At 41.8% G+C, this 144,179-nt stretch overlaps 1 protein-coding gene across 1 annotated transcript; it reads left to right on the top strand.

Annotated features, from left to right (window-relative positions):
* Nucleotides 1–33,355: 33,355 nt before the first annotated feature.
* LOC110524582 (BMP/retinoic acid-inducible neural-specific protein 3) lies at nt 33,356–105,616 on the top strand. Its single transcript, XM_021604383.2, has 8 exons — nt 33,356–33,977; nt 34,408–34,736; nt 75,131–75,321; nt 75,505–75,689; nt 80,462–80,567; nt 80,939–81,175; nt 84,707–84,929; nt 103,743–105,616. The coding sequence occupies exons 2-8, from the start codon at nt 34,462–34,464 to the stop codon at nt 104,857–104,859; spliced, it is 2,334 nt and encodes a 777-aa protein (XP_021460058.1). The 5' UTR covers nt 33,356–33,977; nt 34,408–34,461; the 3' UTR covers nt 104,860–105,616.
* Nucleotides 105,617–144,179: the final 38,563 nt, after the last annotated feature.

Below are 144,179 nucleotides of genomic sequence, written 5' to 3'. Positions count from 1 at the left end.
ACAGGCTGCACCGGACTGGTGACACGCTCTTCAGGGCGAGTGCGAGGAGGCACAGGACGTACCGGACTGGGGAGATGTATTGGAGCCCTGATGCGTGGGGCCGGTACAGGTGGTACCGGACTGGGGAGGCGCACTGGAGGTCTGATGCATGGGGCCGGTACAGGTGGCACCGGACTGGTGACACGGACTTCAGGGCATGTGCAGGAAGCAGGCACTGAACGTACCGGGCTGGGGACAGGCACTTCAGAGAGAGTGCGAAGAGGAGACACAGAACGTACCGGACTGGGGAAGCGCACTAGAGACCAGAAGGGTGGAGCCAGCCCAAGTTGCACCAGACTGCTATCCGGATCCCCTGGTCGGGTGTTGAGCAGAACACACTTGCACAACATCTCTCTCTCTCCTAACTCTCTCTCTCTCTCCTAACTTCCCCAAGGCCTCCCTGACCGTCTCTGGCACTACCCTCTGCTCAGCCGCCAGCTCCATGTGACCACCCCCCCAAAAATCTTGGGGTTTCTGTGGCCGCGGTCACTGTCGTCGTCGCCGTCCTTCTTGCGTCCTCTGCAACTCCTGCCAAGGAAGGGTCTCCTGTCCTTCCATGATTTCTTCCCAGGTCCAACTTATTTTTCCCATCGTTGCACACTGCTTGGTCCTTGGTTGGTGGGATATTCTGTCACGGTTGTCGTAAGAACGGTACCAAGGCACAGCGGATGTTGAGTTCCACATATTTATTGCAAAGTGAAACTTAAAGAAAAATAAATAAATCAATAAACGAACAACTAAACCTGACTACGTGTGCACATGCACAAACACAAAACAATATCCCACAAACCCATGTGGGTGAAATATCTAGTGTGTTGTGAATTCTGCAATTAATGTATTGTAATGTTTTTAAAATTGTGTACTGCCTTATTAATTCTGCCAGACCCCAGGAAGAGTAGCTGTGGCCTTGGCAGCAGCTAATGGGGATTCATAATAAATACAAATGCAAATGCAATAGAAGCAAAGGAGATAAAGCACACCCTCCTGCAGCTGGGTTTTGAGGAAGGTAGTGACCGGACAGGTCCCAAATGCCACCATGCAGTTGGGACCTTCACCAACAATCAGGACAGGGCAGGAGAGGGAGGGAGCTCGAGAGCGAAGCTTAACATGTTACAAAATGTTTAGGCTACAAAAAAAATAAGGCCATCACATTAATCAAATCAAATCAAATTGTATTTGTCATATGCTTCGTAGACAACAGGTGTAGACTAACAGTGAATTACTTACTTAACATGTAACATGTAATAACAATAATAACATTACTTAACATGTTAGAATAAAAGTTAGAATAAATACACACTGAGTTATGATAACTTAGCTATATACCAGTACCGCGTTGATGTGCAGGGGTACGAGGGAATTAATAAGGTAGATACAGTGCCTTCAGAAAGTATTCATACCCGTTGACTTTTTCCACATTTTGTTGTGTTACAGCTATCAGGTATGAAGGCAAGACCCAGATGCAGACCACGTCGAAAGAACCATGGTTTAATATTCCAACAGGGGCAGGCAATGGGCAGGTCAAACCAGGCAGGGGTCAATAAACCAGAGGGGGGGCAATGGTACCGGGTGGCAGGCAGGGTCAGGGTAAGGCAGGGGTCTGTAATCCAGAGGGGGCATGTAAGGACATGATCACATAATGTTTTTACAGAAGTATGCATGTACACTATGCACTTCCCCACATTAAATTTGAGGTTGAAAAACTGGTTAAGTGTTCCTTTATTAAAATAGACATACTTAGTCATCTATGTGTAAAGCCAGAGGGCTGGTCTTGCAGCATAGGATATGGTATTCATATGGTATTCATAGGTATTCAGCAATTATCTTAGCCATTATCTCTTCAGAGATGTTAGCATGTTCCAGAAATTTATATAAGTCTTTAGCTGACACTCTAGGATTATTCTTAACCTCATTGAGCATTCTGCACTGTGCTCTTGCAGTCATCTTTGCAGGATGGCCACTCCTAGGGAGAGTAGCAACAGTGCTGAACTTTCACCATTTATAGACATTTTGTTTTACCGTGTACTGATGAACATCAAGGTTTTTAGAGATACTTTTATAACCCTTTCCAGCTTTATGCAAGTGAACAATTCTTAATCTTAGGTCTTCTGAGAACTCTTTTGTTTGACGCGTGGTTCACATCAGACAATGCTTCGTGTGAATAGCAAACTCAAATTTTGTGAGCGTTTTTTATAGGGCAAGGCATTGGGCAGGGCAGCTCTAACCAACATCTCCAATCTCGTTTCATTGATTGGACTCCAGGTTAGCTGACTCCTGACCCCAATTAGCTTTTGGAGAAGTCATTAGTCTAGGGTTTCACATACTTTTTCCAACCTACACTATGAATGTTTAAATTATGTATTCAATATGGGCAAGACAAAATGTAAAACACGTGTGTGTTATTAGTTTAAGTCCACTATGTTTGTCTATTGTTGTGACTTATATGAAGATCAAATTTGATGACCAATTTATGCAGAAATCCAGGTAATTCAAAAGCGTTCACATACTTTTTCTTGACACTGTATAAGTAATATCTTTCAAGAATTAACTAGATACAAGTATATCAGAAATGTACATGTCTAAAAAAAACGCATGTCATGGTAAATACACAATGCTAGGTTGCACCAATAGACTAACATTAATAATGCAATCTATGTGCTGTTAGTCAAAATGGCGGCCAGATTCTCTATTCATTGACCCTTTCTGCCCCTATACAAGTCATATTGATATATATTGATATCCTCCATTATCAAATCTTCAAATAATATTGAAAATGGTAAAAGTGACAATCAATTTGCCAAGTTAGTTAAGGTAATGTTACATTAATACATAGTTTTAGGAAATGCCAATGGTTATCGCTCAAATAGCTACATAGCCGACCACACACCAACACACTAACGCTAGTAACATTGTTACCTACCTTAGTAGCTTGCTAGCCTGGGTAGGTAACTAGCTAGCTAGCAAACTTTAACTTACCTTTTAAAATGCTCACCAACGTGTCATCCAAATAGTCCATGTCTGACATCCTCTGCACTGGTTAATTGATGAGGGTATTCCTTCACCAATGCCTATTCTAACTTCTTTTCCCAATTGTTTAAAAAAGTGTGATAACAGTTGATTTGCACATTATTGAACACAAACAGCTTATTGACATAATTAGAAAATGATCATTACTATTATGTATTGCCCTACACACACACTAACGGGAATGGTATAAACCAAAAATAGCACGGGAGAAAAATTTAGAAAACACACAATCATTCATTTTTTATGACAGTTACTGGAAATTGTTGTCTGGAGTGGGACTCAACCTGCTGACTACAAATACTATCTAACTAACTTGGAGCATTGATTTACAAATGCAATGAAATGGCTGGTGTGTTATTTGCTTTGTATTAGTGACCTTGACTTTGTAGTTTCTTTTTGGGCAACATAAATAAAGCACATGGCCGCAGTCCCGATTTCCGTGCCATCTGTGGTATCGACAGCTGTGCAGAGGAGTAGAGTTTACAACTCGTTTGACTATCACATTAAATGTATGCATGCTTTCTATCTGTCAAATGGACGTCCACCAAGAAGCAGGACTACCGATGAAGCTAACAGTGGGCCTTGTCAGCTACCAAACAGAGATCCACAATCCAATAGGTATAGGATTTATGCGTGCACTTCACCACCCGAACAGATCCAAACAACCAATCTTGTTGCTTTGTCAGTGCATGGAGATGTTGATTTTGAGGATGTTCCACAAGAGGCACAAGAGACAGATGCTGGCGTCGATGTTAAATTGGATACTAAGGAGTCGATGCAGGTGGCACCACAAGACTGTGGCAGGGTATGTAGTAGTGCCAGCTCGGTATACATTTTGCTAGCTAACATTAATGACTTTCTATCTGGCTATGAAGTTAACCTCTCTGAACCACCCACCACTTGAAGCTAGGGGGCACTATTTCTATGTTTGGAAAAATAACGTTCCCAAAGTAAACGGCCTATTTCTCAGGACCAGATGCTAGAATATGCATATCATTGACAGATTAGGATAGAAAACACTATAAAGTTTCCAAAACTGTCAACATTTTGTCTGTGAGTTAAACATAACTGATATTGCAGGCTAAAACCTGGGGAAAATCCAATCAGGAAGTGCCCCTGTTTTTGAAACTTCTCTGTTGTTATGCATCCCTATTGCCCATTTAAAGGGATATCAACCAGATTCCTTTATCTATGGCTTCCCTAAGGTGTCAAGAGCCTTTAGACATAGTTTCAGGCTTTTATTTTGAAGAATGAGCGTGAACGACCACATTGCGTAAGTGGATAGGTGGGGGCTCTCAGAGTGAGTTGTGCGCAAAAGAGAAAGGTGGCCATTGTTACTCGCGGTCCTAGTGAAAAGCCAACAGTCCTGGTTGATATTTAATCGAATAGATATTTGAAAAACACCCCGAGGATTGATTATAAAAAAAGATAGACTTTTTTTTTTGACACCTGTCCACAACCTCAAACAGTCACACTCCAAACTCCACTATGGCCAAGACCAAAGAGCTGTCAAAGGACACCAGAAACAAAATTGTAGACCTGCACCAGAATGGGAAGACTGAATCTGCAATAGGTAAGCAGCATGGTCTGAAGAAATCAACTGTGGGAGCAATTATTAGGAAATGGAAGACATACAAGACCACTGATAATCTCCCTCGATCTGGGGCTCCACGCAAGATCTCACTCCGTGGGGTCAAAATTATCACAAGAACGGTGAGCAAAAATCCCAGAACCACACGGGGGGGACCTAGTGAATGACTTGCAGAGAGCTGGAACCAAAGTAACAAAGCCTACCATCAGCAAGGGCATTAAAGATGAAACGTGGCTGGGTCTTTCAGCATGCCAATGATCCCAAACACACCGCCTGGCCAACGAAGGAGTGGCTTCGTAAGAAGCATTTCAAGGTCTGGAGTGGCCTAGCCAGTCTCCAGATCTCAACCCCATAGAAAATCTTTGGAGGGAGTTGAAATTCTGTGTTGCCCAGCAACTGCCCCAAAACATCACTGCTCTAGAGGAGATCTGCATGGAGGAATGGGCCAAAATACCAGCAACAGTGTGTGAAAACCTTGTGAAGACTTGCAGAAAATGTTTGACCTCTGTCATTGCCAACAAAGGGTATATTACAAAGTTTTGAGATAAACTTTTGTTATTGACCAAATACTTATTTTCCACCATAATTTGCATATACATTCATAAAAAATCCTACAATGTGATTTTCTGGATTTTTTTCCTTCATTTTGTCTGTCATAGTTGAAGTGTACCTATGATGAAAATTACAGGCCTCTCTCATCTTTTTAAGTGGGAGAACTTGCACAATTGGTGGCTGACTAAATACTTTTTTTGCCCCACTGTGTGTGGTATGGTCTACAGTCAATAACGGAGTACAAAAAGAAAACCAGCCCCGTCGCGGAACCCGATGTCTGGCTCCCAGACAAACTAAACAACTTCTTTGCTTACTTTCAGGACAATACAGTGAAACCGACACGGCCCGCTACCAAAACCTGTGGGCTCTCCTTCAATGCAGCCAACATGAATAAAACATTTAAACGTATTAACCCTTGCAAGGCTGCCGGCCCAGACTGCATCCCTAGCCGCGTCATCAGCGCATGTGCGGACCAGCTGGCAGGTGTGTTTACGGACATATTCAATCAATCCCTATCCCAGTCTGCTGTTCTTATATGCTTCAAGAGTGCCACCATTGTTCCTGTTCCCAAGAAAGCTAAGGTAACTGAGGTAAATGACTATCGCCGCGTAGCACTCACTTCTGTCATCATGAAGTGCTATGAAAGACTAGTCAAGGACCATGTCACCTCCACCCTACCTGACACCCTAGACCCACTCCAATTTGCTTACCGCCCCAATAGGTCCACAGATAACGCAATCGCAATTACATTGCACACTGCCCTAACCCATTTGGACAAGAGGAATATCTTTGTAAGAATGCTGTTCATCGACTACAGCTCAGCATTTAACACCATAGTACCCTCCAAACTCGTCATTAAGCTCGAGACCCTGGGTCTCGACCCCGCCCTGTGCAACTGGGTCCTGGACTTCTCCACCCTGCTGATCCTCAACACTAGGGCCCCACAAGGGTGCGTTCTCAGCCCTCTCCTGTACTCCCTGTTCACCCATGACTGCGAGGCCATACACGCCTCCAACTCAATCATTAAGTTTGCAGACGACACTACAGTGGTAGGCTTGATTACCAACAACGACGAGACGGCCTACAGGGAGAAGGTGAGGGCCCTCAGAGTGTGGTGTCAGGAAAATGACCTCACACTCAATGTCAACAAATCAAAGGAAATCATCGTGGACTTCAGGAAACAGCAGATGGAGCAGTCCCCTATCCACATCGACGGGACAGTAGTGGTGAAGGTGGAAAGTTTTAAGTTCCTCTCCATACACACCACGGACAAACTGAAATGGTCCACCCACACAGACAGAGTGGCTGAAGAAGAGGCTGAAGAAATTTGGCTTGTCACCAAAAACACTCACAAACGCTTACAGATGCACAATTGAGAGCATCCTGTCGAGCTGTATCACTGCCTGGTAAGGCAGCTGCTCCACCCACAACCGTAAGGCTCTCCAGAGGGTAGTGAGGTCTGCACAACGCATTACCGGGGACAAACTAACTGCCCTCACAGGTAGTCACAGGAAGGCCAAAAAGATCATCAAGGACAACAACTACCCGAGCCATTGCCTGTTCACCCTGCTATCATCCAGAAGGTGAGGTCAGTACAGGTGCATCAAGCTGGGACCGAGAGACTGAAAAACTCAAGACCTCAAGACTGCTAAACAGCCATCACTAACATTGAGTGGCTGCTGCCAACATACTGACTCAAATATCTAGCCACTTTAATAATAGAAAATTGGATGTAATAAATGTATCGCTAGTCACTTTAAACAATGCCACTTTATAAAATGTTTACATACTCTATACCATCTACTGCATCTTGCCTATGCCATTTGGCCATCGCTCATCCATGTATTTGAATATACATATTGTTATTCATTCCTTTACACTTGTGTGTATACGGTAGTTGTTGTGAAATTGTTCGATTACTTGTTAGACACTACTGCATGGTCGGAACTAGAGGCACAAGCATTTCGCTACACTCGCATTAACATCTGCTAACCATGTGTATGTGACAAATAAAATGTGTTTTGATTTGAAGATGAGCAGTAAATCTGACCATATGCGTTACTGCCTTTTCCTTAAATATTTGTGACATCATGTACCATCATTACACACCTTAGTCCTTAGATATGTTGTGGTCTTGGTAAATTGGAATTTCAAAACACTTACGGTATTATTTATTATATTAGATGGATTACTTATAGAATATTAAATGCTGGTTGATGTGCGACTTATTGTTTCTGCCCAAGACTGATGGGCTCTGTCTGACAACAGAAAGGAAAAAACATTGAACAATACTAATGTATTGGTGTATTTTGTTTTTGGCTAGTCTAGTGCAATACATTCATGCCATTCATGTTTTTACTACATACCCTTGCTCGAAAGCCTGGAGCAGTTGTTTTCTGACTCAATAATTCTTGCCATGACATTGACAGGGCCACAGAAGTGCAAGGATAGATTCTTGTATGACATAGCAGATGCAGACCTTTTCCAGTCACACCCACTTTTCTCTGTCAGACCCAGTTGATTTAGTATACATATGAAAAAGAGGTATGCAACCCACTTGGATCACATGTGTCTAAAAATTGCTGAAGGTTTACTATTCATTAGTAAATATAGATCCTAAATATATATCAAAGCTAACTGCAATCAGACTTCTTGCCATTGCTAAATTAAGTGAACTTGCTAAATTAAGTGACCTTTCTCACCATGGTGTTGATGTGGTCCTGGAGAGAATTCAGAATGACTTGGATGTGTTGTATTATGTAGAAAAGATCCAAACTTCCAATGGTAAAATTGATTTCTTTGGTTCATTTATTTATGTTTGTGGTGACAATTTAGCCCAACATGAGCTTGGTAGATCAAGGAGGGACTCGGGTTTGTGTGCAGCAAATGCAGGCACTGAGTGTACGTTTGAAGACATGCAAAGGAACTTTGATGAGAAGGATTTTGTCTGAAGAACATTGGACATGTACATTAGGCATAGCCTTGAAATAGAGAAGGCCCACACAGATTTTCCGATTTTTTTTGTTGTTGTTGTTGACAAAAATGGGATTAATAGAAAAAGTAATCTCATTGAATTTACAAGCTTCTCTCTCATACAACAAACACCGCAAGATATTGTGCATATGCACTACCAGTCAAAAGTTTTAGAACACTTACTCATTCAAGGGTTTTTCTTTATTTTTACTATTTTCTACATTGTAGAATATTAGTGATGACATCAAAACTATGAAATAACACATGGAATCATGTAGCAACCAAAACAGTGCTAAACTAATCCAAATATATTTTATATTTGAGATTCTTCAAATAGCCATACTTTGCCTTGATGACAGCTTTGCACACTCTTGGCATTCTTTCAACCAGCTTCACCTGGAATGCTTTTCCAACAGTCTTGAAGGAGTTCCCACATTTGTTAGCTGCTTTTCCTTCACTTTGCGGTCCAAATGATCCCAAACAATCTCAATTTGGTTGACGTTGGGGGATTGTGGAGTCCAGGTCATCTGATGCAGCACTCTATCACTCTCCTTCTTGTTAAAATAGCCCTTACACAGCCTGGAGGTGTTTTGGGTCATTGTCCTGTTGAAAAAATAATAATAGTCCCATTAAGCCCAAACCAGATTGGATGGCGTATCGCTGCAGAATGCTGTGCTAGCCATGCTGGTTAAGTGTGCCTTGAATTCTAAATAAATCACAGACTGTGTCACCAGCAAAGCACCCCCACACCATAACACCTCCTCCTCCATTCTTTACTGTGGGAACCACACATGCTGAAATCATCTGTTCACCTACTTTGTGTCTCACAAAGACACGGCGGTTGGAACCAATAATCTCAAATTGGACTCATCAGACCACGAACAGATATCTACCGGTCTAATGTCCATTACTCGTGTTTCTAGGCCCAAGCAAGTCTCTTCTTCTTATTGGTGTCCTTTAGTAGTGGTTTCTTTGCAGCAATTCGACCATGAAGGCCTGATTCAAGCAGTCTCCTCTGAACAGTTGATGTTGAGATGTGTCTGTTACTTTAACTCTGTAAAGCATTTATTTGGGCTGCAATTTCTGAGGCTGGTAACTCTAATGAATTTATCCTCTGCAGCAGAGGTAACTCTGGGTCTTCCATTACTGTGGCGGTCCTCATGAATGCCAGTTTCATTATAATGCTTGGTGGTTTTTGCGACTGCACTTGAAGAAACTTTCAACTTTCAAAGTTCCTTATTGACTGATCTTCATGTCTTACAGTAATGATGGACAGTAATTTCTCTTTGCTTATTTGAGCTGTTCTTGCCATAATATGGACTTGGTCTTTTACCAAATAGGGTTATCCTCTGTATACACCCCCACCCCCTGCCTATCTTGTCACAGCACAACTGATTGGCTCAAATGTATTAAGAAAGGAAAGAAATTCTACAAATACATTTTTAAGAAGGCACACCTGTTAATTTAAATGCATTCCAGGTGACTACCTCATGATGCTGGTTGAAAGAATGCGAAGATTGTGCAAAGCTGTCATCAATCTAAAGGGGCAGCAGGTAGCCTAGTGGTTAGAGCATTGGACCAGTAAGCAAGAGGTTGCAAGCTCAAATCCCCGATGTGACAAGGTAAAAATCTGTTGTTCTGCCACTGAACAAGACAGTTAACCCACTGTTCCTAGGCCGTCATTGAAAATAAGATTTTTTTTAACTGACTTGCCTAGTTAAATAACGGTTTTTAAAACAGGGTAGCTATTTGAAGAATCTCAAATATAAAAAGTATTTAGATTTGTTTAACACGTTTTTGGTTACTACATGATTCCATAGATGTTTTTTTCATAGTGTTGATGTCTTCAATATCATTCTGAAATGTAGCAAAGATTAAAAATAAAGAAAAACCCTTGAATTAGTAGGTGTTCTAAAACTTTTGACCGGTAGTGTAATTCTTGAAGGCATTGCCCCAGCGGAAATTAAATGTGTATTGAAACAACTCATTCTCTCAGGGCAGATGGACACATTCATTGGAGCCATGAAAAATGTTCCATACTCAACACTTGATATAACAGACAGATGATGTCCAATCACGGTTAACATCTTGGCATCGAATGACGACAAACCTTCTGGACAAATGTTGGTTCTCTTGAAAATGTTGCCTTTTTTTGTTGAATGATATTGAAGAAAATGTATATATACATTTCATGCTTGAGTTGACAGAGATTACCCAAATACGTTTTGCCACAGCGATGTCTCTTCAAACCATTTCAAGACTCATTATTCTGGGTTCGAGCCCAGGCTCTGGCGCAGCCGGCCGCGACCGGGAGGCCCATGGGGCAGCGCACAATTGGCCCAGCGTCATCTGGGATAGGGAGGGTTTGGCCGGCAGGGATATCCTTGTCTCATCGCGCACTAGCGACTCTTGTGGCGGGCCGGGCGAAGTGCAGGCTGACCAGGTCGCCAGGTGTATGGTGTTTCTTCCGTCCGTACGGGAGTTGCAGCGATGAGACAAGACTGTAACTACTACCAATTGGATACCACGAAATTGGGGAGAAAAAAGGGGTACAATTTAAGAAATTTAAAATATAAAATGTATTAATCAAGCAACATTTGAAACATTTCAAGAAGATTTTTCCTGATAAAAATGCAACACCCAACTAACATAACTTGTTTCACCTTCCCGCATGCGATTTGAATCAAAACACCGTTTTTTTAAGCAATGGTCTTCTAAATTGATTACAAATCATTGGTAATGCACAATCAGCTGTTTGAATGCAGTCATGTAGTGAATGGCTCACAGCACGCCATTTTTTTTTTACAGGAAAGGGAATTGGGCCCACTCTCTGAGATGAAGAATGTACAATATGTTCAGTCAACAGTTAGAGACTTTTGTAGTATTCAGTGTCATTCAAGTGGCTTGTTCTAAATGGGAATAGATACACAAGTCAAACGAATTTGACTGATAAACGACATCATTGTAGCAAACTCTTCCTACTCTTTATATGAATATCAGCCTTATCCCAGCTGGACAAAAGAAACACCTACGGTGAATTCTGCACATGTGAAAAATAACATTTGATTTATAATACATTCGGTCTGAAAAGGGATTTGTTAGCATATAAAGTTGCTGTTCCTAACATTTCCCAGGCCACAGATTTGGTAGATGCTGAAAAGCATATTGATTTTAAGTCCTACTTCTCACTCACATTCAAATGCAGCATGTGCAGTATGTTCCAGTGAAGTATTATCTTGATGGATGTCCTTAAACTTCAGAATTATAAATTATAATGAATAGGTGTTTAATGTGGTCCTTTGTAGCTCCATTTGTAGAGCAAGACACATACAATAACAGCTTTGGGGGTTTGTTTCCCACTGGGATCACATACAAAAAATGTATTCATTCACATAATGTAAATTGCTTTGGATAAAAGCGTCTGCTGTGGCATATTGAAAAAAAGCAGTTTGAGTCATATCTGGATTATAATTAGTTTTTTATGCAAATATTAGTTTGATAGTCTCTGCAAGTAATTTTCTTAAAACAAGCCTACAAATCTTAAAATACCTGTCATCCCTAAACTTCCTCAAGAATGTATCTCATATAACTTGTAGAATTCCCTATACTAAGACGTAATAACTAAGTAAGATAATTAAAGATATTCTTAAAACAAGCTAAATAGTCTAATACAGTCAACCCTTGATGAGTAAATCATTCTTAAATAAATCGATTTTAAATTATTTTAAAGTATGAATATAAGAAAAATAGGCTTGTTCAAATGTGTATTTTTTTGCAGTGTACTGCATAGGCTTAATGAGTGTTAGAGTCGTACTTGTCCTTTCTTTATATTGAAGGACAAAGTAAATCATATGGTAAACAATGCATAATGACTTTAGTTTAATGCACTTTGGTAGCATCATGTAATCTGAATATTGTACATATTTTTGTTATTTTAAATGTTTTTTGGGGTCTGATGGTGACCCATGAAGTTGCAGCACTGACGATGATAAGTCTGTTTACTTGCCTTAGCGAGATATCCCCTTGACTTATTCCATCTTTTGTTGTGTTACAGCCTGAATTCAAAAAAAAAAAAAAAAAATACCCCATAAAGACAAAGTGAAAACATGTTTTAAGAAATGTTAGGAAATGTATTGAAAATGAAGTACAGAAACGACTCATTTACATAAATATTCACATCCCTGAGTCAATACATGTTAGAATATTTTTTGGGTGGTGAGTACAGCTGTGAGTCTTTCTGGGTAATTCTCCAAGAGCTTTGCAAACCTGGATTGTACAATATCTGCACATTATTATTTTAAAAAATTATTTAAGCTCTGTCAAGTTGGTTGTTGATCATTGCTGAACAGCCATTTTCAAATCATGCAATAGTTCAAGACGATTTAAGTCAAAACTGTAACTAGGCCACTGAGGAACATTCAATGTCATCTTAGTAAGCAACTCCAGTGTATATTTGACCTTGTGCTTTAGGTTATTTGTCTCCCAGTGTCACATCCTGACCTTAGTTCCTTTTTTTATGTCTCTATTTTAGGTTGGTCAGGGCGTGAGTTGGGGTGGGCATTCTATGTTTGTATTTCTATGTGTTTGGCCTGGTATGGTTCCCAATCAGAGGTAGCTGTCAATCATTGTCTCTGATTGAGAACCATACTTAGGTAGCCTGTTTTCCCACTATGATTTGTGGGTAGTTGTTTTCTGTATCTGTCTCTGTCTCTGTACCAGACAGGACTGTTTTGTTTGTTCCGTTTTGTTATTTTTGTTCTAGTGTTCAGTGTAATTAAAAGATGACGTACCACGCTGCACCTTGGTTCGCACCCAGGCTCTGTCGTAACTGGCCTCGACCGGAAGGTCCGTGGGGCGACGCACAATCGGCCTAGCGTCATCCGGGTTAGGGAGGGTTTGGCCGGTAGGGATATCCTTGTTTCATCACGCACCAGCGACTCCTGTGGTGGGCCAGGCGAAGTGCCAGGTGCATGGTGTTTCCTCTGACACATTGGTGTGGCTGGCTTCCCGGGTTGGATGCGCACTGTGTTAAGAAGCAGTGCAGCTTGGTTGGGTTGTGTATCGGAGGACGCATGACAATTTTCTTTAGGAATGTAGTGAAGTAAAAGTTGTCAAAAATATGAATTGTAAAGTACAGATACCCCCAAAAATGAGTAGTACTTTACTTAAGTACTTTACACCACTTTTAAATAATTATTTAGGTCAAGGTAACTGAAGGAAAAGGTAACTGAACTTAATGACTATCACCTCTGTCGTCATGTAGTGCTTTGAGAGACTAGTCCAGGATCATATCACCTCTACCTTACCTTACCTGTCACCCTAGACCCACTTCAATTAGCTTTACGCCCCAATAAATCCACAGATGATGCAATCGCTATCACGCTGCACAATGCCCTATCCCATCTGGACAAGAGGAATACCTATATAAGAATGCTATTTATTGACTATAGCTCAGCATTCAACACCATAGTACATCCAAGCTCAACACTAAGCTCGAGGCCATGGTTCTGAAGCCCACCCTATGCAACTGGGTCCTGGACTTCCTGACAGGACGCTCCCAGGTGGTGAAGGTAGGAAACAACATCTCCACTCCACTGATCCTCAACACTGGGGCCCCACAAGGGTGCATGCTTAGCCCCCTCCTGTACTCCCTGTTCACCCATGACTGCATGGCCAAGCACGACTCCAACTCAATCATCAAGTTTGCAGATGACACAACATTAGTAGGCTTGATTACCAACAATGACGAGACAGCCTACAAGGATGAGGTGAGGGCGTCAACAAAACAAAGGAGATGACCGTGGACTTCAGGAAACAGCAGAGGGTGCATCCCCCTATCTACAACGAAGGGACCTCAGTGGAGAGATGGAAAGCTTTAAGTTCATTGGCGTACACATCACTGACAAACTGAAATGGACCACCCACACAGACAGTGTGGCGAAGAAGGCACAATGTCAGGAGGCTAAAGAAATTTGGCTTGTCACCTAAAACCCTCACAAACTTTTACAGATGCTCAATTGAAAGCCTCCTGTTGGGCTGTATCACCGCCTGGTACGTCAACTGCACCACCTGCAACCGCAAGGCTCTCCAAATGGTGGTGCGGTCTGCACAACGCATTACCGGGGGCAAACTACTCGCCCTCCAGGATACCTACAGCACCCACTGTCACAGGAAGGCCAAAAAGATCATCAAGGACATCAACCACCCAAGCCACTGCCTGTTTACCCCGCTATCATCCAGAAGGCGAGGTCAGTACAGGTGCATCAAAGCTGGGACCGAGAAACTGAAAAACAGCTTCTATCTCAAGGCCATCAGACTACAGCCATCACTAGCACATTAGAGGCTGCTGCCTATAGGCATAGACTACAAATCACTGGCCACTTTAAGGAATGGAACACTAGTCACTTTAATAATGTTTACATAATTGGCATTACACATCTCATATGTATATACTGTATTCTATACTATTCTACGGTATCTTAGTCACTTAATGTTTACATATCTGGCATTACTGATCTCATATGTTTATACTGTTTTCTATACTATGCTACCGTATCTCATTCACTTAATAATGTTTTCATACTGTATCTTGCATTACTCATCTCATATGTATATACTGTATTCTATACTATTCTACTGTATCTTAGTCCGTTCCGCTCAGACATCGCTCTTCCATATGTATATAGCCTTAATTCATTCCTACTTAGATTTGTGTGTATTGGGTATACAGTACGTTGTGTAATTTGTTAGACTTGTTAGATATTACTGCACTGTCGGAGCTAGAAGCACAAGCATTTAGCTACACCCACAATAACATCTGCTAATCACGTGCATGTGACCAATAACATTTGATTTGATTCATAGGTCCATCACCTCTCTAGAAACGTAGAGGTGTAGGAGATTGATAACTTTCCTGTGATACAAAATATTTCATTCTTTCCTGAGGACACAACCTTGACTCCACCACTAATTTCTTCACACATCCCAGTATTTGAAGACAGCTGAACATTCTTTATTTGTGGACTTTCCAAAACCACCCATCTCTGTCCCACTGTTGGTGACAGCTGACGGGGTGTCGTAAAGTTATCCTACCAGTGACCTTCAGCCTGTAAAGCTTTAGTCCAGCCTGGCCATGTAATCTGCTGTCACAGTGTGTGTCCAAACAGCATCTGGCCCTGCATTTTACTGCCTGCCCACCTCTGACAGAGAGACTGCACCCATCTCCATCTATTCTCACTATATTAGGAACCTATAACCACAGAGATGCAGTTGCCATGGTACAGTGCCAATAAACTCAAGGGTTTGCATGTTGTTGTGTCATCACATATAAGCCTTTGACAGACCTGAGGAGATGTGCACAGTAATACCTGATCTTTTTGTAAAACTAAATAATCAGCCGAGGAGCCTGATATCATCAGTGACCCAGCAGGATGTCAGTGTTGTTGGGATCATGATTCTGAACAGGATGCATCCCATCAAGCAGACCCTTAGGGGGGGCTCTCTGACCTGGGTCAGCTCTCTTAGAATGGAGACAATGCTTTGCACGTCAGTCAGGGAATCACACACACATACACTCATATCATGCATACACAAGCTCTTGCACAAATGAACACACCCACACCCACACACAGATGCATAAGCAATGTTAAACTGTTACAAGGTAGAACAAGATTAAATACTTTCATCTTACTGATTTAACGTAATCTCCACATGTCAAGTTTGTGATTATCTTCCAATATTCAACTGCACTCTGTTCCTTGCATAGACTTTTGAGCAAAAGTTGTTAAACCAATGTTGCTTGGCATCTGTATTTGTACAAATAACAAAGACACACACACCAATGCATGCACACACACACGCACGCACTCACACACACACACAAACACAGTCTTGTATAACTAACCTTGTGAGGACACACAATTTAGTCACATTCTAAACTCTAAACCTAACCATAACCCTTGCCCTAACCTTAACCCCAAAACCTAACCTTAACCCTAACTCCTATTCCTAACCCTAAATCGAACCCTAGTTCTTAACCCTAACTCTGAACCTAATTCTAACCCTAACACTAACCTTAACCCTAAAACCCCTAGAAACAGCATTTGACCTTGTAGGGACTAACAAAATGTCCCCAGTTAGTAAAATGTTTGGTCCCCAAAAGTATGGATAAACACGTCCACACACACAATTTTTTTTTTTTTTTACTGATTAGCAACATGTTGAATGTTCTTATTTGCTTGTATACAGTACTCAGGTACATCCACATTCCACAGGTGTGTGTGATGCAGAGCAGAGCAGATTGGGTTCTAGCAAGCTGTCAGGTACATCCACATTCCACAGGTGTGTGTGATGCAGAGCAGAGCAGAGCAGATTGGGTTCTAGCAAGCTGTTAGCATCACTGATGTAATGATAATTATGACAGTCAGCCATGCCATTAGTTACAGTAATTAGCCCAGGCCTCACCACCGCATGGAGAGCGGGAAATGGAAAATAGTGGGACAGACCGCTATGATAAGGCCAGGCCACCGTCCTACAAGCTTACAGCGTTCTGGGCCTAAATCATTTATCACCTGCTATTGCTGTACACGGAGGCTGCACTACTTCCTATCAGTGACCTATCAGTGACGAACACGCCCCATTCTGGAATTTTGGAGATGAACTAAAAACAAACCCAAAATATTACTGTTGATTGTCTGTAATTCCCTCTTATAAAATCCACTCCAAATGCATTTTTTTTGTTATGCAACCCGTCTATAAATTAATTGGTTTCTCCTAACAGGAGTGGAAAGATTCTGAATCTAAAATAAACATTTTGGGACCACAAATGGTTTCAATTCCCTAGTGGTTAGAATGTCTGGCTGTTCACCGGCTTAACCTTAGCATATTAACATAGTTGGTTTGTCCAGCCCTCAGGCCCCAATCCCCTTCACGGATAAACTGAAGGCCTAATGGACAGTGGTAATTTTAGGTTACGTATTCCCATCCGATACATATCCTGCCTTAACTGTTAATAGATACTGTAGCTGTGTATGTGAGTGGAATCATAATGCTATTGAGGATGGAATTTGGTTTGTAGTGCAGGGTAACTGGCCTTGGTATTGAAGTGGTTAATTATGCATGACATTTGTTGTAATCATGTTGTTTGTCTTAATTGTGTGCTTTTAAAATGTAAATTGTATGGATCAGGTCCAAAACACCTTGTGCCAAGCCTTTGATATTACTAATTGCCCCTCTGCCTACTGTTACTGTTACAATTAACAAGGAGAAAGAAGCCATTTGGATCATCGGGTTCAGCATATAATTTTCTCTCTTTTCCTAACCATTAATTACATGCATACTGTAATTCAATGACATGTTCTGCTTAAATTGACCGGCAAGGTCTCTATGTTCCGCATAACATATTTTTACTAGTGAGTAAAAATCTGAGGGTTGGGCTGACTCGGTAGAGCCGAACTTCCAAGCCCATATTATGCCTTCCAGTCTTCAAAACGAAACTTGAGCGAATGAATCTACTGTTGATCACTTTCTTGGCTTGGAGTGTTGAAAACATTGTGAGGCTTTATTAAACAGTCTTGAAGCACAATACTATAGCAAAACAAATCAAATTTGATTTGTCACATGCACTGAATACAACAGGTGTAGGTAGACCTTACAGTGAAATGCTTACTTACAAGCCCTTAACCAACAATGCAGTTTTAAGAAAAATACAACAACAAAAAAAGAAACAAAGTAACAAATAATTAAAGAGCAGCAGTAAAATAACAATAGCGAAGCTATATACAGAGGGTACTGGTACAGAGTCAAAGTGCGGGGCACTGGTTATCAAATATCAAATTTACATAAGTATTCAGACCCTTTACTTAGTACTTTGTTGAAGCACCTTTGGCAGCAATTACAGCCTTGAGTATGACACTACAAGCTTGGAAAACCTGTATTTGGGGAGTTTCTCCCATTCTTCTCTGCAGATCCTTCCAATCTCTGTCAGGTTGGATGAGGAGCGTTGCTGCAGAGCTATTTTCAGGTCTCTCCAAAAATGTTTGATCGGGTTCAAGTCCAGGCTCTGGCTGTGCCACTCAAGGACATGGAGACTTGTCCCGAAGCCACTCCTCTGTTTTCTTGACTGTGTGCTTGGGGTCGTTGTCCTGTTGGAAGGTGAACCTTCGCCCCAGTCTGAGGTCCTGAGCGCTCCGGAGCAGGTTTTCATCAAGGATCTCTCTGTACTTTGCTCCATTCTTTTCCCCCTTGATCCTGACTAGTCTCTGAAATACACCCCCACAGCATGATGTGCCACCACCATGCTTCACCACCATCCCAGACGTGGCTCTTGGCATTCAGGCCAATGATGGTGAATCTTGGTTTCATCAGAACAGAGAATCCATGTTTATCATGGTCTGATAAACTTTAGGGGTCTTTTGGCAAACTCCAAAAGCGGGCTGTCATGTGCCATTTACTGAGGAGTGGCATCCGTTTGGCCACTCTATCATGAAGCCCTGATTGGTGGAGTGCTGCAGAGATGGTTCTCCTTCTGGAAGTTTCTCCCATCTCCACAGAGGAACTCTAGAGCAATGTCAGAGTGACCAAGGTCCTTCTCCCCCGATTGCTCAGTTTGGCCAGGCAGCCAGCTCTAGGAAGAGTCTTCTTCCATTTAAGAATGATGGCGGGACCTGTGTTCTTGGGGACATTCAATACTGCAGAAATGTTGGCTTGGTTATATAGACAGGTGTATGCCTTTCCAAATCATGTCCAATCAATTGAATTTACACCATGTGGACTCCAGTCAAGTTGTAGAAACATCTCAAGGTTTATCAATGGAAACAGGATGCACCGGAGCTCAATTTTGAGTCTCATTACAAAGGGTCTGAATACTTATGTAAATAAGGTATTTCCGTTTATTTTATTTTTTGCAAACATTTCTAAAAACCTCTTTTCACTTTGTCATTATTGGGTATTGTGTGTAGATTGTCGAAGCTTTTTTTAAATCCACTTTAGAATAAGGCTGTAATGTAACAAAATGTGGAAAAGTCAAGTGGTCTGAATACTTTCTGAAGGCACTGTACATCATCTAAACGAAAACAGTTAAAGAAATAATGATGTCTATTTCTCTCCCATTTTGTCAAACTATGAATCAAACTACATAATGATTATCTTGTGAATCTAAAAGAATCCACTTGTAGTAATCCTCAACCAGTCCATCTATGTCTGTACAGCAGCACGACTCTATTTCGGGAATATACATTCAAGTGTCTGTACTGTAACCAGCCAAAATTATGTCTTCAATAAACAAATCACAACACATGATACTGATCTGACAAAGTAGTGACAAAAGCTGTCAAGTATCTGGTAATTAAAATATTCTCTTTGGTAACTCTTCCCTGGTTGCTTGTCACTGAGACACTTCATTGGTGTTAATGAACAAGCTATAATGAATACTCTATTGACTTTTAGGCAGTTGTATAGAGAAAATACTGTGCATACCTGACAATGTCACCTGAGTAACACTTTATTAGAAGGTCTGCTTAAAAGCTGTTTATAAACACTATTACATTATTAATTTGCCAATGATATCAAATAAATACAAACAAACTGAGCATTTATGAAAAATTACAACGGTATGAGCTCACCTCACCTGCCAAGGACATCATTTTTGCAAACTGCAGCCCCTGCAACAGAAACCTATCCAGACAAGTCCTCATTATTCTGTTGAGCCACGGCAACCTGGACAGACAGCCTGTGCTTTCTATCCCTATAATGAGCACTCTGCTTTGACACACTCTTAGATTTTCCTCTGGCTTTCCAACTGTTCTTTCCATGGCCAATCAGATAGAATACTGGCCATCAATTGCAAATCACTTTGACCATCTTTTTTTATAAACACTCACGATTAGACAGGCACGCACACACACATGCACACACATGCATAGCTCAGTCACACTTATCATTGATTCTGACCTATAAATAAAATATTGCCTCATGGTTCTCTCCACCATTGCGTAGTTATGCCATGTTGAGACACGTCAGTACGAGTCACCTTTTATATCACCAAACAGAAGCAGGTGGATGACCAAAGAGGAACCAGGTCCTGGATTGCAGGAAGCTTGGCCCCAGTGATGTACTGGGCCGTTCGCACTACCCTCTTTGGTGCCTTATGGTCAGAGGCCAAGCAGTTGCCATAACAGGCAGTGAGTGATGCAACCAGTGCTCTCGAAGGTGCAGCAGAAAAACTTTTGAGGATCTGAGGACCCATGACAAATCTTTTCAGTCTCCTCGGGGTGGAATAGGTTTTGTCGTGCCCTCTTCACGAGTGTCTTGGTGTGTTTTGGACCATGTTAGTTTGTTGGTGATGTGGACACCAAGGAACTTGAGGCTCTCAACCTGCTCCATTGCAGCCCCGTCGATGAGAATGGGGGTGTGCTCGGTCCTCTTTTTCCTGTAGTCCACAAGAATGTCCTTTGTCTTGATAACGTTGAGGGAGAGGTTGTTGTCCTGGAACCACACGGCCAGGTTTCTGACCTCCTCCATATAGGCTGTCTCGTTGTTGTTGGAGATCAGGCCAACCACTGTTGTGTCATCTGCAAATTTAATGATGGTGTTGGAGTAGTGCCTGGCCGTGCAGTCATGAGTGAACAGGGAGTGCAGGAGGGGGCTGAGCACGCACCTCTGAGGGAACCCTGTGTTGATGATCAGCGTGGTGGATGTGTTGTTAACTACCCTTACCCCCTGGGGGTGGCCATCGGGAAGTCCAGGATTCAGTTGATGAGGGAGGTGTTTAGTCCCAGGGTCCTTAGCTTAATGATGAGCTTTGAGTATATTATGGTGTTGAAAACTGAGCTGTAGTCAATGAATAACATCCTCACATAGGTGTTCCTTTTGTCCAGGTGGGAAAGGGCAGTGTGGAGTGCAATAGAGACTACATCATCTGTGGATCTGTTGGGGCGGTATGCAAATTGAAGTGGGTCAAGTGTTTCTGGGATGATGGTGTTGATGTGAGCCATGACCAGCCTTTCAAAGCAATTCATGGCTACAAACGTGAGTGCTATGAGTCAGTAGTCCTTTAGTCAGGTTACCTTAGTGTTCTTGGGCACAGGCACTATGGTGGTCTGCTTAAAACATGTTGGTATTACAGACTCGGACAGGGAGAGTTTTAAATTGTCAGTGAAGACACTTGCTAGATGGTCAGCGCATGCTCGCAGTACACATCCTGGTAATCCGTCTGGCCCTTTGCCTCGAAGCGAGCATAGAAGTAGTTTAGCTCGTCTGGTAGACTAATGTCACTGGGCTGTGCTTCCGTTTGTAGTCTGTAATGGTTTGCAAGCCCTGCTACATCTGACGAGTGTCACAGCCGGTGTAGTACGACTCGATCTTAGTCCTGTATTGATGCATTGCCTGTTTGATGCTTCGTCGGAGGGCATAGCGGAATTTCTTTTAAGCTTCCGGGTTAGAGTCCCGCTCCTTAAAAGCGGCAGCTCTAGTCTTTAGCTCAGTGCGGATGCTGCCTGTAATCCATGGCTTCTGGTTGGGTCACTGTGGGGACGGCGTCATCGATGCACTTATTGATGAAGCCAATGATATACAGTGGGGAGAACAAGTATTTAACACACTGCCGATTTTGCAGGTTTTCCTACTTACAAAGCATGTAGAGGTCTGTAATTTTTAGGTACACTTCAACTGTGAGAGACGGAATCTAAAACAAAAATTCAGAAAATCACATTGTATGATTTTTAAGTAATTAATTTACATTTTATCAAATACTTGTTCTCCCCACTGTATGTGGTGTACTCCTCATTGCCATTGGAGGAATCTCGGGAAAATATTCCAGTCTGTGCTACCAAAGCAGTCCTGTAGATTAGCATCTGACCATTTTTTTTATACTAGTCACTGGTGCTTCCTGCTTTAATTTTTGCTTGTAAGCAGGAATCAGGTGGATGGAATTATGGTCAGATTTGACAAATAGTTGGAGAGGGAGAGCTTTGTATGCATCTCTGCGTGTGGAGTATAGGTGGTCCAGAGTTATTTTCTTTCTGGTTGCACATTTAACATGCTGATCGAAATTTGGTCAAACTGATTTAAGTTTCCCTAACTTCAAAAAATAAGTTACAAACAAAGCAGATAAACAAACAAAAAAACAATCGGTTGGGGGAACGTAAAACGTCTGCCTTCTGCTCCGGCGCCATTTTAGGGCGATGACTCCCTATGATTGTTTAAGATGATCGTTTAAGGTCTATCTGAAGTCTTTACTCTCATTACAGAGGATTGGAGAGAAGGCACAGCTTTAAGAGTTAGAATGTTGTTTCCATGAGCTCAACCTCCTGAGAGCTGATGACATGGTGGGGAATCGACTCAGTCTTTCAATTTCAACTCTTCTATGAACGGCACAGCAAACATATCTCATCATGACTCAATAGTGTTGGTTTTCTAATGCAATCTTCTTTTGATCGTCAGCAGGAATGCATTATATGCCTTTCCCTTCTGCTCTACCTCCGTGTGACATGCTCAGTGTCAAACATCAATTCAAAGGAATAGCAGAGGTAGATTACTGTGTGAGACCTGGATTATCTTTCAAATTAGGTGTGAATAACATAGGCCTGTAGATATACCAAAGTGGTGTGATGATGTTATCAACCATGAAGAACTATCATCATCAATCTTCCTCTTCCTCTGCTCACCGTCCTCATCATCATAGGGCTAAGGGAGAGGCCAGACGAATCCATGGAGAACGGTCACAAAAATTAGAATGGATTCATTTTGGTCCATGGTCCGTGCACGTGTGGAGTTTGTAACGTATAAAATGCACTATTTTCAAATTGGTTAAACAGAGGGTAAAACAAATGTTTTGCCCATGCTACAGGCGGCTATATCAGTCTGCTAATACAGGACTAGTAAAGGCCAGGTTCAGTACTTTTGTAAAGAAAAAAATTATATGTGTTTTGTTTTAATTCAGATTTTCCATGATTAGCACCCCTACTTCCCACTGCTATGGCCAGGACAACAACCTCTCCCTCAATGTCAGCAAGACAAAGGAGCTGATCGTGGACTACAGGAAACTGAGGGCTGTAGTGGAGCGGGTAGAGAGCTTCAATTTCCTCGGTGTCCACATAACTAAGGATCTATCATGGTACAAACACACCAACACCGTCATGAAGAGTGCACGACAATGCCTCTTCCCCCTCAGGAGGCTGAAAAGATTTGGCATGGGTCCTCAGATCCTGAAACAGTTCCACAGCTGCAACATTGAGAGCATCTTGACTGGCTGCATCACCGCTTGGAATGGCAACTGCTTGGCATCCGACAGCAAGGCGCTACAGCGGGTAGTGCGTACGATCCAGAACATCACTGGGCCGAGCTCCCTGCCATCCAGGACCTCTATACCAAGTGGTGTCAAAGAAAGGCCCTAGAAATTGTTAAAGACTCCTCTCTCTGCTACTGCACGGTAAGCGGTAGCTATGTGTCTCACCAAGTGGTCTTCTTGTCTGTTTTTCAGCATAAAGTACTCTGTAGCCACTTAGTGTGGACACCGGGTGAGACCACACACACACAATAACAGTCTCTCTTCTTCACTTCATCCCTCTCCCCCATCTGCCTAAATCCTCTAGGTTATACCAGTTGTTTTGGTGTACCCCTCCTGCATCAGAACTGGCTGACACAGGGGGCACAGCATGATCATAGGTGAGATGTCACTTGGTCGGGTCAACAGGAAGTATTATTAAAGAGATGCTTTAAATTGAAATACAGACAGAGATGTAGTAGTCCCAGAGTGACTGACCGTGTTAGAATAAAAAAATAACAAGGCATGCTCTCTCTCTATCCATCTGTCACTCGTCTGCAGTTATGTTTTGATGTGAGAGAGAAAGCCAGTCCTGTCATCGCCACCTCACCCACTCTTAAGATAACCTTCGGGCCAACTGGGGGTCCAAGGCTGGTTAGGAGACATCACAATTGTGATGAACTGACAGAATAGTAGGATATTAGCACTGTAATTCATTAATCATATGCTGTCTGCCGCTGTTCTTACCTCTTTCCCTTTCTGTCTTCTACACCTCTCTCCCCACCTCATCTTTCTTCCTCGTTTTATAATGCACACCATATGTGCATTGAAGTACAGATTGAACTTGTATTTATAATTATAATGCATTTATTATGTATTTATAACACCTGTATAATGTTCTTTCAATAAAGCGTTTTATATTCTCCACTGGTTGAAATTAAGTATCTTATTTAAATACTATCCTGTGTCCTCAGATTAATGCAGATGAAGGGAGTTCGATATGCATAGTTTTTTTCAGTATATATGAATTACAAATCAGTCATGTTTCCAGTCTATTGCATAGTTACAATGTGTAATCAGGAGCAGGAGTGGTAAACACTGTTGACATATATAATTGTAATACATACATGCAGACAACGTCATTAAAAAAATGGAGTTTGATATGACTGAAAAATAATGTCTCAAAGATTCATACCTGAACCGCACCTTCATTTGCCAAGGAAGAGTACATGATCAGTGAACATATTCAATGTACAGGCTACAATGTGGGAATCTCATGCGTGGTAATAACTACAGTACATGTACATAGGACTTGCATCCTTAGCATAATAAAGTTATTATATTCTATTCTATCCATATGCAATAGTTTAGCTTCCGTATCCTCTCCTCGCCACCCTCGATGCATCATTACCCATCGCTCCACAAAAGCCACTGCTTTTGCAGACCAAGGGGAACAACTACTTCAAGGTCTCAGAGCAAGTGACTTCACCGATTGAAACGCTATTAGCGCGCACCCCGCTAACTAGTTAGCCATTTCACTCCGGTTACACATAGGCTTCATTAATGGCATTCAGACTTGAAGTTGATACAACAACTATGATAGCTGAGGTTCATAGATAGGTTCTGAACTAATATTCATAGCAAACGTTTTAGGGTCCATACACAGATCGGCTACTACACATCCATAAGCATGCAGTTATTTGTATCCTCCACTACACAATAAGCAAGTAAATAGTTAGCTATGTTAACTCAGCTGTATTGCAAGGCAAGCTTACACAATTGTACTTTCAATTTGCAGTTAATGCTTTAGCTAGCTGGATTCTTTACATCCACTGTTTCTCAAGATGACAGCCTGGTTTGCTGGTTTTCTCAGGAGTCCCTAAAACATTAAACAACACAAATTACAAATTCATTCTCCCATCACTAGCTAGCTGGCTAATGTTTTCTAGTTATAGTTACTCCTTGTGTATTTATTATTACGTATTTCACTTTTCTATTATTTCTTGATTTCCTTTCCCTCTGCATTGTTGGGAAGGGCACGTAAGTAAGCATTTCACTGTTAGTCTACACCTGTTGTTTACAAAGCATTTGATAAATACAATTTGATTTGATAGGTCGTTCTACAAAAATGTTTGGCTTTTTGACCAGTCCATTAAAATATATATATAAATTGTTTTACCAACACTTAATGAGATAAAAGTTAACCCATAAACGTTGTAAATCAACATAAATGACAGCTTAATGTTTTTTATATTTTTACTACATACATTATTTTTTAAATATTGTGTTGCCTTTTTGTCATGTGTTACCTACAGTTGAAGTCGGAAGTTTACATACAACTTAGCCAAATACATTTAAACACAATTCCTGACATTTAATCCTAGTAAAAATTCCCAGTCATAGGTCAGTTAGGATCACCACTTCATTTTAAGAATGTGAAATGTCCAAATAATTGTTATTTCAGATTTTATTTATTTCATCACGTTCCCAATGGGTCAGAAGTTTACATACACTCAATTAGTGTTTGGGAGCATTGATTTTACATTATTTAACTTGGGTCAAACGTTTTGGGTAGCCTTCCACAAGCTTCCCACAATATTTTGGGTGAATTTTGGCCCATTCCTCCTGACAGAACTGGTGTAGCTGAGTCAGGTTTGTAGGCCTCCTTGCTCGCAAACTCTTTTTCAGTTCTACCCACACATTTTCTATGGGATTGAGGTCAGGGCTTTGCGATGGCTACTCCAATACCTTGACTTTGTTGTCCTTAAGCCATTATGCCACAACTTTGGAAGTATGCTTGGGGCCATTGTCCATTTGGAAGACCCATTCGCTACCAAGCTTTAACTTCCTGACTGATGTCTTGAGATGTTGCTTCAATATATCCACATAATTTTCCATCCTCATGATGCCATCTATTTGGTGAAGTGAACCAGTTCCTCCTGCTGCAAAGCACCCCCACAACATGATACTGCCACCCCCGTGCTTCAGGGTTGGGATGGTGTTCTTTGGCTTGCAAGCATCCCCCTTTTCCTCCTAACATAACAATGGTCATTATGGCCAAACAGTTACATTTTTTGTTCCATCAGACCAGAGGACATTTCTCCAAAAAGTCCAATCTTTGTCCCCATGTGCAGTTGCAAACCGTAGTCTGGCTTTTTTATGGTGGTTTGGGAGCAGTGGCTTCTTCCTTACTGAGTGGCCTTTCAGGTTATGTCGATATAGGACTTGCTTTACTATGGATATAGATACTTTTGTACCTGTTTCCTACAGCATCTTCACAAGGTCCTTTGCTGTTGTTCTGGGATTGATATGCACTTTTCGCACCAAAACATCTTCATCTGGGGCGGCAGGGTAGCCTAGTGGTTAGAGCGTTGGACTAGGAACCGGAAGGTTGCAAGTTCAAACCCCAGAGCTACAAATCTGTAGTTCTGCCCCTGAACAGGCAACTAGGCTGTCATTGAAAATAAGAATGTATTCTTAACTGACTTGCCTAGTTAAATAAAAAATAAAATTTCTAGGAAACAGAAACCGTCTCCTTCCTGAGGGGTATGACGGCTGCGTGGTCCCATGGTGTTTATACTTGAGTAGTATTGTTTGTACAGATGAACGTGGTACCTTCAGGCATTTGGTAATTGCTCCCAAAATTGCTCTCCAGACAGACTACAAAAAAAATTCTGAGGTCTTGAGTAATTTCTTAAAATTTTCCCACGATGTCAAGCTGAGTTTGAAGGTTGGCCTTGAAATCCACAGGTACACCTCTAATTGACTCAAATGGTGTCAGAAGCTTCTAAAGCCATGACATCATTTTCTGGAATGTTCTATTTTACAGGCACAGTCAACTTAGTGTATGTAAACTTCTGACCCACTGGATTTGTGATATAGTGAATTATAAGTGAAATAATCTGTCTGTAAACAATTGTTAGAAAAATGACTTGTGTCATGCACAATGTCCCAACTGACTTGCCAAAATTATAGTTTTTTAACAAGAAATTTGTGGAGTGGTTGAAAATAGATTTTTAATGAAATCCAACCTAAGTGTATGTAAACTTCCGACTCCAACTGTATAGTTTAATGACAACTGAGGCTTTCCAGAATGTAATTTGACTGTTTAATTTGAATATATAATCAAAGACAGAAATGCTTAACGATTAAAAAAAATATTTGTAACAATTTACTTTAAGCCCTTACACTCATGGCCTCATTGCCTATATTCTTACAGGAATATGAAATGCAAATGCATAACCATGGTAGAAATTAAAAGTGAACAGTTTGGAGATCATGGTAAATTTTTCAGACTAAACGTGCGGACACCACAGTTCACCTGGCACATGACTGAATCCAAATATTACATTGTTGATTTGATGTGCATTTTACATTTACTGTACTTTTTACCAGATTTGTTGATAACAAAATAGACGCAGGCAGGACAGTTGAAATTGGAGCAGCAGCACGACCAGGAGGACTGGGGTCAGCAAGGAGTCATCAGGCCAGGTAATCCTGAGGATGGTCCAGGGCTCAGGTCCTCTGAGAGAGAAAGAAAGAAAGAAAGAAAGAAAGAAAGAAAGAAAGAAAGAAAGAAAGAAAGAAAGAGAGAATTAGAGAGAGCATACTTAAAATTCACACAGAACACCGGATAAGACAGGAGAAATACTCCAGATATAACAGGCTGACCCTAGCCCCCCGACACAAACTATTGCAGCTTAAATACTGGAGGCTGAGACAGGAGGGGTCGGGAGACACTGTGGACCCGTCCGACGATACCCGCTGACAGGGCCAAACAGGCAGGATTATAACCCCACCCACTTTGGCAAAGCACAGCCCCCACACCACTAGAGGGAAATCTTCGACCACCAACTTACCATCCTGAAACAAGGCCGAGTATAGCCCAAGAAGATCTCCCCCACGGCACAACCCAAGGGGGGGGGGGGGGGGGGGGTCGCCAACCCAGACAGGGAGATCACGTCAGTGACTCAAATGATGCACCCCTCCCAAGGACAGCATGGAAGAGCACAAGTAAGCCAGTAACTCAGCCCCTGTAATAAGGTTTGAGGAAAAGAATCGTTGCTCCACTGCCTTTCCATTCACCTTCACACTCCTGGGACAGACTACACTCAATCATAGAACCTACTGAATAGATGAGTCTTCAATAAAGACGTAAAGGTTGAGACCGAGTCTGCGTCTCTCACATGGATAGGCAGACCATTCCATAAAAATTGAGCTCTATAGGAGAAAGCCCTGCCTCCAGCTGTTTGCTTAGAAATTCTAGGGACAGTAAGGAGGCCTGCGTCTTGTGACCATAGCGTACGTGTAGTTATGTACGGCAGGACCACATCGGAAAGATAGGTAGCAGCAAGCCCATTTAATACTTTGTAGGTTAGCAGTAAAACCTTGAAATCAGCCCTTGACGTAACAGGAAGCCAGTGTAGAGAGGCTAGCACTGGAGTAATATGATCCATTTTTTGGGGTTCTAGTCAAGATTCTAGCAGCCGTGTTTAGCACTAACTTAAGTGTATTTAGTGCTTTATCCGGGGAGCCGGAAAGTAGAGCATTGCAGTAGTCTAACCTAGAAGTGGCAAAAGCATGGATTAATTTTTCTGCATCATTTTTGGACAGAAAGTTTCTGATATTTGCAATGTTACGCAGATGGAAAAAAGCAGTCCTTGAGACAGTCTTGATATGTTCGTCAAAAGAGAGATAAGGGTCCAGAGTAACGCTGAGGTCCTTCACAGTTTTATTTGAAACGACTGTAGAACCATCAAGATTACTTGTCAGAATCAACAGAAGATCTCTTTGTTTCTTGGGGCCTAGATCTAGCATCTCTGTTTTGCCCGAGTTTAAAAGTAGAACATTTGCCTCCATCAACTTTCTTATGTCTGAAACACAAGCTTCCAGGCAGGGCAATTTTGGGGCTTCACCATGTTTCATCGAAAGGTACAGCTGTGTGTCATCCGCATAGCAGTAAAAGTTAACATTATGTTTCTGAATGACATCACCAAGAGGTAAAATATATAGTGAAAACAATAGTTGTCCTAAAACGGAGCCTTGAGGAACACCGAAATGTACAGTTGATTTGTCAGAGGACAAACCATCTACAGAGACAAACTGATATCTTTCCGACAGATAAGATCTAAACCAGGCCAGAACTTGTTCATGTAGACCAATTTGGGCTTCTAATCTCTTCAAAATAATGTGGTGATCGATGGTCTCAAAAGCAGCACTAAGGTCTAGGAGCATGAGGACAGATGCAGATCCTCGGTCTGACGCCATTAAAAGGTAATTTACCACATTCACAAGTGCAGTCTCAGTGCTACGATGGGGTCTAAAACCAGACTGAAGCGTTTCGTATACATTGTTTGACTTCAGGAAGGCAGTGAGTTGCTGAGCAACAGCTTTTTCAAACATTTTTTGAGGAATGGGAGATTCGATATAGGCTGATAGTTTTTTATATTTTCTGGGTCAAGGTTTTGGCTTTTTCAAGAGAGGCTTTATTACTGCCACTTTTAGTGAGTTTGGTACACATCCGGTGGATAGAGAACCGTTTATTATTTTCAAAATAGGAGGGCAGGAAGAAGCTCTTTCAGTAGTTTAGTTGGAATAGGGTCCAGTATGCAGCTTGAAGGTTTGGAGGCTATGATTATTTTCATCAATATGTGAAGAGATACAGTATTAAAAAACTTGAGTGTCTCCCTTGATCCTAGGTCCTGTCAGAGTTGTGCAGACTCAGGACAACTAAGCTTTGGAGGAATACGCAGATTTAAAGAGTAGTCCGTAATTTGCTTTCTAATGATCATGATCTTTTCGTCAAAGACATTCATGAATTTATCACTGCTGAAGTGAAAGCCATCCTCTCTAAGAATGCTGCTTTTTAGTTAGCTTTGCGACAGTATCAAAAATACATTTAGCATTGTTCTTATTTTCCTCAATTAAGTTGGAAAAATAGGATGATCAAGCAGCAGTTAAGGCTCTTCGATACTGCACGGTACTGTTGTTCCAAGCTAGTCGGAAGACCTCCAGTTTGGTGTAGCGCCGATCCAATTTTCTGGAAGCTTGCTTCAGAGCTCGGGTAGTTTCTGTATACCAGGGAGCTAGTTTCTTATGACAAATGTTGTTTGTTTTTAGGGGTGTGGCTGCATCTAGGGTATTACTCAAGGTTAAATGGAGTTCCTCAGTTAGGTGGTGAACTGATTTTTGTACTCTGACATCCTTGGGTAGGTGGAAGGAGTCTGGAAGGGCATCTGGGAATCTTTGGGTTGTCCTGGAATTTATAGCACAGCCTTTGATGATCCTTAGTTGGGGTCTGAGCAGGTTATTTGTTGCAATTGCAAACATAATAAAATGGTGGTCCAGGATTATGAGGAAAAACATTAAGATCCACAACATTTATTCCACGGGCCAAAACTAGGTCCAGACTATGACTGTGGTAGTGAGTAAGTCCCTAGACATGTTGGACAAAACCCACTGAGTCGATGATGGCTCCGAAAGCCTTTTAGAGTGGGTCTGTGGACTTTCCCATGTGAAAATTAAAGTCACCTAAAATTGGAATATTATCTGCCATGACTACAAGGTACGACAGGAATTCAGGGTACTCATTGAGGAACGCTGTATATGGCCCAGGAGGCCCGTAAACAGCAGCTATAAAAAGTGATTGAGTAGGCTGCATAGATTTCATGACTAGAAGCTCAAAAGATGAAAACGCAGTTTACAAACTGAAATTTGTTATCTTAAATGTTAGCAACACCTCTGCCTTTGCGGGATGTGCAGGGGATATGGTCACTAGTGTAACCAGGAGGTGAGGCCTCATTTAACATAGTAAAATCATCAGGCTTAAGCCATGTTTCAGTCAGGCCAATCACATCAAGATTATGATCAGTGATTACTTCATTGACTATAACTGCCTTGGAAGTGAGGGATCTAACATTAAGTAGCCCTATTTTGAGATGTGAGATATCATTATCTCTTTCAATAATGACAGGAATGGAAGAGATCTTTGTTCCAGTGAGATTGCTAAGGCGAACACCGCCATGTTAATTTTTGCCTAACCTAGATCGAGGCACAGATACGGTCTCAATGGGATAGCTGGGCTGACTACACTGACTGTGCTAGTGGCAGACTCCACTAAGCTGGCAGGCTGGCTAACAGCCTGATGCCTGGCCTGCACCCTATCTCATTGTGGAGCTAGGGGAGTTAGAGCCCTGTCTATGTTCGTAGATAAGATGAGAGCACCCCTCCAGCTAGGATGGAGTCCGTCAGTCCTCAACAGGCCAGGCTTGGTCCTTGTTTGTGGATGAGTCCAAGAAAGAGGACCAATTATCTACAAATTCTATCTTTTGGGAGGGGCATAAAACAGTTTTCAACCAGCGATTGAATTGTGAGACTCTGCTGTAGAGCTCATCACTCCTCCTAACTGGGAGGGGGCCAGAGACAATTACTCGATGCCGACACATCTTTCTAGCTGATTTACACGCTGAAGCTATGTTGCGCTTGTTGACCTTTGACTGTTTCATCCTAACATCGTTGGTGCTGACGTGGATAACAATATCCCTATACTCTCTACACTCGCCAGTTTTAGCTTTAACCAGCACCATCTTCAGATTAGCCTTAACGTCGGCAGCCCTGCCCCCTGGTAAACAGTGTATGATCGCTGGATGATTTGTTTTAAGTGTAATACTGCAGGTAATGGAGTCGCCAATGACTAGGGTTTTCAGTTTGTCAGAGCTAATGGTGGGAGGCTTCGGTGTCTCAGGCCCCGTAACGGGAGGAGAAGAGACCAGAGAAGGCTCAGCCTCTGACTCCGACCCGTTGCTTAATGGGGAGAACCGGTTGAAAGTTTCTGTCGGCTGAATGAGCGACACTGGTTGAGCATTCCTACAGCATTTCCTTCCAGAAGCCATGATAAAATTGTCCGGCTGTGGGGAATGTGCGAGGCGATTTATACTACTATCTGTACTTATTCGTGGCACAGAGGCTGTTTCATCATTTCCTACACTTAAATTACCCTTGCCTAACGATTGCGTCTGAAACTGGGCTTGCAGCACAGCTATCCTCGCCATAAAGTGATCGTTCTCCTGTATATTATGAGTACAACGACTGCAATTAGAAGGCATAATGTTAATGTTACTACTTCGCATCGGCTGGTGGAGGTCCTGACGAACCACGTCCAGATAAAGTGTCTGGGGTGAAGAAGTTGAATGAAAAAAGTTGAGCCAGGGAAAAATATATATATAAAAAATGGTAATTAAAAAGTAAAACAATCGTAAAGTTGGCAGGTAGCAAAGTAAGGTTAGCAACAAACTTCACAGCAGCACATAAACAAGTCTACAAGTTGTGACCGGAAACGACACCTGTCTCACAAGTCACCACAGATCACAAGACCGTCTTGGAAGCCCTCACTACTGAATGCACTAACTACTGTAAACTGCTCTGTATAAGAACGTCTGTTAAATGAATACATTTAAAAAATATATATATTCGTCAATTTTTGTCATGTAACTTTAATGGCCCGAACCAAATTGGTGTTTTGTTATGTTATATTTTTGTCCTGCAAGGTATTTTCCTCCCTTCAACTTGGATCTGAAACTCCACATCTTTTGTATATTTAACGAATGGTGTCTTTCAAGCTTTCAAGTGCTGAGACAACATTACAATCAGCACAGCCCAATAACCTACGACAAACATTTAGCCGATATATAAGATGTGTAGCCTATAGTCAGATGTTGTGCCTCTCAAATATTTGTATTCGACAAATGGCCCCTGATTTATTCTGACAGAAGTGAAGAGCCTAAACTCTAGGTAATTTCTTGACCATCCGTGCCATTATACAGCCAGACCTAAACCCTGCCTCTCTTATCTCCATTCAGCCAATGGGGAGTGGGGTGGGCTCGGTTTGGGAATACATTTGACATTTTAACCGTGCTCGAGAGCAAACCAGCGAATATCATTCTGATACATGCCACCACACTGACTGGAGTACAAGAGAGCATCGCACTCGAGTGCGCAGTGCTCCAAGTGCGTCTCAGTTAGAAAAGAGGAATTTTTTGGCGTTGAGAGGAAAGCAAGCACCTATTTATGCATTGTGTTTTTTCTTCTGAGGAACATCATAAACAACTTATTTTCCCTCGGAAAAAAACAACAGAAAATTCACCTGGAAGGTGGCAATTGATTTTCCTCCAGCTGAATGAGCAGCGCGCCCTTGTTCGTCTCTGTCCGGTGCGCTGTTGCCTTCTCCTTCCTTTGGATTTTACATAATCGAGTGTAGCCGACCCACTGGAGGTATGATGCGGTAAAAGGGAGCTCCAGCCATTCAGGTGGATGTCGCTCAGTCACTATTTTTTTACTTCCCGTGGCCGTGATTTATAGCGTATGATCGTCTGACCCGGTAAACGGAGGTTTATCCAGTTGGGTCTCGATCCCATGCGAGTTCTCTCATGCATTGGGCTGATCACAACTTTGCGGTCCACTCAGAAGATCCGCTGGGGCGAAATTGTAACAATAACTTCACCGATAAGCTTTGTACCACACCGTTCGCAGAATCAGGTAAAATGATTTTCTACTATGTTCTACCACGAATGTGTAAAAATAAAATAGCCTATTAATTGTAGACAGTTTGACCCCTGTGTTTTAAAATACTATTTACATTATCATATTAATTTGGTTGTTTATTGATTGGAAAACGTATACATTATGTACAATACACACTACATTATAGTATTTAAATCGCATAGTGTTAATTCAGGATAATCTTTTTTTGAAAAAGACTTATTGAAAAATAGTCAGGTTGCCTAGCTAATGGAAGGTCAAGAAATGACAAGTATTTCACTGTGATGACACAAGCACAGTATCTCACACACACACACACACTGTGGTGACATGTTAGCCTCTGGTTATTACTCTCATTACAAAACTCACACACTCATCCCCTTCTCTAACATATAACCATCCTGTCTTTCTCCCTCTTATCGTTCAGGACAAGGGGAGAGAAGTTTGGGGAGAATGAGGAGTCGTCGGGTGCGGGGGAAGCATGAGCGGCTGGTGTATCACTGTTAGACGGGTGGCTCTGATGGTTCTATGGGAGTGTACAGTTCTAAGCCTCCTACAGTGCTGGGTGGTAGGGTCGGCAGCCAGCAGGGCCGGGGCAGGAGCTGGGGCGTCTGCAGAGGCAGGGGGCTCCAGCGACGCCACGGGGCCCTTCGCCTGGCTCCTGTCTGACAAAGGGCCCTTTCATCACTCCCAGGAGTTTTCTGACTTTACGGAGCGCTACCAGCAAGGATTCACCACCAAGTACAAGATATACAGGTGAGTCTGTCTGCATGGCTTAAGTAAAGATGGCTGCAGGGTTTAGCGAGACTGTTGAGATCATTGAAAGTTTGTTGAGTAGCAAGGTTCAGAGTAAGATCAACATTATGGTTTAGAGATACCTGTACAGGTGACATTGATACAGGTGAGATTGCCAGTGAGTGTGTGTTGCGAAGCAGAGGGGTTTAGCCTGACAGCTGGCATTTCTAGTTTCAAAAGAACAGGAAGGACGAGGCAGTTTGCAAAGTCTGGCAGAGTGGCCGCATATATCGCAGCTCACAACCAGTGTTCTTCATCAATAACATAGACTGCACTGACTGCTGGCAAGGTCAGGTGGATGAATACTGGGGGTTGTTTGCTGTAGTGAGTGCTGTCTTTGTCACCTGTCCATACCTATTGTGTTTATTGTGATTTTTCCATTTTCGTGCAAGGCGTGTGTGTGATTTTTGCATGTGTGTCCCTGGTGTGTTTGTGTGATGTTGTCGGCATGGGATTGCTGGAACAGCATAGTGGATGATACCAGCTAAAGGGTCCTGACTGACACACAGTGGCGTTTGGCTGCCGGCTGAGGTGACACGGCCAGGCACAGATGGGGAATGTAACGCTGCTCTCTCTCTCGCTCTCTCAGTGCTCCAGTGACCTGTTCAGTCAGGACCAGGGAAAGGGAGTCAAGAGGACTGTGAAAGTGTTAGCTCTCTCTCTCTTTCTCTCTCTCTGTGCCTTACTCCCCCCTGCTGGTGACTCTCAGCACAGAGCTACACCTGCTGACTCTGGAAGAGAAAGGGCAATAGTCTCTTAGAATTTCAACACCTCAGTCAATGTGATCCCTTATTAAGGACTGTGATATGTAAGATAAGCTCTCCCTTCTCCTGTGCAAGCGATAGTTATTTTGAGCTGTTATGTTGTGCCATAAAAATAAATTTTCAAATTTTCAAACTCGTTTTCATTGGCAACGCATGTAAAGCATTTTCATCAAAGCAATCACTTTTCATGTGAAAACACAGAATCCTACTCATCATACATGCTTAATTACGTCACATTTGTTTTGAGCTGACTTTGCTGTCGGCCAGAGCAAGGCACCTGGCTCACACCCTGGAGGCAGCCCGGATCCAAAACGAGTGCAATCACTTTTCATCCGGTTTAAACTCCTCCCACCAGGGTAACCCTTGCCAGATAAACAAATCCCTCAATACCCTTGCCATTCAACTGCATTAGAGCAGAATTCTGGATTGACAGTGGAATCAACCAATCAAATTTTGGCTACCATAAATTGGGTGCGCAGTGTGGCTGTTGCGGGTTGCATTATTCTGTGCTGGTACTGTTATGTCTCTGTGCAAGTTGCAGCCCTGTTTGATTAATTCATGATGTCATCAAAAGCATTGCTTCATCTGCATTAGAGCTATATATAATGTTGGGTGCATATAGTGACGTTATGACTCTTTTTTAATTTGTCTCGATTTTTGAGTTTGATACAATGTTTTGGAATAGGCCTAGGTCTAGGTCCAATAGGCCTAGGTCCAATAGCCACGGTTCGCCACCGACAAAAACATGTTTGTTCTGGAGAGGCATCTTGATTAACGCCTACAAGATTGAATCATACAATAGGGTCGTTCAATGGCTGGTATCTGTAACTCTGCATGCCGCTGGTTTATTTTCAGAGCCATCGTAAGGCAACAGACAGTTCTCATTGCCTATAGAATAGTCCTCCAAGAGGGAAATAATTTCCCGTCTCCTAAAAATCACAAAACATAGCCACACAAATCCATTTTCCAGTTACATAGAACATAAACAGCTTCAAATGGTTAAGATATAGACTCAGCATAACCTCTTTTCTCCCCCAGCCAAAGGTTGAGTGATGCCTCAGGACAGTTACAGTAGCGTGTCCCTGTAGCTCGGGTAGTCGTGACGAGGAGCTCGTAGAGCACAGGGCTTATGGTTCCTGACAAGTGTGTGTGTGTGATGGGGGAGTTATATGGGGCAGAGGTCCGTGGTGTCACCTCTGCCATAGCGACTGTGTGTGTGTAGCAGAGGTCCATGGTAACGTCTGTTCCAGAGCCTATGCTGTGTGTCGGTGGTGACAGAACTCTCAGGGGCAGCCGAGTGAAGAGGTGAGGAGTGTTGATGGCTGTGTGTGCTTATGTGCACAGTCTTGCGTGTGTGTGAGTAAGCTATACAGATGTATGATCTTCATTTGATCACTCTTTGTTGCTGAGAAATGCAAACTTGTAGTGTATTCAAGGTTTAAAAAGGCTTCTAAAGTTTGTAATTTCCACTTAAAAATGTCAGACTTGATTTGCACTAACAAAACATTTATCAACCCTACAAAAAAATATATTAATTTCGAATCCACATCATTTACGTTTCATGTTGCTTCTGGATTATTTTCCACCTGTAGCAAACTGGCTCATATTTAAATATTCAGACCCTTTGACTTTTTCCACATTGTATTGCGTTACAGCCTTATTCTCAAATGGGTGGAATCATTTTTTGTTCCTCATCAATCTACACACAATACCCCACAATGACAAAGCAAAAACAGATTTTTCAAAATGTTTACAAATTTAGAAAAAAAATTAACATTTGTATTCAGACCCTTTTGAGCTCAGGTGACTCATTTTTCCATTGATCATCCTTGAGATATTTATACAGCTTGATTGGAGTCCACCTATGGTAAATTCAATTGATTGGACATGATTTGGAAAGGCACACTCCTGTCTATATAAGGTCCCACAGTTAACAGTGCATGTCAGAGCAAAAACCAAGCTGAGGTCGAAGGAATTGTCTGTAGCTCTCCAAGACAGGAATATTTCGAGGCACAGATCTGGGGAAGGGTACCAAAACATTTCTGCAGCATTGAATGTCTCCAAGGACACAGTGGTGTCCATTCTTCTTAAATGGAAGTTTGGAGCCACCAAGACTCTTCTTAGAGCTGGCCACCTGGCCAAAATGAGTAATCAGGGGAGAAGGGCCTTGGTCAGGGAGATGACTGAACACCAGAGTTCCTCTGTGGAGATGGGAGAACCTTCCAGAAGGACAACCATCTCTGCAGCACTCCACCAAACAGCACTTTTTAAGGTAAAGTGTCCAGACGGAAGCCAGTCCTCTGTAAAAGGCACATGACAGCCCACTTGGAGTTTGCCAAAAGGCACCTAAAGGACTCTCAGACCAAGATTCTCTGGTCTGATGAAACCAAGATTGAACTATTTGGCCTGAATGCCAAGCGCCACGTCTGGAGGAAACCTGGCACCATCCCTACAGTGAAGCATGTTGTTGGCAGCATCATGCTGCGGGGATGTTTTTCAGTGGCAGGAGACTAGTCAGGATAGGGAAAGATGAACGGCGCAAAATGCAGAGAGGTTCTTGATAAAAACCTGCTCAGGACCTCAGACTGGGGTGAAGGTTCACCTTCCAATAGAATGATGCCTCTAAGCACACAGCCAAGACAACGCAGGAGTGGCTTGAACCTGATCAAACATCTCTGGAGAGATGTGACGATAGCTGTGCAGCGACGCTCCGCTCCCCATCCAACCTAACAGAGCTTGAGAGGTTCTGCAGAGAAAAATGGGAGAAACTCCCCAAATACAGGTGTGCCAATCTTGTAGCATCATACCCAAGAAGACTCTAGGCTGAATCACTGCCTAAGGTATTTCAACAAAGTACTGAGTAAAGGGTCTTTACTTATGTAAATGTAATATTTCATGTAAATGTTGTAAAATTTCATTATGGGGTATTGTGTAGCTTGAGGGTTTTCTTTTTTCAAATAAGGCTATAACGTACCAAAATGTGGAAAAAGTCAAGGGGTCTGAATACTTTCCGAATGGACTATGTGTGAAATATTCCAGGCACTGCTACAGTAATGTGTCCTTGCGCAGAGTGTGAGATTCTGGCTCGTCTGCTTTGTTGTGACAATAGAGACCCAATGAGGATCGACAGTGAACATGGTGTGTAGCTCCACCCCGCTCTGCCAAACACCATAGATTATAAACCAGGCCATATGATGGCTGTTTACAGTGAAGGTGACTACATTCACACCTGCCTCTGGTAAGGAGAGAGGCCAGGTACTAAATCCACATATGTTAGGCTCCCTCCATTATGTGACAGTAGCCTCATTTTGTGGCCCAGGCTAAAGACTTATAGCTGGGATCGGGACTAGGGAGTGGGTAATACCTTAATGACCCTGTTGTGTGATGAAAATTAGCTCCTCATCCTGGAGATATAGCGATACGCCACAGTGACTATTACATGCAATTCTATCCTAAATCCATGATGCTGAATCCATATCACATTGTTTACGTGAACCATACCAAGTAAATCATTCTCTGGTGAGTGTTTGATCCTTTTTGGTGGTGTTGGTGGCATGTTCACGATTGGGATCCTTATTCAGAGAGAATCATAGCTGTTCTCCATCTCACTTTTCTCTTGCTTGCTGTCTCTTGCTCTCTATCACACAAATTAAGCAGCTCAATTAGGAAAGTTGATCTGTGCTCCTTTGAACGTGAAGCTGGCTATTGACTTGAAGCTGGCATAGGGGCTGTTTACTTCAACGTCATGTATGGTGACTGAGGTCGTTGCAATCAAAAGGATATTTCTTCCTGGTTCTAAAAATTCAAAACTATTCCTCTGTTGCTGATGGGGCGTGCACATTGAACATTCAGAGGGATCAATGTCACATTAGATTAATCCCTGAGAGAGAGAAACGCACAATGTAAGACTTCAACTTGTAAAAGAGCACAGCCTGTACAGTAGAAGCTGTGCACTGTTATTTAATTTTTTTTTTTAAGTCAACAGGGGTGCCAAACATTAGCTGTACAATGACAGAACATGTTTGTAGATTCAAATGACATTTGAAAATCTTAAAATTACAGACATTTACATTTAAGTGACAAACTGTTAATTAACATTCTCTGCTTTAGCAGGCAAAAATTACAGTAAAAAAACATCTGATTTAAAGTGTGTTAAGATGACTGAAACCTATTGTAGAAATGTTCCAAATAGACCATTTTAGGGGTACATTAATGTATGTTTACAGTAATTGCATAAAAACACTGTCAGAACTTTTTTTAGTTTTACTGTTAAACTGTAAATATACAGTAATGTACCCTTAATTGGCTATTTGGAACATTTTCTAAAATATGTTTCAGTCTTAACAGTCTTAACAGTAACAGTAAAATCAGTCTTCATCTTAACAGTAATTTCTGATTTAAAGTATGTGTTAAGTCTTAAGCTGTAAATCAACTTGACCATTTTGTAAAAATACAGTCACATTTTGGGGTAAATCTGAATATTTACAGTAGTCATTTCATAAGATTGAAAATGTATATTTTGAAAAAGCAATCAAATTAGGGGTTTCAGAAGTAAATTAAGTACATTTTTATACAGTAGTTTATTCAGAAATTACTCCTTTACTGTAATTTGCCTGCCAAAGCAGTGAATCTGTTAATGTCTAATTTCAAGATTTTCACATGGCTTTTCAATCTGAAATTTTTCTGTAATTTTACGGTTAACGTTTTTTTAATGTATATTTACAATATTGCCCTGTAAATTTATGGGCCATATCTATAAATTACAGGACAATATAGTAACTGTCAAAAGCATGGCACCACAGGGTGCCAAACATTAACAGTTAAAGAAAAATGTAATTCAATTGACGTGTGAGAATCTTAAAATGACAGACATTTACATGAAGAGTAAGAATGACAGAAATGGTTAATTAAAATGTCCTGCTTTGGCAGGCTAAAATTACAGTAAAACAAGTAATTTTATTAAATTACCATATTTACAATGTAATTGTATAATATTGGCTAGTTAATTTACATCTGAAACCCCCTACTTTAATTGAAAATATGTATGTATGTATGTATGTATGTATGTATGTATGTGTTAAGATTCAAGTTAATGTACAGGATCAGATCGTTCAAACATTTCCAGTTAGATTATGGGCCTCAAATTATAAAATAAGAATATTATGTAATTATCTAGTATTCATTTGCGTCTATCTGTCAGATATAAAACGCATCGTTAACAGTAGGCCAAGGGCCTCTGATATTGGGAAAGCAACTTCCTGTGCATGATTCTTCAAATGTGTGTTAGTGATGGGCTGGAGAGAACCTGCACAGAAGCTCTCTAGGAATAGAATTGGCGAACCCTGTGGTAGGCTATAACTTACAATAGTTTAATGCAGTGTACAAGTGGATAGGGAATAAAATGTTACGGAAGCAAATCCATAGACTCCTTTATAGGAGCATAACATGTGGAGAGTCAACTCATGCATGCTCCTTCCCTCCACTTCAAAGCCAGCAAAAGGGTATCCCTTCATGATGAACATCTCTGGAGCACTTGATGAAAGCATATTTATAACACCATTAGAAATGTATGTAAAACTGGGTTTTTTTGGGGGGGGGGGGGCTTGAAAAAATACACATTACAAGTACATTTCAAAACTTACCCAACCACTGTTTTATTTGAAGATATTATCAGTTGTATAGCTTATGGATGTTCACCCCCCCTAACATAATTGTTTAAGATGGCTTGATGGTTCATGTTTTTACTATTTGATTCCCCATTTAGAACACCTGGGGGTATCAGAAACAAATATGGATTTTTGTTGTTGATGAAACTTGAATTTGACCTCACTGGTATCATCTCAATAAACAAACTTCCGCTTCACACAAAGTAGTCACGTTAGCAAGCTAGTTTAGATAACTACCAGGGATGAATAAACTGTTATTATTGAGTTCTGTGACATTCAGAAAGCAAACGGCGCTGCTCTATAAACAGAACCCAAAAACTTCCAGGGTCATTTTCTCTAAACAGCTGCTCAGGGATATCTCCGGTGTAATTAGATCAGCTCTGAAAAATATCTGTTGTGAATGAAGGTTGAAATAATAACGTTGTGTTGTAGTGTATTGTTATATACCTCACATCTTCAAGAAATGGATAGGGTCCTCTCTCATGAATCAAGGAAGGCCTCGCAGCACAGCCTCCCTCTGAATGGAACTGACAAAAAAGCACAATTTACACCATTGTTATCAAAGTGGTTGTAAATAACACAATGTTAAGGTGTCATCATCCATATTAAGACGTATTGAAAAAAAGTTATCCATATTATCAATGTACACAAAAGTACATACAGGACTGTACAGAATACTTTTGTTTCCATAAATATAATCCAACTTCTTTGTCAAGACTGCCCATCAAGTGTTTTAGCAGTACCTCCACTTTTCTTGGTCCTGTAGAATTCAAGGAGCTTGGGCAGATGACTGTCCAGGCCTTCATAGAACGACATCTTGAGGTCCACAGACACCAGTGTTGTGAACTACGGAGCAACCTGTTGGAGCGAGCATAAAAAACAGACAACTAACTTAATGAGTCCTTACACAATTCCGTGTCCTGTCTCCTCACCTTCACAAAATGCATTTAAGAAGGTCTGAAGGAAGGCCTATTGAGGTATTCAAGAGTTATTTAATGGCAGAAGATATCAGATTTCACCTTGAACAGTTCTAGCAAACTGGATTTAATCTCAGTGATGAGGCTCATCTTCCAAAATCTTTTTATTTTTATTTTATTTTTTATTTATTAACCAGGTAGGCAAGTTGAGAACAAGTTCTCATTTACAATTGTGACCTGGCCAAGATAACGCAAAGCAGTTGGACACATACAACAGAGTTACACATGGAGTAAAAAACAGTCAATAATACAGTAGAAAAATAAGTCTATATACAATGTGAGCAAATGAGGTAAGGGAGGTAAAGACAGCAAAAAAAGAAAAGGCCATGGTGGAGAAGTAAATACAATATAGCAAGTAAAACACTGGAATGGTAGATTTGCAGTGGAAGAATGTGCAAGGTTGAGATCGAAATAATGGGGTGCAAAGGAGCATAAATAAATCCAGTAGGGGGAGAGGTAGTTGTTTGGGCTAAATTATAGATGGGCTATGTACAGGTGCAGTAATTTGTGAGCTGCTCTGACAGCTGCTCTGACAGTTTCAGATATTTTTGTAATTCGTTCCAGTCATTGGCAGCAGAGAACTGGAAGGAGAGGCGGCAAAAGGAAGAGTTGGTTTTGGGGGTGACCAGAGAGATATACCTGCTGGAGCGCGTGCTATGGGTGGGTGCTGCTATGGTGACCAGCGAGCTGAGATAAGGGGGGACTTTACCTAGCAGGGTCTTGTAGATGACCTGGAGCCAGTGGGTTTGGCGACGATTATGAAGCGAGGGCCAGCCAACGAGAGCGTACAGGTCGCAATGGTAGGTAGTATTTGGGGCTTTGGTGACAAAACGGATGGCACTGTGATAGACTGCATCCAATTTATTAAGTAGGGTATTGGAGGCTATTTTGTAAATGACATCGCCGAAGTCGAGGATCGGTAGGATGGTCAGTTTTACGAGAGTATGTTTGGCAGCATGAGTGAAGGATGCTTTGTTGCGAAATAGGAAGCCAATTCTAGATTTAACTTTGGATTGGAGATGTTTGATGTGAGTCTGGAAGGAGAGTTTACAGTCTAACCAGACACCTAGGTATTTGTAGTTGTCCACATATTCTAAGTCCGAGCCGTCCAGAGTAGTGATGTTGGGCAGGTGCAGCCAGCGATCAGTTGAAGAGCATGCATTTAGTTTTACTTGTATTTAAGAGCAATTGGAGGCCACAGAAGGAGAGTTGTATGGCATTGAAGCTTGCCTGGAGGGTTGTTAACACAGTGTCCAAAGAAGGGCCAGAAGTCTACAGAATGGTGTCGTCTGCGTATAAGTGGGTCAGAGACTCACCAGCAGCAAAAGCGACATCATTGATGTATACAGAGGAGAGTCGGTCCAAGAATTGAATCCTGTGGCACCCCCAGAGACTGCCAGAGGCCCGGACAACAGGCCCTCTGATTTGACACACTGAGCTCTATCAGAGAAGTAGTTGGGGAACCAGGCGAGGCAATCATTTGAGAAAACAAGGCTATCGAGTCTGCCGGTGAAGATGTGGTGATTGACAGAGTCGAAAGCCTTGGCCAGGTCAATGAATACGGCTGCACAGTATTGTTTCTTATCGATGGCGGTTAAGATATCGTTTAGGACCTTGAGCGTGGCTGAGGTACACCCATGACCAGCTCTGAAACCAGATTGCATACCAGAGAAGATATGGTGGGATTCGAAATAGTCAGTAATTGGTTTGTTGACTTGGCTTTCGAAGACCTTAGAAAGGCAGGGTAGGATAGATATAGGTCTGTAGCAGTTTGGGTCAAGAGTGTCCCCCCCCCTTTGAAGAGGGGGATGACCGCAGCTGCTTTCCAATCTTTGGGAATCTCAGACGACACGAAAGAGGTTGAACAGGCTAGTAATAGGGGTGGCAACAATTTCGGCAGATAATTTTAGAAAGAAAGGGTCCAGGTTGTCTAGCCCGGCTGATTTGTAGGGGTCCAGATTTTGCAGCTCTTTCAGAACGTCAGCTGACTGGATTTGAGAGAAGGAGAAATGGGGAAGGCTTGGGCGAGTTGCTGTGGGGGGTGCTGTGCTGTTGACCGGGGTAAGGGTATCCAGCTGGAAAGCAATGGCCAGCTGTAGAAAAATGCTTATTGAAAATCTCAATAATAGTGGATTTATCGGTGGTGACAGTGTTTCCTATGTTCAGTGCAGTTGGGCAGCAGGGAGGAGGTGTTCTTATTCTCCATGGACTTTACAGTGTCCCAGAACATTTGAGTTTGTTGCAGGAAGCAAATTTCTGCTTGACAAAGCTAGCCTTGGCTTTTCTAACTGCCTGTGTATATTGGTTTCTAGCTTCCCTGAAAAGTTGCATATCATGGGGGCAGTTCGATGCTAATGCAGAACGCCATAGAATGTTTTTGTGTTGGTTAAGGGCTGTCAGGTCTGGAGAGAACCAAGGGCTATATCTAACATTTATTGAATGGGGCATGCTTATTTAAGATGGTGAGTAAGGCATTTAAAATAAATAACCAGGCATCCTCTACTGATGGAATGAGATCAATATCCTTCCAGGATACCCTGGCCAGGTCGATTAGAAAGGCCTGCTCGCTGAAGTGTTTCAGGGAGCGTTTGACAGTGATGAGTGGAAGTCGTTTGACCGCTGACCCATTACGGATGCAGGCAATGAGGCAGTGATCGCTGAGATCTTGGTTAAAAACAGCAGAGGTGTATTTAGAGGGCAAGTTGGTTAGGATGATATCTAGGAGGGTGCCCGTGTTTACGGCTTTGGGGTATTACCTGGTAGGTTCATTGATAATTTGTGTCAGATTGAGGGCATCAAGCTTAGATTGTAGGATAGCTGGGGTGTTAAGCATGTTCCAGTTTAGGTCGCCTAGCAGCACGAGCTCTGAAGATAGATGGGGGGGCAATCAGTTCACATATGGTGTCCAGAGCCCAGCTGGGGGCAGAGGGTGGTCTATAGCAGGCGGCAACGGAGAGACTTGTTTTTAGAGAGGTGGATTCTAGGGGATTCTTTCACATATTATTCTCTGATCAATAGGCTGTAGATTTAACACCACCAAAGAGGAAGGTGTGCTTTTATTACTAACACATGCTCCTTCCATGACACAGACTGACCCAGGTGAAAGCTATGATCCCTTATTGACGTCACCTGTTAGATCCACTTCAATCAGTGTAGATGAAGTGGGGGAGATGGTTAAAGAAGGATTTAAGCCTTGAGACAATTGAGACATGGATTGTGTATGTGTGCCAGTCAGAGGGTGAATGGGCAAGACAAAATATTTAAGTGACTTTGGGGATGTGGTAGTAGGTACCAGGCGCAGCTGTTTGCGTGTGTCAAGAACTTCCATGCTGCTAGGTTTTTCACACTCAACAGTTTCCTGTGTGCATCAAGGTCTACTACCCAAAGGACATCCAGCCGACACCAGGCCAGTGGTGAAAAACGGGTCATTGATGAGAGGACAGAGGAGGCTGACAAGAATTATTCAGAGAAACTGACTGGCTACAGTCAGTCAACTGACAGTCCAGTACAACATTGGTGCCCAAAGACCCGTAAATAATGCACAACTCGCCGTACCTTGACACATGGGGTATGGCAGCCGACGACCTTAGAGTTACACTCCTTTCAGCAAGAAAGTGTGGTTGCAGTGGGCTAAGGAATGAAAACATTGGAGAATTGGAAAAACGTTCCCTGGTCTGATGAATCCTGGTTTGTGCTTTTTTTTTAGGCTGGTGGTGGTGTGGGGTGTGTTTTCATGGCACACATTGGTCCCCTTTATAAAAGTGGACCAACATTTTAATGCCACATAATATCTAAACATCAGTTGCATCCCTTCATGGAAGCAGTGTATACATCTGCAAATCAATTTAGTATTTTATCAGAAATCCACATGCTGGTGTGAAAGTCAAACACCCTACACATGGTGCCAATAGGGTAACCCCACTTGGGAATGGTAATGTGGCTTTGACCACATCAGCCTCAAACATCCAGCTGTGCTTTCCAATTGCCTCACTGCTGCCATCCCAATTCTGACACCAATGTAGCAAACTGCAATGCAGAGAAGGGAACCTGGGTCACTGCCATGAAAAGCATACACCATACGCATTGCGCCAATAGGGTAAACCCACTTGAGAATGGTAACGAGGACCACTATATTGCTCCCTCCAAATGGGAAGGCACGATTCTGTGCTTCAACCACATCGGCCTCTTTAAATGTCTGGCAGTGCATTCCAATGGCCTCACGGTCGCCATCCCAATTCTGGCACCAGAGTAGCGAACGGCGGGGCAGGGAAGGGAACCTGGGTCACTGGCATGAAAGAAACTCCCTATTAACAGGGTTAACCCACTTGGTGGGAATTGTACCGTCACTATAATACATTTGCAAATAGCCTACTTAAAGGGATAGTTCACTCAAATTACAAAATTACATTTAGGCTTTAATTACCCTGCAAAGTATGACCTCAATCCATGCTTTGGTTTAGCTTCCCTGGCCCTGTTTCCAAATGCTAATATTTTTTGCATTTGTATCACAAATCCCATTCACGTCATGGGACCGATATGAGCGTATTTCATGTATCATGTTCAAATCATCCGAAAGTATCTACAATTGAGTGTAAAGCTCAACAAAGTAACTTAGATGATTTGAACAAAATGCGCAGAAATGCTATTATCGGTCCCATAACTTGAATGGGATTTGTGCCACCAATGCTAAAACGTTAGCATTCTGGAAACCATTCCAGGGAAACTCAACCAAAGAATGGATTGCTGTCACCCCTTTTCCATGTACTGCTAACAGGGCAAGAAAACCAATATGGAATTTTGGAATTTGGGTGAACAAGAAATGCTTACCTTGCATTGGATTTGTGCTACAAATTCTAATACAAGTCAATGGTACATACAGTACCGGCGAAAAGTTTGGACACCTGCTCATTCCAGGGTTTTTATTTTATACTATTATCTACATTGTAGAATAATAGTGAAAACATCACAACTTTGATATAACACACATGGAATCATGTAGTAACCAAAAAAAGTGTTAAACAAGTCAAAACATATTTGAGATTATTGTAGCCACCCTTTGCCTTGATCATAGCTTCATGAGGTAGTCACCTGGAATGCATTTTAATTAACAGGTGTGCCTTAAAAGTTAATTAATGGTAATTGCTTTCCTTCTTCTTAACTTCTTAATTAAGGTAGATGGGGCAGCATTTTCACTTTTGGATAAATTGCGTGCCCAATTTCAACTTCCTACTACTCATGCCAAGAATATAAGATGCATATTATTAGTAGGTTTGGATAGAAAACACTGACGTTTCTAAAACTGTTTGAGTCATGTCTGTGAGTATAACAAAACTTATGTAGCAGGCAAAACCCAGAGGACTAACCGTTCAGAATATTTTTTTTTTAGGTCTCTGTCTGTTCAGTAGTTCTCATTGGGAAACGATATTTCTTAGGCACTTGTTTTCAGTTCCTACCGCTTCCACTGGATGTCACCAGTCCTTGGAATTTGGTTGAGGTTATTCCTTTGTGCAATGAAGAAGTATGGCCATCTAGGAAATGGGTAACACTATTGAGTTGCGCAAGACTTGAAAAGTAGCGTTGGTTTGTTGTCTTCCTGTATTGAACACAGATAGACCCGTCTTCAATTCGATCGATTTATTAACGTTTAAAAATACCTAAAGTTGTATTACAAAAGTAGTTTGAAATGTTTTGGCAAAGTTTACAGGCAACTTTTGAAATATTTTGTAGTGACGTTGCATTATTTGGAAGCGTTTTTTTTCTGGATCAAACACGCCAAATAAATCAACATTTTGGATATATATATGGACGGAATTAATCAAACAAAATGACCAATTGTGATGTTTATGGGACATATTGGAGTGCCAACAAAAGAAGCTCGTCAAAGATAAGGAATGTTTTATGTTTTATTTCTGCGTTTTGTGTAGCGCCTGCAGGGTTGAAATATGCTACTCTCTTTGTTTACTGTTGTGCTATCATCAGATAATAGCTTCTTATGCTTTCGCCGAAAAGCCTTTTTAAAATCTGACATGTTGGCTGGATTCACAACGAGTGTAGCTTTAATTAGTATCTTACAAGTGTGATTTAATGAAAGTTTGATTTTTATATCATTTTATTTGAATTTGCCCCGGTGCATTTTCCCTGGCTTTTGGCAAAGTGGGACGCAAGCGTCCCCTATACCATAAGAAGTTAATGCATTTGAGCCAATCAGTTCTGTTGTGACAATTTAAGGGTGGTATACAGAAGATAGCCCTATTTGGAAAAAGACAAAGTCCCTATTATGGCAATAACAGCTCAAATAAGCAAAGAGAAACGACAGTCCATTACTTTAGGACATGAAGGTCCGTCAATACGGACATTTTTTTTTCATGTGCAGTCGCAAAAACCCATCAAGAGCTATGAGTAAACTGGCTCTCATGAGGACCACCACAGGAATGGAAGACACAGAGTTACCTCTGCTGCAGAGGATAAGTTCATTAGTTAACTGCACCTCAGATTGCAGCACATACAGTGCCTTGCGAAAGTATTCGGCCCCCTTGAACTTTGCAACCTTTTGCCACATTTCAGGCTTCAAACATAAAGATGTAAAACTGTATTTTTTTGTGAAGAATCAACAACAAGTGGGACACAATCATGAAGTGGAACGACATTTATTGGATATTTCAAACTTTTTTAACAAATCAAAAACTGAAAAATTGGGCGTGCAAAATTATTCAGCCACTTTACTTTCAGTGCAGCAAACTCTCTCCAGAAGTTCAGTGAGGATCTCTGAATGATCCAATGTTGACCTAAATGACTAATGATGATAAATACAATCCACCTGTGTGTAATCAAGTCTCCGTATAAATGCACCTGCACTGTGGTAGTCTCAGAGGTCCGTTAAAAGCGCAGAGAGCATCATGAAGAACAAGGAACACACCAGGCAGGTTAGAGATACTGTTGTGAAGAAGTTTAAAGCCGGATTTGGATACAAAAAGATTTCCCAAGCTTTAAACATCCCAAGGAGCACTGTGCAAGCGATAATATTGAAATGGAAGGAGTATCAGACCACTGCAAATCTACCAAGGCCCGGCCGTCCCTCTAAACTTTCAGCTCATACAAGGAGACGACTGATCAGAGATGCAGCCAAGAGGCCCATGATCACTCTGGATGAACTGCAGAGATCTACAGCTGAGGTGGGAGACTCTGTCCATAGGACAACAATCAGTCGTATATTGCACAAATCTGGCCTTTATGGAAGAGTGGCAAGAAGAAAGCTATTTCTTAAAGATATCCATAAAGTGTCGTTTAAAGTTTGCCACAAGCCACCTGGGAGACACACCAAACATGTGGAAGAAGGTGCTCTGGTCAGATGAAACCAAAATTGAACTTTTTGGCAACAATGCAAAACTTTGTTTGGCGTAAAAGCAACACAGCTCAACACACCATCCCCACTGTCAAACATGGTGGTGGCAGCATCATGGTTTGGGCCTGCTTTTCTTCAGCAGGGACAGGGAAGATGGTTAAAATTGATATGAAGATGGATGGAGCCAAATACAGGACCATTCTGGAAGAAAACCTGATGGATCCTGCAAAAGACCTGAGACTGGGACGGAGATTTGTCTTCCAACAAGACAATGATCCAAAACATAAAGCAAAATCTACAATGGAATGGTTCAAAAATAAACATATCCAGGTGTTAGAATGGCCAAGTCAAAGTCCAGACCTGAATCCAATCGAGAATCTGTGGAAAGAACTGAAAACTGCTGTTCACAAATGCTCTCCATCCAACCTCACTGAGCTCGAGCTGTTTTGCAAGGAGGAATGGGAAAAATGTTCAGTCTCTCGAAGTGCAAAACTGATAGAGACATACCCCAAGCGACTTACAGCTGTAATCGCAGCAAAAGGTGGCGCTACAAAGTATTAACTTAAGGGGGCTGATAAATGTCGTTCCACTTCATGATTGTGTCCCACTTGTTGTTGATTCTTCACAAAAAAATACAGTTTTATATCTTTATGTTTGAAGCCTGAAATGTGGCAAAAGGTCGCAAAGTTCAAGGGGCCGAATACTTTCGCAAGGCACTGTACATATACATATGAGATGAATAATGTAGGGTATGTAACCATTATATTAGTTAGCATTGTTTAAAGTGGCTAGTGATATATTTTACATCATTTCCCATCAATTCCCATTATTAAAGTGGCTGGAGTTGAGCCAGTGTGTTGGCAGCAGCCACTCAATGTTAGTGGTGGCTGTTTAACAGTCTGATGGCCTTGAGATTGAAAAACAGCTTCTGTCTCTCGGTCCCTGCTTTGATGCACCTGTACTGACCTCGCCTTCTGGATGATAGCAGGGTGAACAGGCAGTGGCTCGGGTGGTTGTTGTCCTTGATGATCTTTATGGCCTTCCTGTGACATCGGGTGGTGTAGGTGTCCTGGAGGGCAGGTAGTTTGCCCCCGGTGATGCGTTGTGCAGACCTCACTACCCTCTGGAGAGCCTTACGGTTGTGGGCGGAGCAGTTGCCGTACCAGGCGGTGATACAGCCCGACAGGATGCTCTCGATTGTGCATCTGTAGAAGTTTGTGTGCTTTTGGTGACAAGCCGAATTTCTTCAGCCTCCTGAGGTTGAAGAGGCGCTGCTGCGCCTTCTTCACGATGCTGTCTGTGTGGGTGGACCAATTCAGTTTGTCTGTGATGTGTACGCCGAGGAACTTAACTTGCAACCCTCTCCACTACTGTTCCATCGATGTGGATAGGGGGGTGCTCTCTCTGCTGTTTCCTGAAGTCCACAATCATCTCCTTAGTTTTGTTGACGTTGAGTGTGAGGTTATTTTCCTGACACCACACTCCAAGGGCCCTCACCTCCTCCCTGTAGGCCGTCTCGTCGTTGTTGGTAATCAAGCCTACCACTGTTGTGTCGTCCGCAAACTTGATGATTGAGTTGGAGGCGTGCGTGGCCACGCAGTCGTGTGTGAACAGGGAGTACAGGAGAGTGCTCAGAACGCACCCTTGTGGGGCCCCAGTGTTGAGGATCAGCAGTGTGGAGATGTTGTTGCCTACCCTCACCACCTGGGGGCGGCCCGTCAGGAAGTCCAGTACCCAGTTGCACAGGGCGGGGTCGATACCCAGGGTCTCGAGCTTGATGACGAGCTTGGAGGGCACTATGGTGTTAAATGCCGAGCTGTAGTCCATGAACAGCATTCTCACATAGTATTCCTCTTGTCCAAATGGGTTAGGGCAGTGTGCAGTGTGGTTGAGATTGCATCGTCTGTGGACCTATTTGGGCGGTAAGCAAATTGGAGTGGGTCTAGGGTGTCAGGTAGGGTGGAGGTGATATGGTCCTTGACTAGTCTCTCAAAGCACTTCATGATGACGGAAGTGAGTGCTATGGGGCGGTAGTCGTTTAGCTCAGTTACCTTAGCTTTCTTGGGAACAGGAACAATGGTGGCCCTCTTGAAGCATGTGGGAACAACAGACTGGGATAGGGATTGATTGAATATGTCCGTAAACACACCAGCCAGCAGGTCTGCGCATGCTCTGAGGGCGCGGCTGGGGAATGCCGTCTGGGCCTGCAGCCCAGCGAGGGTTGACACGTTTAAATATTTTCCTGACGTCGGCTGCAGTGAAGGAGAGTCCGCATGTTTTGGTTGCGGACCGTGTCAGTGGCACTGTATTGTCCTCAAAGCGGGCAAATTTTTTTATTTAGTCTGCCTGGGAGCAAGACATCCTGGTCCGTGATGGGGCTGGTTTTCTTTTTGTAATCCGTGATTGACTGTAGACCCTGCCACATACCTCTTGTGTCTGAGCCGTTGAATTGAGATTCTACTTTGTCTCTATACTGACGCTTAGCTTGTTTGATTGCCTTGCGGAGGGAATAGCTACACTGTTTGTATTCGGTCATGTTTCCGGTCACCTTGCCCTGGTTAAAAGCAGTGGTTCGCGCTTTCAGTTTCACGCGAATGCTGCCATCAATCCACGGTTTCTGGTTTGGGAATGTTTAATCATTGCTATGGGAACGACATATTCAACGCACGTTCTAATGAACTCGCTCACCGAATCAACGTATTCGTCAATGTTGTTGTTTGATGCAATACGAAACATATCCCAGTCCACGTGATGGAAGCAGTCTTGGAGTGTGGAATCAGATTGGTCGGACCAGCGTTGAACAGACCTCAGTGTGGGAGCTTCTTGTTTTAGTTTCTGTCTGTAGGCAAGGATCAATGGAGTCGTGGTCAGCTTTTCCGAAAGGAGAGCGGGGCAGGGCCTTATATGCGTCGCGGAAGTTAGAATAGCAATGATCCAAGGTTTTTCCAGCCCTGGTTGCTCAATCGATATGCTGATACAATTTAGGGAGTCTTGTTTTCAGATTAGCCTTGTTAAAATCCCCAGCTACAATGAATGCAGCCTCAGGATATATGGATTCCAGTTTGCAAAGAGTCAAATAAAGTTAGTTCAGAGCCATCGATGTGTCTGCTTGGGGGGGAATATATACGGCTGTGATTATAATCGAAGAGAATTCCCTTGGTAGATAATGCGGTCGACATTTGATTGTGAGGAATTCTAAATCAGGTGAACAGAAGGACTTGAGTTCCCGTATGTTGTTGTGACCACACCACGTCTCGTTAACCATGAAGTATACGCCCCCGCCCCTCTTCTTACCAGAAAGATGTTTGTTTCTGTTGGCGCGATGCGTGGAGAAACCAGATGGCTGCACTGACTCCGATAGCTCTCCAGTGAGCCATGTTTCCGTGAAGCAAAGAACGTTAGTCTCTGATGTCCCTCTGGAATGCTACCCTTGCTCGGATTTCATCAACCTTGTTGTCAAGAGACTGGACATTGGCGAGAAGAATGCTAGGGAGTGGTGCACGATGTGCCCGTCTCCGGAGTCTGACCAGAAGACCGCTTCGTTTCCCCCTTTTACGAAGTAGTTTTTTTGGGTCACCGGCTGGGATCCATTCCGTTGTCCTGGGTGAAAGGCAGAACACAGGATCCGCTTCGCGAAAGTCATATTCTTGGTCGGACTGATGGTGAGTTGACAATGCTCTTATATTCAGTAGTTCTTCTCGACTGTATGTAATGAAACCTAAGATGACCTGGGGTACCAATGTAAGAAATAACATGTAAAAAAAACAAAAAACTGCGTAGTTTCCTAGGAACACGAAGCGAGGCGGCCATCTCTGTCGGCGCCGGAAGTCATGAGTAGGTGTGTCAAACTTTGACTGGTACTGTATATTAGCATTTTCACACTTCATGTCCAAATCATTGATTTTGGACATGATTTGGACAAGTTCGCATTTGAAACAATGGCCAGGTAAAAAAAAAATGGGGGTGAACTATCCCTTTAAATGAGTAACAAGCTGGGACCCTTATGTTAAACAGTAGGCTATCAATAGGCCTTATAATTGGTACTGTTCATAGTGTTTGTGGACTATTTCTTAAATTTCACTGCCTTACTAGAAGTGTAAAATAATCAGAAGTGAACGTGCATTGTTTGAATGTAGTTTCAGCGCTCCAATTCCAGTGCACCCCTTTGGGTCCCTAGGACCAGCATTAAGAAACACTGCCTGGGGTATCGGGTTTACATATCCACCGCCATTGGACGTTGGCATTAACTTTCATTCGCTGGTCGGACTGTCTGTCAACATGTTACAGAAATATTGCCCATGTTCCTTTAGTTAAGACTTCTTGGTTCTGATTTGATATTTGCAAATACAACTAGATTTCATTTTTTTGCAATTTCATTTAACTTGACTAGATAGAATTTCTCTAAGTGAGTCGTTTTTATCTTTTTTTACAGTGTTGGTAGGCCAATCCTTTTCAAATTCAGAGCTCTAGTTGCAAGGTCAACCATCTGTGTCGTGAAGAGAAATATTTGGCCAAACAGATTAATCTTGACTTGGAGTTAATGTTGGGATGAGACACCCTTCAGCCCCCATCTGTGCCCTGGACACCATATGTGAATTGATCGCCCCCCCCAACTAATCTTCAGAGTTCGTACTGTTGGGTGACCTAAACTGGGACATGCTTGACACCCCGGCCGTCCTACAATCTAAGCTAGATACCCTCAATCTCACACAAATTACGAAGGAACCTACCAGGTACAACCCTAATTTCGTAACTATGGGCACCCTCTTAGAAATCACCCTGACCAACTTGCCCTCTAAATACACCTCTGCTGTCTACAACCAGGATCTCAGCGATCACTGCCTGCGTGCGTAATGGGTCCACCCCTCATCACTGTCATCACTTTCTAATCGTCCTGGCCCGGGTATCCTGGAAGGATATTGACCTCATCACATCAGTAGAGGATGCCTGGTTGCTCTTCAAAAGGGCTTTCCTCTCCATCTTAAATAAGCATGCCCCATTCAAAAAATGTAGAACTCAAAACAAATATAGCCCTTGGTTCACCACAGACTTGACTGCCGTTGACCATCACAAACATCCTGTGGTGTTCTGCATTAGCATCGAATAGCCCCCGCGATATGCAACTTTTCAGGGAAGTCAGGAACCAACCTAACAGTCAGTTAGGAAAGCTAATGCAAGCCTTTTCAAACAGAAATTTGCTAACTGTAGCACTAAATCCAAAAGGTTTTGGGACACTAATACCCCTTGGAGAATAAGAACACCTCCCAGCTGCCCACTGCATTGAGGATAGGAAACTCTGTCACCAACGATAAATCTACAATAATTTCAATAAGGGTTTTTCCACGGCTAGCCATGCTTTCCACCTGGCTACTCCTACACCGGCCAATATCTCAGCACCCCCTGCAGCAACTTGCCCAAACCCCCACCACTTCCTTCCCTACAAATCACCTGGGCTAAACAATTGGGACCCTCACTTTCTAAAATGATCTGCCGAAATTGTTGCAACCCTATTACTAGCCTATTCAACCTTTCTTTCGTATCGTCTAAGATCCCCAAAGATTGGAAAGCTGCCGCGGTCATCCACCTCTTCAAAAGGGGAGACACTATAGACCCAAACTGTTATAGATCTATATATATCCATCCTGCCCTTGGTCTTGTCTTTCGGTATGCCGGATTAAGTGATATGACATGCAATTCTATAAAATCATTTCTCTGTAATTAATATCACCTGATTAAGCTAATCGGGTAAATGTAATTAACTAGAAAGTCGGGGCACCACGAAATAATGTTTATAGAGCTGTTATCTTCCGAATAAACTCTTAAAGATCTAGTAATCTTTTACATCAGTAGCAGTCAATTATTAATCCTCACCTTATTCAGTCTCCACCAAGAATTTACAACTTTCAGATATCTTCACGAACCCTGGCTAACAAGTTGAATCAGCAATACAACATGTGGTTTAATTATTTATTTACTAAATACCGAAATAATCTGTCACTATCGTCATAATGATTGGACCAAGGCGCAGCGTACTTCAGGTTCCAAATATATAAATGAAAGTGAAACTTAAGCTAATAGAAAATAAAGAATAAACTAACCGTGATGACAATATAGTTCGAACAGGCAACTAAACATAAACAATATCACATACAGTGGGGCAAAAACGTATTTAGTCAGCCACCAATTGTGCAAGTTCTCCCACTTAAAAATATGAGAGGCCTGTAATTTTCATCATAGGTACACTTCAACTATGACGGACAAAATGTGAAAATCCAGAAAATCACATTGTAGGATTTTTCATGAATTTATTTGCAAATTATGGTGGAAAAATAAATATTTGGTCAATAACAAAAGTTATCTCAATACTTTGTTATATACCCTTTGTAGGCAATGACGGAGGTCAAACGTTTGCCCTTGCTGATGGAAGGTTTTCATTCAAAATCTCACGATACATGGCCCCATTCATTCTTTCCTTTACACGGATCAGTCGTCCTAGTCCCTTTGCAGATAAACAGCCCCAAAGCATGATGTTTCCACCCCCATGCTTCACAGTAGGTATGGTGTTCTTTGGATGCAACTCAGCATTCTTTGTCCTCCAAACACGACGAGTTGAGTTTCTACCAAAAAGTTATATTTTGGTTTCATCTGACCATATGACATTCTCCCAATCTTCTTCTGGATCCTCCAAATGCTCTCTAGCAAACTTCAGATGGGCCTAGACATGTACTGGCTTAAGCAGGGGGACACGTCTGGCACTGCAGGATTTGAGTCCCTGGCGGCGTAGTGTGTTACTGATGGTAGGCTTTGTTACTTTGGTCCCAGCTCTCTGCAGGTCATTCACTAGGTCCCCCCGTGTGGTTCTGGGATTTTTGCTCACCGTTCTTGTGATCATTTTGACCCCATCAGTGGGGTCTTGTATGTCTTCCATTTCCTAATAATTGCTCCCACAGTTGATTTCTTCAAACCAAGCTGCTTACCTATTGCAGATTCAGTCTTCCCAGCCTGGTGCAGGTCTACAATTACAATATTTCTGGTGTCCTTTGACAGCTCTTTGGTCTTGGCCATAGTGGAGTTTGGAGTGTGACTGAGGTTGTGTACAGGTGTCTTTTATACTGATAGCAAGTTCATACATGTGCCATTAATACAGGTAACGAGTGGAGGACAGAGGAGCCTCTTAAAGAAGAAGTTACAGGTCTGTGAGAGCCAGAAGTCTTGCTTGTTTGTAGGTGACCAAATTCTTATTTTCCACCATAATTTGCAAATAAATTCATAAAAAATCCTACAATGTGATTTTCTGGATTTTTTTTCTCGTTTTGTCCGTCATAGTTGAAGTGTACCTATGATGAAAATTACAGGCCTCATCTTTTTAATTGGGAGAGCTTGCACAATTGGTGGCTGACTAAATACTTTTTGGCCCCACTATAACCCACAGGTGGAAAAAATGCAACTTAAGTATGATCCCAAATTAGAGACAACGATTACCAGCTGCCTCTAATTGGGAATCATACACAAACTCCAACATAGAAAAATAAACTAGACTTAACACCCCTAGTCACACCCTGTACTCACTTCTGGAGCTGACAGATGGCTGCCTCGCTTCGCGTTCTTAGGAAACTATGCAGCTTTTTTTTTTTTTTGCGTGTTATTTCTTACATTGGTACCCCAGGTAATCTTAGGTTTAATTACATACAGTTGGGAAGAGCTTCTGAATATAAGAGCAACGTAACTCACCATCAGTACGACCAGGAATATGACTTTCCCGAAGCGGATCCTGTGTTCTGCCTTTCACCCAGGACAACGAAATGGATCCCAGCCTGCGACCTAAAACAAAGACATCGTAAAAGAGGGAAACGAAGCGGTCTTCTGGTCAGGCTCCGGAGACGGGCACATCGTGCACCACTCCCTAGCATACTTCTCACCAATGTCCAGTCTCTTGAAAACAAGGTTGATGAAATGCGAGCAAGGGTAGCATTCCAGAGGGAGATCAGAGACTAACGTTCTTTGCTTCACGGAAACATGGCTCACTCAAGAGACTCTAACGGAATCGGTGCAGCAAGCTGATTTCTTCACGCATCGCGCTGACAGAAACAAACATATTTCTGGTAAAAAGAGGGGCGGGGGTGTATGCCTTATGGTTAACGAGACGTGGTGTGGTCACAACATACGGGAACTCAAGTCCTTCTGTTCACCTGATTTAGAATTCCTCACAATCAAATGTCGACCGCATTATCTACCAAGGGAATTCTCTTCGATGATAATCACAGCCGTATATATTCCCCCCAAGCAGACACATCGATGGCTCTGAACGAACTTTATTTGACTATGTAAACCGGAAACCACATATCCTGAGGCTGCATTCATTGTAGCTGGGGATTTTAAAAAGGCTAATCTGAAAACGAGTCCCTAAATTGTATCAGCATATCGATTGCGCAACCGGGGCTGGTAAAACCTTGGATCATTGCTATTCTAACTTCCGCGACAAATATAAGGCCCTCCCCCACCCTCCTTTCGGAAAAGCTGACCACAACTCCATTTTGTTGCTCCCTGCCGACAGAAGCTAAAACTAGAAGCTCCTACGCTGAGGTCTGTTCAACGCTGGTCCGACCAATCTGATTCCACGTTCCAAGACTGCTTCCATCACGTGGACTGGGATATGTTCCGTACTGCGTCCAACAATAACATTGACGAATACGCTCATTAGGTGAGCGAGTTCATTAGAAAGTGCATTGAAGATGACGATCCCATAGCAACGATTAAAACATTCCCAAACCAGAAACCGTGGATTGATGGCAGCATTCTCGTGAAACTGAAAGCGCGAAACACTGCTTTTAACCAGGGCAAGGTGACCGGAAACATGACCGAATACAAACAGTGTAGCTATTCCCTCCGCAAGGCAATCAAACAAGCTAAGCGTCAGTATAGAGACAAAGCAGAGTCGCAATTCAACAGCTCAGACACAAGCTATGTGGCAGGGTCTATAGTCAATCACGAATTACAAAAAGAAAACCAGCCCCGTCACGGACCAGGATGTCTTGCTCCCAGGCAGACTAAATAACTTTTTTGCCCGCTTTGAGGACAATACAGTGCCACTGACACGGCCCGCAACCAAAACATGCAGACTCTCCTTCCCTGCAGCCAACGTGAGTAAAACATTTAAACGTGTTAACCCTCGCTGGGCTGCAGGCCCAGACGGCATCCCCAGCCGCGCCCTCTGCATGCGCAGACCAGCTGGCTGGTGTGTTTACGGACATATTCAATCAATCCTTATCCCAGTCTGCTGTTCCCACATGCTTCAAGAGGGCCACCATTGTTCCTGTTCCCAAGAAAGCTAAGGTAACTGAGCTAAACGACTACTGCCCCATAGCACTCACTTCCGTCATCATGAAGTGCTTTGAGAGACTAGTCAAGGACCATATCACCTCCACCCTACCTGACACCCTAGACCCACTCCAATTTGCTTACCGCCCAAAATAGGTCCACAGACGATGCAATCTCAACCACACTGCACACTGCCCTAACCCATCTGGACAAGAGGAATACCTATCTGAGATACTGTTCATGGACTACAGCTCAGCATTTAACACCATAGTGCCCTCCAAACTCATCATCAAGCTCGAGACCCTGGGTCTCGACCCCGCCCTGCGCAACTGGGTACTGGACTTCCTGACAGGCCGCCCTAAGGTGGTGAGGGTAGGGAACATCTCCACCCTGCTGATCCTCAACACTGGGGCCCCACAAGGGTGTGTTCTGAGCCCTCTCCTGTACTCCCTGTTCATCCACGACTGCGTGGCCATGCACGCCTCCCACTCAATCATCAAGTTTGCGGACGACACTACAGTGGTAGGCTTGATTACCAACAACGTTGAGACGGCCTACAGGGAGGAGGTGAGGACTCTCGGAGTGTGGTGTCAGGAAAATAACCTCACACTCAACGTCAACAAAACTAAGGAGATGATTGTGGACTTCAGGAAACAGCAGAGGGAGCACCCCCCTATCCACATCGATGGGACAGTAGTGGAGAGGGTAGTAAGTTTTAAGTTCCTCGGCGTACACATCACAGACAGGCTGAAGAAATTCGGCTTGTCACCAAAAGCACTCATAAACTTCTACAGATGCACAATCGAGAGCATCCTGTCGGGCTGTATCACCGCCTGGTAAGGCAACTGCTCCACCCACAACCATAATGTTCTCCAGAGGGTAGTGAGGTCTGCACAACGCATCACCGGGGGCAAACTACCTGCCCTCCAGGACACCTACACCACCCGATGTCACAGGAAGGCCATAAAGATCATCAAGGACAACAACCACCTGAGCCACTGCCTGTTCACCCCGCTATCATCCAGAAGATGAGGTCAGTACAGGTGCATCAAAGCAGGGACCGAGAGACAGAAGCTGTTTTTCAATCTCAAGGCCATCGGACTGTTAAACAGCCATCACTAACATTGAGTGGCTGCTGCCAAGACACTGACTCAACTCCAGCCACTTTAATAATGGGAATTGATGGAAATGAATGTCAAATATATCACTAGCCACTTTAAACAATGCTACATAAAATGTTTACATACCCTACATTATTAATCTCATATGTATATACTGTACTCTATATCATCTACTGCATCTTTATGTAATACATGTATCACTACCCACTTTAAACTATGCCACTTTGTTTATATACCCTACATTACTCATCTCATATGTATATACTGTACTCGATACCATCTACTGCATCTTGCCTATGCCGTTCTGTACCATCACTCATTCATATATCTTTATGTACATATTCTTTATCCCTTTACACTTGTGTGTGAATAAGGTAGTAGTTTTGGAATTGTTAGATTACTCGTTGGTTATTACTGCATTGTCGGAACTAGAAGCACAAGCATTTCGCTACACTCGCATTAACATGTGCTAACCATGTTTATGTGACAAATACATTTGATCTGATTTTGATTTGACCTACTCTACCATAGACAATACAGGCATTCTATGGTCAGGACGTGACATTATCACACAGAAAGGATCATACATTGATTACAAATCATGTTATAAAGGAAAACGTCCCTAGTGGACGGAACAGATATGATGGCTGGTTACACAAAGAAAGGGGGTTGGGTTTTGAATGAAAGAGCGGGAACAAAAAGATTTGGTATCTATGCAGCTATGCTATCGTAAATACATTATCTTATGCATTTTAAATAACCGCCTATATGAAAAAGGACAATGCAATAAATATTTACTCTGAGCTGTGCTTCGGTAGATTGGTCGTAGATAGAAGGCCGTGTTCTCCAGCATGGATCTCTTGTCCTCTGAAGAATGTCTAGTGGTGAACTGGAGTGTGGTAGAGTGGATACTCTGTCCGTCCTCTCCTAGCCTACGTTTACAGCTGCTGTTGCTTATGCAACGGCTTGGTAGGTATCACTGCTTTAGTGAATAAGAGTTCAAAGTTCATACCAAGTTGCCATACTTTAAGCTCATGTTATTTTCTGGCTGATAGAGTCAAAATTCCTCCTTTCGTCGTGTTGATCGTCATCTTCACATTGAAATTCAATGCTAATTTTGTTAGGTTTTTGTCGTTCAAACAGAGTTCACGCTGAGGTTGGCTTAGTTCTGTTGGTGATCTTGCCCTTTTAACGTGGGTACCGCCGTCCTCTTGTCCTTAGAACAGAAAGTTGAATTTTCGTCAACGGGTTTATATAGTGGTGAAAGAAGGGTGTGTTTCATAGTTTTACAACCAATGTCTGTTCACTTGGGTGGGGCTTCTGAGTGAGCAGAGTTTACTCTTATGACAAACCGTTCTCTAGTTTAAGAAGCTAAAATTACATTTCATCTTTCACAAATAGTTTCATATTTAAACATTTAAATTGCACAACAATTCCATGGGAATCTGAATTTGTCGACTTTCCAAGATACCGTTTCTGTCATCCTGTCATTTTATTTATTTCTATTTTATTTCATCTTAACTTGCCTACCTGGTTAAATAGAGAACAAGTTCTCATTTACAATTGCGACCTGGCCAATATAAAGCAAAGCAGTTCGACACATACAATGACACAGAGTTACACATGGAGTAAAACAAACATACAGTAGAAACAAGTCTATATACGATTTGAGCAAATGAGGTGAGATGGGAGGTAAAGGCAAAAAAAGGCCATGGTGGCAAAGTAAATACAATAAAGCAAGTAAAACACTGGAATGGTAGATTTGAAGTGGAAGAATGTTTAAAGTAGAAATAAAAATAATGGGGTGCAAAGGAGCAAAATAAATAAATAAATAAATAAATAAATAAATAAATAAATAATATAAATACAGTAGGGAAAGAGGTAGTTGTTTGGGCTAAATTATAGGCGGCCTATGTACAGGTGCAGTAATCTGTGAGCTGCTCTGACAGCTGGTGCTTAAAGCTAGTGAGGGAGATAAGTGTTTCCAGTTTCAGAGATTTTTGTAGTCCGTTCCAGTCATTGGCATCAGAGAACTGGAAGGAGAGGCCAAAGAAAGATTTTGTTTTTGGGGGTGACCAGAGATATACCTGCTAGAGTGCGTGCTACAGGTGGGTGATGCTATGGTGACCAGCGAGCTGAGATAAGGGGATAACTTTACCTAGCAGGGGTTGTAGATGACATGGAGCTGGTGGGTTTTGGCGACAAGTATGAAGCGAGGGCCAGCCAACGAGAGCGTACAGGTTGCAATGGTGGGTAGTATATGGGGCTTTGGTGACAAAACGGATGGCACTGTGATGGACTGCATGCAATTTGTTGAGTAGGGTATTGGAGGCTATTTTGTAAATGACCTGGCCGAATATGAGGTAAATTATACTTTATTTTTTTAATATAAATTGGTGAGGGGGGTTGCAGGCAACGAAGGAGTGGCTTCGTAAGAAGCACTTCAAGGTCCTGGAGTGGCCTAGCCAGTCTCCAGATCTCAACCCCATAGAAAATCTTTGGAGGGAGTTGAAAGTCCGTGTTGCCCAGCAACAGCCCCAAAACATCACTGCTCTAGAGGAGATCTGCATGGAGGAATCGGCCAAAATACCAGCAACATTGTGTGAAAACCTTGTGAAACGTTTGAACTCTGTCATTGCCAACAAAGGGTATATAACAAAGTATTGAGATAAGTATTTGGTCAATAACAAAAGTTTATTTTCCACCATAATTTGCAAATAAATTCATTAAAAATCCTACAATATGATTTTCTGGATATTTTTTTTTTTCATTTTGTCCGTCGTAGTTGAAGTGTACCTATGATGAAAATTACAGGCCTCTCATATTTTTAAGTGGGAGAACTTGCACAATTGGTGGCTGACTAAATACTTTTTTGGCCCACTGTATATACAGGACAGGACAAGACGAGGACGAAAGACGTCTGACTGCTATGCCATCTTGGTGACAAAATGTCATTAGTAGTAATGTCTCCGACAATAACTGATCTGAGATCATATTCATTAAGTACCAATGCATATTTTCAACTGGTTGGATTACCGAAATATGGTTATGTTTCCCACCTTTTGATGTTACCAGACTCTATGTTGCGAAGGCTTTACAAGAGTCAACTCTATAAAGTAGATGGAGAGAAAAGGGGAAAGGTATTTATGGTGGTCATAAACCTCCCCCAACAGGCCAACGTCATGACAGTCTCCCCAGTTGGGTTCAATCGTGCGATTAACCTGCATGTTGCAAACCAACATAAAAATGACCATGGGTTCTCCTGGTTGTGGACCATCGTTGTGGTCCCCCTCTGGTGGTCGACCCGGGTAGGGTTTCTGGGGATGAAGAAGTACGCTCCAAGGCTGGGCAGCAGATGTCCAGTTGGTGATCGCTGTGGCATTTTCCCCTCTGGTGGTCGACCCTATATACACGTCCATGGTTTTGGCAAAATGACCCTATCATGGCATTGTCTAATGTCATATCTAGGGCTTTCCTAATTTCCGGGTTGCTGCTTAGGGTACTATCCTAAGTTGATAACTACATGATAAGTCTACAGCTGCAAGGCACTAGTTTTGGGCAGTCTACAGGGATGACCTATGGACTTCTGGAAAGAAAACAACTGGTGAGTACTGTAGCTGTAGAGTCAAAGGTCTCAAAATAAATGTTCAACTTTACTAAGGCTGGTATTTTTCTCGGATCCTTAAGTGATCTTAGCATAAATCCTAATTGGATGTTCCGTTGTGCATGTGCATTTATGCTTACACAAGCGCACATGTCAAGGGAAGAAAACCAAGTATCCTGGCAGATTACAACTTGTTCAGAATGAGTCGGACGTAGTCAGGTAATTTTCAGGTCAATGCCTGGAGGTCAGTCAGAATTGGTGTTGAGGGAGTCTGTATTGGTTTTACTACCAGTCACTGTCTTCCACTATTGTAGTGGCGGTAGGTATGAAGAAGTCTACTTCATAGCTATGTTATCCACAGAGGAGCTAACCTGACAACGGAAGTACTCTTTAAGCACGGAACCATTCGTATGGAGGGTTCTATTTATTAGTGGCATGTGTGTTAACCATTGGAAGAGTGGAATGGAGATTCCCTTCCCCGTGTTACACTCTGACTCCTATGTCGCTATTATCAATAGCAATTTAACTTGTGAGGTTACTTATCCTCTTGCTGGATTGTCGGTGGTATTGGTACTGGTACTCAAGGGGACCAGTTGTCCTCACTGTTCTCATAGGGGAGTTTACAACTAGATTTGATTTATGCTCTGGCGGCCTCGTACGGTGTTGTCTGTAGTCTCGACCCACCCAACGTCTCGATGAGGCTCATCATGGGTCTGGGCTACTATTCTCCCCCTTTGAGTCTCTGGATCCCCTCCCCCACCAATGGGTGGTGTTGGTACCCGAGGCGCAAACAAAAAGTTCAGACCCTATGTACAAGTTGTCAGTGGCCGCGTTATTATGAGAATGGATGTAACCTTTCAACCAAATCTCCTGGTGTTTCTGCTTCAAAACGCTCAGTGGCTGTTACCAGACTATGTTACAAAGGCTTTACAAGAGTCAACTCTAATAAAGTAGAGAGAGAGAAAAAGGGAAAGGTATTTCTGAGGGTCATTAACCTCCCCAACAGGCCAACGTCATAACACCTGCCTTTCTAAAATCTTTGAAAGCCAAGTTAATAAACCGATCACCGGCCATTTCGAATCCCACAGTACCTTCTCCACTATGCAATCTCGTTTCCGAGATGGTCATGGGTGCACCTCAGCTACTACGCTCAAGGTCTTTCTTCATCGACCTGGCCAAGGCTTTCGACTCTGTCAATCACTGCATTCTTATTGGCAGAATCAATAGCCTTGGCTTCTCAAATGACTGCATCGCCTGTTTCACCAACCTACTTCTCAGATAGAGTTCATTGTGCCAAATCGGAGGGCCTGTTGTCCGGGGACAGTATTGAGTAGCTTGGATGATAAAGGTGCCCAGACTAAACTGCCTGCTACTCGGTCCCAGAAGCTAAGATATGCATATTATTAGTATATTGGGATAGAAAACACTCTGACATTTCTAAAACTGTTTGAATGATATATGTGAGTATAACAGAACTCGTATGGCAGACATAAACCTGAGAACATCCAACCAGGAAGTGGGAAATCTGAGGCTTGTAGGTTTTCAACTCATTGCCTATCGACGAAACAGTGCACTTCATAAGGCTTCCACGAGATGTCAACAGTCTTTAGAGCCTTGTTTAAGGCTTCTACTGTGAATTGGGAGCGAATGAGAGGGGAATCAGTAAGAGGTCTGCCAGAGAGCCACGAGCTGGCCACGCTCATTCACGTGAGAGTTTGCTTGAGTTCCATTGCAATTCTACAGACAATTCTGGAATTCTCCGGTTGGAACATTATAGAAGATTTATGTTAACATCCTAAAGATTGAGTCTATACATCGTTTGACATGTTTCTACGAACTGTAACAGAACTTTTTTACTTTTCGTCTGCTCCTAGTGATCGTGCGTCATGGATTTGGAATACTGGACTGAACACGCTAACAAAAAAGGAGGTATTTGGACATAAATGATGGCAATTTTCGAACAAAACAAACATTTATTGTGGAACTGGGATTCCTGGGAGTGCATTCGGATGAAGATCATCAAAGGTAAGTTAATATTTATAATGCTATTTCTGACTTCTGTTGACTCCACAACATGGCAGATATCTGTTTGGGTTGTTTTGGTCTCTGAGCGCCGTACTCAGATTATAGCATGGTGATTTTTCCGTTAAGTTTTTTTGAAAACTGACAGTGGTTGCATAAAGGAGAAGTGTATCTATAATTCCGTGCATAATAGTTGTATCTTTTATCAATGCTTATTATGAGTATTTCTGTAAATTGATATGGCTCTCTGCAAAATCACCGGATGTTTTGGAACTTCTGAACATAACGCGCAAATGTAAACTGAGAACTTTATCGAAATAAACATACATGTATTGTGTAACATGAAGTCCTATGAGTGTCATCTGATGAAGATCATCAAAGGTTAGTGATACATTTATCTCGATTTCAGCTTTTTGTGACTCCTCTCTTTGGCTGGAAACAGCTGTTTTTCTGTGACTTGGCTCTGACCTAACATTTTGGTTTGTTTTCGCTGTAAAGCCTTTTTGAAATCGGACACCGTGGTGGGATTGACATGAAGTGCATCTTTAAAATAGTCTCAAATACTTGTATGTTTGAGGAATTTTAATTATGGGATTTCTGTTTTGAATTTGGAGTCTTGCACTGGCTGTTGTCTTATCAATCCCGTTAGCGGGATCTCAGCCCAAAGAGGATATATCAATGATGTTACTCTTGCTGCTGGTGATTCTCTGATCCACCTCTACCCAGATGACATTCTGTATACGTCTGGCCCTTCTTTGGACACTGTGCTAACAAACCTCCAAATGAGCTTCATCGCCATACAACACTCCATCCCTGGCCTCCAACTGCTTTTAAATGCTAGTAAAACTAAGTGCATGCTCTTCAACCAATTGCTGCCTGCACCCTCCCGCCCGACTAGCATCACTACTCTGGATGGTTCTAGAATATGTGGACAGCTACAAATACCTAGGTGTCTGGTTAGACTGTAAACTCTCCTTAAAGCCTCACATTAAGCATCTCCAATCCAAAATTAAATCTGGATTCATCTTACTTTTTCGCAACAAAGCCTACTTCACTCATGCCGCCAAACATACCCTTCTAAAACGGACTATCCTACCGATCCTTGACATCGGCGATGTCATTTACAAAATAGCCTCCAACACTCTACTCAGAAAATTGGATGCAGTCTATCACAGTGCCATCCGTTTTGTCACCAAAGCCCCATATACTACCCACCACTGCGACCTGTATGCTGTCGTTGGCTGGCTCTCACTACATATCCGTCGCCAAACCCATTGGCTTCAGGTAATCTATAAGTCTTTGCTATGTAAAGCCCTGCCTTATCTCAGCTCACTGGTCACCATAACAACACCCACCTGTAGTACGTGCTCCAGCAGGTATATTGCACTGGTCATCCCCAAAGCCAACTCTTCCTTTGGCTGCCTTTCCTTCCAGTTCTCTGCTGCCAATGACTGGAACGAATTGCAAAAAGCTTTGAAGCTGGAATCTCATATCTCCCCCTCTAACTTTAAGCATCAGCTGTCAGAGCAGCTTACCCGCACTGTACCTGTACACAGCCAATCTGTAAATGGCGCACGCAACTACATCGTCCCCATATTATTTACACACACTGTACATGCATAGAAAAATCTTTATTTTATTTTGTGTTATTGACTGTATGTTTGCTTATGTTTAACTCTGTTGTTTTTGTCGCACTGCTTTGCTTTATCTTGGCCAGGTCGCAGTTGTAAATGAGAACTTGTTCTCAACTCGCCTACCTGATTAAATAAAGGTTAAATATTTTTTTTTTTAAATGAGCATGCACACAAGGTAGACATATATAAGAATTGTGGCTTTGCAAGAGAAAATAAAAATGTTGAGAAACTTCCAGTGAGCAGCCAACATGACACGAATATTTCATTTCTAAATTGTTAAATAGATTTTTATTTCCACTTTTTTTCTTTGACATTGTGGTGTATCTTTCTAATTTATTTTTAATCTTGCATGCATTATTTCAAATATGTTATCTTCGCTGCTGTCAGATGCCACTCCAAATTTGGAGGGTGAGGGAGAGCTTTGTACCCATCTCTGTGTGGAGTAAATGGGGTCTAGAATTGTTTTCCTCTGGTGGCACATTTAACATGCTGTTAGAAATTAGGTAAAACAGATTAGAGTTTTCCTGCATGAAGGCCACAAGGAGCACCGCCTTTGGATGAGCGTTTTCCGCTTTACTCATGACTGTATACAGCCACTAATGGTGATTGTTTTTTATACTATTTACTCATTGAAAGTGGCAGCTTTAGCCTTTAGCTCGATGTGTATGTTGCCTGTAATCCATGGCTTCTGGTTGGGATATGTGTGTACAGTCACTGTGGCGACAATGTTGTCGATGCACTTATTGATGACGTTGGTAAACTCCTCAATGCCATTGGATGAAAACCCAGAACATATTCCAGTCTGTGCTAGCAAAACAGTCCTGTAGCTTAGCATCTGCGTCATCTGACCCTTCCATATTGAGCGAGTCACTGGTACTACCTGCTTTAGTTTTTGCTTGTAAGCAGGATTTAGGAGGATAGAATTATTGTAAGATTTGCCAAATGGAGGGTGAGGGAGAGCTTTCCATGTGTATCTGTGTGTGGAGTAAAGGTGGTCTAGAGTAAAAAAAAAAAAAAAAAAAAAAATTCTGGTTGCACGTGACATGCTGGTAGAATTTAGGTAAAACCGATTTAAGTTTGCCTGCATTAAAGTCCCCGGCCACTAGGCATGCCGCTTCTTGATGAGCATTTTCTTGTTTGCTTGGGGCCTTCTATTGCTCGTTGAGTGCGGTCTTAGTGCCAGCATCGGTTTGTGGTGGTAAATAGATGGCTATGAATAATATAGATGAGAACTCTTGGTAGATGGTGTGCTCTACAGCTTATCATAAGGTACTCTACTTCAGGCGAGCAATACCTTGAGACTTATTTAATATTAGACATCGCGCACCAGCTGTTATTGACAAACCGATACACACACGCACGCAATGTATGTCTACAATATGTTTGAGTTAATTTAGGTCTTAAAACCGCTACTTTAATCAGAAGTTACTGTATTTTGGTTGTGTATTTCCATAACTGTTAAATTGTTATTTTATTCACAGTGAACTAAATGTCTTGACTCTGATTTCCACGTAAAAGTACATTTACATACAGTATGTTAAAATAGAATGATTTCCCTAAAAAATGTTGTCATTTGTTATAATTGACATAAACCATTATTTTACAGGAAACATTTTAAATTAGAGCTGATTACTGTAATTTAAAAAAAGTCTTCATTATCCAGACAAAAAGGAAATTACTGTAACAATGAGTTTTCTGTGAAATTATGTGTGCCAAACTGTCAATTTCTAGGCAGCGCAACTGAAATATTCAATGGCTAGGACAAACATCCATGCTTCCCACAGTTGTGCCAAGTTGGTGTCCAGTCTTGACACTTAAACTGGTGTGCCTGCCACCTACTACCATATCCTGCTCAGAGGCACTTAAATATTTTTTCTTCATTTTCCCTATGAATTGCACAGATACACAATCCATGTCTCAAGGCTTAAAAGTCCTTCTTTAACCTTTTTTTTTAATTTTTTTTTATTGATTACACATTTAACCCCATATTGTCAAAACTACCTCCGTACTTCCATTCATTTGTATGGGTTACCTTTAGATAGTCGTAGAGCTTAGAGGCCTATTCAAACGGAGAATACCATTGTATTTGTGAGAGTCCCCTTTCTACTGTGGGGTCATATTAGTTTGTAAACCAACCGTTCAGATGGTTTAGTGAGAAGACTCTGCCACTTTCTACCACAGATGTGGAAGGGCGACATACTTTAGGAGGATGCAGTGAATTGAGACGCAGCCCATGCAAAGAACCTATATTTTTAGGTTAAACTAACAGAGTTTGATGGGAATATTTTTATTATGTTACTTATATTGATACACTGGTCATCAATAGACTCTGGGGGTCGGGGGTTGTATTGAATCTATGTCCAGCTCCTGTGAAAAGTTTGGATGTTTGTAAAACCCTCCAGACTAAGTTGAATTGATTAATATTACAGTATTTGCCCACGTGAAGCAATTACAGTATGGTGCCTGTACCTGTATTTGGACATGGCCTATTTAAAACAAGTTGTTGTTGAATTTTTTATGAAATTTAATTACAATTATTCACTTTTTTGTTGGTCTTATCAATAGTGAATTTCTTACTTATTGACCATGTTTGGCATGTCCAACGCTGAGACAGTGTAATTTACAGTAGGCCTAGCCCCTATATTAGTGGAATGCTATGTTAAACAATATATTTTCATAGGCCTATTGAAGCCATGAAATTACTTAGAACAATATAGACTTCAAACATGTTCAACATAGTATGGTATCCCAGGAGGTCTACCCCGGGGGATGGTAATAGAGGGGAGGTACGTGAGGCGATGTTGGCTCCCTCTGCTGGGAATACAGGAACTGGGCACCCCGACATGGACAGCTAAGTGGAGGTAATTAGATGAAAGTGCCAACCAGCTGTGGAGGCTAAAATGAAAGGGGCACGATGGCACACCGCGGGAGAGAAGGGAGAGAGACGGACACCGGTTTAGAGAGAGAAGGAAGACCGAGCAAAACCAAAGTTATTTCTTTGATATATTTATTTTGTCTTAGTCAGAAAAACAACTTTACTTAATTAACGCCTCCCTGTCTGTGTCAATCTCTGTATGCTCAACCAAACACCCCACGGTTTACCACATATGGTGGAGAATGCGGGCAACTAAATAGATTTAGGTCCCGTGGGGTCGAGTGTGCGGAGATAACCATGGAGGAGCTGGCGGCTCACTTCATCCTCAGCCAGCAGAAGCAACAGGCTCTCCAGGAGCAAGCGCTGGAGGAGCAGCACCAACAAAACCACAGACTGGTAGCGGAGGTAGCCCAGTTGAAGGTTGGGAGGGCTCAGGAGTCTGGCCCGAATCAGTTCTTGGTTCAGTTCAGCGAGGAAGATGACGTGCAGTCGTATCTGTGCACCTTCGAGAGGACAGCACAGCTGGAAGGATGGCCCAAGCCCCAGTGGGCCAGCCTGTTGGCACCCTACCTCTCTGGGAAGGCCCAGAAGGCCTACTTTGATTTGAACACTGACCAGGCTGCAAATTATGAGGGACTCAAACGGGAGATACTAAGCCGTTATGGGTTCAATCTCATACGCCGTGCACAATTGGTCCACGACTGGGCCGTTGACCCCTCCCGATGCTCGACAAACCCGTCCTGGATAAATACTTTTGGGCCCTGCCCTACGAGATGAAGAAGACGGTGAGCATGTAGAACCCCAAGAGCCTGGAGGAATTGCTGACAGTGGTGGAAATTCACCAGAACACACAGGACCTGCTGAGAGGGGGCCGAGCGTAGAGAGGAGACACGGCGAGGGGGTCAACCAACACAAAGAGAGACGAGGAGCGGAAGGGGGCCTGGACGGGACCAGCCAAGACTGTGAAGCGGGAGGGTGACCCAAACCGACGACGCCGGCGGCTGCTGGACCCCGATCAGAGATGCTGCTATGAAAGTGGTGAGCTGGGGCACCTTGCGTGGACCTGTCCCGGCTGGGAGGAGGCCATGCCCTCTGCACCTCCCAGCTCGGGGATAACCCGGATGGCGAGTTACGTCACCTCCTGTTGGGCGCACACCGAGACGGCCCCTCCGATGGTTCCGGTACGAATCGATGGCATCGACACCAGCGCTCTGCTGGACTCCGGTAGCATGGTGACCCTGGCCCACCCGCAGTGGCTCACGTGAGAGGGGAAGGAGGAACAGGGGGATGAGGTGACAGTGTCCTGTGTACATGGGGACACGAAGAGGTACCCAATGGTGGCCGTGAGGATACCCACCCCAAAGGGGGAGTGCCAGATGCACGTGGGAGCTGTGCCTAACCTACCAGTGTCCATTCTCCTCGGTCGAGACTGCCCTCTCTTCCAGGCACTGTGGAGGAGGGACCTGGGTAGGCGAGCACGGAAGGAAGGAAGAAAAGGAAAAAAGATTGTGACGTGTGTCACCCAACCCCCGCCACAAGAGGTGTCCACTGGGCCTGAGTCGGACCCGGAGAAGGGAGACGACCCCGCTCCGGCAAGCGAGCCACTGTGCAAGGAAGACCTCAGGCTACACTTAATGGAGTTGAAAGCCCTAGACGGACCTCCCAACATGGGAATCCTCACGGGTCATTTCGGGACGGCCCAATTAGAAGACCCAAATCTCCAGAATGCTAGGGCCCAGGTGATGCCGGTGGATGGCGTACTGTTACCTGGGTTAAGTGATTGGTGCTACCCCCACTTCGCAATTAAGCATACTTTATTGTATCAGGTAGTAAAGCATAATGGGGAGACCAAAGACTTGTTACTCATACCCAGACAGTATGTTAGGACTGTGTTGCAGCTTGACAACACCCACCTGCTTGGGGAACACCTGGGGTTCGAGAAAACCAGGGAGCGGATCGGGAACCGGTTCCACTGGCCTGGAGTCAAACGCACCATGGAGGACGACTGCCGTGGTTGCCTGGAGTGCCAGATCACAGCTCCGAGGGTGCAGTATCGAGACCCTTTGGTTCCCTTGCCCATTATAGGAGTGCCATTCGAGCGGTTGGCAATCGATCTGGTGGGTCCGTTGGTGAAGACCGCGAGGGGACACCAATACATCCTGGTATTCATGGATTATGCCACCCGTTATCCTGAGGCAATACCGCTACGCACGGCGGCATCCAAAGGTATCGCACGGGAGCTCTTACATTTATTCAGCCAGGTGGGGATTCTGCAGGAAATCCTGACAAACCAGGGCACCGTGTTCCTGTCTTGTGTGATGAAGGATGTCTGCAATCTGTTACGAATCAAACAAGTGAGGACCAGTGTGTACCATCCACAAACCGATGGGCTGGTGGAACGCTTCAATAAGACCCTGAAACATGTCACAGGTCATCGAGAGAGACTGGAGGACCTGGGACCAGCTGCTGCCCCACCTGATGTTTTCAGTGCGTGAGGTACCCAAAGCATCCACGGGGTTCTCCCCCTTTGAGCTCCTGTATGGCCGTCGGCCCCGCGGGCTGCTGGACCTAGCCAAAGAGGTCTGGGAAGAGCAGCCGACCCCCACGGACCTCGTGGAACATCAGATCCACACTGTTCCGGGAGAAAAAGTGCGTAAATGGCCATATCGAATACCAGAAGCCCGGAGGTTGGTGGTCCAGCGGGAAGTGACAACAATGTTAGAAATGGGGGTACTGGAGGAGTCTCAGTGAGTGGTCTAGCCCCATAGTGCTGGTTCCAAAACTGGACGGAACCATCCGCTTCTGTAATGACTTCCGGGGCCTGAAAGAGATCAGTAAGTTTGATGCCTACCCCATGCCCTGGGTGGACGAACTGATCGACCACTTGGGGACAGCGAGATACGTCAGCACCTTGGACCTAACGAAGGGGTACTGGCAGGTGCCACTGGTAGCGGCCTTCTGGGAGAAGACTGCCTTCTCCAACCCGGGGGGGGCTATACCACTACCGAGTTCTGCCTTTCGGGCTCCACGGGGCATGGACCGAGTTTGTGGCAGCACAGTGAGTACGCAGCGGCTTATCGAGATGACATAATTGTGACTCCCAATTGTCACTGTGCACATCTGTAAGTTACAGGCTGTGGTTTATGCGCAGGAGGTCTACCCCGGGGGATGGTCATAGAGGGGACGTACGTGAGGCGTTGTTGGCTCCCTCTGTTGGGATTCCGGGAGCTGGGCACCCCGACATGGTCAGTTAAATGGAAGTAATTAGAGGAAATTGCCAACCAGCTGTGGAGGCTAAAAAAAAGGAGCACGATGGCACACCGCGGGAGAGAAGGGAGAGAGACGGACACCGGTTTAGAGAGAGATGGAAGACCGAGCAAAACCGAAGTTATTTCTTTGATATATTTATTTTCTGTCTTAAGTAAAGTTGTTTTCTGATTAACGCCTCCCTGTCTCTGTGTCAATCTCTGAACATTCAACCCAACACCCCACGGTTTACCACAATAGGCTATTTAGCAAATATGGGATTGGCTTACATTTTTGTTATTTTGTTTCTGTAGGGTATTTTATAAACTAGACTACAGCAGTTTGAATTGGAGTTGAAAACAATGCAATACATAAGACTCTTAATACACAACTTAAAGCAACCACGTACTGTATTTAGACATGGAGCACGTTCTGATTGGGCAGTGAGGGGTCAAGCCCTTATGTGACACAGCCAGCTACTGCACCCATAATTCCCACTGTGAAAATAGCAAAAATATTTCTGACACACTGCCTGACCTATGGCACTACTGCCAGTGCTAAGATTTACCATTGCGTTCTTTAAAATTGTATTTTTTTTAATAAATAAGGCTGTCAGTGTCCTAGCATCCCTACAGGGGGCCAGTGGTGGTATTGCCCAGTGCTAATGCTAGCTAACTCGCTAGGGTGTTTGTGTGTGCCCTTGCTAACCAGCATCCGTAACTGTACATCAACAAGCCTGGCGAGGCTTTGTGTCGATCACGGTTAAGCTCTGCTCTACTCGCTCCCTCCTTCTCTCCCCCACGGCTCAGTGGCAGGAATACCAGTAATTGACCCTCGTTATGGAAAAACGGCATCGTGAAACAGGCCCTAATGAGCTGATTCCTGTTGGCTACTTTTTTGTGTGTTTTTCTTCTCTGGGGGGACTTTTCCCCCAGAAAAGTGAGTTTTTGATTGACAGCTACTGTGGACTCTTGAGCGTGTGTGCGGGTGCGTGCCCGTGTGTTTTCCCTGATTGTTCCACGACAGACCTGATAAACTATTACGACCCACAGTAGATCACCTCCATTGTTATTCCATTAAAATCCGCAGCACTAATTTCTGACAGTTTTACATTGATCCTTTCTCTCCATAATAGGCTTGACCACTGAAGCCTGGTTATTATGGGCTGTTTGAGCTGCATGGTAATCTGTAAGGACCGACACTGGAGTAGAGAAGCAGGTACGGAGAGTCAAACATTTAATCGGAACAGACATCGAACAAGACAGGAACAGCGTCAGGACAAGGACATATGACAATCAATGCTGAAGCAGGAAACAGTGCGGGGGAACAGACAGACATAGGGGAGGTAATGACAGAGGTGATTGAGTCCAATAATTGCTGATTTGTGTAATGGGGGGCAGGTGTGCGTAATGATGGGGAGCCTTGTGCCCTCGGAGAGAAAGAGAGCGAGAGAGACCTTCTCAGAATAGTGTAAACACCATGGCATCATTCATATTTTAAGAAATGGCACCGGAGATGTCATGGCGTGCAGACACATTTCCCACCCAGCATTGCCTGAATCTAAAAATTAGTCTCCTCACACAGGGCAAGGCTGTTGGCTGGCTGTAACATCCTCTTGAGACCTTTTTCCTCTGTCTTCACTATGACTATGAAAGAGGGTGTTTGCAAATGAAGCCTGCCCTGGGGGGAGGGGGCGCCCGGCACATGTGCATCGCTGCCTGTGTTTGTTAATGTGTGTGTGTGTGTGTGTGTGTGTGTGTGCGCTAATATGTGTCTGACATTGCAGGGAGTTTGGCCGCTGGAAAGTGAACAGCCTGGCTCTAGAGAGACAGGACAACAATGGTCTGGCCCTGCCCCTGGACCCAGAGTTCCTCCAGACCATCAGGCACCTGGGCAGACGGCCCAGCCTCAGCTCCATTACAGACAGCATCATCAGGAAGTACGGAACACACTTCCTGCTCTCAGCCACCCTGGGGGGTAAGAATAATATGTATTTATTGGTGCTCTTTTAACCCAATCCTCTGTATGCTGCTGATGCTTAGCTTCAGAAACGCAAACAGTAAATTCTCTCTTTGCTGTAAAGGTGTCATATTGAATGTGTTGTTCTATTCTCCAGCCCAGTTCTCAGTGCATATTCTGCTCCACTCTGTGTGTGTTTAGGGGAGGAGTCATTAATGATCTTTGTGGACAAGCGGAGGTTGAGTAGAACGGTGGAGACGAGAGAGGCCAACGGTACAGCCGTGACTCTAGAGGCCCTGCACCAACTGGCTGCCTCTTACTTCATCGACAGAGAGAGCACGCTGCGCAAGCTGCACCACATCCAGATAGCATCCACAGCCATTAAGGTAAACCTACAAGCTGCACCACATCCAGATTGCATCCATGGCCCCTCCCCCCCCCCCCACACACACATTCATTCCCAGAGCCCTCTAGCTGGGTCCATTAATCACTGTGTCAGTCATTATTACCGAGTAATGAGTGTGATCGGCTGAGTTTGCCCTTTGCACAGCAGGACATGTTTGTCAGACTCCGTATTTGGGGTGATTCGTTTCCATGTGAGCCTGTGATTTGTTTACATGTACCTGTGGCAATGAGAGGATTATCATTGAGGAATTTCCCATGTATAGACAGACACCTTGTATGAGAGCAGTGTTTCACCAGCTGGTGAGCCACTGGTGTCGAATTTACATTTATTTATATGTGATTGTTTAAAACTGGACTGCTAGACTGTTTTGTACATCTTGAGGTTTGGGGAACAACTTCTAAAGAATGTGGGGGAGGGGAGTAGGTGTGTGCTAAAATACATGTGACAGTCATACCTGACACAATTGTACAGTTCAACATTGATTTTGAACATTATCTAAGATGATGTAGAGTTATAAACTCACTTGTAGTTTGAAAGCATCCATCTGTTTATCATTGACTTTTCCCATTGCTATCCCATCTTTGGCCACCACAGACAGATAAGGCCATATATTCCTTAAAGTGAATTGGCAACGGGACACATCATGGCTTTGTTGGCAGCGTTCTCGTGGACAAAGTGCTGCTAAAATCGTCTGATTGAGATGAATGGAGCAGAAGTCCTCTGAGGTGCATTTGTTTAGGAGGCAGTTTCGGGTGACTGATGTGAAATATTCACAGCATCAGCTGCCTTTAATTCAGGCCATGGATTTTTACCTCGTCAAGATGAAGACGGATGGCAAAACAAAAGCATCTCTTAGAAAGAGGGCACCGGACAACGGCTTTAAGAGAACAGATTTCAGGAGGAGAAAAGCCTGTTGTCCTGGTATAATGTAGGAGCTATAGCTATAACACTTCAGGTGAAAAATAAAGGGAAAGGAAAAATGAAAAAGATAAAGAGGGGAGGCGAAGGGAAGTGGTGCCTCTACAATTACGCATCAGAGTGATGAATCCTCGGTTCTATTTCAACAATTTCTTAGAGCTTGCCCCATTTGTCAGCCATTTTGGGTATGAGTTAAGGTGTCACGCTAATGAATAGAAGACATATGAAGAATACTGGGGTTCTGCCATCTGTAATAATCGGTGCTTTAACCTACCAGCGAGCAAGAAACACTGACAGGAGATACTAACAGTGCTGGGTGGACATAAATCAAGTGGTTAAAGTTTGATTTACAACCCAGGTCCGTTTCTACTAAGGTTTATTACAATTAGCCTGAAAAACAACTAGCCATCGATGGGGAGAGGACAGGAGTGTTTTTGACCCAATTTGCTGCCTTGCTACTGCAGTGTTTAGTCATTCATGTCCTCTTATGGTTCATTTGTAGGGGAATAAAGATAATTTGTGAGGCTGAGCTTTGGAAATCTAGTGAGAAAATATGGTTGCAGTTGTTCACGATGTAGAACAGATTTGATGTGGATAAATAAAAAAAACTGTCTTGTTTTATCCCTTGTGTATCAATGAATTATTCATTTCATACAGATGTTGTCATCTTCGTTATTATATTGTTGTGTCCTCTTTAACGTTTTGCCACGTCCTCCCCCTCAAGAAAAAGACACCCTCAGATGTAAAAACTAGAGGAAGTTTGTTATTTTCTATCAAGGTCTTATATACTCTGGGAGGACTTTACAAATTAGATAAAGGTATGAGCTGCAGTTGGCTTCACTTACCCTTTAACCTCTGTCTGGGTCATCGTCAGTCAAGCTACTAATATGCAAGTTGTGAGTAATCTTAACCTTTAGCCAGCTCTGTTTCCTCTCTTTGCAACATTGTCTGCCAAGAGCACCAGAATTATTAAGCTCTGAGAGAAGGGAAGAGGGACGATAATTTGTTCCAAATCAAAAGGAGTCTCTCTCTCAGCCCCATCTAAAAAAAACAGCATATCATAGTTTGCCTTGCCACAGTATTAACTCCTACTTTCTTCTCTTAAAGGTCCTCTGCTGCTCCCCTGCGGATTTCAATGAGCCTCCATTTATTTAGGGGGCACAAATATAATCTCATGCTAGTTTATTTTTTCTCTCTTCAAGTCGATAAGCTGATCCCCAGCTCTGGTTGACATCGTAGTGTAAGCCAGTGCAACAAAGTGGTTTTAAAACATCTTGCCGGAATCCTCAAAGAATGTCTAAACACGCGTAAACACATCTAGGATGCAAATGGGGATATGCTGCATCTACTAAGGCTATGCCTAGTGATTAAAAACAGGACGATTCTCTGTGGTGCCGTGAAAAAAGCAATTTCCAAAGAAGCGCCGGTCCCAAACATTAATGCCATTCCATACTTTTTTAACAGGTTGGTGTATAGGCCTCTTAATACCCATTATTATTTAAATATCTGACATCTGGGGCTCACTTACTGGCATTTTATGTATTATATTCTGCTTTTGTGGAATTTCTCATAGGTGGAATTAACAGAAGGCATGATCTTCATCAGTTTCCATGCCTTTGCCTTAGTGGTATAATAATAATATTAATAATGCTTGCATTTAGAAAATAATTGAGCTTCCTTGTCATTTGAGTTATTGCACCATGCATATAAAAGTATACAAGGGTTGTTACTGCATTGCTTTGGAGCACTTGGGATATGCTTATTTTCATTCTCGCTTTAAACCATTAGCTATTCCCAAACACTAAACACTTGCAAGACCTTTAAACAATTCCCCAGGGGCAGATTATTTGGCAGAGGCAGGACAGGGGACTCTGGTCTCTGCCTTAATCAGAAGAAGCATCCATACTGTGAGTGAGTGCTGTTCCCGTATATCAAGTCTCATGTGGCTGAGTTTGGTAGATCATTGCGCTTGCAACGCCAGGGTTGTGGGTTTGAGTCCCACCAGGGACCAGTACGAAGTAAAAAAAAATATGCACTCACTACTGTTACTCGGTTTGGATAAGAGCGTCTGCTGAATTACTTAAATGTAGAATATGATGATGCATACCAGACATGTCTCCATCACATAACCAAGCAGCACATTCCTATTCCAGGACAGCCTTTAAGAGCAATCGCCAGTCCTATTAAATGCAGCTGTTAGAATTTCTGATAGTCAGCACTCGATTATGGCATATTAATACAACCCCCGCTCACTCTCTCTCCACCTAATTTACATTTTTCTATCCACCAAAGTCCCAATAAGTTACTGAACATACTTTTATACAAACAACTGTTAAGACTTCTTTTTTTTCTTAGTCCTTTCTATAAGAAATGTATTTAAGTGTGCGTATGCTCGGCTTCACTTGGTCCTTGTTGCAGTCTCATTGCTATGCATAGAAAATCCAGATTTAAATTAAAACATTTCCCTTTAAGTTGGACATCTGTCTGTGTTAGAAATTTATCTGCCCATCCCTCTAGACATTTCTCGGATTTTAATTATTTTCGTTGAAGCATCAATAAAAAAAATAATGGAAATGCCGTCGATAGGCCTGCTGAAGTTGAGGTTTTTATTCTCTCTTTCTCAACCCTCTTCCCCCCTCTCCATTTCAAAGTAACTCAAACCTCAATGTTGAATGAAAAATGGAAAATAATATTTTGTGATTATCATATAATGAATCACTGCTGCTTATGTATGAAGGTTGGTCATGGTTCTGGTGTATTACTGTTTTGAATGCTTACCTTTTTGATACAGTTACGTTTCTGTTCTTCATTTTCTTTCTTGTGTCTCACCCTTCCCTCTGTTTTCACAGTGACCTTAAAGTAGGTGTCAAAGAAAGACAACTTTTCTGCCCACAGAGGGAAAGGAAAGTGTCCCCTTTCTTCTGAATGTAGAACCATAGTTCCTCATTGATCTACACTGGTGATGTGGTTACTTTTATTGGCCCTTTGGGAAAATATTAAAAGAAGGAGCCACTGTGGCATTAGGGGAGAATAACTTGCAAGTGACGAGGAGGGAGATGGATAGGCCCACAGGCTGCCAGACTTGGAATGATGGCAGAGAAACCTTGATATATGGGAGCTTTTAAATCATCCTTTTGTCAAGGAGGATTGAGCTGTGATTGTGAACGATCTAACCGCTCACCCAGAGGAGAAGAGATCCAGTGTCTTTCTCATTTGTCAGCGTGAATCTAGTGATATGTCTGCCAGGCTTGCATGTAACTGCATCTTTCAAGACTTAAAGCATAATTGGAAGCTGCCACCGAAAATAATTCTTCATACGTAGTTCTTTCTTTTACTTTTTTTGCAGACTCCACATTCTTCTCTCCCTTGTGTCAGATGACAGTGTTTTTTTGGTTGCATTGCTACTGTATGTCATCATCGCTTTCTCTGAGTAGACAAGAAACCACCTCTCACCCTTAAGCTTATTCATGTACTATACTTTTTGGATATAACATAATGTGGCCTCTGAACAGAGAATTATCATCTAACAGACTATACTGAATAGTGGATATGTCTAAATGCACAACCTTGGTGTTGCATCATACACCAAACAACTGAACTACTGTACTACTACTTGTAATGTTTGTTGATATGAACATTTAAACGTGTCTCAATAAGGTATAAAATATTTAGTCCTGTGGAAGTACAGATGGTAGGATCTGAGTGAGCATACTCTTGTTGTTGATCTCATTCCACATGACATTCAGCTCTGCATCCTTACATTTTTTATGACTTTAGTGGCTCTCTTTTACAGTGTAGTGGAGTATTGCCATGTGCCTCTGTCTTTCCCGCTAGGTGACCGAAACCAGGACGGGCCCTCTTGGATGCAGTAACTATGACAACCTGGACTCAGTCAGCTCTGTTCTGGTTCAGAGCCCTGAAAACAAGATTAATCTGCAAGGTTGGCCATCCATAATTGAACCCACCCAGACATTCTGATGGAATTGTCACAGTTTATATTCTCTGCCAAACGTTAGACAAGAGGCACCAGAGTGTCAGAAGGAATTTACCTTCAATTCGTCTTTGTCTGGCATTGGAAACCGAACCTCTGGATTCCTAAGTGGATCACAGGGATTTGTAGACATATATGAACAAGCCAGTGGAAATGTATCTATAAAGTGACCAGAAAATACCTCTTCTGTCCTATAGGAACTTACAGTAGAAAGTCTATAGTTAATACAGTATTTGAGTCTAGTTTACATTATTACAGTAATTTGTCTTGAAGTTTAGCCAGTGTTGTCATATATAAACTGTACCATGTCCTCTCCTCAGGTCTCCAGGCCATCCTACCAGAGTACCTGAGGGTCAGGTTCGTCCAGGCTGCTCTGAGCTACATCGGCTGTAACGTGGAGGGTCAGTTTGTGTGCCGAGACAATGACTGTTGGTGCCGCTGCAGCCCAGGCTTCCCCCAGTGTAATTGCCCCGAAGTGGACCTGAGGGCCATGGAGGCCAGCCTACTGCACATCAGAGACACCTGGAACATGGCCAACCAGGACTTTGAAGAGTCGGGTATGGGAGTATGACATTGATGATACACTCACAGAGGCGTATATAGAGAATTTGTAACATTCAATATACTTGCACAAATGTACTGCAACTGTATGTCAAATCAAATGAAATTGTATTGCGCCGAATAAAACCTTACCGTAAAATGCTTATTACAAGCCCTTAACCAACAATGCAGGTCAAAAAATAGAGTTCATTTTATTTTTTCACTTAATTTTATTTATTTTTAATATTTTCTTTAGTAAAAAAATAAAAAGTTACAACAATTACAATAACAAGGACATATACAGGGAGTTCCGATACTGAGTCAATGCGCGGGGTACAGGTTAGTTGATGTAATTTGTACATGTAAAGTGACTATGCCTAGATAATGAACAATGAGTAGCAGCAGTGTAAAAGGGGTGGGGGGGGGGGGTGGATTGGGGGTTAGAAGCTGTGAAGTCTTATGGATTTGGGGTAGAAGCTGTTAAGGAACCTTTTAGACTTGGTGCTCTGGTAACGCTTGTCATGCAGTAGCAGAGAGAACCGTCTATGACTTGGGTGACTGCAGTTTTTGATCATTTTTGGGACTTCATCTGACACCGTCTAGTGTATATATAGGTCCTGGATGGCAGGAAGCTTGGTCCCAGTGACGTACACGGCAGGAGGCACTAGCCTCTGTAGCACCTTACGGTCAGATGCCGAGCAGTTTCCATACCAGGCGGTGATGCAACCATTCAGGATGCTCTCGATGGTGCAGCTGTAGAATGTTTTGAGGATCTGGGGACCAATGCCAAATCTTTTCAGTCTCCTGATATATGCCACAGAACCTTACACAACACGGAAATCAGTGTGACGTCTGCTGTCTATGGGTTCACGTATATTTAAAGGCTGAATTATTCATATTAAATGTCCGGGTCACACTTGAGAAGTCTGTAAACGCATACAGCAACTCCAGAAAGTATTTACGCCCCTTGACTTGTTCCACATTTTGTTGTGTTACAGCCTGAATCTAAAATTGATTAAATAGAAATTTGCTGACACTGGCCTAAACACAATACCTCATAATGTCAAAGTACAAATTTAATAAAAACGAGTGAATAAGTATTCAACCAATTTGTTATGGCAAGCCTAAATATGTTCAGGAGTAAACATTTGCTTAACAAGTCAAATAATAATTAAATGAACTCTGTGTGGAATAGTGTTTAACATGATTTTTGAAAACCTCAACTCTGTACCCCACACATACATGTAAGGACCCTCAGTTGAGCAGTGAATTTCAAACAGATTTAACCACAAAAACTAGGGAGGTTTTCCAAAGCCTCGCCAAGAAGGACAGACATTGAATATCCCTTTGAGCATGGTGAAGATGCTTTTCTACACCCAATCACTACAAAGATACAGGCGTCTTTCCTAACTCAGTAGCCGGAGAGGAAGGAAACTGCTTTAGGATTTCACCATGAGGCCAATGGTGACTTTAAAACAGTTAGAGGGTGTTTAATGGCTGTGATAGGCGAAAACTGAGGATGGATCAACAACATTGTAGTTACTACACAATACTAACCTAATTGACAGAGTGAAAAGGAAGCCTCTACAGAATAAAAATATTCCAAAACATGTATCCTGTTTGCAATAAGGCAGTAAAGTAAAACGACAAAAAAAATTGAAAAATATATTAACTTTATGTCCTGAATACCAAGTGTTCTGTTTGGGGCAAATCCAACACATCACCGAGTACCACTCTTCATATTTTAAAGCGTGGTGGCGGAATCATGTTATGGATGTGCTTGTCATCGGCAAGGACTAGGGAGTTTTTTATGATAAAAATAAACAGAATAGCTAAGCACAATCCTAGAGGAAATCCTGGTTGTCTATTTCCTAACAAACACTGGGAGACAAATTCACCTTTCAGCATGACATTATCCTAAACACAAGGCCAAATATACACTGGAGTTGCTTCCCAAGACAACATTGAATGTTCCTGAGTGGCCTGGTTAAATTTTTTACTTTAATTTGCTTGAAAATAGTATATGGCAAGACTTAAATGGCTGTCTAGCAATGATAAACAACCAACTTGACAGAGCTTGAAGAATTATTTTAAAGAATAATGTGCAAATATTGTACAATCCAGGTGTGGAAAGCTCGTAGAGCCTTACCCAGAAAGACTCACAGCCGTAACCGCTGGCGATTTTAACATGTACTGTATTGACTCAGGGTTGTGAATACTTATGTATATGAAATATTTGTGTATTTCATAAAAATAAACATGTTTTCACTTTGTCATTATAGGGTATTGTGTGTCGATGGGTGAGGAAAAAGTTATATTTAATCCATTTTGAATTCAGGCTGTAATAAAACAATGTGGAATAAGTCAAGGGGTATGAATACTTTCTGAAGGCACTGTATGTTTAATTCACATGGCCCATGCGAGGGACTAAACCCACAACCTTGATGTTGGCAGCATTATAGTGTAACTGTCTGAGCCAGTTGGACCAATTATACCCTCCACACCATCTGCCCTACTGCATTGTTGATGTGAGCTGTTTAATTTGCCCAGGTTCAGTACCTGTAGTTCTGCAGTGGTTTGCCTCGGAGCAGAGCTGTGGGAAGGCATTAAGAGAGAAGCATTGTTACCTAGCTGTTTTCATCGTCTGACAAGATAATAATGGTGGGAAGAGGCCTGGGCTTTCAGGGATGAGGTGTCATTGTCGTGGCAGTGAAACAGCGCTCTAGTCTTGGCATGAACAGACTTTTTTTTTTTTTTTCTTTTTTTTTTTGTGTCCCGGGAATGGTGCCAGCCTAAGCAGGTTTACTCAGGGTGCAATGGAGCACACTAATTCATTTGAATGCAGCAGCTGGAGGCTGATTTAAAACATGTAAACATCCTTTACCGAGCACATCATGGAATCTAATGGCCGTAAAGTCACTACTACGTTTACTTCTAATTGCAATCTGAGATCTCTCTCCTAATATAGCGATGGTTTATCAAAAATTCACAGCAGTACATATTACACCATGGCTAATCACTTTGAGAGCAAATGACGATTGTAATCAGAGATAATCAACATCACTGTTAATTGTAAATATCACTGTCACTTTCTCATTACAGATTAATTAGAATTGAATTCTGAAAAATCTATTCAATCATGAAAGCATATATCGATTGCTCTGAAAATCGTTTTTTTTTCTTTGACTCGTTAAACCTAACACTTACCATGAAGCAATGTAATATTTTTTGCTGCTTTTCAATCTGTTTGGCTGTTGTGCCTCTGCACACAGAGCCATGAGCTTGCTTTGCCAGGAGCTGGCTGGGTTCTTGGTGTTTCAAACAGAGACACAGACCTACATTTATTTCTGCCTCTTTCTATTAGCATATGCATCACTTCCATTTTCCCCCACCGCGGCCCGGCAAATCAAGTCCCATGTGCTCTCTCTAAAGTGATCCCTTAATGCCGTCTGACTTTATCAGACAAAATGAACAGAATCATATAAATAAATAAGCGGACCAGAATGACAAGGGGGCATTAAACCTCTCCACACCTGTCTGCCTTTCAGAGGAGTTCCAGAACTTTTTGCGGAGACTCCCGATGTTCTACGCCCTCAACACATCTGCCATCCAGTACTTCTGGAAGATGGAGCCGGCCATCCACCAACGCTACAGACAGCTGGAGCTCAGCAGCAGACAGCTCATTGCCAAATCCCGACGAATCGTCAACAAACTCTTCACCCTCAGCAAGAGGTGTCGGACACAGCCGAAAGTCATTGTGCTGAGAGAGAGGTGAGACTGTATTATGATAAACGTTGCCTGTGAAGTTTAGCTGGCATGTAAAATACCAGTCAAAAGTTTGGACACCTACAGTACTTGTTCCAGGGTTTTTCTTTATTTTTACTATTTTCTACATTGTAGAATAATATTGAATCAAATCAACTTTATTTGTCACATGCGCAGAATACAACAAGTGCAGACCTTACCGTCAAATGCTTTCTTTTAAGCCCTTAACCAACAGTGCAGTTCAAAAAGAGTTAAGACAATATTTACCAAATAAATTAAACTTAAAAATGTAATAGTCTGGTGGTCATTTGTTTAATTGTTCAGCAGTCTTATGGCTTGGGGGTAGAAGCTGTTAAGGAGCCTTTTGGTCCTAGACTTGGCGGTCCGGTACCACTTGCCGTGCGGTAACAAAGAAAACAGTTTATGATTTGGGTGACTGGAATCTAACAATTTTATGGGCTTTCCTCTGGATTGCAGGAAGCTTGGCCCGAGGGAGGTACTGAGCCGTACGCATTACCCTCTGTAGCGCTTTACGGCCAGATGCCGAGCAGCTGCCATACCAGGCGGTGATGCAACCGATGGTGTAGCTTTAGAACTTTGAGGATCTGGGGACCCATGCCAAGTCTTTTCAGTCTCCTGAGGGGGGGAAAGGTTTTGTCGTGCCCTCTTCATGAGTGTCTTGGTGTGTTTGGACCATGATAGTTCGTTGGTGATGTGGTCACCAAGGAACTTGAAGCTCTCGACCCTCTCCACTACAGCCCCATTGATGTTAATGGGGGCTGGTCTGGCCCGCCTTTTCCTGTAGTCCACGACCAGCTCCTTAGTCTTGCTCACATTGAGGGAGAGGTTGTTGTCCTGGCACCACACTGCCAGTTCTCTGACCTCCTCCCTATAGGCTGTCTCATCGTTGTCGGTGTCAGCAAACTTAATAACGGTGTTGGAGTGTTTGTTTGGGCGTGGGTGAACAGGGAGTACAGGAGGGGACTGAGTACACACCCATGAGGGGCTCCAGTGTTGATGATCAGCATGGCAGACGTGTTGTAGCCTCCCCTTACCACCTGGGGGAAGCTCATCAGGAAGTCCAGGATCCAGTGACTGCACTTGAATACATCTGGTATCATATAAAATATATTTTATATTTTCTTCAAAGTAGCCACCCTTTGCCTTGATTACAGCTTTGCACACTCACTTGGCATTCTCTCAACCAGCTTCATGAGGTAGTCACCTGGAATGCATTTAAATTAACACGTGTGCCTTGTTAAAAGTTACTTTGTGTAATTTCTTTCCTTCTTAATGCATTTGAGCCAATCAGTTGTGTTGTGACAAGGTAGAGGTGGTATACAGAAGATAGCCCTATTTGGTAAAAGACCAAGTCCCTATTATGGCAAGAACAGCTCAAATAAGCAAAGAGAAACGACAGTCCATTACTTTAACTTCTTATGGTATAGGGGACGCTTGCATCCCACTTGGCCAAAAGCCAGGGAAATGCAGCGCGGCAAATTCAAATAAAATGGGTGAATCCAGCCAACAAGTCAGATTTTAAAAAGGCTTTTTGGCGAAAGCCATAAGAAGCTATTATCTGATGATAGCACAACCGTAAACAAAGAGTAGCATATTTCAACCCTGCAGGCTCTACACAAAACACAGAAATAAAATGTAAAACATGCCTTACCTTTGACGAGCTTCTTTTGTTGGCACTCCATGTCCCATAAACATGACAATTGGTCATTTTGTTCAATTAATTCCATCCATATATATACAAAATGTCCATTTATTTGGTGTGTTTGATCCAGAAAAAAAACAGCTTCCAAATTGCACAACATCACTACAAAATATCTCAAAAGTTGCCTGTAAAGTTTGCCAAAACATTTCAAACTAGTTTTGTAACACAACTTTAGGTATTTTTAAATGTTAATAATCAATCAAATTGAAGACTGGTCTATCTGTTTTCAATAGAGGACGAGAGGAAACTAATGCTACTTTTCAAGTCTTGGGCACTCAACAGCGTTACTTTTTTCCAACATGGCTGTACTTCTTCATTGCACAAAGGAATAACCTCAACCAAATTCCAAGGACTGGTGACATCCAGTGGAAGCGGTAAGAACTGAAAACAAGTGCCTAAGAAATATGGTTTCCCAATGAGAACTCACTGAACAGAGACGTCAAAAAAAGAAATTCTGAACGGTTAGCCCTCAGGGTTTTGCCTGCTATGTTATACTCACAGACATGATTCAAACAGTTTTAGAAACTTCAGTGTTTTAACCAAATCTACAAATAATATGCATATCTTATATTCTTGGCATGAGTAGCAGGAAGTTGAAATTGGGCACGCTATTTATCCAAAAGTGAAAATGCTGTCCCCTATACCTTAAGAAGTTAAGACATGAAGGTCAGTCAATCTGGAAAATGCCAAGAACTTTGAACGTTTCTTCAAGTGCAGTCACAAAAACCGTCAAGCGCTATGATAAAACTGGCTGTCATGAGGACTGCCATAAAGGAAGAGCCAGAGTTAACTCTGCTGCAGAATATAAGTTCATTAGAGTTAACTGCACCTCAGATTGCAGTTCAAATAAATGCTTCACAGAGTTCAAGTAACAGACACATCTCAAAATTAACTGTTCAGAGGAGACTGCATGAATCAGAACTTCATGCTTGAATTGCTGCAAAGAAACCACTACTAAAGGACTCCAATAAGAAGAGACTTGCTTGGGCCACAAGCAATGGTCCTTAGACCAGTGGAAATCTGTCCTTTGGTCTGATGAGTCCTATTTTCAACCAACTGTCTTTGTGAGATGCTGAGCGGTGAATGGATGATCTCTGTATGCGTGGTTTCCACCGTGAAGCATGGAGGAGGAGATGTGATCGTGTGGGGGTGCTTTGCTGGTGACACTGTCAGTGATTTTATTTAGATTTCAAGGCACACTTAACCAGCATGGCTACCACAGCATTCTGCAGTGATACGCCATCCCATCTGGTTTGCGCTTAGTCCCACTATCATTTGTTTTTCAAAAGGACAATGACCCAACACACCTCCAGACTGTGTAATTACTATTTGACCAAGGAAGAGAGTGATGGAGTGCTGCATCCAATGACCTGGCCTCCACAATCACCCGACGTCAACCCAATTGAGAAAGTTTGGGATGAGTTGGACAGCAGAGTGAAGGAAAAGCAGTCAACAACTGCTTAGCATATGTGGGAACTTCTTCAAAACTGGTGGAAAAGCATTCCACCTGAAGCTGGTTGAAAGAAAGCCAAAAGTGTTCAAAGCTGTCATCCAGGCAAAGAAGGGTGGCTACTTTGAAGAATCTCAAATATAAAATATATTTTGATTTGTTTAACACTTTTTTTGGTTACTACATGATTCCATATGTGTTATTTCATAGCTGTGATGTCTTCACTATTATTCTAAAGATAAAGGAAAACCCTTGAATGAGTAGGTGTCTGTCCAAACCTTTGACTGGTACCGTGTGTGCATGAAGAATGCGAGGGGGGGGGATACAGAAGGAAAGATTGGGAGGGAGTGACAGGGACGTGACTGGATGCTATGATAAACATTGTTTGTGATTATTTAAATTATATGGATGAAAAATCAAGCCTCAAACTGGTAGTTATATTTCTGTGCTATCTCTGGATGAGGTATCAAACAAAAACATTTTTTTTATCTTCTTATGGCTAGCGGAACCCTCGACAACATTCCGCTGAAATGGCAAATATGTAACTTTCATACATTCACATGTGCAATACACCAAATTAAAGATAAACCTCTTGTTAATCTACCCATCGTGTCTGATTTCAAAAAGGCTTTATAGCGAAACCACAACATATGTTAGGTCAGAGCCTAGTCACAGCCAAAGAGAGGAGTCACAAAAAGCAGAAAGAGATGCAAATAATCACTAACCTTTGACGATCTTCATCAGATGACACTCATAGGACTTCATGTTACACAATACATGTATGTTTTGTTCGATAAAGTGCATATTTATATCCAAAAATCTCAGTTTACATTGGCGCGTTACGTTCAGTAATGTTTTGCTTCCAAAACATCTGGTGATTTTGCAGAGCCACATCAATTTACAGAAATAGTCATCATAAACTTTAATATAAGTGTTATGCACAGAATTAGAGATATACTTCTCCTTAATGGAACCGCTGTGTCAGATTTCAAAACTTTACGGAAAAAGCAAACCATGCAATAATCTGAGTACGGCGCTCAGACAACAAATCAAGCCATACAGATATCCGCCATGTTGGAGTCAACAGAAGTCAGAAATAGCGTTATAAATATTCACTTACCTTTGATCATCATCAGAATCCACTCCCAGGAATCCCAGTTCCACGATAAATGTTTGATTTGTTCGATAAAGTCCATCATTTATGTCCAAATACCTCCTTTGTTAGTGCGTTCAGTTCACAAATCCAAACTCATGACGCGATGGCAGGTCCAGGCTAAAGTTCAGTCTTTAGGATGTTTTTATCATAAATCTTCAATAATGTTCCAACCGGAGAATTCCTTTGTCTTCAGAAATGCAATGGAATGCAAGCATGAGTGCGTTACCAGCTCATGCCACTCTGGCAGACCTCTGACTCATTCAGGTCCCATTCCCCCCCTCCTTCACAGTGGAAGCATCAAACAAGGTTCTAAAGACTGTTGACATCTAGTGGAAGCCTTAGGAAGTGCAATATGACCCCATAGACACTGTATATTCGATAGGCAATGAGTTGAAAAACTACAACCTCAGATTTCCCACTTCCTGGTTGGATTGTTCTCAGGTTTTCGCCTGCCATATGAGTTCTGTTATACACAGACATCATTCAAACAGTTTTTTAGAAACTTCAGTGTTTTCTATCCAAATGTACTAATAATATGCATATATTAGCAACTGGGCCTGAGTAGCAGGTAGTTTACTCTGGGCACACTTCATCCAAACGTGAAAATGCTGCCCCCTATCCCAAACAGGATTTATCTTTATTTAGCTAGGCAAGTCAGTTAAGAACAAATTCTTATTTTCAATGATGGCCTTGTTCAGGGGCAGACCGACAGATGTTTACCTTGTCAGCTTGGGGATTTGATCTTGCAACCTTTCGGTTACTAGTCCAACGCTCTAACCACTAAGCTGCCTGCCGCCCCAAAGTGTTGTGTTTATAACATGGCAATAAACACAACACTTTGTTTTCAGCAGAGACCTGAGAAGGGTTTTTGTAGAAAGAATTGGTTCGATGCTGATGACTTGGTCCCGGTCTAGTCTCCCTTCAAAATTTCCAGGCCATGTAAGAAATCTGCCTGAGAATCCCTTTTATGCCTGAATAGACTCGGGGATGTTGTGAATGTCCCAGTCAAAAATGGCTGCTGTTCAGACATACACATTGTTGATAGGCGAAGGGAGATGAATTCAGGCTAAAGTTCAATCTTTAGGATGTTTTTATCATAAATCTTCAATAATGTTCCAACCGGAGAATTCCTTTGTCTTCAGAAATGCAATGGAATGCAAGCATGAGTGCGTTACCAGCTCATGCCACTCTGGCAGACCTCTGACTCATTCAGGTCCCATTCCCCCCCTCCTTCACAGTGGAAGCATCAAACAAGGTTCTAAAGACTGTTGACATCTAGTGGAAGCCTTAGGAAGTGCAATATGACCCCATAGACACTGTATATTCGATAGGCAATGAGTTGAAAAACTACAACCTCAGATTTCCCACTTCCTGGTTGGATTGTTCTCAGGTTTTCGCCTGCCATATGAGTTCTGTTATACACAGACATCATTCAAACAGTTTTTTAGAAACTTCAGTGTTTTCTATCCAAATGTACTAATAATATGCATATATTAGCAACTGGGCCTGAGTAGCAGGTAGTTTACTCTGGGCACACTTCATCCAAACGTGAAAATGCTGCCCCCTATCCCAAACAGGATTTATCTTTATTTAGCTAGGCAAGTCAGTTAAGAACAAATTCTTATTTTCAATGATGGCCTTGTTCAGGGGCAGACCGACAGATGTTTACCTTGTCAGCTTGGGGATTTGATCTTGCAACCTTTCGGTTACTAGTCCAACGCTCTAACCACTAAGCTGCCTGCCGCCCCAAAGTGTTGTGTTTATAACATGGCAATAAACACAACACTTTGTTTTCAGCAGAGACCTGAGAAGGGTTTTTGTAGAAAGAATTGGTTCGATGCTGATGACTTGGTCCCGGTCTAGTCTCCCTTCAAAATTTCCAGGCCATGTAAGAAATCTGCCTGAGAATCCCTTTTATGCCTGAATAGACTCGGGGATGTTGTGAATGTCCCAGTCAAAAATGGCTGCTGTTCAGACATACACATTGTTGATAGGCGAAGGGAGATGAATTCTGTACTCTGCATATTGCTTTGACATTTCTGCACTGATTTATTTTGTTTCTTATGTTCAAAAGAGTTCACAGGCAATCAATCAGAACATGAGATAGCATCTCCAATTTCACCAACCCTCTTGTCGGGTGAAACTCTGCTGTGTTTGTGTTTTTCTTTATTTTTTTTCCCATATTTCTTCGTCAGGGGAAAATTTACTTTAACAAGCATAGAGGACTGATTAATAAAACTGAAACTCTATTTCATACATGAGATATACTGAGAGCTTTGATTTTAATAGACTACATACAGAGAATACAGTAGTTACCTAGATCTGACTAATACCGTCAGCCATAATTTAATTCATTCATGTTTATTATTTAGATACAAAATCCCATTGAGAGAACATCCATTTCATTAGTCTTTCCTTTTACTGTTATTTTTCACCGTCAATGAGTATATTTTGCTCAGTGAATGACTGTATTCTGTGGTGTTGAGTGTCTTTTTGTATGACTTTCCCTCTTTTTTGACGAAACTGTAGCGGTAAATGAGTGAATAGGTGTGGAGTCAGGCGCAGAGAGCAAAGGATACGGGAAAAACACGCTTTAATGTCCAGAAAATCACACGAACAAAAATCAGGCGAACAACACGTGAAGAAAATAAATGACAGCGAGAAAACCCGAAAATGCAAAACACAAACCACTCTAACAAATACAGATGAACAAGCCCGCACAAACAGAAGCGGGCTGAACTAACTTAAATAACCCCACCCTAACAACCAAACAAGAAACAGGTGAAACCAATTAGACAAAACCAAAAGAACACAGAACAATGGATCGGTGGCAAATAGTAGACCGGCGACGCCGAGCGCCACCCGAACCAGAAGGGGAGTCACCCTCGGTAATATTCGTGACAGAAGCTACCTATAATGGATACAAATAAAAGGTCTGTGGCCATGAGATTCTCATAAACTATGTTAATTTGTACTAGTCTCCTAGTACTACTGCTATTGTGTCTCTAACACAGAAGTGATCGTGTACATGAAGAGACTCTGTGACAAATTTCTCTTAATGGGTTTTAGTAAAGCAATACAAGCTACTCTCTGCCCCTCCAATGTCCAGTATAGGTTTCTTTGCCCCTTCCGTTTCTCAACCTTATGGTGTTTCGACAAATTGTTTCATGGATGCAATTCAAAAAGTAACTCCAGTTATTCACAGAGAATTGGGTGCCAGCACAGAGATGCAGATACACAGGGCTGTATTTTCGGCTGGTGCTAAGGTGCACATTAGTTTGCAATTTTGTCATGTAAAAACTGGTGCACTGGCATTTTCCAAACCTAACGCCAGGTTTGGCTATTTACCCGTTTAACATCAGCTTGAAGGGGTGGCAATATTTGAGGTGTGTTCTTAACAAGTGCAAAAGTCACAATTTCTTGCAGTGCTAATGGGAAGAGTTAAGACTCACAAAAAGCAGGTCTTAACTGTAATGCAGTAGATAATGGCATGGATTTTGAGAGCGAAAGCGCACCCTATCCAGCCATGATGCACAGTGCCCATGGAAGGAGAGATGTGCCTTTTGTGCAGGTGAATCTCATATTTAGAAACAATAGATTTTTTTCCACCCCCATTTAATTTGATTTAAAAAATAACAAGCATATCCTGCCCTCCCCTTAATATAGGCTGGTTTAGCAGCATCACATAGTGCGTCTTTTTTTCGTGACCATTAGCCAAGTAACCTATGAATAAGGAGGTTTTAAATTGTCTACAGAGTGATTGGAAATGTTTTTGATGCAACTGGTCAGGATGTTCTCGATAGTGCAGCGGTAGGACCCAGGGCAGCATGCCAAAGTTCTTCAGCCGCCTTAGGAAATAGAGACGCTGTTGTGCACTCTTGACATGAGTGGTGGTTTTATTGGTCCATGACAAGTCCTCGGTGATGTGGATTCCAAGGAACTTCAAACTCGTGACTCTCTCTACTACTGCAGTCCCATTGATGTGGATCAATGGTAGAGTATCCATCCCCTCGTCCAATTACCAGACACGCTCCTCCAAACTATTCAGTCTTCCTATAATGCCATATCAACCAGGTAAAAAACTATATATTTGCCTTGCAAAGGTAGGTAACGATAGAATTGAGAGGAGCCTAGTATTTTGTATAGAAGTATGAATATTATGCGTAAAGACATTTAGGCCTACATGTGCACACAGTTCCATGAAATGAGAGAAGTGATTTATGGTATATTTCTGACTCGATCCTATTTAGACATATTGTTGTTGGTTTAAAATACTTAGTTTTTTGTTTAATTTGATTAAAAACCAAACTTATTAGAAAGATTTATCGTTAATTGGTTTATGGTGAGAACATGCATGGCTCGAAAACAATGTAATTTCAGCTGCTAATTCTGGATAAGCGCTAATATGATCTGTAAAATGGTTCCATGATGTTTATAAAACATTACATTTGCGAGCAGTATCACAGTGAGTGGACATTTCCTCATTCTCTTTATATTGGATCTTTATCCAGCTCCTGTGAAAAGTTTGGATATGCATAAAACCCTCCATAGTTTTAAGTTGTCTGTATTATACACCCACAAGGAGCAAGTATGGTGCCTGTAACTGTATTTAGACATGGCCTATTTAAAACAAGTTGTCAAATTTGATAACAATTGTACAGTTTTTTTTTAGGTATTATCAATAGCCTAGTGAATGTAATATTGACTACATTTGGCATGTCCAGACTGCAATTTTGGCCAGCAGCATACCACCCTGCGTTCCACTGCTAGCTGCCACTGAAGCTAAGCAGGGTTGGTGCTGGTCGGTCCCTGGATGGGAGACTCTTTCATATTGTCAAAAGAAATATCACAATCCCCCAGGGCAATGATTGGGGACATTGCCCTGTGTAGTGTCCCATCTTTCTAATGGGACGTTAAATGGGTGCCCTGACTCTCTGTGGCCACTAAAGAGCACACAGCACTTTTCATTTTAACCCTGGTGTCCTGGCTAAATTCCCAATCTGGCCACCTAATCATTCCCAAGCTTCCAATTGACTCATTCCTCTCCCCTGTAACTGTTCCCCAGGTTTTTGCTGTAAATGAGAATTTGCTCTCTGTCAACTTACCTGGTAAAAAAAGGGTTAAATTCAAATTAAATTAACTCAAATGTACAGTAGGCCTAGCCCCTATCATTGTGAATGCTATAGCCTATGTTTAACAATGTATTTCCATATTGATGCAATTACAACATATTTAGCAAATATGGGGCAGGCTATTTAACAAACTAGGCTGTAACAAACTAATATTCAAATTGGGGTTGAGGACAATGCAATAGATAACACCATAAATACACAACTTGAAGCAAACACAAGTTTAGCCATGGAGCACATTCTGTTTGCCCGGTGAGGGGCCAAGCCTCGACAATCCCGCAACTTTATTCATCAAAACCCAGCTTTTTCACACTACTGCCAGCTACTGCGCCCATCATTCTGGTTGTGAAAATACAAAAACTATTTCTGACACACCCCCGAATCTATAATGCCAGTGCTAAGATTTACCATTGCATTAGGTTTGTTAAAATAGAGCACACAGAGGTATCCACTGTCTCTGGTGTTGGGTGTCTGTGAAAAGCTCTGACAAATTAAGATGGCATCTCATGAAGACATAACACGTGCAGTTTGAACTACTCCAGGAAGTGACGTTGCAAGCTAGCTCAGTGCTGCCCCCTCTCACGGATTTGTATTTATTTATTAACGAGTCAGATGCAAAGGATTTACTAAAGACACCTGACAATGCCCAAATCCCTGTGATTTGCATGAGACAGAGACGGAGATATCGGGGAGGTAGGGGGTGCCTTGTACGGATCTAACGGCAAGTGAGTAATCTGCCTCTGCCATCAGTACTATTAGCCAACATACTATCATTGGATAACAAAATAGATGAACTATGATCACAAATATCCTTCCAACGGGACATTAAAACTGTACTATCTTATATTTCACCGAGCCGTGGCTGAACGAGGACATGAATAACATTCAGCTGGCCGGTTTAATGCTGCATCGGCAAGATAGAACAGCCGCCTCCAGTAAGACAAGGAGTGGCGGTCTGTGTATATTTTTAACAGCAGCTGATGTACGGAATCTAAGGGTAAGGAATTCTCTAGGTTTTGCTTGCCTGAGGTAGAATATATGTAGACCACACTATTTACTACGAGTTTTTATCTATATTCTTTGTAGCTGTCTATTTACCACCACAAACCGATTCTGGGACTATGACTTCACTCAATGAGCTGAATACAGCCATAGGAAAACGCTCATCCACTGGCTAAGCTCATAGTGGCCGGGGATTTTAATGCAGGGAAACTTAAATCTGTTCTACCTAATTTCTACTAGCATGTTAAATGTGCAACCAGAGGGGGAAAAAAACTCTGGACCACCTTTACTCCACACACAGAGACACGTGTACAAAGCTCAGAGACATTGGCCATGTGGTGCCAGGATAACAACCTCTCCCTCAATGTGATCAAGACAAAGGAGATGATTGTGGAATACAGGAGGAGGACCGAGCACACCCCCATTCTCATCGACGGGGCTGTAGTGGAGCAGGTTGAGAGCTTCAAGTTCCTTGGTGTCCACATCACCAACATACTTTCATGGTCCAAACACACCAAGACAGTCGAGAAGAGGGCAAGACAAAACCGTTTTCCCCTCAGGAGACTGAAAAGATTTGCCATGGGGTCCTCAGATTCTCAAAAGGTTCTACAGCTGCACCATCGAGAGCATGGTTGCATCACTGTCTGGTATAGCAACTGCTCAGGATCCGACCACAAGGCACTACAGAGGGTAATGCCTACGGCCCAGTACATCACTGTGGCCAACTTCCTGCCATCCAGGACCTCTATGCCAGGCGGTGTCGGAGGAAGGCCCTAAAAATTGTCAGAGACTCCAGCCACCCTAGTCATAGACTGTTCTCTCTGGTACCGCTTGCCATGCGGTACCAGAGCCCCAAGTCTTGGTCCAACAGGCTTAACAGCTTCTACCACCAATCCATAAGACTCCTGAACATCTAATCAAAGGGCTACCCAGAGCCCTCTTTTATGCTGCTGCTACTCTCTGTTTTAAATATATGCATAGTCACTTTAACTCTACACACATGTACATTTTACCTCAATGACCTCGACTAACCTGTGACCCCGCACATTGACTCTGTACCGGTACCCCCTGTATATAGCTTTGCTACTGTTATTTTACTGCTGCTCTTTAATGATTATTTATTTATATTTTTTCCTTATTTATTTTTTACTAAACACATATTTTTCTTAACTGCATTGTTGGTTAAGGGTTTGTAAGTAAGCATTTCACCTTAAGGTCTACTACACCTGTTGTATTCGGTGCATGTGACAAATAAAATGTTATTTGAACATTTGATTTGAAGTGGGATTAAAATGGATTTTGTATTTTTTTTTTATCTACACAAAATACTCTGCCAGTGGAGAACACTTCCAACATTTGAAAAATAAAACACTAATAAATGTATATCTCCATTAGTTCAGTCAATACATGTTAGAATCACCTTTGGCAGCGATTACAGTTGCTATTATTTCTGGGTAAATCTCAAAGTGCTTTCTAAACCTGGATTGTGCAAAATTCTTCAAGCCTTATAAAATTGGTTGTTAATTGCTAAACAACCATTTGCTGGTCTTGCCATAGATTTTCAAGCAGATTTAAGTTGAAATTGTAACTCGGCCACTCAGGAACTTTCACTGTCTTCATGTTAAGCAACTCCAGTGTAGTTTTGGCCTTGTGTTTTAGGTTACTGACCTGCTGGAATGTGAATTCATCTCCCAGTGGCTGGTGGAAAGCAGACTGCACCAGGTTTTCCTCTAGGATATTGCCTGTGCTTGGCTCCATTCCGTTTCATTTTATCATGAAAAACTCCCCAGTCATTACAAGCATACCCATAACATGATTCAGCTACCACTATTCTTGAAAATATGGAGAGTGATACTCAGTAATGTGTTATGGATTTGCCCCAAACACAACATTTTGTATTTAGGACAAAAGTGAATTGCTTTGCCACATTTTTGTTCAGTATTACATTTGTTCCTTGTTGCAAACAGGATGCATGTTTATGAATATTTGAATTCTGTACAGGCATCCTTTTCACTCTGTCAATTAGGTTAGTATTGTAGAGTAACTACAATGTTGTTGATCCATCCTATCACAGTCATTAAACTCTGTAACTGATTTAAAGTCACCATTGGCCTCATTGTGAAATCCCTGAGTGGTTTCCTTCTTCTCCGGCAACAGAGTTAGGAAAGACGCCTATATCTTTGTAGTGACTGGGAGTATTGATACAAGATCCCAAGTGTAATTACTAGCTAATAAATATCATGCTCAAATGGGTATTTAATGTCTGTAATTTTTTACCATCCTACCAATAGGTGCCTTTCTTAGCGAGGCATTGGAAAACCTTCCTGGTCTTTGATTGAATATGTGTTTGAAATTCACTGCTCGACTAAAGGATACAGAGAGGAGGTATTCATTCAAAAATCATGTTAAAGGCCTCCCGAGTGGTGCAGCGGCCTAAGGCACTGCATCGCAGTGCTTGAGACGTCACTACATTCCCGGGTTCGATCCCAGGCTGTGTCACAGCTGGCTGTGATTGGGAGACCCAGAATGGCTTGGTAGGGTTGTTTCGTAGGACGCATGCCTCTCAACCTCCGCCTCTCCCCAGTCCGAAGTGGAGTTACAGCGATGGGACATGACTGTAACTACCACTTGGATATCATGAAAAAGGGGTAAAAAGCACCCAAAAATATTGACTATTGTTGGACAAGCAACTTATTATGTGACTTGTTAAGTACATTTGTACTCCTGAATTTATTTAAGGTTTGCCATAACAAAGGGGTTGAATACTTATTGATCCAAGATATTTCAGCTTTTGATTTCTTATTAATTTGTAAACATTTAGAAAAAAATAATTCCATTTCGACATTGTGGGCTATTGTGTGTAGGTCAGTAACAAAACATTCTCAGTTGAATCCATTTTATATTCAGGCTGTAACACAACAAAATGTGCAAAGGGTCAAGGGGTGTGAATACTTTCTGGTGTATTAGAAGCAATTATTTTTACTATTACATTTTTTTATGTATTTTCCATTCCCTATAATGGGGTCCTGTTTTCTGCTAACAATGCCTGCAGTACTATAGTCGGCCTTCAACTTCCGTGGCTTCAATGAGCGGGACCATTGCTACATGTAACACCTCTTAAGTTACCACCCACCTTCTCGCTCACCTCACCCCGTCTCTCATGGCAACACGACTCCGGTAGTATTTACATATCCCCCGCCATGAAGTATTCTGGGTCAGCCTGGTGGGAGAAAAACATTCCTGGCTGAGCAGAAGTTCCAGTGAGGAGGAGAGATATGCACAATACCCATGTGGGCGACAAAACCAGGCCCAGTAGATATAAATGTTTCTGCAGCTGCAAAGAGATTTGATTAACAAACATGGATAAAATGTCTTATAGATAAATAACCCATTATAGATACCTTGAGGCCTGCTTTTAAGGGAGAGCATTTTATTTTCAGTTTTTCCACTTTCATATATTTTCGTAAACTGACGTAAATTCTTCATAAACTGTTGCTGTGTGCACATATACCCACATAAATTCAGTATCTATCATTGTTTATAGTATGTCTCATCTGGGGTACTGAAAATACCATGACACCCTGCCTGCATCTATTTAAGAATTAAACACTGCGACAACCTATTGATATGACCAGACATAAAATACTACAGGGTAATACCTAATATATTGTTATTTTGTTAGGAAAATACAGCTGTATCATGACATGAACCCAAGGAAGATGGAATTTTGTATTGGGGAATGTGACTATCTAGTTATTCTAGTGAACTTGATATCCCCAAAATGACTGTACGTACACTACCGTTTGAAGGTTTGGGGTCACTTAGAAATGTCCTTGATTTTGAAAGAAAAGCTCATTTTTTGTCCATTTAAAATAAGATCAAATTGATCAGAAATACAGTGTAGACATTGTTAATGTTGTAAATGACTATTGTATCTGGAAACAGCTGATTTTTAATTGAATATCTACGTAGGCGTATAGAGGCCCATTATCAGCAACCATCACTCCTGTGTTCCAATGGCATGTTGTGTTAGCTAATCCAAGTTTATAATTTTAAAAGGCTAATTGAGCATTAGAAAACCCTTTTGCAGTTGTTAGCATGGCTGAAACCTGTTGTTCTGATTAAAGAAGCAATAAAACTGGCCTTCTTTAGACTACTTGAGTATTTGGAGCATCAGCATTTGCGGGTTCGATTACAGGCTCAAAATGGCCAGAAACAAAGGACTTTCTTCTGAAACTCATCAGTCTATTATTGTTCTGAGAAATGAAGGCTATTCCATGTGAGAAATTGCCAATAAACTGAGGATCTCATGCAACGCTGTGTACTACTCCCTTCACAGAACAGAGCAAAATTGCTCTAACCAGAATAGAACGAGGAGTGGGAGGCCCTGGTGCACAACTGAGCAAGTATATTATATTAGAGTGTCTAGTTTGAGAAACCAACGCCTCACAAGTCCTCAACTGGCAGCTTCATTAAATAGTACCCGCAAAACACCAGTCTCAACATCAACAGTGAAGAGGCGACTCCGGAATGCTGGCCTTCTAGGCAGAGTTGCAAAGAAAAAGCCATATCTCAGACTGGCAATAAAAAAAATATAAGATGGGCAAAAGAACACAGACACTGGACAGAGGAACTCTGTCTAGAAGGCCAGCATCCGGGAGTCGCCTCTTCACTGTTGACGTTGAGACTGGTGTTTTGCGGTTACAATTTAATGAAGCTACATTAGTCATTTACAACATTTACCAATGGTCTGCACTGTATTTCTGATCAATTTGATGTTATTTTAATGGACAAAAAAGTAGCTTTTCTTTCAAAAACAAGGACATTTCTAAGTGACCCTAAACTTTTGAACAGTAGTGTACGTAGAGCCATGGAAGCTTATAAGAAATCCCACTTCGACCTCCAACGAGCCATCAAACAGGCAAAGTGTCAATACAGAACTAAGATCAAATCCTACTACGTCGGCTCTGCTCGACGGATGTGGCAGGGCTTGAAAACTGTTATGGATTGCAAAGGGAAACCCAGCCACGAGCTGGCCAGTGTCGTGAGCATACCAGATGAGCTAAATACCTTCTATGCTCAATTTTGAGGTAAGCAACACTGAACCATGCATGAAAGCACCAGCTGTTCCAGACAACTGTGTGATCTCGCTCTCCATAGCCGATATCAGTAAGACCTTTAAACAGGTTAACATTCACAAGGCCACAGGGCCAGACGGAATATCAGGATGTGTACTCGGAGCATGCACTGACCAGCTGACAAGTGTATTCACTGACATTTTCAACCTATCTTTGACCTGGTCTTTAATACCAACTTGTTTCAAGCAGGCCAATGTATGTAACTGGATCCTGACTTCCCCTGGCAGTGAGGGTAGGCAACAACACAACTGCCACGTGGACCATCAACATGGGGGCCCCTCAGGAGTGTGTGCTTAGTACCCTCCTGTACTCCCTTTTCACCCAACACCATCATCAAGTTTGGTAATAGCACAACGGTGGTAGGACTTATGACCAATGACGATGAGGCAGCCTATAGGAAAGAGGTCGGAGACCTGGCGGTGTGGTGCCAGGACAACAACCTCTCCCTCAATGTCAGCAAGACAAATGAGCTGATCGTGGACTATAGGAAATGCAGGGGCAAGCACGCCCCCATCCACATTGGTACATTGTTGGGGCTGTAGTGGAGCAGGTCAGGAGCTTCAAGTTCCTCTGTGTCCACATCACTAAGGAATTAATATGGTCCCCACACCCACACTTTTGTGAAGCGGGTACTTCAGTGGCTGTTCCCCTCAAGAGGCTGAAAATATTTGTCATGGGCCCCCATACCTTAGAGGTTCTACAGCTGCACCATTGAGAGCATCTTAACTGGCTTCATCATTGCTTGGTACGGCAACTGCAAGGCATCCAACCGCAAGGCGCTACAATGACCGCAAGGCGCTACAGAGGTTTGTGAGTATGGCCCAGTACATCAATGGGACCAAGCTACCTGCTATCCAGTACCTCTACACCAGGCGGTGTCAGAGGAAGGCCCAAAAAAAATGATCAGACTCCAGCCACCCAAGCCATAGACTGTTCTCTCTGCTACCGCACGGCAAGCGGTACCAATGCACAAGTCTGGAACCTACAGGACCCTGAACAGCTTCTACTAACAAGCCATGAAACTGCTTAACAAGACTGCTAAATAGCCAATCAAATGGCTACCAGGACTACCTGCATTGACCCTTTTTTGCACTAACTCTCTTGCGCTAACTCTGCATACACACTGGACTCTACCCACACACTCACACATACAGTTGAAGTCGTACATTTACATACACTTAGGTTGGAGTCATTAAAACTCATTTTTCAACCACTCCACTAATTCCTTTTTAACAAACTATAGTTTTGGCAAGTCGGTTAGGACACCTGCTTTGTGCATTACACAAGTAATTTTTCCAACAATTGTTTACATACAGATTATTTTACTTATAATACACTATCACATTCCAGTGGGTCAGAAGTTTACATACTCTAAGTTGACTGTGCCTTTTAACAGCTTGGAAAATTATTTCATGGCTTTAGAAGCTTCTGATTGGCTAATTGACATCAATTGAGTAAATTGGAGGTGTACCTGTGGATGTATTTCAAGGCCTACCTTCAAACTCAGTGCCTCTTTGCTTGACATCATGGGAAAATCAAAAGAAATCAGCCAAGACCTCAGAAAAAAATTGTAGACCTCCACAAATCTGGTTCATCCTTGGGAGCAATTTCCAAACGCCTGAAGGTATCACGTTAATCTGTATAAACAATAAGGAAGGAGACGCGTTCTGTCTCCTAGAGATGAACATACTTTTTTTATTTCTCCCCTTTTCTCCCCAATCTTCGTGGTATCTAATTGTTAGTAGTTACTATCTTGTCTCATCGCTACAACTCCCGTACGGGCTCAGGAGAGACGAAGGTCGAAAGCCATGTGTCCTCTGAAACACAACCCAACCAAGCCGCGCTGCTTCTTAACACAGCGAGCATCCAACCCGGATGCCAGCCGCACCAATGTGTCGGAGGAAACACCGTGCACCTGGCGACCTGGTTAGCGTGCACTGCTTCCGGCCCGCCACAGGAGTTGCTAGTGCGCAATGAGACAAGGATATCCCTACCGGCCAAACCCTCCCTAACCCGGATGAAGCTAAGCCAATTGTGCATCGCCCCATGGACCTCCCGGTTGCGGACGGCTGCGACAGAGCCTGGCTTGAACCCAGAGTCTCTGGTGCCCTTGACCACTGCGCCACCCGGGAGGCCGAGATGAACGTACCTTGGTGTGAAAAGTGTAAATCAATCCCAGAACAGCAGCAAAGGACCATGTGAAGATGCTGGACAAAACAGGTACAAAAGTATCTATATCCACAGTAAATCGAGTCCTATATCAACATAACCTGAAAGGCCGCTCAGCAAGGAAGACGCCACTGCTCCAAAACTGGCAGAAAAAAGCCAGACTATGGTTTGCAATTGCACATGGGGACAGAGATCGTATTTCTTGGCGATATGTCCTGTGGTCTGATGAAACACAAATATAACTGTTTGGAAGAACACCATCCCAACCGTGAAGAACGGGGGTGGCAGCGTCATGTTGTGAGGGTGCTTTGCTGCAGGAGGGACTGGTGCACTTCACAAAATAGATGGCATCATGAGTATAGAAAATTATGTGGAAAAATTACCCGACACGTTTGACCCAAGTCAAACAGTTTAAAGGCAATACACTCAATTAGTATTTGGTAGCATGTAAACTTCTGACCCACAGGGAATGTGATGAAACAAATAAAAGCTGAATTAAATCATTCTCTCTACTATTATTCTGACATTTCACATTCTTAAAATAAAGTGGAGATCCTAACTGACCTAAGACAGGGAATTTTACTAGGATTAAATGTCAGGAATTGTGAAAAACTGAGTTTAAATGTGTTTGGCTAAGGTGTATGTACATTTCCGACTTCAACTGTACTTACACTGACACCCCAACACTCACACACCAAACACAGATATACTACATATGCCCACACATCGCATGAGCACACATGCATATTGACGCCACACTCACACACACATTTAAAAAGGACAAAGCAAGCATTTCACTGTTAGTCTACACCTGTTATTTACGAAGCATGTGATAAATTGAATTTGATTTGATCCTTGTGCAGATAGTGTTCAAAAGGGGTTGTGTTAAATGCGGAAGACACATTTCAGTTGAATGCATTCACTTGTACAACTGACTAGGTATCCCTCTTTCCCTTTTCCCAGAACTGCAAAGTGTTTGACCACACAAAGTGCATTTCCTGTAGAAAACAGTCTGGAAGTTTATCTTCATTGTGTTTATCTGTGTTTTGCAGGTCCTTCACCTACTGGCTGAACTTTATCTTGTCCATCATGTACTGCAGTGAGAACAACCACATAGGTTCATACCTGGAGGAGACAAGGAGCTGCTCTTGCCCTTATGAACACCCGTCCTGCCAGGGTGTCATACCCTGCACCATGGGCGAGGGCTCCTTCTGCGCCTCCTGCTCCTACGACAACCGCTCCCGCTGTGCCACATGCAATCCTGGGTACATGCTCAGCCAGGGGGTCTGCCGCAATGAGGTGCCGGACTCCACAGACCACTACATCGGCTTTGAGATGGACCTGCAGGACCTGGAGCTGAGATACCTGCTACAGAAGAAAGACAGCCGTATTGGCATCCATGGGCTCTTCGTCAGCAATGATGTCCGGCTCAACAACTGGTTTGACCCATCGTGGAGAAAGAGGATGCTGCTGACACTGAAGAGCAACAAGTACAAGTCCAACCACGTCCACATGCTCCTCGGGATGACCCTGCAGATCTGCCTTACTAAGAACAGCACCCTGGAGCCAGTGCTGTCTGTCTACATCAACCCCTTCGGGGGCAGTCACTCTGAGAGCTGGATCATGCCTATACACCAGAACAGCTACCCCGACTGGGAAAGGACTAAACTAGACATTCCCCTGGACTGTTACAACTGGACGTTGACTTTGGGCAACAAGTGGAAAACATTTTTTGAAACTGTCCACTTCTACTTGCGGAGCCGGATCAGTGCTCCGTTGCCCCAAGGGAACGGCTCAGTCTACTACGAACCTTTAGAGTTCCTGGAGCCTGGTAAGAACCTGGGCTACATGAAAATAAACAGCATCCAGGTGTTTGGCTACAGTATGCACTTTGACCCGGAAGCAATCCAGGACCTGATTCTGCAGCTGGACTACCCGTACACTCAGGGATCGCAGGACTCAGCCCTGCTGCAGTTGCTAGAGATCAGGGACCGGGTCAACAGACTGTCCCCTCCTGGACCTCAGCTCCTGGACCTCTTTTCCTGCCTGCTGCGCCACCGCCTGAAATTATCCACCACAGATGTTGTCCGAATACAGGCAGCGTTGCAGATTTTTTCTGCCAAACAGCCGAACTCCATGGAATACGAAACAACCAAATTATGTAGCTAATAAGGGGCCGGAGTCCAACTACACAGATGCTTGTGCTGCTATTACACTGACTTGATTACAGTTAAGAGCAATTTTGTAAGGCACCGAGGGACATTTCTTTGTTTTTATGATGTTGAGCGCTGTTTATTGGGATTCGTGTAAAATTATATATTTCTGGAAAGTGTGTGTCATACAAACACAAGGGGGCTTCACCATGCCCACTTTGCCTTTTTAAATGATGAGAAATTAGAAACAGAGTTGATTTCTGACCGTGATGGATATAAAAGATGTATCATCACTGATATGTTTCCCATAAATTGCACAGATCTCAATAATCTGTTAAAATGTGAAGCTTTTGCTGATAATTAAGTGTTATCTCAAGTGTGTTTGGTTTGACACCAGCATGGCTTTACTTAGGTCTTTCACTTTGTTATTGAACACACCATTTTTTATTATCATACTCTTCTGTTTAATCCCACTACACCCCATGTGTCCAGAGCTAAATGAGATGCTAAGGAAATCAAATGTTCCTTGTTTGTCATCAGTTTAAATTCCCACACAGGCTTTTCTATTTCACATATTTGTAAAATTAGAGTTATACAATACTTCAGACATGCAGAGATAAAACACCATACACGCAATGGCTAGTATGTTTATGTTACTTTTATTTTTTATAATGCAGTCGTTTGTGAACAGTTATGAAACAATGTCTATATGATGTATGAAAACATTCTGAATTTGCTAATTCACTAAATAAAAGTCATTTTTATGTGCCATCTGTAAATAGTTTAGATGTTTTATCTAGTGGATATTTTTATCAGAGATAATATTTGATCTTTGGTTAAATAATCTAGATTATATCATATTTTATGTATATCTTTGTATATTATATTTCAAAATCAATCTCTTCTCTGAAAAGGAAATGCTTCATTCAAACCACAAAATATAAGATGTTCCATTTAGTCCTTCGGTGTTTTGAGAGGATTTATTTTCCTGTAATTTGAGAGAAATGTTGACATGAAAGAACCTTTGCAATTTATCTGTGCAAAGGACTTCGACAAGGCAACATTGCCCGACAACAAAATAATATATTTAAGTCACAACAAACCCTAGAGCATAACTCGCTCCTGTGTTTGGCATAAAACGCCAGGTGACTTATTCTTCGACTAATGACTTTTCCCCTTGGATATCCTTGAAAGCAATCCAGCCAATTCACTGCAGGAAAAAAGTGTCAAATACTGAAAGAGTGGTAGCCTGGAAAGTTTCCCTATATCTTCAGATAATCATCAATCAAAGTGGAGGCATTCCTTATTTATTGATTCACTCTCTTCGTTCTGTCTGTCAATATTTAGTACTTTTTCAGAATTTGTGAGAATATGAGGTATGAATCTTTTTTATGTGCCAATATGAAATCTGGCTTTAAGAAAAGTAAAAAAAAAATGCTCAGGTTAATTGGACGTCTGATGACAACAGTGAAACAAAAGTGTCCATCGGTACACTTGAAATGTGAGTTTCAAGGACTTTCAATTGTCTTTGTTTTAATTACATCCCACTGGGCACTAACTGGTTGAATTAATGTTGTTTCAACGCAATTTGTCAACCTATTGTGATGTGGAATCTACGTGGAAAATACACTGGATTCGAAAAAGTCATCAATGTAAACTTGTTTTTGACGGTGAAATTTCAACCACAGGTTTATGTCATCATGGTAACTACATTTCAACATAGAAAGTTAGTCTATAAATTATTTTGAATTTGTTTATTTAAAACATCAGATCTTCAAAGTAAAATCCACTATCAGAAAAAAACAATAAGCTGGGCAGAACCTCCTACTGGAGAATGAATCTATCTACAGCAACCTTTTGGTCTCCCATTCAGGATTTTAACCAAACCCTACTTAACTATGATATTTGTTACTGACTATTACCAATACGTGAGAATGATGTTGAGTGATTTCGACTTAAAATCTAAATAGATTAACTGCTGCTATCGAAGTCATTCCAAAGGGTAGATTTAACAGAGCAAATTAATGTGACTCATAACATCAATGATGCTATTTAGGCCTATATTTTTTTTTAGTTAACCGTTATTTAAAGTTCAGCATTTAAAAAAAATATATATATTTAAAACATCTGTTCAAATACACCCCTAGGAAGAGTGTAATTTTTTTTGGTACATTTTCTGACAAGCGAGCACTTTTTTTCACGTTTTCAGAAATTCTTAGAATGTTTGGGAATTACGTATGTTACGGCATTTGAGAAAATGTTATAGTAATATAGAGTGGGAAAGCGGCCGTGTGTTTGGACAATTAATAGACACTACAGTAAATAAAACCTAATAAAAAAAAGTATCATCCAGGACTGGAGTCTACACAGGCCGTTGCACCATAGCCAATCAGAGCTATAGTAGGCCTTTACGCAAACATCTATTTGCCACAAGGACCTGCCATCATTCACTTTTAACTGACCTGTGTGTTTACAGACATTTGCATCAGCGCAACTTTTTAGAAAATTAGAACGCATTTGGCGCAAGCCACAAATTTCACCTGAATGCATTTCGCAAATATATAAATAACACGGAAGTCCTCTTGCATATTGGAACTTTACAGTCCTATTGATCAAACCACAAAAAGGTAGGCTATCTTTCCTTATATGCCAATCATCAACAACAAGATGAACAACTAATGCTAGCCAGTGCAAGATGAGGTAAAATCGAACAAAGGAACATTAGATAAACCCTCACAAACCTTTTGAGCTAGTCGGCCGTCAAAATTGCACCGATAAACGATGGGGAATAGTAAGTTGCCTGCTCTTCTTTCTGCAGCATACCTGCCATATGCATGCTTCTCAACCAAGCACCCAATCTAAATGCCTAAAGTTGGCTAGCTTACTAGCTAGCTACTTCCAGACACAAACGAGAGAACACCTCACTTTGACTATTTTACTTGCCGTAACAGAGCTGGTTAGGGTGTTTACATGTTATCTAGAGCATTCGTGACTAACAATTACTTTTTTGCCTATTTTTACTGACACAGGTCGTATTCAGCATGTTGCACATTCTTATTCATCACTTATTATGTACTTTTGCACACTCAGACGAGAGTGCTCTGAAATCGGAGTAGATAGTCAGAGTAAATTTGCAAACACAAGAGATATGCTAACTGGGTAACAGTTGTTCAAGTTCAGCATAGCTAGCTAACTAGCTGGCAAAACAATTCACATTTCTTGCTAGCTAAGCCAAAGACACCTGACTCTTTACCTATGTAGCCACCGAAAAAGGACATGAGGGAAGAAGTCAGTCAGTCATTCACCCACTCCTGCAATTACATACAATTCTACTAGCAGCTAGCTAGCTAACGTTAGGTTCTGTGTTTTTAGATTTCTATATAAATAGATACGCTAGCCTATTAGCCACGTTATGCCTGACTTGTGATCATTGCCCTTGCTAGTTTGATTGTATTGACATTCCCAGTCTTAGTTACATTCGTCTGTTTTTGTCCTAAATATTGAGTCATTGAAACTAAAACAGTGCATCCCGAATGGAGGCAGCAAACAATATTCCATGCCAGCTGTGATTTACAACATGATAGCAATATTTTTAGGACTGCCAAGAAAAGTATTGGTGAATTATATTAATCATGCATTGATCTGCATTCACCTATTCTGCCAACAATGCTTTACTGTACGTCATGGAATGTTGATAAAAATATAACCTATTTTTAAAACCTCTTATAAAGTTGGTTTTGTAGCACAAACTTGGAATCTTGGAATGATATTATGATTGTCTGTTTGTTTCATATCTCCAAAGTAGTTCAAATGCTGTCAGTTCCACTTTAACCTCTAGTGACTCCCCATCCCTCATGCGGGAGCGTAATCATCGACTGACACTAATTAGCATAACGCAACGGACATAAATATTCCTAGAAAATATTCCTATTCATGAAAATCACAAGAGAAATATATTGAGACACAGCTTAGCCTTTTGATAATCACCCTGTCATCTCAGATTTTCAAGATATGCTTTACAGACAAAGCTAGACATGAATTTGTGTAAGTTTATCGATAGCCTAGCATAGCATTTTGTCCAGCTAGCAGCAGGTAACTTGGTCACGGAAATCAGAAAAGCAATCAAATTAAATCGTTTACCTTTGATGAGCTTCGGATGTTTTCACTCACGAGACTAGATAGCCAATGTTCCTTTTTCCAAAAATATTATTTTTTGTAGGCGAAATAGCTCCGTTTGTTCTTCACGTTTGGCCGAGAAAACGCCCAGAAATTGCAGTCACGAAAACCCGGAAAAATATTCCAAATTAACTCCATAATATAGACAGAAACATGGCAAATGTTGTTTATAATCAATCCTTAAGGTGTTTTTCAAATATCTATTCGATAATATATCCACTGGGACAATTGGTTTTTCAGTGGGACCGATTGGAATAATAGCTACCTCTGTATTTTACGCGAGAATCACTCTGGGAGCCATCAGGTGACCAGTTGCGCAATGTAGCCGCTTAAGGGTATTCTTCAACATAAATGCGTAAAACTACGTCACAATGCTGTAAACACCTTGGGGAATACGGAGAAAAAGTAATCTGGTTGATAGCCCATTCACTGCTCAATAGGGACGCATTAGAAAGCAGATCTTTCAAAAGATGAGTCACTTCCGGATTGGATTTTTCTCAGGCTTTCGCCTGCAATATCAGTTCTGTTATACTCACAGACAATATTTTTACAGTTTTGGAAACTTTAGAGTGTTTTCTATCCTAAGCTGTCAATTATATGCTTATATTGGAGCATCTTGTCCTGACAAAATATCCTGTGTACCACGGGAACATTATTTTTCCAAAAATGAAAATACTGCCCCTTAGTCACAAAAGGTTTTAACCAGGCAAGTCAATTAAGAAGAAATTATTATTTACATTAACAGCAGGTAAAAGGCAGGAAATATGCTTATTCAAAGTTTTTAATTTCAGTTCATTATTATAGCGCCCCCCTGGGACATATGTACCTAATTTCATGACTTCAGATCAAACGGGGTGAGGCTCGTGACCTTTCAAAGTTTGCATTTTCAATATCTTATTATAGCACCACCATCTGGCCAATCAGTGTAATTTTGTAAATGCTGGATCTCTATGGCAAGACACATCATACACCAAAGCTTAGTTAAAATTGGGCCAGTGCTGTTTGCGATATTGTGTGTGCCTAATGTATGAACAAACAAATCTACGAATGAATAAACAAATGAAAGTACAGACGGACGGAGAAAGATCCACATTCCCCTCCCCAGATTTCATCATTGTGGATAACAATGTGAGACAAAATGGAAAACACAGACAGAAGACACTGGCTACAGCACAAATACAACATTGACAAACAGTGGATGTGTGTGACATCAAGTGAGAACTAGAAACAATTACATGTCTCAAACAACCTATTTATCTATTTGTTCTTTGAACTCCTCCAGGGACACCAGGTCCTGGAGATTTAGTTTGGCTTGGAGGGAATTCCAAGACCAGGGGGCTGAGTAATGAAAGGAACCTTTTCCATGCTTGGTTCTAATTTGCTGTACGATTAGCATAAGACAAGATTGAGATCTGAGATTGTTTGTGTTTCCATTTCAAGCTAGAAGAGCGGATAGATAAACTTTACCTAAAATGACCTCAAGAATGAACCAGTGTTTGAGCCTGCGTGTTGCTAGTACACTGTAAAGATCACCATGATGACTTAGATGTCTCTGATTGGTAACAAAATGAAGGCTTCATGATACAGATTCAAAAGCCTTCAGTGTAGAGTTTTAGGCTTACACATAATAGTATCACCATAGACCAACACAGAGAGAAAGGTACAACAAATCAACCATTTTCTGGCGGCAAAGGAAAAACAAGATTTGTGCAGGTAATAAAACCCAATTGCCAGCATGTGTTTATGGACAAGGTTCTCAACATGGGTGTTGAAACTTAACTTCTCATCCACCCTGTTGTAATAAGAGCCCACGAGTGAGGGTTACACACCCTCCAGGCAAAGATTTTAAGTTTTGTTGTTGACAAGTGACCCTCAGTTATGAATGGTGGAGAACATATATTCCCTATGTACTACATTCCAGGCCAGAGTGTTCTGTTATTGACAGCACCTTCCTCAAGCCATCAATGATGGAGCAAATTTCCCTCTGCACGCATTAATGTGCAAAGGGGGGTCAGACCTTCCAGTCACTGAGTAGCTTACAAGAAGCCCCCGTCACAAGAACAATAAACTCCTCTCCGTTTCCCCTTTTTATGACTCCTGAAGGATTGTCTCCTGAAGGAGGTCTAAGAGACAAAGAACAGGCACTTTCTGCAGATCAGCAGATCATCTTTACAATGTACATGTGTTACTGGGGATTACCAACTAGAATTTCGGATACCATAGATGTGGATTCCAAGGGGGGGCAGGCTATGATATTCCTTGTAACAGGAAGGAAAAGTAGCAGCAATTGTGAAAGTGACATTTAAACTCATTTCTGAACAATGTACTGGTTGGTTGGCATAACTTGATATTTTTCTTCTGATTTTTCTGTCTCTAAAAGGGTTATAATGTGTATTTGCTGAGACATGGAATGAATGCATTTTACTTAAGGCATGTTTAGAATCTATAGGATATGTATTTCATCCTAGGGACTGTTGACCTGTTTTCTCTACAGTAGGAACATACTGTCGATACTTATGAGGAAATCTTAGATGTATCTCGCTTGTCAAAAATTGGATGGATTCTTGGGATCAACGGGGTGGTCCCGTGATACCTTGTCTTGCCTATCAGCCCGCCCTCTGTGAGTATCCCTATAATTGCAGGACTTGCTAACAGACTGGTATATCAAGTTTCTTCGCGGTGCAGCCACACCAGTTGAACAAATTATCCACATTACCTTGAAACCAAACACCTATTGACGAGACCTATCCCACTCAGACAGAAGCAATCATCCTAGAGGTGATCCTGCGGAATGCACTGTTTGCTCATTCAAGACTAACTGACTGAGTTCACAATCCACCCCGGCTGGGATCAGAGGAAGAATTCACTGCACAGGAAAAAGCTGTAATCAACTTTACTCTCCTTGACTGAGAGAGAGAGAAGTGGGTATAGCTCTTTCTGCTATGAGCTACTTCGGCCTGCTGACCTCAGCACTACTGTCGAAAGAGAATTGGACAACAAACCCTTTACCCCAGCTCCATCTCATCCTAACGAAATCCAACTGGGCAGGCAACACCGACATGCAAGTTGGTGTTGCATTCTTACTTTCCTCTGAATGTGGCGCTGTTTGTGTTAAGTGGTGGAAGTCATTGAGCATTGTAAGAGGGTAGGTATAATTTACAAAACAATGATCAATACTGTCCTGGCACTGTCAACATCGGATGCTAACTGGTAGCCTAGTCCATGTCTATTCCTGGAAGGTGAGCTCTATAGTTTCACGGTTGTGAAAGCCTATGTTGATGTAGCCCTCTCACATATTCTCTTTCAATGAATAAGATCATATCATCCACAAAAGTCCTGTGAATGTGTTGTTGAGTACATAAGCCTATTCATACTGATCTGTGGAGATTCTCACCTCAATAACTGTGTTGTATCCCATTGTACCCTGTCTTAATTTTTTTATTTACCTCTTGAAGCTAGGGGGTACTATTTTTATGTTTGGAAAAATAACGTTCCCAAAGTAAACGGCCTATTTCTCAGGACCAGATGCTTGAATATGCGTATAATTGACAGATTAGGATAGACAACACTCTAAAGTTTCCAAAACTGTCAACATTTTGTCTGTGAGTTATTAACTACCAAATGATATACCTATTTAGTATAGTAAGTAAAACCGTGAATTTGATTATTTGTGGCATTGAAGTCATTTGCCAGTGACTGGGTTTTTGCAGTTCCAGAACTAACGACTATTAAAACTTCTTCGGGATCAGTGTCCCTTCCACGGGACGGTTTTGCTAACGTAGGCTAATGCAATTAGCATGAGGTTGTAAGTAATACAAATAAATCCCAGGACATAGACATATCGGATATTGGCAGAAAGCTTAAATTCTTGTTAATCTAACTGCACTGTCCAATTTACAGTAGCTATTGTGAAATAATACCATGCTATTGTTTGAGGACTGTGTACAATTTTGAACATGAAAAGTTATTAATAAACAAATTAGGCACATTTGGGCAGTCTTGATACAACATTTTGAACAGAAATGCAATGGTTAATTGGATCAGTCTAAAACTTTGCACATACACCGATGCCATCTAGTGGCCAAAATTGCACCTGGGCTGGAATAATACATTTGGGCCTTTCTCTTGCATTTCAAAGATGATGGTACAAAAGCAATACAATATAACAGTTTTTTTTCCTTTGTATTATATTTGACCAGATCTATTGTGTTATATTCCTTTCGCATTTCCATGAACTTCAAAGTGTTTCCTTTCAAATGGTACCAGGAATTTGCATATCCTTGCTTCAGGACCTGAGCTACAGGCAGTTAGATTTGGGTATGTTATTTTAGGCGAAAATTGGGGGAAAAAGGGGCTAATTCTTAATTAAGAATGATAATTTTATTAGACAGAGTATTGCTTGAGGTACATTACTGGGGCCGAGCTCCCTGCCACGAGGACCGCTATATCAGGTGATGTGAAAGGAAGGCCGGAAAATCATCAAAGACTCCAACCACCCAAGTCATAGACTATTTTCTCTGCTGCTGCAAGGCAAGAGGTACCGGTGCATCAAGTCTGCTACCAACAGGCTCATGGATAGCTTCTCTCCCCCAAGCAATATGACTGATAAACAGCTAACAAAATAGCTACACGGACCGAATTTACCTTGTATCTTTATTGAACTTTTATTTCAGTATTTGCCCTGCACACTCACACACTGTCACTCCAACACACACAAACACTCACTCCATCATTTGCTCACTCACACATAATATGCACATACATTTATACTGACTCTACACACCCGCACACCCACTCACATGCAAGCTGCTGCTACTCTGTTTATATTATATCCTGTTGCCTAGTCACCTTAGCGCTATACATATCTGCATCCATCACTCCAGGATCCCTGCACATGTGAATATTGTATTGGAACTGACTTTTAAAATATTTACTCTAAATAGTATACTTACTTTATTATTTCATATTTCTTATTCTTATTTCTCGTATTTTGGGGTTTTTGATACATTGTTATTGATTATTGCGTTGTTGGGTTTTGAGTTTGCAGGAAAGTCATTTCACTGCATGTGACATTAAAACTTTAAATTATTGACGTGTTGATATGGTCATTAATGGTTTAACGGTTAATGATAACTACTGGGAGCATTAAGTCAAGGGTTTTTCTGTATATAAACCTTAATGGTGTCCTCATAGATTCATTTAAATAGGATAACCAAATGAATCAAACAAATCAGATAATTTAATTATTCCAGTAATTAATCAGTAAATTATCTTAAATATGAATTAGCCAAAAGTCACAACAACCCAAACTCCCAGATATTTGTATGTTTTGATTTGCTCTGTAGAATGTCCTTCCAAGGTAGTACTTACATGGTTTTCAGAATGTTTAGTATTGGAAAATACCATGCATATTGTTTTAGAGAAATTCAGAACAAGCTTCAAATTGTACAGGTTTTGTTGAATGACATTGAAAGCTGTTTGAGCATTTTTCAAAAGCCAAAGTAAAACTGCAGCCACTTGAATGGTGTCATCTGCATGAAAAATATACATCAGCGTCTCAATATGTCTCCCAATGTTGTTGATATAGATAATAAACCACAGCGGACCTAAAATGGATCCTTGAGGCACACCCGAGCACAACTTTATGGTGTCCGATTTACAACCAGCTACCTTAACACACTGGTTTCGATTTGACAGTGTCGCGTCTTTGGCTATGCCGGATTAAGTGATATGACATGCTATTCTATAAAATAATTTCTCCGTAATTAATATCACCTGATTGAGCTAATCATGTAAATGTAATTAACTAGAGAAATAATATTTATAGAGCTGTTATCTTCCGGATAAACTCTTAAAGACCTAGCAATATTTTACATCAATAGCAGTCAACATTAATCTTCATCGTACTTCAGTCTCATTATCTGAAAATTGTAAATTCTTGGTTATCTGCAAGAACCCTGGCTAACAATTTGAATCAGCAATACAACATTGGGTTAAATCCTTTATTTACTAAATACCTAACTAATCACACATAATTCATATACATATAATTAAATCATAACTTGATTACAAATTACGTCATAGGAAAACGTCCCTGGCGGGCGGAACAGATATGACGGCTTGTTACACAAAGGAAAAGGGGCTGGGTTGAGTGAAAGAGCAGGAAGACAGGAACAAAGGCGAAGCTGTGCTATAGTAAATACGGTATCTTATGCATTCTAAATTACCGCCCATTTGGAAAAGGAAAATGCAATAAATATTTACTCTGTGTGCCGCTTCATTAGGTTGGTGGTAGATGGAAGGCCGTGTTGCCAAACCGAGTCCTCTGTCCTTTGAAGAATGTCTCTGGTTGTCAATTGGATACATTGTAGTAACGTTGTTGTGTGATAGATGGGATACTCTGTCTGTTCCTTCCTAACCTGCGTTTGCAGCTGCGGTCGCTAACTCAACAGCTAGGAGGTATCACTTCTGTAGTGAATAAGAGTTCAAAGTTCATACCATTCACAACCAAAGCTCCTGCTGATGTTCGCTTCATCCTGTAGTTATTTTCTGAACCATTCTGACATAGGATTGTCATCCCACCTCATCGGAACAGGAAGTTATGTTGTCGTCAAGGGCTTATATAGGAAGGGAGAGGCGGGCCACTGAGTGAGCAGCCCTAACTTATGAAAACCTATCTCACATTTTAGAAGCTAAAATCACATTTCATCCCATCACAAATAATTTCATATTCAAACATTTAAATTGAAAAACAATTCCATGTGAATCCGATAACTCTGATATGTAGATTTTCACTGTAGAGTTTATGTCATCTTATCATTGATGAGAATATCTCAGATGACAACCGAACTGGCATCATATTCATTAAGTACCACTGCATATGCTCAATTGTTTGGATTACCAGAATATAGTTCATTTCCCAAAAGAAAAGAGGCATTTATGACTGTCATATACCAACCCCCCAGGCCAACGTCATGAAAACAGGTAGTTCCCAAACCACTCCAGAGTATGACCAGTAATCCCACTACACTTTAATCTCTGCACCAAGAGAATGGTCTACAATGTCAAAAACCTTTGACAAGTCTATGATAACAGATACAGATGCAGCTTCTTATCCAGGGCACAGTGAATATCACACCCTCAAAGTTGCTGTGGCAGTACTATGGCTAGACCTGAAACCTGATTGCATACCATTCAAAATTGTTTTTTTTCCCTGGAGGTTAACCTTAAGCTACCTATTGACTAGGGACTCAAATACCTTTGCCAGAACAGATGATTTAGATATTGGCCGATAATTATTAAGTAGAGTGGGATCACCTCCTTTCAAAAGAGGAAGGACAAATGCTGATTTCCACAACCTGGGGATTTCATTACATTCTACGGTGAGGTTAAAGATGTATGTTAAAGGGGGAGCAACAATGTCTGCAGCTAATTGTAGTAGGTGGGGTTTTCAGATCATCAGGGGCAGGGGATTTTTTTAAACATAAATTTAACTCTATCAAATAAAGTGTCTGCATCATGAAAATGTTCATGAAAATAGTTCAGAATAGAGGTTTTCAGTTACCACCTGTGAGTCAGATTTATATTTAAAGACAGATATTGAAATTGCTTGGGTTTGGTAACATAAGTCAGAAAGGTTTCCAAAAACTTGTATTTTATGTATGTAGCAACACCAGATCTGCAAGCGGAACAAAAAAACATTGTATCCATCAATATCAATGTCACTGATATATATACATATATATATATATATATATATATATATATATATATATATATATATATATATATTAAAAACCTCAGACATAGATGTATCTATGCTCTCTTATATATTTATGCTTTTATTTATATATATATATATATATATATATATATATATATATATGTATATATATATATATATACACAGTGGGGCAAAAAAAGTATTTAGTCAGTCACCAATTGTTCAAGTTCTCCCACTTAAAAAGATGAGAGAGGCCTGTAATTTTCATCATAGGTACACTTCAACTATGGCAGACAAAATGAGAAAGAAAATCCAGAAAATCACATTGTAGGATTTTTTATGAATTTATTTTCAAATTATGGTGGAAAATAAGTATTTGGTCAATAACAAAAGTTTATCTCAATACTTTGTTATATACCCTTTGTTGGCAATGACAGAGGTCAAACGTTTTCTGTAAGTCTTCACCAGGTTTTCACACACTGTTGCTGGTATTTTGGCCCATTCCTCCATGCAGATCTTCTCTAGAGCAGTGATTTTTTGGGGTTGTTGATGGGCAACACGGTATTTCAACTCCTTCCAATTAGGGAAAGAGCTATTTGCAAGTAAAAAGCTTTAAACCAGCAAATCAAATTGTTTGGGGACAGACTTGATGGAGATAACCAAGCACTGAAGGTGATCCTTGGTAAAGATTGCCAATCCCCCACCTTTGAAGGATCTGTCTTGCCAAAAAAGTGATAACCAGAAAGGTTAACATCAGTATTCAAAACACTCATCCTTAATCATGTCTCAGTAATGACCAACACATCTGGATTGGAGCTGTGAACCCTCACTTTCAATTGATCCATTTTAGGTAACAAGCTTCTAGTGTTAACGTGCAGAAAACCCAGGATTTTAGGAGAGCAGAAATCAGTGAAGCAGATATCAGAGCACAAAGAGAATTGGGGCTAACAACAGTAGGTGGGCCAGGGTGTTCATGCACATTTCCAGGTATGATCAACAGTAATACAATCAAGGCACGGCATACTACAGGGAGAGATCTGCAGTGCTGATTTATGACATCTGAATGTGCATCAGATGGCAACAAGATCATATTGTACAGCAATTACATCAGGTAACATGAATACAAAGCCGGCGAGAGGTAGTTGGAATAGGATGGGAGGCCAAAAGTCTGTGTAACCAATAGAGTGTCAAAGACGCAAGTGTGGGATCAAACATAGTCTGTCCAACGGTTGGGTAAAGAAACTTTGTAGTCAACAACGTATGCAGTAGTCATGAGGCAAATAGCAAAATTCTCAAGAAAAAAAAAATATATATAACGACTTGGGGCTAGCCATTGTAAATTCATAGTCACTCGCCCCAACAGCGTCTGAGTGCTGGAGGCGAGCAAAAGCTCGGGAGAGAGGGGTGAGTGTGGTGGAGGTATCTATACCAGACAGTGGGAGACAGGCCAGGGCGGACGGTGAACAGATTGCCAGGTGGAATCCAAGCAGCAGTGCAGCAGGCAATTGGACTATGTGTCACACCCACTTGGGAGAAGCTTTTTTTTGGTTGAATATAGGTTGTAATCTCATTGTACAATATCGCAACTAAATATTACCTAATTACCCATGTTGAAATGACATGGTGTTCCCAGTGGGATGTAGGTGGGTGCAGGTATAAGTTATGTTTGGTCAGTAACAAGACGTTGCCATCCCTAATAAAATCCCATCGCTCATCCCAGCAGCTGGTGTAGTCGGCAGGACACCAGCAGTAGGCTATACTACATGGGCAGAAAATTGCTTCACCAAAGGTCAGGCAGGTGTTTGTAATCTAGTTTCCAGTGACAGGAGGAGAATAACCCAGCTTTGGACCTCTCTGTCTCTAACATTTCCATTGATGGATGGCTGCTGGAGGAAGAGAGACAGGCAGCGTATCAAAGCTCATTATCTCAGGTGTTTCTCTCACTAGCTGCCAGTCTCTTGTAATCTATAGAGTTTTATGTCTTACTCTGGGTCCTGGAATAAAGGAATTTCACCTGAGAGGCCTCGGAGTGAAAAAGCTTAGGGTTGTCTCGACAGCAGGCCTGATGGGAGACAAATGTTTACATTCTGGTTTAAATCTCCCAACCCTAGCTCAGCTTTAGCTTCATCACCCAGAATGACAACTGGAGGCAATGAGACTCAAACATTCCACAGCATCCTCTGAACAGCTCAGACGCAAGGAGTGAAACAGGAGGAAAATAGTAAATAGAAAACAACAGGGGTGGTCAACCCTCCTGCCGGAGAGCTACTGTGCTCTCCTGCTTTAACAAATCTGCCTTACAAATCAGCTGCTCATCAGGACCTTGATTAGCCAAATAAGGTTTGTTAGATCAGGGCTGGAGTAAAAGCCTTAATACCCAGTATCCACCAAAACATCTCAGGTTCTTTAGTGCATCCTTTTGTAGAACTATCTCCTGCTGATATTACTTTATTTGCTGTAATGTCTCTCCCTCTGAAACAGTACAAAAAAATCTATTGAGCGTAGTCCACATATTTATATTCATGGTCCAACTAATGTCATTCAGTCGACAAGGCAAGACTCAACCTTGAGTCTTTATAAACATAGATTTTCATAAAGACCTCATTATTCCTGAAATGTTTCATAATTGTTGTTTTATTGTTTAGTGGATGTTTATTCCTCAGCTAGGTACTGTAGAGCTCCCCATGGTGTAATCTCTGCATCCTTCTCCAAATGATCTTCATAGTTCACCACACAACTGCAATCAAGTGCAATTCCCAATGTGACACCTAGTTTCCCCCGCCCACCGCTAAAACAGTAATATCTGAACTCATATAGCCTTAATAGTAGCACTAAAACATAATGTTCATGCATGAAAGTGAAATAGCACAGACTTCCGAATTTGGTGGGCTGAAGGTGACATTATTACAACGAGGCACAATTCTCTGAGAAAATGTTCCCTTAGAAACTTTATCTATGAGGTTAGAGACAAGGTATTCCTGTGGTGAATGACTTTACCAGAATAACTCCATAAGTCTATTAATTTCCTACACAGAACAGAGTGGAAGTCAAAGAGTTGGGAAGGGAATTGACATTCCCACGGCCTACCTACAGTGTACTTGAGCTGAATATTTTGAGTACAAATGTTTAGGTGCATAAATTATATTTATGCGCATTAGGTTTCTCTGCCAGAGGGGCTGAGTGAAACTAATTTAGTGGCAATAAAACAAAATTAATGGAGTACAAGCATCAGAGCACATAAAGAGGTAATTCTGTCTGAAAGTAACATTAACATCCTGAGAGTGTAATTGTGAAAAGGGGGCCTATAAAAATAGTGATTTGGTCGGCCAAATGCAAATGAATGCGCCTCTCACTTGACTCGACTCTGCAACTCCTCCAAGTTTCAATCAAGCATGACATTTCTGCTGGATTAGAAAAGGCAAGGCTTTTCTCTAAATCATCAGATTTTTGCATAGCTCTGAAATAGGCTGCATGAGATGCATTTGATAAGGAAGTAGAGATGAGGGGGATTCTGAATATATGTCCCTTACCTCATTTGACACGGGACCATTTAGGAGTGGCATTTCAAAGGAATGTCCTTTCCATTCGCTCTCCAATTACTAACAATGATTGGTGCCTTTTATTGAAAGAGAACAGGATGGAAAAATCATATCCACAATAAGGGTGTTAAGTTGTAAGAACTTCCAGGTCCAGGCACTACTTATTTTGGTGCCATTTGGATTTACTGTTATAATTCATATTTATTTCTATATTTCAATATTCATACATAATTCAGATTTTTATTTTCAAATGGGGTAACTGCTTTTGTGTTATTTCCTTGTGGAAATCTCTACAGTGTTTGTCTGTTACAGTAAGGACCCCATACAATCTCCTAAAAGCACCATGCTGTTGTAAATACTGTGTTGTTGCATTGCCATCTTCTATACCACATTCAAAGTGGTGTCAGAGCATACGGAGAGTAATTGCATGGCTGTTGCAGTATTGAATGGGTCAGTAAGCCCATTCCTCTCAGATCTCTCCTCATTCTTCTATCAGTGAAAACAGGAAGGAGAAATACAGTGCTCCAGGAAAAACATCACACTGAGCCCTCTTTCTCAACCTACTGAAGAAGTATATTAGTGCCTGTATCTATTCCAATTGCTTATGATAGGGGAAAACCACTTCTTCCTTCTGGGACAAGAAATGCACATTTGAAAAATGGCCCAGACGTGCTCCTAGGTTCCCAACCTCAATCTATGATGCAGTGGCACATTCTGAGCATCTTCTTCAGAGTCGCAGCACACAACCACCAGGGCTTGGCCATGTTGCCCAGGCAATTATTAAAGAACTCTCGCCCAACCGCACCTGCCCACTCTGCACTGCCCCACACCATGCCCCTCCATACCACGTGTCTCCAATGTCACTCCAGGGCAAGATGCAGTTAAGGTGGACACCCCCCGTTCAATTTAACATGGAAACTAATGCTGGGGCAACATGTAGAGAATGAGGTACCATAGCAGTGTTGTGGCTTGTATGTGCATTTATTTGTGAAAGCATTTCCGCAAATCGGGCTCTCAGGCATCCCTCGCCATGAAGTGTACCAAGTGCTCAGATTCATGAGGAGCTAGGATGAGATTGTCTTAATTGTGACAAAGCCAGGAAGGCAAGGCGTTCTGTTACAGTGCTGTAATATTAACCAAGAACACACTCTAATCCAAGACAATGAACATCAGTGGAAAAATAGTTTGACAGTAGAGCCTCGCTTTCCCCCACTGAGGGACTGGCAAGGAAGTTCAATGTGCAGGATACATAATTATTTGTTTTTTATAACTATGCTTCTCTGTGAGGTAAACATTGGATAAGTGGGTATAGGGGGCGACTCACAGAGCCTCTGAGGGTTATTGGAATCCACAAACACCTTGTTTGTCCCCCCCTCTACATTTTCATATATATTTTTAGGGACTTTTCATTGGCACAGTGCGCTGAAAGGGGTTGACACGGTTTGACAAACCGTATGACAGCTTGATGCTTGCCACTTGCACCCCTGTAGTAATCTGAGCCCTAGTCATCTTTCTCCAGGGTGTTTCGTCATTTCCTCATGGCTCTCTCTCCCTCTTTCTTTCTCCTTCTCTAGTATATACAACTGCCTGACATGGGGCACCTCCCAATTATGTGCATCCTGATACCTGCCAAGGCTAATGAGGAGAGGTACTGGAGCAGCAAAGTCAGAGCATTTGGATTAATGGGAGTTGTGCAGCAGGGAAGTTTGGGAATAGCATGTACTCTACTCTATTCTCTCTAGCAGTTCATTACTGTGGATATATGACATTTGGAGAGGAGAGCTGAGTCGCTGGCTAATGATACAGTGGGACAAACACTGGGGACAGGTTGGCTCAGTCAGGACTGGAGACACCTGAGGATGTTTCTGCCAGAGGGAACGTCCAACAAAAACAGCTCTATTCTTCCTGTCTGTAGCAATATGTAGCATGGACCCTGTGATACGTCTGTATGCAGCACCTTAAATGAAGAGGTACTGAATAACAAAATATTAAAGATTTGGTACCACAAACCACGTTTTCATCCATAGTTTTTATGCGAGTAATGTCCTACTGTATTAAAATGAAATCACGACAGCTGTGATGGAAACAGGAAGTTTCTGTACAGTTTGATAAATGGTGATAGATAATTTGTTCGTTCGACATGGTGGGATGTTTTTGTGTCTGTAAAATTAATTATGCAAAAAATGGTGGCAGAAACGCAATGATATGGTGTGTGGTCTTCCCACTATAACTCTGGAAACCATGCAGTATATAAGGCTACAGATTAAATAAATTACAGGGTGGTGAAAGCAGTGCCATTTAAGATGAGGGAGGAAAACATTTTTTCCCATGAGAATGGCCTTATTTCTATTACAGCATATTGGATGAATCTCATTCATATTCCATTCACCCAGTTCAATGTAACAGCGATAGGTTTAGGCTACTTGATACTCAAACTTTCGCTATTCCCATCATGAGGTTGCTCCAACATAGCCTATGAATGAAAGTTTACAACGTAGGTGAACACAGGTCGAGAGAAAAAATTTGAGGTGACATACAGTGACACATGGACAGACAATGACATTCATTACCGCCTTGCACACTCTTGCCTGCATCTAGCTGATATAGGGTGTAATCATTAGTCCAACAGTTGCAAACGAGAGTTTCTATTGGACAAATTCAGATATGTTCATCCCTGTTTTGTTACGTTTGCTTCCGTTTAAGAAATGTTTTTCAACAGAATTGTCTGGAATGAATACACCCCTGTTCACACTTAAACGCAGTTCATTTTCATAGCAGCCACATTGTATTCCTTCTCGCATATATGCACTCTTCTCCTCTCACCTCTTCCCTTTGCTTGTGGACTTCAATGCACAACACATCAGCTGTATGTGACCAGGCAAAAAAAACTTTTCAAACCAAACTGCTGCACACAGCCTACATCATTCTCTCAATATTAGCTAAAGTAACGCCATAGTCAGCATAGCTAATTGAACTAATGTCTTAGTAAACCCGCTACAATCTTGCAGTAATGTTAGTGTACAGTCAGTAAGCAGTTAAACCGACAGGCCCCGGTTGCAATAAATGAGTAAAACCTAAAGCTTACCTTGACTTGGAAGAGTTCCAGTGTTGTGTTGAAAAGTCTTAGCCAGCTAGCTAACATAGCATCCCTCTGTTTGAGCAGGGCGTTTCAGTTGGCTAAACTAGCTAGCTGCAATTGCTAGCTAAGTAAGTCAAACTGAAAGTGATTTTTTTTTAAATCTCTCTTTATTTCTCTTTTGCTTCTCCTTCATTTTGGAAGAAATCTATTTGTTCAAAACTGTTCAACTATTGTATTTCTCTCTCTTTGAGTCAACTATAATTATTGTGTCACTCTTTGAAAGGGGGTGAGAACCATAAGCCTCCTAGGTTTTGTATTGAAGTAAAAGTACCCAGATTAGGACGGAAGGTAGCTGTCCTTAGAACATTGGGCCTGGAACTGAAAGGTTGCTGGATCGAATCCCGAGCTGACAAGGTAAAAATCTGTTGTTCTGCCCCTGAGCAAGGCAGTTAATTTATGCTTTTTGTGACTCCTCTCTTTGGCTGGAAAAATGTTTTTTTCTGTGACTTGGCTCTGACCTAACATAATCTTTTGGTTTGCTTTCGTCAGAAAGCCTTTTTGAAATCGGACACTGTGGTGTGATTAACAAGAAGTGTATCTTTAAAATGGTGTAAAATACTTGTATGTTTGAGGAATTTTAATTATGGGATTTCTGTTGTTTTGAATTTGGCGCCCTGCACTTTCACTGGCTGTTGTCATATCGATCCCGTTATAGCGGGATCTCCGCCCAAAGAGGTTTAACGTTTGACAAATAAAGATATTCTTGCTCTTAGTCTTATCCAATAATCTCATCATGTTGACAAGTTTACCAGCACAGTTTACCCGTACTTTATCTGCAAGCTGTTGGCTAGAGCGCATGTGGAAGACCAGAGTAGGCACATTTGCTATTTAACGCAACAGTTTTTGTGAGATGGTAGAATTGAATATGCAATTCAGTACATGAAAACTTAAGCAAAACATTGCATTTTGTGTGCACTATGTCATCACGCACTGATTGTTTTCCGCAAAAAGTCAGTTTGGTGGAAAAACTGCTGGTAGGAAAATGCACATATCTTCTACACATGGATTTTAGAATGTTCCCATGAAAATCTCCCGCCATTTGGATGGAAACCTAGCTACAGTCATAGCTACAGATAGCAAGATGGCGCCGACAGAGAGGGTTGCCTCGCTTCTAGTCCTTCGGGAACTTTACAGTATTTTGCTTTTCTATGTATTATTTCTTACAATGTTATCCGAAAAAATCTTAAGTGTTATTACATCCTGCCGGGAAGAACTATTGGATATCAGAGTGACGTCAACTTATCAGCACTACGAACAGGAATACAACCTTCCTGAAGGAGATCCTTTGTCCGAACCACCCAAGGCATTTGAATTGATTCCAGTGGCTGACCCAAAACAACGTCGCCGTAGAAGAGGAAAACGGAATGGCCTTCTGGTCAGATTTAGGACGCGTACACACCACCCACCGCAACTGAGTATATTACTTGCTAATGTCCAGTCTCTAGATAACAAGGTAGATGAAATTAGGGCAAGGGTTGCTTTCCAGAGATACATCAGGGATTGTAGATACTCTGTTTCAAGGAAACATGGCTCTCTCAGGATATTCTGTTGGAGTCGGTACAGCCACCACGTCTTTGTGCGTTGCGCCGACAGAAATAAACATCTCTCCGGAAAGAAGAAGGGCAGAGGTATATGTTTCATGATTACAGACTCATGATGTAATTGTAACAACATACAGGAACTCAAGTCATTTTGTTCACCTGACCTAGAGTTCCTCACAATCAAATGCCTACCTTTTTATCTCCCAAGATAATTCTTGTCAGTTATTGTCACAGCCGTATATATATCCCCCCTCATGCCAATACCACGACAGCCATCAAGGAACTTCACTGGACTCTATGCAAACTGGAAACCATGTATCTTGAGGCTGCATTTGTTGTTGCTGGAGATTTTAACAAAGCAAATTTGAGAACAAGGCTACCTAAATTCTATCAGCATATTGATTGTAGCACTCACGCTGGCAATACAATGGATAACTGTTACTCTAACTTCCGCAATGCATACAACACCACCCCTGTGTTTTCCCCCCCTGTAGGCAGAAACTCAAACAGGATGTATCCGTGACAAGGACTATTCAACGCTCGTCTGGCCAATCAGAATCCACTTATATTTATACGCTTCCATTTATACGCTGATTCGGTGAGTGAGTTTATAAGGAAATGCATAGGAGATGTTGTACCCACTGTAACTATTAAAACCTACCCTAACCAGAAACCGTGGAAAGATGGTGGCATTCGCGCAAAACTGAAAGCGCAAACAACTGCATTTAACGATGGAAAGGTGACGGGGAATATGGCCGAATACAAACAGTGCAGTTATTCCCTCTGCAAAGCAATCAAACAAGCGAAATGTCAGTATAGAGACAAAGTGGAGGCGCAATTCAATGGCTGAGATACAAGACGTGTGTGGCAGGGTCTACAGACAATCACAGACTAGAAAAAGAAAACCAGCCATGTCACGGACACCAACGTCTTGCTTCCAGACAAACTAAACACCTTCTTTGCCCGCTTTGAGGATAATACAGTGCCGACACGGCCCGCTACCAAGGACAGTTGGCTCTCCTTCTCCGTGGCTGACATGAGTAAGACATTTAACCCTTGCAAGGCTGCTGGCCCAGATGGCTGTTTTGTTTACGGACATATTCAGTCTCTCATTATCCCAGTTTACTGTCCCCACATTCTTCAAGATGGCCACCATTATTCTTGTACCAAAGAAGTTAAAGGTAACTGAACTAAATTACTATCACCCCGTAGCACTCACATTTGGGCAACATGAAATGATCTTGAGAGACTAGTCAAGGATCAAATCAACTCCACCTTACCTGTCACCTTAGACCCACTTCAATTTGCATACCTCCCCAATAGGTCCACAGACGATGCAATCGCCATCACACTGCACACTGCACACTGCCCTATCCCATCTGGACAAGAGGAATACCTATGTAAGAATGCTGTTCATTGACTACAGCTCAGCATTCAACACCATAGTACCCTCAACTCATCATTAAGCCTGTGCAGTTGGGTCCTGGACTTCCTGATGGTCCGCCCCTAGCTGGTAAAGGTAGGAAACAACATCTCCACTTCTCTGATCTTCAACACTGGTGCCCCACAAGGGTGTGTGCTCAGCCCCCCCCTGTACTCCCTGCTCACCCATGACTGCATGGCCATGCACGCTCCAAATAAAATAAAATGTTATTGGTCACATACACATAGTCAGCAGATTTTATTGCGAATGTAGCAAAATTCTTATGCTTCTAGATCCGACAGTGCAGCAGTATCTAACAGGTAATATCTAACAATTCCACAACAAAACCGAATATCTTACAAACTCCACAACAACCCCTAATACACAGAATCTAGTAAAGGAATGGGATAAGAATATAGAAATATAAAATATATGGATGAGCAGTGACAGAGCGGCTAAGATGCAATAGAGGGTATAGACTAAATAGTGTAGTGTACAGTATACAGGTAGGCTATTTGAAAACAAGTTCTCTTTTACACCTGCGACCTGGCCAAGATAAAGCAAAGCAGTTCAAATCAACAACACAGAGATACACATGGAATAAACAAACATACAGTCAATAATACAGTAGATAAAGTCTATATGCAGTGTATGCAAATGAGGTAAGATAAGGGAGGTAAGGCAATAAATAGGCCATGGTGGCGAAGTAATTACAATTTCACCAATTAAACACTGGAGTGATAGATGTGCAGAAGATGAATGTGCAAAAAACTGGGGGGTAAAGGAGCAAGATAAATAAATAAATACAGTATGGGGATGAGAGGGTTGGATGGGCTAAAATATGAAAACTGTAGGTAGGCAGCCACCTCTCTATGCTAGTGATGGCTGTTTAACAATCTGATGGCCTTGAGATATAAGCTGTTTTTCAATCTTTCTGTCCCAGCTTTGATGCACCTGTACAGACCTCACCTTCTGGATGGAAGAGGGGTGAACAAGAAGTGGCTCGGGTGGTTATAGTCCTTGATAATCTTTTTTGCCATCCTGTGACATCGGGTGGTGTAGGTGTCCTGAAGGGCAGATAGTTTGCCCCCGGTGATGCATTGTGCAGACCTCACCACCCTCTGGAGAGCCCTGCCGTTGTGGGCGGTGCAGTTGAGGTACCAGGTGGTGATACAGCCCGACAGGATGATCTCCATTGTGCACCTGTAAAAGTTAGTGATGGTTTTCGGTGACAAGCTACATTTTCTCAGCCTCCTGAGGTTGAAGAAGCGCTGTTGCAGCTTCTTCACCACACTGTTTGTGTGCGGGGACCATTTATGTTTGTCGGTGATATGTACACCAAGGAACTTAAAACTTTCCACTTTCTCTACTGCTGTCCCATTGATGTGGATAGGGGGGTGTCCCTTTGCAGTTTCCTGAAGTCCACGATCATCTCTTATGTTTTGCTGACATTAAGTGAGAGGTTATTTTCCTGACACCACTCTCCGAGGGCCCTGTGTTATACTCACAGACATCATTCAAACAGTTTTAGAAACTTCAGAGTGTTTTCTATCCAATACTACTTATAATATGCATATATTAGCATCTGGGACTGAGTAGCAGGCAGTTTACTCTGGGTACCTTATTCATCCAAGCTACTCAATACTGCCCCCCTGTCACAAAGAAGTTACCTTTTTTGGGATAGGGGGCAGCATTCAGAATTTTGGATGAAAAGCGTGCCCAAAGTAAACTGCCTGCTACTCAGGCCCAGAAGCTACCGTCCCACATAACCCCAAGGAGGTTAAGAGTTTATTCGTAAGTTATCAGCTCTATAAAAATTATTTTGTGGTCCCCCGACTTTCTAGTTAATTACATTTACCTCTCATTTACAAAATAGCCCCCATACCCTACTCAATAAATTGGATGCAGTCTATCACAGTGCCATCCGTTTTGTCACCAAAGCCCCATATACTACCCACCACAGCTCGCTGGTCACCATAGCAGCACCCACCTGTAGCACACGCTCCAGCAGGTATATCTCTCTGGTCACCCCCAAAACTCTATTCTTCTTTTGGCTGCCTCTCCTTCCAGTTCTCTGCTACCAATGACTGGAACGAACTACAAAAATCTCTGAAACTGTCAGAGCAGCTGTCAGAGCAGCTCACAAATTACTGCACCTGTACATAGCCCATCTATAATTTAGCCCAAACAACTACCTCTCCCCCTACTGTATTTATTTATTTTGCTCCTTTGCATCCTGTTATTTCTCTCTCTACTTTGCACATTCTTCCACTGCAAATCTACCATTCCAGTGTTTTACTTGCTATATTGTATTTACTTCGCCACCATGGCCTCTTTCTTGCCTAACCCCCTTATCTCACCTAATTTTCTCACATTGTATATAGACTTATTTTTCTACTGTATTGTTGACTGTATGTTTGATTTACACCATGTGTAACTCTGTGTTGTTGTATGTGTCGAACTGCTTTGCTTTATCTTGGCCAGGTCGCAATTGTAAATGAGAACTTGTTCTCAACTTGCCTACCTGGTTAAATAAAGGTTAAATAAAAAAAATAAAAAAATTGCACAGGTGCACCTTTAGCTGGGAACACTAAAAGCCCGATCTAAAATGTGCAGTTTTGTCACACAACACCATGCCGCAGATTCCTCAAGTTTTGAGGGACTGTGCAATTGGCGTGCTGACTGCAGGAATATCCACCAGGGCTGTTGTCAGATAATTTCATGTTAATTTCTCTACCAAAAATTGCCCCCAATGTTGTTTCAGAGTTATTTGGCAGTACGTCCAACGTGACTCACATGCAGATCACGTGTAACCACACCTGCCCAGTACCTCCACATCTGGCTTCTTCACCTGCGGATCGTCTGAGACCAGTCACCCGGACAGTTGATGAAACTGAGGAGTATTTCTGTCTGTAATAAAGCCCTTTTGTGGGGAAAACATATCCTGAAGGGCTGGGCCTGGCTCCCCAGTGGGTGGGCTTATGCCCTCCCAATCCCACCAGGAGTTTTAGAACACTGTGTTGGGGTAAAAAATAGGCTATTGAAATATGTTATTGTCAAAAAAAACTAATCTATTGCCATAAATAATTCAATTTTAATTATAAACTATTCACTTAGGCACTCACTGGATGAAGGCTACAGGACTGATAGACATTGAATGCAACAACCAAATCAAAATCAAATGTTATTGGTCACATACACATATTTAGCATATGTTATTGGCTTCCTGAACGCATTAGGAACTCGCCTTTCCTCTTATGTTAATCTTGTCCGTCTATGACAAACCAAAAGTGTTTTTGTTTCAAATGTATTAATTATTTTAGATGCATGCATATAAATCAATCTCTGAATGTGCTACCGTGAGGAAAACAGTCTGGTAGGAGGAACATCCCAACTTCAAGTGGTTTCAGATTTCAAATCCTATGTCACATAGGCAAAGAAGTATAGCCTGCGGCCAATGTAACAAAGGCTATCGCTCAATGCAAAGCATTTCAATCTACATTGTCAGATCGACTATAAACTGTCGGTCAGAAGTGGTACCAGAACCACGCATTTCCCCTAAACAGCGGACTTTAGATCTAAGAGGTTTTAAACAACACCCCAAAACAGGTTACTGCAACACCACAGGTGTTACCTCCCTAACACTGAGAGTGTATCAGCATCAGCTCTAATAAAGTGTTAATTTATGTCGTAATTTGCAACACCCATGGTATTACCCTAACTCTTGGGGTGTTAATGTTTCAATACTTTGAATAGTGTTAGTTTAACACTATTTATATGGGTCATATATACTGTAATTACTAAGAAAGTGTTACATTTAACATGTGGGTATAAAAATTCTGACCGCAAATTTGATGTGCGTGAACAAGAAACCCTCTATGATTTGAAGCAGACAGCATCATGCAAATGGAGGTCATAGTTTAGCTGTATTGAGTCCCACCTCATTGGGTTTCCAACAACAAAAGGAGTCAGCAAAATCCCTTTGAAAATGATTAAAACTAAACCTCTCTTTTGGCGATAAAATATGCTGTCTAAACACAGCGAGTATTTATCACATTTCAAATTGATAGTGTCAACAGCCTTATAGTGTCTCATGGCCTATTGCATCCCTGAGTTACTCCAGATCTGCAGTTCAATAACTAAAGCCTATCCATCCTCTCAGAACCCCAAACCTCCAGCCGGAGACAAATATTTTGATTTGAAATGGACCATTTCCTTAAATAACTGCATTTCTAACAAGCACTCCCCCTTTTCTCCCCTCTCCTCCCCTATAGTTGTCTCTCTATTAGCGTCGGGGGACGTACCAACGAGCCAAGCTTCACGCAGGACTTGGAGGCTGGCTGAGTGATCAACTAAACCTTGGGGCTGACAGGACTGCTAGCCCCAGAGGAGGCCCCAGTTAGACTAATGTGGTTCTCTATTTAACAAGACTGGAGGAGGGAGAGACAGGGGTGGAGGGGAAGGAGGTAGTGATATAATGGGGTGAGAAATGGGTATGAGAGGAGGGATGGAGGAAATAGGAAAGGAGTGTAAGGGGATAGTTAGAGGGAGGGAGGGGATCGAAGAAAGGTATGAAAAGGGTCAATAATGTAAGAGTGAACCACAGGTTTACAGGGAAGACTACCATGCGAGGAAGCAGTGAAATATAAGGTGTGACAGGTCTGAGGCTTAACTAACGAGCTAGCCTGACTGAGAATGGGGCTGCTGAAACCTCTCCCAGGGGCTCTGGAGCGATGCATGCAATTGTTTACCAAGCACTCCTGATCAAATGTCCTTCTTTACCCACCTAAGTGAGGAGGGATATTGATGGCTGTTTTCTGGAGCAAGCAGCATTTGAAAGTGCAGTTATTGTTTTGATTGCAGAGCCAGTGGTCTTTTCAAGTGACAGCTAGGGTTGATGGTTGCTTGTTGATGTCCATGAGGTGTTGAAGGAGACAGGGCATTGTTAAAAATGATTCTCCTGTGTATATGTAACGAAGGATGGGTATGAAAACAGAGTAATTAGAGAGTGGCAGAGCTGTTTGTTATCACAGATGAAACAGATCTGTTTTTTACCATTGGCATAAACACTCCTCACACAGCCAGTCTCTTCCTGATAAACACATTTCAAACACAGAGCCCACTGAGATTCCTTAACTGACATCGCTTAACAAACAAGTGTGATGTCCATTCATGATAAGTCTATTTTTGGGTTAGATTTTTAACTAATTACAGGCATGTCCAAAAGATTGCCTTCACTGTTGTTAGACAGGAACACACCTCACTGCACTGAGAAAAGTATACTGTGGTAAAATCGCACTTAAGCAGCCATACAATCCTGTTCTCTATTAATTTCCTTATCCAACAGTCAGAATCTTTACAGCAGTGTTTTTTCTGTCACCAAAGTGCTGGGCTCAGCATTTAGTCTCCTTATTAGTGTCATTTCTCCTGCCACTACACTAGGAACAGTCACAATGACTATGTGATACATTCAGTAGGAAAACCCCTGGGTATTTTTGCTAGTAGGTAAAGTGGATGTCAGAATACAGCCGTTGGCATCTGCTGCTGGGAAACAGAAGACCTCACACTCTCTAGCAATGAGGAGTCCCATCTTTTGTATCTCTCCAGACCCTCATTATCTTCCACTAACAGCAGGATTCTCCCTGTCAACGATCTCTATAGACGACAGAGATACCGAGGACAGAGAGAATGAAAGCTTCTGTATTCACTCAAAAGTGGGTTGGAGCTAGATCATGTTCCATTGGTAGCTGTCTCTATTAATGAAATCAAAGTTACAAGCAGTGAATACATCCAAGATTGCAAATGAGAGATTGTGTATGTAAGATTCAGCATGGCAATGTTGATATACGCTATATATACAAAAGTATGTGGACACCCTTTCAAATGAGTGGATTTGGCTATTTCAGCCACACCTGTCACTGACAGGTACTGTATATAAATTTTTACCTTTCTTTAACTAGGCAAGTCAGTTAAGAGCAAATTCCTATTTACAGTGACTGCCTACCAGGGAACAGTGGGTTAACTGCCATGTTCAGGGCCAGAACAACAGATTTTTACCTCGGGGATTCGATCCAGCAACCTTTTGGTTACTGGCCCAACGCTCCAACCACCTGCTGCCCCAAGCTAACACGTCTTAGTGTGCTGAAAAATTGAGCACACAGCCATGCAATCTCCTTAGACAAACATTGGCAGTAGAATGGCCTTACTGAAGAGCTCAGTGACTTTCAAGTGGCACCGTCGTAGGATGCCACCTTTCCAATAAGTCAGTTCGTAAAATGTCTGCAGTGCTATAGCTGCCCTGGTCAACTGTAAGTGCTGTTATTGTGAAGTGGAAACGTCTAGGAGCAACAATGGCTCAGCCATGAAGTGATAGGCTACACAAGCTCACAAAACAGGACCACTGAGTGCTGTATAGTGAGTATAGCATAAAAACGGTCTGTCCTCAGTTGCAACATTCATTATCAAGTTCCAAACTGCCTCTGGAAGCAACGGCCATGGAAATGGGTTTCACACAGGCCTAAGATCACCAGGGGCAATGCCAAGCACTGGCTGAAGTGGTGTAAAGCTTGTTGCCATTGGATTCTGGAGAAGTGGAAACCTTTTCTCTGGAGTGATGAATCACTCTTCACCATCTGGCAGTCCAACGGACGAATTTGGGTTTGGCGGATGCCAAGAGAACGCTACCTGCCCGAATGAATAGTGCCAACTGTAAAGTTTGGTGGAGGAGGTATATTGGGCTGGGGCTGTTTTTCATGGTTCGGTCTAGGCCCCTTTGTTCCACTGAAGGGAAATTCTAGACAATTCTGTACTTCCAACTTTGTGGCAACAGTTTGGGGAAGGCACTTTCAAGTTTAAGCAATACAATGCCCCCGCGCACAAAGCGAGGTCCATACATAAATGGTTTGTTGAGATCAATGTGTAAGAACTTGACTGACCTGCACAGAGCCCTGACCACAACTTCATCAATAACCTTTCGGATTAATTGGAACACATTTCTTCTTAGCCAGGCCTAATCGCCCAAAACCAGTGCCCGACCTCACTAATGCTCTAATGGCTGAATGGAAGCAAGTCACAGCAGCAATGTTCCAACATCTAGCGGAAAGTCTTCCCAGAAGAGAGGAGGCTGTTATAGCAGCAAAGGGGGCCCAACTCCATATTAATGCCCATTATTTTGGAATGAGATGTTTGATGAGCAGGTGTCCACATACTTTTGGTCATGCAGTGAATGTTCACCTTCTAATTTTCTACTTCAGCTTTTTTCCTTTTTTTCGAAAACATTGGCCCCAGTCCTGCATTCAATATATTTGATTGCAAAGTCTACTGTACATCTACAGCGTATTAGACTTGATAACAGATACAATTTGCATTCATGGCACAATGTATCAAATCCAACCATTTAGTTCTAGCATGTATATAATGAGCAGAGCAAACACAACTTAGATATACATACTGAACAAAAATATAAATGCAACATTGAACAATTTCAATGACTTTACTGAGTTGCAGTTCATCTAAGAAAATCAGTCAATTGAAGAAAATTCACCGGGCCCTATTCTATGGATTCCACATGACTGGGCAGGGGTGCAGCCATGGGTAGGCCTGGGAGGCCATAAGCCCACCCACTTGGGAGCCAGGCCCACCTAATGGGCAGCTAATTATAATTTGTTTTTCACAACAAAAGAGCTTTATTACAGATATAAATTACTCCTCAGTTTCATCAGCTGTCTGAGTGGCTGGTCTCAGACGATCCCACATGTGAAGAAGCTGGATGTGGATGTCCTGGCCTGGCGCAGTTACACGTGGTCTGTGGTTGTGAGGCCGGTTGGACATAATGCAGAGTTCTCTAAAATGACAGAGGAGGCAGCTTATGGTAGAGAAATGAACATTCCTGCAGTAAGTATGCCAATTGCACACTCCTCAAAACTTGAGACATCTGTGGCATTGTGTTGCCTTCTATTGTCCCCAACACAAGGTGCATCTCTGTAATGATCATGCTGTCTAATCAGCTTATTGATATGCCACACATGTCAGGTGGATGGATATCTTGCAAAGGAGAAATGTTCACTAACAAGGATGTAAACAAATTTGTGCACAAAACTGGAGATAAATTAGCATTTTATGGAAAAATTCTGGGACCTTATATTTCAGCTCATGAAACATGGGACCAACACTATACATGTTGCGTTTACATTTTTGTTCAGGTTATTTGCTCCTTTCTCTATGAGAAAAGTAAAAACAAATGTTTTTGCAACTTTTTTAGCAACAATTTACACAATGAGCCAATAGATGTAGATGTTTGAATTCTGATGCAACGTGTTTTCCAAAGTATTTACTTTGTTGTGCCCCAACAAACACACAAACAGGCACACACATGTTCACTTCAATTCAATTCAATTTAAGGGCTTTATTGACATGGCAAACATATGTTTTAACATTTCCAAAGCAATTGAAGTAGATAATAAACAAAAGTGAAATAAACAATACAAATTTACAGTAAACATTACACTCACAGAAGTTCCAAATGTAATATTATGTCTATATACAGTGTTGTAACGATGTGCAAATAGTTAAAGTTCAAAGGGGATAATAAATAAACATAAATATGGGTTGTATTTACAATGGTGTTTGTTCTCCACTGGTTGCCCTTTTCATGTGGCAACAGGTCACACATCTTTCTGCTGTGATGGCACACTGTGGTATTTCACCAAGTAGATATGGGAGTTTATCAAAAATTGCTTTTTCTTTTCACATTTTTTTGTGGATCTGTGTAATCTGAGGGAAATATGTGTCTCTAATATGGTTATACATTTGGCAGGAGGTTAGGAAGTGCAGCTCAGTTTCCACCTCAATTTGTGGGCAGTGTGCACATAGCCTGTCTTCTCTTGAGAGCCAGGTCTGTCTGTCTGTCTGTCTGTCTTTCTGTATGTCTGTCTGTCTGTCTGTCTGTCTGTCTGTCTGTCTGTCTGTCTGTCTGTCTGTCTGTCTGTCCTTTTTGTCCTTTTTGTCTCTCAAATAAGGAACTATAAACCAGCAGAATCCAGGAACCACATCAGAAAGAGCTCTGTGTGGCAGAGAGACACTGTGGAGTGGGGTTCTGAAAATAATGTAATTCACCAGTGGGATCAGAATGCTGCAACCTGCAATCTCCCCGTGGTGGACTTTGTAGTCCCTCAGAAGTGTTAAAGCTGGTTAATTAGCATAATAGAAATGTTAATGAGAGGCAACATGACAAATCACAACATGCAATCAAGGACAGGTGAAGAAGACGGTGTTAAATTTGTTGGTGTTGAAGAGAGAGAGCAAGCGAGCGAGCGAGAGAGAGAGAGAGAGAGAAAGAGAGAAAAAAAGGAGAGAAAGAGAGAGAGACAAACAATCATAGATGTTTTGGGCTACATGCAATACTAGGGAAACAAACACACCTACATCTAAACTGAGCTAACCTTGAGAGATGTCTGTTTTTATGTGTTTCACCACATCAATGGCTCCACTCACTATAAAGCCTGACATGTACACCTTCCCTCACACAATCCAGCCAATTATTTCCCCTGCTCTGAAGAAAGTGCAGCAGTGCTGACTTTCAAACGCTAACACACTCTGCTACCACCTTTGAGGACTGATTTCCCCAACTTCACTTCAAGTTACTCTGGGCCACAAAAATTCAACAAAAACGTGCTTGTCTGTGTGAGTTTTCAGTATCCAATTATTTAATTCATACATGCATTGTGTTCATTATATTTACCACAGAGATCATTCTAAACTTCTGCCTATTTGTCATGTTCCCTCCCATTTCATTGCTGTAGCTGCACTACTGGTGGATGACTGGAAGTGGAATATGTGAGGTTACAGGTTAAAGCACAGTTCAGAGATCAGTGAGGATTCAGGAAATGACCACACAGAGCCAACTGCAGACTCAGATATCCAGCTTCCTCTCTCAAAGTTGGTTCCTCTATCGTATGCAGAAAACCGTTTGCATGCATCTCAATGAAGCATGCCTCTTTTCTACCTAACATCAATAGTCCCTCAAATCCACCTCTGCAGCCTTTCATACTGACAGCCCTAAACAGCAACCACACACCAGTCAGTCACCCTCCACCCCAGCACAGCCAAGCACGATCTGACAGAACAGAGGCCTCTCCTGCATGTCTTCCGCTCTGTATCTGCCTCTGCTGCCTCACACATAATTAGAGGCCAGGGAATATGTTTGACTAATCATCAGAACGACGTGGGTCCTTGAAAAGCGATCATCATTAGGTGATTTGTGTTCGCGGTGCCACATCAGTGTCGCCGTAGGGAGCTATTGCAGATCTGAGGAGGCCTCTCGTCTCACCTCGAATCGTTTCCCTTTGTTGTTTTTCAGCATGTTGTTTATAAAGCCAACACCACACGCAAACACACACATATAAACACATAGGGAACTATACTCTGATTTAAAAAAACACACGCACACACACAGCAGTTGAATCAGAGTATACAGTATGTGATCTGTCTGTCTGTTTAAATAAGGATATGTTGATAAATATGTTTCCATTTGTGTACTTGTTTAAAATGACTTGTCACTCTTCTTTTAGATCAAAGACTTGTCAAAGCTTTAATTCATGCTATTTAATGTGTTAAAGTAAGTAACATAAACAGAAAAGTGTATTCTCCAACTTCTTGGTCTCCAGTGCCTGTAAAGACAAGGCCAAACAGAGAGAGGTGGTCTAGAGAACACAGCACCCAAGCCAAGGAGAAACAACTAGAGAGGAAAAACAATTACAAGCCGTCTTTATGTTTCCTCCCTGCAAGGCACAGCGTGATCCACAGGCTGACTGCTTTAGTTTGACTAAATGTGGAATTTAAGTCTTTAAATTAGGACTTTGGGGAGAGTGGATTTATGTCCTGCTGAGGCTGTTATAGAACTTCCTCATCTTACATTTGTACAGGAAGTGGGCTCTGAATATTGATGATTTGCTTTAAATTGTGTGTGTACATAGAAACATTGTGGTGCATACTGTACTTTAAATGTTTTAGGAAGGCACAGTGGTATTTCAGGGGTGTGCGAGCTGGCTGCCAGTCAAGGTGAATACTCTTCAATGACATCTCTTCTGACCAACTGAGTTTTTCCTGTTATAATCACATTGGAGACAAGTCTTTCTCTTTCTCTCTCTCTCTCTGATAGTTATCTGGGATTCATGTTTCGACTGTATCAATCACACCTTCACTTCCTTTCCAAAGCGCAGCCAGCATCAATAAAAATAGGATAGATGATTGCATGAGATTGCAGCCCGTCTTCCTTAAATGGTTCATAAGTAATGGCTCCCAACAATTTCCATGTTTCATTGACAGCCAAGTCCACATCATCGCCAGCAGCAATACATGTACAGAAAAAAGCAGAACATCGTATTAAAGATTTTTTTTAAATTGGATTTTTTTGTATCAGTGCTCTGGGAGTGTTTGTAGTAATTTGTTGAGTGGGTGTCTCAGTATGTTGTTCACATTTAACAATCACTGATCAAGGACAAACTAAAAAAACTAAAATGTGGATACAGATGGTTACTGAGTATTTGTTTTTCCAAGGAAATATAAACAACTCTAGACATATTTAATGGATACAAAATAACAATTTAGCTGCACATACAGTCAAATTCAATATCCAATACTGCGTGTATTCCATTGAGAATTCTCTATCAGGGGCATATGATAACTGCCTATGAAATGCTCAATGTTTCCCTGCAAGCAATTTTATACCATTCATTTTCTGTTTCTCATTCTAGTCAAATATTATTACAACTTCTTCCCTGTGGCCTTATATCATAATGGTCTAAATGACTGATGTGTGCAGCATGTTTTGAGCAAATTTTATAGTAACCTCTTGAGTGTTCTTTGCTGAGTAATTTTGTACTGTGCTGTTTGGGAGAGGGCATACCACTGAGCCCTGTGGTACACCACTTTGAGCAAGACAAATTGAGAGGAATAAGATGAACTTAGTAACCTCACGGAAGTAAACTTTCCCAGACTGATGTTTATTTAATAACAACCATCGAAATAAAGTGCAATAAACTAGAAAATAAATAGTAGAATAGTAAAAAAAGGCAAGAATGAAGAATCAAAATTGTCATTTTTATAGCTCAGTTACATACTGTATATAAATATTGTATCACTCAAATTGAAACGCTGAAGATATTGTGAATGGTAAATTATAATTTGCATTATGTAGAATTATATACGGAACAAAAATATAAACACTACACGTAAAGTTTTGGTCCCATGTTTCATGAGCTGAAATAAAAGATCCCAGAAATGTTCCATATGTACAAAAGCTTATCCCCCTACAATTTAGAACACACATTTGTTTACATCCTTGTTGGTGATCATTTCCGTTTTACCAAGATAATCCATCCACCTGACAGGTGTGGGATACCAAGAAGCTGATTAAACAGCATGATCATTACATGGGAACAATTTAAGGCCACTCTAGAATGTGCAATTTTGTCCCACAACACAATGCCACAAATGTCTCAAGTTTTGAAGGAAAGTGCAATTGGCAGGAATGTCCACCAGAGCTGTTGCCAGATAATTTATTGTTAATTTCTCTACCATAAGCCGCCTCCAATGCCATTTTAGAGAATTTGGCAGTACGTCCAACCGGCCTCACAACCCCAGACCACGTGTAACCATGCCATCACAGGATCTCCATATCCGGGTTCTTCACCTGTGGCATCGTGTGAGACCAGCCACCCGGACAGCTGATGAAACTGGGGAGTATTTCTGTCTGTAATAAAATCCTATTTGGAGGAAAAACTCATTCTTATTGGGTGGGCCTGGCTCCCCAGTGAGTGGGCCTATGCCCACCCATGGCTACGCCTCTGCCCAGAAAAGTGCCTAATTAATCAATTTCAATTGACTGATTTCCTTATAGGGACTGTAACTCAGTAAAATAATTTTGTTGTTCAATAATATTATTAAATCACTAAATGCTTAATTTCACAAAAGAGTCCTATGGGATCCAATTTATATGTACAATGTACACTGAGTGTACAAAACATTAGGAGCACCTGCTCTTTCCATGACATAGACTGACCAGGTGAAAGCAAAGTTGATAGTCTTCAATTTTGGAATTACTAGAGAACACAGTATATAGGATTGATTTTATGAAATTTTTCTTAATTAATTTTCTTAATATTATGGTGTTTCTATTCCAAGAAAAATGAAAAACTTACCCCTAAGGGTTTCCATTAGGATGGTACGGAAATTATGGCACTGTACAACGTGATGGTCGGGAGTATGCTACAGTACTAAGTGCATAACATTTCCACACCTTAACTGAACTGTAACCAATACCCAAATGGAGATTCAGTGAAAATGAAAATCTCATTGATTTTTCAAGACCATTCCCCATGATTGTCTCCGAGTAGCACAAAATGATGCTGAAATAGTTATTGCTTCAAATCCTATTGCTTTTAACCTCAATATGCTTTTTAAATAAATAAGACCTACACCACTTTTAACGGTACATTACTCAACACTAGTGAGACTCATTTTGCCTTTGGTAGGCCTACAGTATATCTACAAAAAACTTTTCAAAGACGACTCTCCGCCAAATAATTACATTTAGAGGAATGCTGGATTGTAAATTAATGTCTAAGGGGCATTTTTTATAAGGGCAAATCTAATCTGTGAGAATATCTAAGGGGCTTTTAAGTAATTTACTTTGTTTAGAAATTAATAATATTTTGGAGATAGAGTGAGTGACAAAATGGCCATTCTTGAACATGGGCTGAGGCATTCTCACTAATTTGGAAATAAAGCCAGTTTGTTATTAAGAATGATTTATTTCTGTTTTTAGGAGAAACCAAAAGCTTCGGTATCCCGGTTGTGGCCGGCACGGGTATCAAACCAGCATCTGTAGCAATGCAGTTTGCACTGCAATGCAGTGTGTTAGACCGCTGTGCCACTCAGGAGGCCCCATATGCAAAGTTTTTAATGCTGATCAATTGCCTTGCACAAAGTATCAAAATACAGAGAGATGTTGGTAAAGGTATATTGTCCTGATAATAGCCCATAATGGGCTATTAAAATAATGTACATGGTGTCCAGCTCAGCATAACCAAAAAAAAATATTTATTAAAGACTACCAGAAAGAATGTTAGTACTTATATTTTGATCCAACGCCATGAATGAGTGAGTCACTCAGCTTTATATAGGTGCTGGGGCTATTAGACTGTGCCATCAACTTGATTATATATTACGATATTTTGGAGATGATTTTGTTTAAAAAAAACGAAAGTGAGTGATTGTAATCTAAATAAAGGCAAAAACATTTTTTGTAAAGGACAAAACATGTGTTTCTGTTTTTAGAGGGAGACAAACACTGGTCCGATTGTGCGCCGCCCTATGGGACTCCCATTCACGGTCGGATGAGATTCATAATATTAATAATAATAATATTTTTTCCCCCTTCCACATGTTAAAGGTTCCAATTTATTTAGATATTTTTTTTAATCAATTAGGATATTTGAGTTTAACCACAAAATTTGTTGTACTATTTGTTCTGTCTTTTCTGGTGGATTAAACTGAAATTGCAACCAATCACGTCCGGTTGTGTTACAGCCAACCTAACTAAGAAATACATTTGATGACAGAAGTCTCCCCCTACCCTCCTTCTAGGCAACTCTATTGTCCTGCTGACAGCCCTGCTAATAGCCATAGTGCAGCTGTACAACGTGACCGTGTGTGTTTGAAAGAGTATTTTCCAGGAAGCAACAATTTGTTTACCTTCATTAGTCTACTTTCTTCCAATATTTCTGTCCTTCAGTGATAGTTATTACCATTGTAATTCTTTACGGATCCATAAGGAAAGAAACATCTGCATTTTGAAGGAGTATTTTTTATCATTATTTTATTAAAGAAAGCTTAAAGATGCTGATGAAGAAATACAGTACTGTACAGTATATGCTTTATCCAATGTTTTGTGGTTGCATGAGGTCACCCACACGCACTTTAAACATTTGGATAATAAAGCATTTAAAGCATTTTGAAGATAGAAGCTACCTGCATGTGTATTAGGCTACTCTGCAGTCTGACAAGTAAACATAGCCTAGAGTACATACTGTAATAAACATGGCAAAGTGCCTAATTCCTTACATAAGGGAGAGCAGGCCATGTCCAGATTTTCTCGGTGACCTCAAGTACTCATTAGTCTTTAATACTTTTTTGGGTTGCATCAGTCATGGACAGAAACTTCTGAGACACAGTACTAATGACAAATACTCTGAGAATCATTGGTAAGCCACATTTGCCTCGCGATCCATCCCAGTTGGTATTCTGTGTCCACTCGTGGTCCACTCTCTTCAGTTAAACATTCTTGGAATAGCAAAACAACATAACAGTCTGGACAGCTTTTGCTGTGCCTGGTGAGCAGTTGGTCAAGTTCTGTTGTCAGAAGAGGAATGGAAATGTCAGGGTGAACCGATGAAACAACGAACCCACCGTGTATGTTGATATATATATATATATTTGTTTGTTTTTCTCAGAACATTAACCATGTGTGTTCGCTTTTGTGTACTGTTCTATAGTTTAGACCCAACGATTTGTCTTACAAACAAAGACCTTCGCGTCCTGCAGGCCCAGGCATGGATCAAAGCTGGTGAGACATTCAGTGACGTCATCTTCACAGACGAATCAACCATGGCCCTTGAGCAATTTGCTCAAAATTGCTACAGAAACAGGTGTTTAAAAACCTGTTTTCATATTGCCACCAGCTGTCCATCATTACTCTTTTACATCTTGTTTACATTCTTTATTGTAACCACAATATCACAAATAATTTGTATCTACATTTCCAATTACTTTTAGAATTTGGGATTTACAAATGTGTACTTTTCATGGCATTTTTTGTTATTAACCAGTTCGGATTTATTAAGTATAACTTTTAACTGACGCCTTTAGTGAGAGGTCTAATGCTGTAATATTTAACCGTTTGAGATAGAAGGCAGCATTTTCACATTTGGATGAAAAGCGTGTCCAGAGTAAACTGCCTGCTACTCAGTCCCAGTTGCTAATGTATGCATATTATTAGTAGATTTGGATAGAAAACACTCTGTCTCTTGTTTTTCTGTCTATTGTTTGAATGATGTCTGTGAGTATAACATAACTCATTTAGCAGGTGAAAACCTGAGAAAAATCCAACCAGGAAGTGAGAAATCTGAGGTTTGTAGTTCTTCAACTTTTGGCCTATCAGAACACAGTGTTTATGGGGTCAAATTGCACTCCCAAGGCTTCCACTAGATGTCAACAGTCTTTAGGACCTTGTTTGATGCTTCTACTGTGAAGTGGGGGCTCATAACAGCTCTTTGAGGCAGTGGTCTGACAGAGTGCCACGGGCTCGTGACGCTCGTTCACATGAGAGATGTTCGTTTACATGTTCCATTGCATTTCTGAAGACAAAGGAATTCTCCAGTTGGAACATTATTTAAGATTTATGTGAAAAACATCCTAAAGGTTGATTCTATACTTCGTTTGACATGTTTCTACGGACTGTAACGGAACTTTTGGACTTTTTGTCTGCTTGTGCGTCATGAATACTGGGCTGAACGCGCTAACAAGGAGCTATTTGGACATAAATTATTCATTTTATCAAAAAAATCTAACATTTATTGTGGAACTGGGATTCCTGGGAGTGCATTCTGATGAAGATCATCAAAGGTAAGTGAATATTTCTAATGCTATTTCTGACTTGTGTTGACTCCAACATGGCGGATATCTGTTTGGCTTGATTTGTTGTCTAAGCGCCGTACTCAGATTATTGAATGGTTTGCTTTTTCCGTAAAAAAAAATTCAAATCTGACACAGCGGTTGCATTAAGGAGAAGTATATATTTTACTCTGTGAATAATACTTGTATCTTTTATCAATGTTTATTATGAGTATTTCTGTAAATTGATGTGACTCTGCAAAATCATTGGATGTTTTGGAAGCAAAACATTACTGAACGTAACGCGCCAATGTAAACTGAGATTCTTTTCTATAAGTATGCACTTTATCGAACAAAACATACATGTATTGTGTAACATGATGTCCTATGAGCGTCATCTGATGAAGATCATAAAAGGGTAGTGATTTATTTAATCTCTATTTCTGCTTTTTGTGACTCCTCTCTTTGGCTGGAAAAATGTCTGTGTTTTTCTGTGACTAGGTGCTGACCTAACATAATCGTTTGGTGTGTTTTCAACATCAGTCAAGCACCCCTGTAAAGAACTTTATTAAACACAGATTCAAACTAGCTATTGATAACAAATATGTATTTTGTGGTTGTGACCCAGAGAGTCTTGACCATTTATTTGGGGACTTTTCAGAAGATTTTGGAGTGAGTTAGAAGATTTGGTTTTAAAATAAACTACTGTTATTTTAACAGACTGATATTATGCTTTATCTTGATCCAAATTATATGGACCCTAATTTAACTTTCATTGTTAATTTGTTTATTTTTAATGGCAGCTCACTGAACATTACTCGCCCTAGCAGAGATGGTTAGGCTGTTATGTTATCCAGAGAGTTTGAGACTGCAACTGTGCATTCAGATTGTCCATTAGTAAATTTAGAGCGTTAAGCTCTCGGAGCGTTCAGAGCGCACACTGAACACTCTGGCCGATGAGTAGGGTTGATCCGAACGTTCTGACCTCACAACAGCACCCAAGCTACCTGGCTAACATTGTCTAGCTTGCTAGTTACTACCAGACACATAATGAGAGAAACCCCAGTCTGACCATTTTACTAACCCTAGCAGAGCTGGTTAACCTTTCTGGCGCAGGGGTTCCG

Source organism: Oncorhynchus mykiss, chromosome 5 (assembly GCF_013265735.2).
Source record: "Oncorhynchus mykiss isolate Arlee chromosome 5, USDA_OmykA_1.1, whole genome shotgun sequence".
In the NCBI taxonomy this organism is placed as follows: domain Eukaryota; kingdom Metazoa; phylum Chordata; class Actinopteri; order Salmoniformes; family Salmonidae; genus Oncorhynchus; species Oncorhynchus mykiss.
Note: the sequence above shows the minus strand (reverse complement) of the source record. Positions and strands in the feature narration are given on the sequence as shown.

Bases quoted from the DNA above. Each gene is read 5' to 3' on its own strand.
- LOC110524582 (XM_021604383.2), top strand. From the start codon at position 34,462: ATGAGCGGCTGGTGTATCACTGTTAGACGGGTGGCTCTGATGGTTCTA. The intron at 75,322-75,504 runs GTAAGAATAATA...GTGTGTGTTTAG, and splicing joins GCTCTCAGCCACCCTGGGGG to GGGAGGAGTCATTAATGATC. The intron at 81,176-84,706 runs GTATGGGAGTAT...TCTGCCTTTCAG, and splicing joins CCAGGACTTTGAAGAGTCGG to AGGAGTTCCAGAACTTTTTG.